General features: G+C 30.8%; 1 protein-coding gene across 2 annotated transcripts; it reads left to right on the top strand.

Moving 5' to 3' along the window:
* Nucleotides 1–23,033: 23,033 nt before the first annotated feature.
* Nucleotides 23,034–132,672, top strand: LOC118187193 (homeobox protein abdominal-A homolog). 2 transcript variants are annotated; one of them, XM_035357391.2, is made up of 2 exons: nucleotides 23,034–23,599; nucleotides 122,309–132,672. In XM_035357391.2, exons 1-2 carry the CDS (start codon nucleotides 23,185–23,187, stop codon nucleotides 122,689–122,691), a joined length of 798 nt encoding a protein of 265 aa, XP_035213282.1. In that variant the 5' UTR covers nucleotides 23,034–23,184; the 3' UTR covers nucleotides 122,692–132,672. The 2 variants fall into 2 exon arrangements, with proteins under 2 accessions (XP_035213282.1, XP_035213281.1); XM_035357390.2 differs by having other exon boundaries at nucleotides 122,294–132,672.
* The last annotated feature ends 868 nt before the right edge of the window (nucleotides 132,673–133,540 follow it).

Here is a 133,540-nt window from a genome sequence, read left to right as displayed (position 1 = left end):
TTATAAGTATAGCATACTTACATGTGCTACTATTATAATAGGTGGTATTAAACATCAAATACAGTTAGGATAAATGGTATTAACATGACAACCGTATCAAAATACGGTTAGGGTAAATAACATTAACATGACTGGAAACTTTCTACATGACCATATTATGTTCGATACTTGAAAAAGACGAATATTAATGTTACACTTATTAAGTGGGGTTACAACATAGGAACTTATGTGAAAGACGTGATGTCACATCCTTTCAGCTGGTTTGTATGAAGTATTTAGAAAACCTCAATGACTTGGCCTTTTGATACATTCTAGAACACATACGTTCTAGAGCATCATAAAGTCAATAGAATGGAATTGAATATTCCCTTATAACAAATTAATTTTTACTCATTACACTCAGTGATGCTGTTTGTAATATAAAAAAACTAAGTTTTCGTATAATTCCATGTAAGCATTTGGTGAATAATAAGATAAAATTTTCAGCGAAAACAATTACAACACGCTTTAAGCTTTAGACAAAAAAATTTAAATTGTAATTCCAATTATAAAAAAATAAACATAACTGAATGAACTTTATTTTTTATCAATGGCTATTTGATGCTGAGCTTCTGTCGTCAATTTAGACATGTCTGGCTTATGGTCGTCTTAAGACAAACACAAATATCAGACTTTACGATAGTTAAGATTCTCCTGTTCTTACTTAAAATAAATTTCATGTGTGAAAATATTTACTCGCATTTATAAGTTGAACCGAATGCGGACAAAATGGCAAAGCCAATTTTTTTGGAATAGTGGATTATGGATCGGCGTTGCTAAACTTATGAATTTCTCCTTGAAACTATGTCCCAAAATGCGTAATCATTACTACAATTTTGTAATCAAACAAAAATGTTATTATTTATTTTTGTTTTTAAATGTATTTTTCGAGTGTTCGTTTCATATTTATGTTTTATATTTTATTTTTATATATTATGCTTTATTTTCGGAACTCAAGTTGTGTCACTTAATTATGAAATGGGTAACTCAGTGACCCAGAGTTGTAGCTAGGGTTTTCAGCGCCCAGGGACAACTGAAGATTTCGCGCCCCCTACTGCTTACCAAGGATGGAAAACATTTAATTCTAAAATGTCGTAACATCAGTTTGCCGCCCCTTAGATTCTGCGCCCGGGGACAGATGCCCCCCTCTAGCTACGCCCCCTGCAGTGACCCACGCGACATAGGTTACTGAGGCCTGTTTTAACAAGTAATTTTCAACTCCTGAATTCTCGGAATTTGAAGCAGCAGACCACTGCAGTCCCATATACTGGATCTGTCTTGATAGAGAGCAAAAAGCTTATATTCATAGGATCGGCACTGTGTAGAATCGACACATGACAAAACTAAACATGATGCAGTATCGACACGACCTAGAATCAAGACCGAACGTACTACCAACAGTAGTCCCCAGACTGTTAAAACACACAGTTTGAGAGTAAAAATAATGAAAATGATTAACGCAAATTTGCAACTTGCATACAGTCGTCATACGCATGTGATCAACAATAGCATATTAAGGACACGCTGTTGAATCGAAACTAGTTAGCAATCGACACTTTCATATGGCAGATATACAAGGTTTATAATTAGTAAAGACAAATTTGATGATAAAAAGCAAAGAATTTAATTAAATGATTTTTTTTAAGGTACTTGCATAGGATGGACATCAGATCGAAAGCGGCTTTTGCGCTACTGTGTCGATGCCATGCCAGCATAGAAGCTGTCGATTTTACACCATGTCGACTGTGTGTCGCATTCCCGGACAAAATCCTTGATCCGTGTGTGGCTGTTAAAGTAAGATTTGAGTGTAATAACGAGCGAAATTGTGATGCCTGAAATGGAATTTAAAAACAAACAATAGGAAAAAGTATTGTTTACTCTTCGAAGCAGAAGTTATATATCTGTAATAAATTAATTTTAATGAATACTGTCTAAAACGATAATCTGCGTTTCCATTGGTTTCGTTCTTTTGCGGAGGTAATAGTTTTTTAGAGAGATGATATCCAACACGATGTTCTCAAAAGTATTGGACAATTCTAGAGGAGGTCTTCTTAGGGATTGAGACACCAAAAGAGAGTTAATTTGTTAGGAATATGCTTTCATGTAAAAAGCAAAGTTTTAAAATTTTTTCTTATTGTTCTTTTCTTTGATTTCTATTTGGCTATGTTGTACTGCTTGCAATGCAGAATTTGCAGCTTATGATTAGTTTATCTTCTTACTTAAACTCTGCTACATCTTTAGTTAAATACATCAGTAAATCCTTGTTTATTGCTTGTAATTTCTTTGTTAAAAATTATTCTAACAAAAGGCCGCTAAATTTGATAAGCTTGTTAAGTTGCCGAAAAGTCAAGATATCTGAATTACCGGATTTCTGACCAAGAAGAATCTACATATACAAATTGACAATTAAATAATAAGATGCATTTAAAAAGCGGAAGGGGCGTAGAATGTATACTGATATGTGCATACCAAAATACGACTGTCTATTATTAATATAAATATTGTCACAGTCAAATACTGAAAAGTAAAACTTGTAGTCTGGTTTTGATATGACTTTCAGAATTGGTGTTGCACTTCTTTGGGTCTCTTCTGTGTCAGCAAATTGGGGAGGGGGAAACACATTTGAGATGAAGTTTTTGGAAAAGAAAATAGTAGCATAAACTAATATTTTGAGACAAGGGAATTGAATTACATAACTTTTGTGTTCTAGCCAGAAATTGCTGTAGGCGTGTTTACCAGTATGGAAACGAGTTTCGAACAACAGTTTTCGAGTGAAATGAGGCAAAATGCAGCTTTGTATATCGTCTGATTAATTCTTAGCTTTAAAAAAAACCATCTATTCGTTCAAGTAATAAACGTCTTTTCAAAATTTAATGCAATTTCGAGCTGCCATATTTACAAGGACTTTAAAAAAAACGAGCAGATCCTAAATTAATTTCCATACTATATATATAATCCAAGTTTCCTCTTGCAGATGAAAAGACTGCAATGAGATACAGTATTTTCGAGAAATTATGTACTTTAATTATTAAAAATAAAACCCCAGTAGCATATCAAATGTGAACATTTTAATAAATGTTTTACATATGTTTGCGAGACTACCAGAGAATATGCGTGCTTTATGAAATATCTTCAGCGTTTTTTGAAATCAAAACCTAATTAGATTTTATTTATGTATGTATATTAAACTAATAGTCACGGCACAAAATATCAATGTAACATAACTTAAAAGTTACATGTTTTCGCATTTTAATTGAGATAAAATTTCAAAATTGCATTCATTATTAAGGAATTCCCTAATTAGGAGTTTACGCAAGGTAAATATAATTTAAAATATCTGCAATTTTTTTCTGTATTCGAAGAACTGACATAAATTTTGTCATTAAAACTAAAAACATGAGTATGAATGTGCAGTTCGTTTTACGTAAAAGGATTTTCTTCTTGTTCTGTTTCAAATGTCAGGTCAAGCATTGTTTCCGTAACATATAGATGGGAAAATGCGATAAGAAATTATTGGAAGTGAATTTTATCATCACGTATTATACGTAGAAACTGTATATAAGCATACGATTGTTAGTATTTTCTTAGTAATGCTTCAAAGAAGCGTTATTGTTTTTCAATTAAGAATAAAAACTCCTGTTCATTGCAAATAAAAAAGCGAAATCACATTGTCGCCATTTAATAATGCACAAGATCTTTATTTTATCTTTAATGTTATTAATGTGCGTCTTGAATAAGCTTTAAGGAAGTGAATAGCTTAAAATAATATTTTACTTGCACTCCTTATAAATAATTTGCATTATAATAGTTGTAAGTATTATTTTAAACTATAAGTGTATTATTTTATTCTTTGAATATAATAAATAAACGTTTTCAATGGCATGTAATATAATTTCTAAGTCTGCTTTTTCTGTATATTATTATCTGCATCCAGAACGTATTCGAACAGTGATGTTAAATTATTGTGTAAAGTACAATTTGGGTACATTTCTGTCTATATCTAATTTTCTCTATCTAAATTTTATTGAAAATGGTAATATATTTTTGAACGTATTACTATTGTTCTGCGTATGCTATTTTTCATTAAGGACAGAAATGCAGGAATATATGCCAAAGCTTTTAAAACTATTTTTGAATCGCGGTTTAATTTACTCAAAGGAAGAGATTTAGTTTTATGAGTTGGCAACAGTAAACATAATTTTTAATTTTAAAAACAAATTATGAATATTTTTAAGGAAATGCTTTCTGATTTTGGTAGATAGATAACTCAATCGTTTCATGGCCGTTGTTAAAATAATACAAAAAAATGGAATTCTTTATTCCCTAATAGGAAACGTTAATTAAGTATGATACGGTTCAAATACATGACTTTTATATTTCACAACTCTTCACTAAAAATTTCAGTTCTAACTTACAACTTGGAGCATTCAACATCATTTTGAAAAATTCTATAATTTAGTCTGCAGTCAAAGGCAATTGGTTGCTCTTTGAGCGCTACCTGCTACAGTGGCGCCCTCCTGTCAGTCACAGCGAAAAAACATTTTCATGGCCGCTGGCTCTAGTCGCTCATTGGTTGAGGACTGTAACTCCACCTCCAAAACGTGTTCCGCCTAATTACAATGCACGAATAAGTAATATTCAATGTCTTACCGCAAACAAATGAGCTGTAGATGTAAACAAGCCACTCCTTCCCAAAAAAACTGGTCTAGTTTAATTTCTTTCCCAATTTGTGGACGAACATCACAATATTCGGTTGAAGGTAAGAGTTTTATTTGTTATTGAAAATACTCGTAGCTTGCTGTTCGATTGTTTTTATTGCACGGAGAATAGGCTCCGTGCTTAATTTATAATAAATTTAGTTTATTTACCACAGAAATTAAACTGATTGATGGTACGAGAATTAAAAATTTTTTTCACAAGTATATTTTTTACGAAACTGTACTATTTTCGCTTGGTACATGTGTTCAAATTTATTTTTATTTTTATTTCTTATTTATATTTACTGAGTATGATACGGTTTAAAAAATTGTTGTTTCTTTAGTAATCTCTTATTATTTTGTACTTATAACAACAAAAAAAGTGTTAAATTTATTTTCAAGAATTAAAAATAAAATTGTGCTGAAGTACTTTTTTTTAAAATTTTGCTTACATATTTTCTTTTTAGTTTATTTTACTTATCAAAAGACCATTACTATAATACACCAAAAAGCTAATAACACAAGCTTATCGATGTTTTCATAAATTCGTTACAGGTACTAATCCTTTTATAGTTTGCGGGGCTAAAGTGCAGTGCGATATATATTTCAACGCTTAGCGTTTTTAAAAATTTCCAAAACACTGCTTTTTTAGTGAGGAATGCGTAATTCTTCTTCAGCCTATTTATAAAAATGCTTCGAAACATGTATTTAATGTTTTACATTTTTGTTTACTTTTATCTTCAAATTTTACATCTGTGTATTCCTGACATTTGTACATTTGATAATTTATTTTTGTATTTCTAAGGAATGAACTGTTTAATTTTATTTGAAATTTTAAAAAAATTTAACAATTAAAATTTAAAAAAATCTTGTTAGTACATTTGATCACTGTGATAAATCTTACAATTTAGAAAGAATACATTTCAATGATTCTCAGATCACTGGTGAAAATAATAACAATAATGTAATCCCCCCCCCTCTCGGAAAAATATTTCTTTCAAATTTCCTATTTAATAAGACGTTTGGCATCTTGTTACTGCTTTGAGTTCTGTCAGCATTGAGATATAATGGTATATATAGGCAAATCGTAAAACTTTTCTTGTGATTCCCATTCAAATAGCATCATTAAATTTGGGTAATTTGTTACCGTTTTTAGTATTTGTAGTAATTTCTTACTGCAATGAAGCTGAGCTTACATATCCAGTGTTTTTTTTTAATTATGTTTTGAATATATTTTTGTAGTTTAATTATGCTCCTAACATTATTTAATTAAATTTATTACGTTTCTGTCTGAGAAAGTTCTTAGGTGAATGAGTTTTATCGGCGGAGGGGGTATAATAATACGAAATTTACATTTTAAAATCTTCTTTTAAAAATCTAGTGTAAGAAATTATAGCTATGATAATATTTTCTTGTTATTATCATCCTAAAATTCAGACATAAATTGAAAACTAATTTGTTACCATTTCAGAATCCAAATTCCTTTTTATAGAAAAATAATCACAATATCAAAAATGAAAAACGAACCTAATGCATAAAAAAGCAAAAAACTAAAATAAAATCTGAGAAAGCTTTCAGATTTTATATTACCTCCAAAGACGGCGAGGTTTTTATTATTATTATTTACATACACACACATATTTCAAGAGCATTTGGGCTAATTTCAAGACCATTTAGGCTAAAGAATATTTAGAAACAGTATATCTTTATAATTTCTGATAGGCAGTCTCGTGTACTGAAGAAGATAAAAATGTTTTTTGGTCGTAGTGTTGCCATTGAGTTTCTTTATAAAAAATTTGTTAATTTGCAAAATATGCAATCCATAATAAAACAAATTTCGAAATTAAAAACACCCAAACATGCAAATTTTTCATTATCTAATTTCTTTAAATATAATACAGGGCGAAAATATTTGGTGGCAACAATTTAAAAGTGATTCAGACTTTTATAGTGATTCAACACAAAATCCCGTTTTGAGACTAATAGCTTTTCTAGGCTAACACTCCTTTGGGCTAATAAATATCTTTTTAATTAAAAATATTTCATTTAAAATTATTTGTTATCTTTATTTTTATTTATTATTATTTAGTTCTTACATATTGATTCTTCTTTCTTACCGAGTATATGCCTGCATTTTACCTGGCACATGCAAAAAGTTTTCATGCATTTTTGAAGAGTCTTTAGTTCTATAACTTTTCTCTTAAATGTTTCTCGCATTAAGCTATATTAAAGTGTACATAATGCTTTGCATTTTGTAAATCTGCTTAGTTTATTGTTTAAATTCCCTTTTGTAACTCGCAATACCTTCAGTTTGAGCCGATTATTTTAAGTTTAGAAAAACAAAACCAGTGCGCAAATACACTGTAGTTAGGCTTAGCAATATCCAACATATTTACAGTTTTTCGCATTATTAAATGGCTAAAAACAATAATAGCAACGATATTCCGTCTCTTGTTTGTGTTTCTTGGAAAACGTGTTTATAAAATGGAAAATAATATATAGATTTATGCTTTTGGTGTGCATTTTCTTGTTTATACCCCAAATAGAAGTTATAATTAATTGTCCCTTTTCCCATGAAATACTGTTACTCTCTTATTTGCTTAACTAATAATTATCTTCTTTCTGTGTGCATTCTAAAATCAAGAGGTATAAAATTCCACTTGAAATTGAGTTATTTTGCGTCTGAATTACGGATAACTTTTAACTTCGTGTAGCTGTTAGACATCAAACTTCCAACAGCTGTTAATATTTCTTTTGAATGATGGAATATATTTGTATATTTGAATGATGGAATATATTTGTATATTTGTAATATATATAACTATAATGGTTGTTATTTAAGAGCATATTTTTGTTTGAAGTTCTTTATTGAGTATTTAAAAAGCAGTCTTTTAAGTTCTTTGCAATTCAAAGTAATAATTTTCAATTATTTCAATTATTAATTTTCAATTATTCAAGTTCTAAATCATCAAGTGCATATCCCACATGTACACAAAAAATCATATCTAATAATGCTATTAATGAAAATCATATTTACTAATGCAATAAATAAAAATCATATTTACTAATCCAATAAATAAAAATCATATTTAATAATGCGATAAATACATATCATATTTAATAATAAAATAAATAAAAATCATATTTAATAATGCGATAAATAAAATCATATTTAATAATACAATAAATAAAAATCATGTATAATAATGCAATAAATAAAAATCATTCAATAATGCGATAAATAAATATCATATTTAATCATATTTAATAATGCGATAAATAAAAATCATATTTAATAATACAATAAATAAATATTATAGTTGTTACACCCTGAAATTGAAGTAATTGGATTTGAAATAGTAAATAAGTGGTTAAGTCACTAAGTTCGAAAATTTATATATTGACTGAAAACTTTCAGGGAGGAAAGGAGAATGAGAAACTACAGTAAAAAAATAACTTTCATTATGCAAAATTTCAACATTCGCACTGAAGAATTTGAGTTATGTTTAATCAGTGATGAACATTACTGTATTTTGAGGGCTTGCTTGTAATATTGTAGCATCCATTTCAGTTTATATTTATTATTTCGTATTTGCCATACTTAATTTATCCTGTATCATTTAACATTTAATATCAGAATGTTAAATGTTGTTTCCGCTTATAAAATTTTATTTCCAATCCTTTCATAGAAGCTTATGAAATTTTCAGCTTTTGTGCGTTTAATTTTCTAAATTTTATGCACATGCAGATATGATTGTATGAAGCAAAAGCAAAGAGTATGAAGAGGGGAAAAAAACTTTTTTTTTAACAGGCACAGGTCGCAATCAGTAGAAATTAATATAAGTTTATGTTTAAACATTTATTAGCTTTTCTGTGAAATATGCCTAGGCTTATAAAAGAAATATATACGGTGAAACAAATGTTCGTATCGTAAGTATAAAAAAATATATATATATATTGTTGCACATTTATAAATCGAAATAACACTTGATTTTTTCCCTCATTTCATATAAACAATTATTATAATAAAAAATGTCGCCTATCGATAGCATGAGCCTTGAACATCATATAGGTGACAGCTCGACTTTCTCAGTTTCTCTCCCAATTTAGATGGCGAGCATCCCAAGGAGCACTTGTCCAAGGGTCTCCTCTTTCTCTGCCACCAGCCTCTCGAGAGAACTTTCGGTTCCGTAGCATATTTAGAATGCCTCATGCCGCACAGAAACTATACATTTACAAATATCCATGCCTTTTCCAGGATTCGAACCCGTACCCTTCAGTACACTATTCAGAGCCATCCCGCTTGGGCGTCAGACAGCTGATATAAAAATTCCACTTCAGAGTTTTACAAGTAGCTGTTAATGATGTGATATAAGCAAGTTATCCCCTCCCCACCAAAAAGAAGGGGGAACGTACTTTCAACTTGAATTAATTTCTTAGTTACAATTAAAGTTACGTATTCTGACATCTGAATTATATCTAGCTGTTACTTAAGAAATTAAGAAACAGGTAAACAAACTTTAATTAAAAAACACTGATATTGCTGAGAAAAGTTTCATAATTTTACAATTTACAAAACTGTTCTCAACAAAATTTTAACTATTTACGTATTAACCTGTAGTTGGTGCTGATTTGACCAGAGAAATTATTGATATGAAATAGATTTGTGGGTTAAGTATGGTTGGAAATTAAGTGGTATAAAAAAATTGAGTACATTATGTGAAAGCAAATAAGCATTCTTGCGGATTCATTTAAATTCACTTCGTTGTCGTTAATAAAATTATGAATTTATCTACTGTATTGTGAAACAATTAATTGAAAAATTTTACTCTTATTTCTAAGTTCATAAAGATTGTTGTTACTATAAAAAATCGTTGAACTGCTTTGTATATTTATTATTACTTATTACTTGGATTTAGAATTTCTGTGCTATTGGCTGAACTTGCAAGTCCCCGAAAGACATAATTTTCGCATTAGTTTGGAAGTTTAGCTAAATCTTACAATAATATACTTATTGAAGTAAAACTGTTTTAGGTGTGGGAACCTTCCTCCATCTCAGTTTTTACATTTAACTAGGCCATTTTTCCTTCCAAATAGAAGGAACACAGTATTAAGAGTGTTTTAGGGCTGAATTATAAATTATAGTTCTGGCCAACCTTGACAACAGTTCTGTTGTCAAGGTTGCAGTTCCGAGTTTCATCCTTAAACGAAAAGTATTCTGGGACGATTGCCGAATATCTGTTGCATTTTTAATAGTAATCTGACCGTGCGAAGCAGAAAAAGAGTAATAATATAATAATGATAAGGTATTATCTTGTATAATTAGTAAAGAAATATATATATTGTAAGTCAGAATATAGAAGTAAAGAAATATATATAATCTCAATAAATTTTGTAAATATGTGTAATGTCTGCACAGAACTTTCAATTATGACTGTATGACGATGTTTGTAGTTTACTGGGAAATTTCGGTAACTTTTCCCAAGTGAAACTTTATAAATTTAAAAAAAAAACTTGATCATACATGATTATTTCTTCATATGCTTATTTAGTATCAGAATTGAAAAAAAAAAAAAAAAATCCTGCTTTTGTCTTAAAAAAAAGGAAAGTCAGTTACAATTTGAATGAGCATTTACATATGTTATCCACAATCGACATGCAGGAAAAAAGAATAATATCAAATATTAAAAATTGCATGCATTTATTTGATTGTTATAAAACACTGAAGATTATGAAACATTTTCAGCTTGAATATCAAGAAATTATTAGCCTCAAACCGGCATTTTGCGTCGAATCATTTTAAATGTTCGAATCACTTTTTAATGCCACCAAATATTATCGTCCTGTATTATATATATATATATATATATATATATATATATATATATATATAAACTAGATAATGAAGAATTTACATGAATGTATGTATGTTTCTCGCACTGTGTGTGTGTGGGGGGGAAGTACCAACGGTAAACAACGATACAGAGACATCAAATTCCGAATAACATTGTCCTCCACCCGAACACAAGCACTTGGAAGCCCAAATTGGGACTCGGAATTTGTTTTATTATCTATTTCAAATTTTATAAAACTTTGAAGAAGTTTTCATTAAATACTCAAAAATTTAAAAGCGAGCTGTGACAACACTCTAAAGTATAAAACATTTTTTCCAGCGCGAGAGACTGTCTACCGGAAATTCTAAACGTATGCTGTTTTAAATATTTTTAGCCTAATGCGCCCAAATGCTCTCGAAACGTGTATGTGTCTGTATTTGTAATTTGTATTTTGTCTATGTAATTTTATAGGCATGTATAGCTTAACGTAATTTTATATTATTTCGAAATGTCCTTTAAAATCAAGCTCTGAATGCTGTGTCATTTTACTAGCGGATCTGCAGCACAGTTAATTAATTATAAGAAATAACAATATGCTTGACGGTTGTTTATTTAATATGTGGTCATCAAACGAAATTATCATTATTAATTTTCTAGACCACCAAATGAAATTAAACGTGCTTACTTCTGTTAAATGAAGCATGTCCTGGGTCTTAGGCAGATTTTACGGGGAGAATTTAGGCGAAAGAAAGGAAATATTGATGTAAATTATGGAATATTGATGTCAATATTTTTAAAAAGTTTTTCATTAAGGAGGACTTGTATTTTTGAGTCGTTTTCATTTCTTAATATCTAAAACCTCTGAAAATAGTAGAGTCTCTGTGGAAAATTTGAAATAAGCTAAAGATATAAATCATGCATTAAAATGCATTTTGTAATGTTTGTACCGTGCGTCAAATAAAATACAGTTACCAGTTTCTCATTATATCCACACCAAAATGTTTACTTGTTAAATATTTTCCATCAATTAATAAGAGAAGCAGAAGGTAATATCAAAATTTAATGTCAAAACGCAACATACATCGTGTCAGAGAAGTCTAATTATTGGAAAAGTTATTATACTTTCAATATGCATTGTGATGTGTCTTTAGAAATATGACACGGCGCACATCACAATACACAATGATGCATCACTGGCCATAGTGATATATCACTATACATTTTAGTGGTTCGGTATTCATATTGATGTATATAATGTGTTTCAATATTAGAAAATTCTAGAATTGTCCTGTACGTATTTAATAGTTTATAACTATTATCGGTATCGTTTGTATACCTTTGAGAATGTTAATATTATAAGGTATTTCTCCCACCTTCTTAGCATGCCTTCGTGGTTGTAATGGTTAGCACATTCGACGCGTGTTCGAGAGGTCCGAGGTTCGAGTCCCGGGAAGAGCATTGCTCCTTTTTCATGCTTCCTGCTTCAAAAATTCTAATATCTGTACACTATAAGCATGAATAAGCATTTAATAGAATTACTCTTTAGAGGCATTAGGTATTTTTTTGGAAAAGCCGGAGAGATGAAAAATAGCAAACGCCTTCGCCGGGAATCGAACCACGGACCTCTGGAATACCGGTCCAGCGTGCAGAAACACTACACCACAAAGGCACGCTAGGAAGGCGGGAGAAATACCTTATATACTCCCCCTTTTAAAGGGCGACTTGGGTTTTTAGTGGACCCAATCGCCAAATTCTGGGTGTGGAGAATCCTCATCCAACACCCTTTTAGTTCGGGCGCCGCTGTAGAGACATTAAGTTAATTTTTGGGAACAGGAAAGATGAAAAATTGGCAAACGCCTTCGCTGGGAATTGAACCACGGACCTCTGAATACCGGCTCAGTGTGCTGACCACTACACTACAAAGGCACTCTAGGAAGGCGGGAGAAATACCATATAACTCCTATATGATTCTAACGAAAAATTAATTAGTAGCTCAAGTTTTAATATTTAACCATTTTTTTACCTCTCCAGATCTCTTTAGAAAAAAGTAAATAACACAGTAAATAAATGCAATAATCTTACTCAATTTTTGAATCACTTCTCAGCTTTCTGTTCTTAATATTTTAAGCATATTATATAAAAAGATTTTTATTAAGAATTTTCGTCAAATAGGCAAACAAACCAGAAAGCTGCTTCGGAATTTTATTACCTCTAATCTTTTCATGTGTGATATCATCGTTCGTTTGTTTTTAGCATCAATTTTTGAAATTCTTTTTTTCCATCCTTTAAAAAATACAGCAATATACATAACTGAAAACTAGACCTTTGTTTAAGTGTTTAATGTTTCAAAGACGCAGAAGATAAATCACTTTTGATTTAAATTTGCAACAATATAAGTTACTGTTTAAAATTTGTATCTTAAATTATTATATAAACAAATTTTAATATGTATTATGTACTGCGTCAATTTAGTCATTCCATATTAAAGTCACGGCAAATATCAGTATACATTAAAAAGGGCCAATGCAAAGACAGCAATAAAATACAAGCAGCTCATCAACGATCATGAGTAAATAGGTATGCATAAATTTTTCAAAAACCTTTAAGAAAAATCTCGCTTTAAAACTCAGTTATCCTCAACCAAATATGAAGGCTGAAAAGAATGTACAATTTTCCCTATGAATATGAGCGCTTCTTTTTCTCGTTGTTCATTTGGATGTATCTGTCCTCCAGAAACAGAATTACTGTGAAGTTTTGTCTTGATTCAGCTGTCAGTTAATATATTTGTGTAATCATATATAATGAGATAAAACTAAAGATTTCTCATACAGTTTTTCAATTTAAAGCAAACAAGCATTTCTGCAGTATTCATACTCTGTTGTAAATATAACTTATTTACAGTGTATAAAATGTAGAAAAGCTTTTCTTTTTTCTGAATGTCTTATAAATTTAAGAGTAAAATATAAAAAACTACTTTTATTCAAGTTTATAAAAATGAGTAATATAAAAAAGTGCATTTTTTACTCTACATCCACTTAAACACAGTAGATAACATTACACTTTTTTATATCATAAGCGTATAAAATAGACTTTATCTCTGCTAATAGTAAAGTTCACTAAATCACAACAAACTTCGCTGTTCTTTTGCATTCCACCGAGCATCCATTTATTTCATATCCAGTTGTTATTTTTAATTCTTAGGCATTTTGTAAATAGTATTTTATTATTTTATAACAACAGTAGTATAGCAAAAGTAATGCACAGGCTCAAAATATTGCTTGGAGATTTGCCGCACAAAGATTGGAGAAGAGAGATTCCGTACAACAAATTCGCTTGCATGTGTTTTTCCCTTTCTTTGACTTCTATATTCTGTCTTTTCCCTCCTCTTCGATTTGCACGATGCATAAAGAAATTTCATTGTAATTTACGTAATTTTTATAATATATTCCTCCTCTTATATAATTTTTATAATATATTCCTCAAGCCATGCATGCCCTCTGAAACTGAATTATCTGGATACCCGCCTATACCAGAAGCTCTCAATCTTTTTTTTTTTTTTTTTTTTTTTTTTTTCCGCCATGCACCCCTTCGCCATTGTTAGAAGATCATTCCCTCATCCTTTCCAAAACTCGAAATATATATCTATCTAAATTTAGATGATTTTCCAATTTGTTTTATAAGTTAAACAACAGAGAGGTTAGAAAATGTTAAAATACTAAAACCTGAATAGATGTAGCTTTATATATTCATAAACTAAAACTAAATACTCAACAGATAAATACAAGGTTGACTACATACCCCCTTGAAACTTTGAAATCCCCCCAAGGGAGGAATTACCCCATGGTTGAGAACCCCTGCACTGTCTCTTCAAGGACTTGATAACAGAGCTACTAATATTGTTGTAGTAAATTGAAAAAAACTTATAAAATTTAAGTCTAAAATATGAGTGCCAACTTCTTTGCAGAAGATATTTATTAGTGTTCATATTAAACAGTGGGCAATTTCGTGTCAATTAAGTTCAGCTTGGAGTCTAATTGCATATAGATATATATTAGGGTTCAAGTTAAATAAGATCCTATTTCTTGGATTGGTCAGTTTTTAAGGATTTAAAAACTGATTTAAAATATGTTAGAAAACTGATTTAAAATATGTTATGATTTAAACTATGTCTCTACAGTGGCCTGACATTTTTAAAGACTATGATACAAAAGGAAAATAGCTTTAGACCGAATTCCAATTCGGGTGTGGATTTCACATTGTGATTTATCGTTGGCGTTTTTTTAACATTTTGTGTGTTACCTTTATTTATTAAATATCATGTTCTTTGCACTTAAACCATAAAATTCAATTCAACAGCAAAATCACAAAATAATTTTAAAATGAACGTATCTTTAGAATTTCCGATACACAGTCTCGCGCGCTGGAGATAAGAATGTTTTTTCTCTACAACTTTGCCATTGCTAGCTTTGAAATCATTGAGTTTGTTAATCAAAAATTCGTTACAAAATATGAAATAGATTATAAAACAAATTTCAAATTCCAAATTATGGCTTCCAGATGCCCATATTCAGTGGAAAATTACATTATTCAAAATTCTATGGCTCTGAGTACCGTTGTTTTATCACAATGCCAGAAACATTTATACATTTATGCAGATTCTTCATTATTTAATTTCTTTAACTATAATACAGGGCGAAAATATTGGGTGGCAACAGTTTGAAAAGGGAAGCGACATTTATAGTGAACCAACGCAAAATGCCAAAACGAAATTAATAGTCCTCCTGGGCTAACGCTCTTTGAGCTAATAAACGGCTTTGAAAGCATAATTCATACTAATCATATGAAACCAATTCTTAGCCTTAAATCACGGGTATTTTTCTTGTGAAAAAATAATCGCATGACATCAAGTTATGATCATGTGCATGCTTCTGGTCATAGTGTAAGAGATACACTGATATTTATAAAAATTTAAATCTCACACTAAATATATTTCACACCGTATTAATGATTATCAACTATATTCCTTTTATATGAATACTTTTATACTGTATAACTATGGCAATTATCGTTTCTATCAAGCTACCAACACGATTTGAGAAATAAATATAATAGTTTTCGTCCATTCTGCTGGTTAAAAAAAAAAAAAAAAAAAAGTAGATTTTGAAATGTTACGAAACGCTAGATTCTCATCGTCGTACTTTTTGCCTTTCTTTCCTAGTCAGGTACCCATTCTGTAGCATCCATAGCCCACGAATAGGGGAAAACTCTTGCGTATGTTTTGAACGTACACTAGATGGCGCTACTGTTATACGCCCGAACGTTTAAACTGTAATGGAAAATTTAATGGCTGTGTTCAAGTTTAATTACTGAAATTCCATTTTCAGTTCATATGCCGGGATTAACAATTGCGAAATTCTACTGAAATAAAATTGAGTCAACTAATCTTTGTTGTACATCCAGTATATATTTGAATGAAATTTTCAGATCGTAATAAAAAAAATTTTCGGGACATTTTAATGAAAAATAATAGGAATTCTTCTTCATTAATTTTAATGTATTTTAATTATTATGTATCATATGCATCAATGAAAAATCTCTTGAAAGGTCTCTTAAATTTTAATACCAACGCATATAAATGTTATTAAATACAGCTTGAATTATTTCTGTAGCCAGCAAATTCAGAGAGATTGGTTTAAAATCTTTGCACCTTACAATTTGTGAAATTTTAGGCTTCATATCGTTTACCTGTATTGTCAAGCAAAATGGAACTTTTTAGACAAATTCGCAATCCTATGCTAAATTTTCCGAGCATATGAATTAGATATTTCATTCTTATGTCAGATGACATTTCATTTTAGATTTTGCTTTGTTGTAGAATTTCTATTAAAAAAAAAAAAAAAAAATCTGAAAGTTCTCAGATTGTATATTATGCCCAAAGGTGCCTTTTTTTTTTAACGTTTTGCGTGTGACCTTTATTTATTTAATATCATGTTCTTCGCACCTAAACCACATAAAATTCAATTCAACAGCAATATCATAAAATATTTAAAAACAGCATATCTTCATTTTCAGGTGGAGGATTGATGGCTCTAGGAACCACCGTTTTTTCCTAATGCGAGAAACATACCTACTTCCATGCAAATTCTTCATTATTTTATTTCTTTTAAAATAAAACAAATCGATAATATTTGGTGGCAACACTTTGAAAAGTGATTCAGCCTTTTACTGTGATTCAACTCAAAATTCCGTTTCGATACTAATAGCCCTTCTTAGCTAATGCTCCTTTTTTTCTAAAAATTTTGATACGAAATGCCTTTAGAGGCTAAAATTTCGCATCTTGATAAGTTTATATTATTTTCCCTTTTAAACAGCTTTTTGGGTAAGTATTGCAGTGAAAGTGTATGCACCCAATCCTGGATGTTCGGAGGAGAAAGCAAATAGGGCACTTTTCTCCAGTGGAATTTGACCTTCTTTACTACTAAATGTATTTTGATCATGGTAATGATGTGATACTGTATTCTATAATCTTTCTGTGAATGCTTTAAATTAAGTAATAAATAAAAGTTTATTGATGTAACGTTTTGCCTTCAGTATTTACACCCACCCTCAAAATTTTTTGTGGACACCCACCCATGCAATCATAAACTAGTAAATAATAATATATTTAGAAGTTACTTAAAAAAGGTTTATTTCGCAATGAACTTTCCTGCTAGTTTTAGACTAGCAAAAAGCTGCCACAGATTGATTTGAATCAGAATGCCTCAACATCAAAGCGACATCTGAACATCAACATCTGAACCACCCCACCGAAGCAATTTTTCTTTTCTTATCGAAACAATATTTATTATTCAAGAGCTAAATTATTCTAAAACTTCCTCCTTCCCTAAATAACTAATGATCGCTGCTTCGTCTCGCTGTTAGTAGTAAAGGTTTACGTTTTGAAAAGGATTTTTCTGTTAATGTTAAAACAAAGTCTTAATGTACTTACCTTAGAGTTTAAGTGCTGTTTTAGGGTAAATAATTTACAAAATTAAGCCTAATTAGAAAGAAAATGCCTCTGCTGTCATTACTTATGATTTATTGTGATTTAAAATATTTATCAGTCTTTATAAGTCTCTGAACTTAAGTGGACCTAAATGCTACATCAGTGATAGTAAGCAATTCTAATCTTTTTTCTTTTTTTAAAGTCTTTACATGAAAGCTTTCGGGAGGCAAATTCGTAATAATTTTTAAATTAGATCTGAGATACCATTTATAATGGAATATAGTTAAAAAAATTATGCCCACTAATATAATATTGAAGTAGCTTATGAGCAAAAGTCTGGTTACTAACAAAATACGGAATTTTCTGACACGAATGCTACCTACGAATGCTTTCATTACAGACTCTAAATATCAACACATTAAGTAGCTTGCCAGGGAATATAGAATGCCCAAAAAATGTACCAAATTACGTAGTTATTTTCCCCTGAAACATCAATCGTAAAATACTGCATAATTGTTAAGTCTATTCATCCACAAAAAAGGGAAAAATTAGTATGTTTTTTTAATCAACAATGTAACAATATCTATATTTTAAAATAAAAAAAAATTAAGGAGCTAACTTTTTTATTTGATTTTAAATTTTATCTAATTATATCTATACTTATTTCTCATTTACAAAAACTGTAACAAGTAACAAAATAAAAAATCAGAGAAAAGTTAGTGTTATGTTAGGTTATTTGAATGTGGCGAGCACATTCATGTTATCTGCCCAAGTGTAGAAATTTCTAAAAAAAAAACTGATTAATATACAGGCTCAGAAAATGACAAACATACCAAATAATTGCATAAGTTTTATGAAGTTCATATTCTAAGGGAATTAAATGAGTTATCAACAAATGAGTATTTCTTTAAAAAAATTCTTTTAGATTTCAAACAGGCCATTTAAATTTCATTTAAATTTTAATTCTTCCTTATCTGTTCTTAAGTATGTATTTGATCTATCTCTTTGAAGTAGTCTTACAGTTTGCATATGAAATCAAAAATCAGCAAAGATGTATTTCAGGCTCGAGTAATCATAATAATGATAAATACAGCCTTTGCATTAAGATGTTCATGGGAGTTAAGGCCCCAGCTTCACAAACTTACCAATGATTAAAATTTACGATTAATCATAAATACCAATGATAAAAAACTGAAGCTGCGTCAAGAAATCTAGATGATTTTAAACAATACACAAAGAATTAGAATGAATGTATTCTTTGAACACCCACTACCTTTCCTTTGTACAGTTTAAATTATGTTTGCAATTATAATAATTTGTGAAAAATCCTTGCATAAAAATATGTGTGCTAAGAGCATATTTATGTACTCTCAGAGCACAGCCAAAAACGTTTCAAGTAATATATTTATTTACTCGAAGAAAACAGCCTTTTGCACTGAAAATTTTCTCTCTAAGACGCTTAAAATAACGTCTGGCACGGATTATCTGATACGGATTTTTCTAACATCACAACAGTAAAAAGAATAAGAGGACAGGAGGGTTAATTTCTTTACTACAACGCCAAGCCAGCCAAAGAGGCGCATAAAAGAAACTTAGGAAGCCCTCTCTCTTTCTGTGATTTATAAATTGTTATGTTAGTAAATTTCGTTGACAGGTTGTGGCGGAAGAATTGTAGCGGTCTTAAAAGGCGAAGCTCATGTTTTAAGCGATCGTTTAAAAGTAATTCTGTCCCCCAGTCTATGACCGTATCTGGGGGCACGTGTTTACACCTTGTCGTAAATTTCATTTAACGGCCGCGACAACACACTTTCATTTTAATGCCTCCGTAAGTGGTCTTCTAATCCATTCCTGAATCAACTGGACCAGAAACGCACGTCCACGTGACAACGACACCAGAAGTGCGACGTCCGGTCTTCCGAAAAGAGAGAGTAGTTGAATTGTAGTGACGGATAGCTGAATTGCAGTGATGGTTACAGCATTTCAATGATCATTCAACATCATCTTTTAATAGGCTGTTTCTTTTTTTTCCCCCTCTTGATTTACTATACGTTTATTTCATATGCGCCTTCAGAACGATCGTTTTTATTCTCGTAGTTATTTTTCTGCACTGCGGATTTATTTTATTACTTGTAGGAAAGCCACGTGTTTCTTTTTGTTCTCTGTACTTTTTCATTGGTCACTTTTTTCCGCTTCCTGAAATATATTTAAAGCAGAATGTTTTTTAATATGTTTTATTGTTTAAATACACTTTTCTGCATCAAGCTTAGTAGTTTTATCACACATCCTCCCTTCCTTTACGCATTAAGCATCAACAAAGGGGGGGAATAGAATTTTAAAGCTTTCAGATTTTATATTGCGCCCAAACGGGCGTTTTTTTATAATGTTTTGAGTTTTGAGTGTTACCTTTATTTTTTAAATATCATGCTGTTCGCTCTTCGACCATAAAATTCAATTGAACAGCAAGATCACAAAATATTTCTCGCGAGCTGAAGATAATTTTTTTTTTTTTTTTCGTACAGTGTTGCCACTGCTCGCTTTGAAATCGTCGAGTTTCTTAATCAAAAACTCATAAATGCTTTACAAAATATGAAATAGAAAACAAATTCCAAGTTTGGGCTTCCAGATGCCCATATTCGGATGGAAACATACGTTAATCAAAATTGGATGGCTCTAGGTACCGTTGTTTATCACAATGCGATAAACATATGCAGATTCTTCGTTATTTAATTTCTTTAAATGTAATATAGGACTCTAATATTTGGTGGCAACAATTTAAAAAATTATTCGCCGTTTATAGTGAATGAAGGCAAAATGCCAAAACGAAATTAATAGCCCTTAGAGGACATTAGGTATTTATTGGACATTAAGTATTTATTGGAAGCCGGAGAGATGAAAAATTAGCAACCGCCTTCACCGGGAATCAAACGATGGACTTCTGGAGTACTGGCCCAGCGTGCAGAACCACTACACCACGAAGGCACGCCAAGAAGGTGGGAGAAATACCTTATAGCCCTTTTGAGCAAATTGCCCCTTTGGGCTAAATGTTATTGCTTCAAATGCATTTCAGTAAGTATGAAATTCAGCATTTTTATACTACTGATGTAACTATTCAAACGCACCCATAATATTAAAAAAAAAAAAGTGTCAACTATTCGTTTAACATTTTAATCCCAGTAACCGAGCAGATAAAGCCACTAAACACTGGTAGTTTCAATCTGAAATCATATCCCGGTGAACGATTTAACTGCATGATGTTTTCATGTGTAACCTGAATGCTACCTGTGTAACGTGAATGCGAGTTATTTTTCCTGGGGAAGTTCTCCATGAAGGCACCCTCTCCGGCGAATATCCGTAGTGCGCTTCGCTATGGAAAAATGATCAATTTCTGTTTCAAATGTAGCAACGGAATTTAACAGTTTTATTTATATTGCTACAGATTTATATTAAAAATTGAAGATTTCTCAAGTTTTTTGTCTTCAATGTCACATTTTATATGGCTAGAAAACAAGAAGATAAATCACCTAAATCAAATTATTTCTTTTGATTCGCCGTAATAGTTAAAAGAGAATAAAGATATATATTCAGAGTTTTACCGCTGTATAATAATTAAGAATAAATTAAAATTGAAAATTCAAGTTATAAATATCAAATTGTGTTATTTAATATGAGAAAGTTTTGAATTTAATCAATTAATATTGGCTACAATGTATTTCGGCAAAACAAGTTACTAAAATCTTACCAGTTCTTTTAGTTTCTAGTTTCAGATTCCAGTCATAAAATATTAACCAACAATTGTTTTCTCAATAACTGTTAAGATGTATATATCAATCATAACGCAAGTTGTAGGATATGTAAAACTCTTTTAAAATTAAAGGAGCAAAACATTTATTTAATATAATACTTATTGTATAGTATTATATTAAATAAATGTTTTGCTGTGAAATCTCACATATTAAAAAAAGAATATCACTACATTTTTACTTAGCATTTTATCATTAGCTATCACATTCTGAAACTATTCCTAATAATTAAATATTGCAAAATTACTAGTTAGAGTCTCGAATTCCCTATTATCCATATTGGAATATCGTAATTATAATTTGAAATTCTAGATTTCGCTTTTGTTTTGATTAATTTATGGTAAATTTAAAATTATAATTATTAATAATTCTCATATATAACTTAATTTAAAATTTTCATTTTGCTTCTATTTTTTAAATCTAGCTATTATTAGAGTGTAATATTATTAGAGTATGAACGAATTATTTTCAGTATAAATCTCAGATTTTATGGTTATGTAAGAATGCGAATTGTTTTAGCACAGCTTACTTCGATTTAAAATTGAATTTGATCATTACCAAGACATTAAACATTAAATTGTATTTTATGTTCATTGTCAATTAATTCACAAATAGTTACCTGGAATTAATTTATCATTTCATACCGGTTAGTTTCCCTAATAAATGTTGTTTATTCCTTTCAGCAAAATAAGTCAGTCTAGTGCTAGTATCGTAATTGTATTCAGAATGCTAAAATTAAAAGAAAACTTCTATGAATTAATTATGTTTACTCTAAATAACAGATGTTATTTTAAAATTTTTTCTAAAATAGCAATTCTTTTGCTAGAACTCTTTAATTAATATTCACTATTTATATTACCGTGTTTTCAGTGTTTAATTGCAATCAATTATGCTTTAAGATACTTTAGTTATTATTTAAAATTAATTATTTTTCTTACTAATTAATAATTTTAAATTAATTATTCGTTTTTCCAAGAGTGTATCTCTAAGGGATTTCAAGATACTTTCTTCGGTGGTTGATTAAATAATAACCATTTTAATGATATTTAAACTCTTTTGAAAAAGAAAGCGATAAAAATACTAATAGTTTCCTTTTTGTGAACGCATATATAACTGAGCATAAGGTAAAAACAATATTTCGGCGGAAATCCAGTAAATAAGCTAAACATTTTTTTTTTTTTTTTTTTTTTTTTAACTGAAAAGTTTTTTAAATAAATAGTTAAAATGGTTAAGTTAAATGAGCCTATCAGTTCTCATTATTTTTCATTGTTTAATTTGTTTCATTATTTGAAATTATGGTGCTTAACTAGATATTCAGGTAATTACAGACAAAATTAAATCTTAATAACTTTACGAAAGGTGTTTCTTTCTAAATTTATAGTTTCGAAAAATATTAAATGTTTTCTTTAGCACCTGTAGCTCACGCACTTTCAGTCGGGAAGTGGATGTGTGTGCATAAAAAATTTCCACCCCATGCGATGGAGCATTTCATTTAGAGAGGTGATCCAACCCGAAAAGTCCATAATAATACCAACGAAGGAAAATCCGGGCCGTTTGATTCTTTCAAACATAACGGTAGATGGCGACATTAGGTCGGACGGCGTCATTAAAAGAGCGCCCACTTTCCCCGCACAGAAAAAAGGTTTCCTGGGTAATCTATTCGTAGCGGAAACGGCGAGTCATTGGCTACCGAGCCGAGTGCTCCTCGTGATTGGTGTGCCGTGTTTACAGGCCGCTCGGGTTGTCTCGTTCATGATCGGAACCCATTACCAACTCTCAAACCGCAGCATTAAAAAGCCAAACTCCTGCCATCAGAATGACGATGTAAAATGACTTCGAATTTCATGGAGGGCGTATTGGGGAGCAAATTCCCCCCTGATCCGACGTCGCCCCCGCTCTCCAGCTACGGACACGGACAGCACAGGATGTATCCGTACGTCTCCCTGTCTCCTCAGAGTAGCATGTCAGTCACTGGAAACCTGTATTACACCTCGAACGCTGATTTCGCCAAGTCCTGCCGCTACAACAGCGGTCAGGCAAACGGCCTGGAAGGGCCCGGGTATTCCTTCGGCCTGCAAAATGCGGGGCCGGGGACCACTCCGACCATGATGACACCATCGCAGTTTTTCACGCACCCCGCTTCGACGGACCTCAGCTCGTCCATCACGTCGTGCAATCAGTTGGGCATAAGGCAACTGGACCCGATACCCGACGTACCTAGGTATCCTTGGATGTCCATAGCCGGTAAGCCTGTGTGTTTTGTGTTGCTCTCTTTCACCCCCCAGCGGCATCCTTTTCCCCACCCCCCTTTTAGTCGCAGTAATGGCCCTATAGACGGTCTCCAAGATGGCCGACCGTTAGGCCTAACGGCCGATGACAACACGGGGAAACGAGGCCGTTAGGGCTAGCCCTGCGGAAACCGTCTTTTTGACACTATGTCATTCCCGAATGTTTAACTCAACGGTTAATGGGTCGCCGGAGCGCCCTTTAAATGATACTGAAAGAGAAGGTTTGTTGATGCTAAATATTCAGTGGTTTTCCTCCCCCCACCCTTTTACTTAATCTCCTTTTTGTTTTTTTTTTGCTGCTGTCACACTATCCGCATGCTTATTGTAAACAACAGAAGTAAAACATTTTAACCAAATAATTTATTTCTTGCTGTAAAGGTACTTAACTGAATAGACTATATAAAAGGCGTGTAATGTTTGCATGGCATGATGAATTAAACAAATATAATGCTCTATAGATTTTAAAATTTTATCTTAAATCCATATCATCGTTGTTGTTTTAGATTTGCTTTATTGTAGTAATATAGAAAACTTGGTTTTAAGCTTTGAATACATTTGAAAGTTGACTTTTGTAATTCTTTTTTTCTCATCAAGATTATGCAATTTTTGTCTGCTGATTTAGCGTTTTCTGTAGAAATATATTTAAACATTTACTCTGTAGAAGTGAATGGTGTAAAAGTTCTTTTGTAAGACAATGTATATATCCTTGCGTCCAATATAAATAAAAAATATAATTCAGATGTTCTGCATTTCATAATTACCACGAATATATTTGATGTTAATCATCCATTTATGAAAGTGGAATTATGCATTTGGTTGATTGTTTCCATTTATTTCTGCTGTTTTGTCGTTTGTTATCATCAAAATGCTCTGTTTACTGGAAGAGGTCAATCGGACCAAGTTCATCATTTGAGCTAGATTCTTTCTTTAGCCATTGTATAGAATAATTGAAGAATAACTTCTCGAAAATGTTGATAACATTGACATTAAATGTGTTAACTTAATTAAACTACAATTAATATCTTTTCCATCAGAAGCGATATTGTTCATTTCTCAGTTTCGTATTTTTAAATGCGCTTCATAGATAGGCTCTGCAATTATCTTATTTTATCTTGTTAATCATGATAACAGCTAAAATGGGTGTTCTTTATATTTTATATGGTTTTACTGTAATTACATAATTATTTTTTACTTGTAATTCCTCTGTTTATCTTCATAAATTATTATCCGTTTAATAGAGTCTTTGTACATCGTAATGGCATTAGTTTACACCACTTTATAAGGTAATTTCAAAACTAATAAGAAAGGTATCCTTTTTCTCCTGTTATCTGTTTTCTAATGTTTTATCTGCATCATTCATTTTAAATTAAGCCAAACTGTTGTGAATTTTCATGCGTGTGGTCATTAAGGTTTTAAATATCTATTTAGATTAGATTTTCTTATTGTATTGCTTAAAATTTTTTAAAAACTGAAGGCAAAAACGAAAGCAATATCAATATACATTTTTCTACCATATACAACATAGCTATAAAAAAGCATGTCCACCATACGAAATTTCTTATTTATTTTGATATAATAGTATAAATCTATAGTCTCTAAAATGCTTCAGTAACTATCTTTTGAACTGTTTCTGATTTCTAAATGCTGTTAATTTATTAAGAATTATATATAAACTGCTTCGTTTAATCTTTACATTAAGCACTTTTTATATGTGAACGATAAAAAAGCTCAATTTTAAATTCTTGTATAACGAAATATTTTGTTATTGTACAACATATTAAATTTACTCTTTTCCAATTTTAATTAGACATGGAAGTGTTTTAATTGCATTTAATTTTTATACTAACTGTCTGAAGAAATTTTCAGGATAGTTTATGTTGGAATAATTAACAAATATGTAAGAAACAGTAGTTTTGAAATTAGTATTTATTCGTGTAATTCATCAAAACTATTTTAGTATCATGATGCTGAAATTTGTTAGACAATATTTGTTAATGTTACAACATGGTAAAGCTATCACAGCATCACACTGAGGTCATTCTTAACTTGATTTATTAAAACACTCAACAAAATAAAAATAAAATATGTGGTACTCAACATTTTAAAAAGTATGTATATATGCGCATATAAAAATAAAAATATGAGCAGAAAAAAGACAAATTTTTCCTATATTTAACACTTCTTACAGCATTTTTAAGCTAGCCATTGAATAAAAGAAGGATAAAAGGTCATGCTTATGTGCTTCTATACAGGTAGATATAGCATGTTTGTTTATTTACGTATCTGTGCATATATAGAAAGAAAATAGTATTATTGATAGTCTAATTGTAAAATAGTCTGATTGTTTAAGTTTAGATAAATATTTAATTTCGTCTAAATTTTTAAAATGTAATAAGGAGTGAAGTTTTTAGTTCAGTTTTATTCTTCACATTCTGTTTCTTGTACGCGAGCATTTGACACTTTTAGGCCTAAAACTTTTCACATGGTCACAAATTTGTATATCTTTATTTCATTTAAGTACACACCTAAATTATTTTAGGCATTTGTTCCCACAGATGCTTAAAATATGCACATCTGTATTACCTTTTTCTTCTCCATGTGGAAAGACAAACTGGAAAATTCATATGGGGTATTAAATTTCTGTTGATAACAAAAGCTTTACTTTCTTGAATTGTTTTATTTAATTCAAAATAAACCATTTTTCATGACTATGAATCAGACTGCAACTTAAAATTTCTTGGTATTTTACTATGAATCATTTGGTTTATAAACTTCTTAAAGCCACAGTAGAAATTTTTTCATCTTTGAACTTTTAGATCTAGTAATTATAACTTAAAATACGTAAATACGATCTTGTGAAACAATTGTTTCAATGGAAAAAACGCTTTTTCTAATCAGTAATGAAGAAGGTAAACACAAATATTAATGAAGTGGTAAATGGTTAAATGTATCAATTATTTTTAATGGCCATTATTAAATTAATAAAAAGATTTAAATGGCTGAAAAACAGCATTAACTCTATACATACTTTTAAGAATGATTACAATATCCTCATGTAAGTATTTGTACAAGTGAGATGACATTTTTAAACAATTTCGTCTCACTTGTACTAATAGTTCTCAGCTTGTAAAATGGTTGCAAGAAAGTTTAATGAATCAACTATAATTAATTTTCTGTTGTGTCAATTTACGCAGATGTAAATGTGCATCGCCATTTTAAAAGCGTATTCAGGAATGATGGCTATGTAAATAACATTAAAAATCATTATCAGGTTTCTGTAGTGTATGTATGATAGTATGAATTCCTGTCTGGATGAATGAAATATATGAATGTATGAGAAACAACTGTACAAATTCCTGCAATAAAATAACTTACTTTTCCATTTAATTAAGTATTTAACGAAATAATTTACAGTAATAACTGCATTCCATTTTGCTGGCTCGAAACTGTATATGCAATAATTTTATCTTATGAGTAATGGTTTTTAAATAATAATAATAGAAATGATCAGTGCTTAAGTGTTTCTGCATTTTAAATTTTGTCTGTAAACCAAGCTTTCTAGCAGAGTGTTATTACAGCTACTATTGAATTTTAAGCCGCTGAATATCGATACATATATGTATGTGTGTGTGTTTATATCGATATTCAGATTTTGTATATGCTTGTATAAGTATGTCTGTGTGAACAAATATACACGTAATAGCATAAATACAAATTAAAAAAATAAGCTTTTATAAAAATAAAACGATAGTATGCATTCAAATACAGAGATTGACTTCATGTTTGCTGCTCATATGAGTTTATGATGTTATTATGCTTTCTTAGGTCTGATTGTTTCGTCATTATCGCATAAAAATAAGCATTTATCTTCTTTTTGCTGTACCACATGCATCGTATTACTTAGCTGTCTGCTATAATGGATGTTCAGAAAAAGTCCGAAAACAAATATTTTTAGTTAAGTGAGTATGAGGCAATTATGTAAATAATTACATATTAAAGAATGACAATATTAAGGTGTAGACTGTATGGTAGGTCAATTTGTACAATTTTCTGCATATCTACTCTTGTGTGAATGAATTTTGTAATTGTGCTGTCCTAAGTATCGGTTTTCCGTACTTATGGTTGGAAGTAAATATCTATGCTCATTTTTTAGTTACGTGAGACCTTAACTACACGGCTATCTACCATTATAGGTATTCAGAAAATAAATTATGGAGTCTACTAAATATACTACAAATTGCACTATGGCCCAAATAAATTATCAAAAGTAAAAGTACTACCATTTTATGTACTATTCGAAGCATTTGCTTACTTTAGTTACTGTGACAGATTCCAGTTCTTTAACTCGAAAATTACGCTGTCCATTCTATCACAATGTGTAGCTTTAATTATATAAATAATTGTTAATTTTAGTTACTTAAGTGAGTGTGAGGCAATCATGTAAATAAATGCATATTAAAGAATGACAGTATTAAGTTGTAGACTGTGTGGCAGGTCAATTGGTGTAATTTTCTGCATGTCACCTTTTACCAAATCTTCCCAACAAAGGGAAATTTTTTTTTTTTTTTCAATTTTTATGCATTTATCCTGCTTGAGTCGGTATCAACAAATGACGTAATGACAAGCATCGGACGATACTGTCATTCAAAAAACCAGCCTGTAGTTCTGACTAATGAATAATAGGATAATTAATCGCTAAAAAGCTATTACTCTTTACATCCTTATTTAGTCATTTGTGTGCGTGTATAACCTTTTTTGTGGGTGCATTTTTGCCATAGCAATTCGATTAGTAGTGAGCTTTGTTCCTGAATCAGATATTTTCTGTAATTCACTCAGTATTTACTATTTTGACCATTACACTTGCCGTATCACTTTCATCTGTCCCTATCCTTGAGTAATGCATAAACCTCTTCGTGATATGCATTGGTCTTTCAGCTTTCCTAATTATTTGCAGAGAATTTTTTGATATCCCTAATTGTCCTCAAGTCTTTCCTTTTAATAGAATTGTTTCTCTCCAACTAGAATTGGACTGCCCTTATATTTTCTTCTATCATAACAGCGATTTTGTTACTACATCACGTACGTAATATATAAAAACTGCGATTGATTCAGGTTATAATTACACTAAAAGAGTAATAATTTCGAAACCCTAAAGTGTGTCACCACTGCAACTTTCTTTATCAATAGGTCCAACTTGTGAATTTATTCTTTTTTGCTTCCAGTTTAGACTTTTATTTAAAATTTCCTTCCTTCAGTCATATGAAAGGATGAAATGAGAAATTAGCATGTGAGAAAATGCGGGTAAAAAAGTTACGTTATACAATCATCTGCACAAAATTGCAGATTATATTGCGTAAAAAATTGGAATTAAACAAAATTATATGCACACATAATCTTTTACGTAAGTGTAAGTTTTACGTAAAATTTCCTTTCTTCAATAATGTAAAATGATGCAAAGACAAACTAGCAAGTGAGAAAATGCAGGTAAAAAACTACATTAAGCAATCATTTGTACAAAACTGTGGTTTTCATATTGTGTGAAAGGCCCACCAGCGGCCGAGCGGTAAAGTCGCTGAACACTGGTAGTTCGGTCCGAGGTTCGAATCCCGCGAACGGGCAGGCTGTATGTGCGTTTTCGTAGTTTTCCCATGTGTAACATGTATACGAGCCAGTGTACCTTAGAAAGTCCTCCACGAAGACATCCTTCCCCTTAGGCAGATAACCCTAGTGTGCTTTGCCATAATTAAATACACCAACACCAACATATTTTGTGAAAATTGAAATTAATAAAATTTATATGTATGTATATATATATATATATATATTGCACATACATACTTCAGTGCTAGTTTGCAATTGCAGTGCTTCTTCCTTGCACACAGTAAATACGTGTGTATCCGTTTCTACATAAATACCGCTATATCTCTGAGTTTTAACCTGAGTCTTAGTATTAAAAAAGCGATTTCAGTTCCTTTTTATTCTCAGACGCAAGTTAAAATAATAGTTTGTCTACACGCAAATAAAAAAAAAAAAGATTTTAGGTTCAAATATTTTTTGTAGTTAAGCGACACTGGATATACTATAACTATGCCAGTAAGAAAATCAAATTCTTTATGTTACTGAGCACTATTTCTCTAAAATTCATAAATAATTTTATAACTTTCATAAAAAAACTTTCTTTAAAAAAATTATATCAAAATTAATTTTTAAAATTTCCATTTTCTTTCCAATGCATTTTTTTTTTTTTTTTTAATTTTATTTTCTTCGAAATACTTGCTAATTCAAGGGTTTATATAACATTCCCTTTGCTTGAAAAATTTATGTGTGCCAGTATAAAACACTCCTATCCTCCTGTTCAGGGAACATATCTGTTATAATGAAGAAATGTAAATACATTCAGAATAAAAATATTTGGCTTTTGACAAATTTATAATGAAATGCGTTTGATTATGTATGTAATAGTACATCCTTAAAATAATGATATTTGATTAGTTTGATGAGTGTAATTATTGAAGTTTATGAGTAAATTGTTAAAATCAATCATTAAACCAGATTCTGAAAATTCGTGATTGATGAAATTAGTTATTTGGTTGGTACAGTATTATAACAGTAAAAGTTCAGGTGCTCACAAATGAACATTTCCTGATTCAAAATTATCGCATACCTGATGATTTACATAATTTATGCTTACAAAACATTCTCATTTGGCAGCTTTATCTTCGCCACAATGATTGAGCTTAGTCTGTGACAATAAGACTTGTCCATTCCTCGTGTCTGTCTTTTACATAATTTTTCTTCTCATGTTATGCAAAAGTTATTTGACATAGTATTTTGGGAAAATTTTACATTTTTTTCAGAGTGAAAATGAGATTATTGCTTAGCGTTTATAATGAGAGTTGAAAGATTAATGTCTCTGAAAGTACAGTTCTGGAAAATTTATCAACTGTCATGTAATGATTTAGACCATAAGGGGGGACGGAGGATTAGTATGCCTAGAAAAGATAGTGTTTAGGATTCTGTAACTCAGTAATTAAAACTAATCAAGAAATACTAACATGCTGCAAGATGGACAAAAATGCAATTTATGGCATTAAAATGCGATAATGAAAATAATCCGCTTTTACCAAAAGATTTAGGATATGGCATGCATTCAAGAAGGATTATTAAAGCGTTTTTAGGATATTACATTGTAATACTTGTAATAAACAAAATTGCGTCCACTAAGGTTATGAATTCATGGCGTAAAACCTCCATGTCTAATTCTAGTATATCACCAATTCCAGGCCAAAACCATGAATCTGCAATATCAGTCCGAAATCATGAATATGCAATGAAATCCTTACGGAAAAAGGATTAAAGGTTAAAGGCGTTGCTTAGAGGTGATTAAATTTCGATTACTGAATCGGAAAAAATCAAATTAGAAATCGCAATAAATCCCTTACATTCATTGACTGAAGATGCATATTTCTCTGTTGGCGTGGTATATAATGTCGAAGGAATTTGGAATGCATTTAGATAAAACAGGTGAAGGGATTAAGATTTGTGTTTTGAAATGGGACTGAAGATGGGAATGGGACCGTAAGGTAAGCCTAATAAACTCAAATCTGGTAAGTGAAAATGGTAAGTGAAAGATGATAAATGAACAGCTTGAAATTATTTTAGGGCCACCGTGTGAAACAAAGAACTACTTCTTGAGCTTCCAGCCCGTAAAAGTTGTTGCGATGCAGATGTAGTTATCTTTTTAAAATAAAATAAGAATTGCGTGTTTAATGTAAAATTTTAGAGTGAGGCACAAAACTTTTGTTGTATGCGTCCCCCCTCCCCCCAAAAAAGAAACAACCGTTTTTTTAAAAAATAAAAATTATATTTTTAAAACTCTCTACATTAACAAAGAAGAACCAACCTTCCTTCTTATTAAAACTGGATTGGTTATGTGATTTATTTAATTACATTGATTATAATGTTAAGAGATATATACGTTTTGAATTTCAAGAGAGATTCCCGAAGTCAGTAAAAATTAAGGAGTCAGTAAAAATGTACCGGGGATCAGCATTTATGCTGAGTTTGTGCGAAATCTCATAACATATATGCTATAATTTCGTTTCGGGTTGCTCTTTCTCTTCCTGCATCCCATAAGAACAACAAACCTGCTATTACTCTAAGCTGCTATTGCATGTTCTCTGGAGAATAAAATCTACAATTTGTGCATCACGGCCAAGGGCACCATAGACAGGCAACATAATTGAAACAAATTGCGTTGAGTTACATGGACATATAAGGCCCTTGAAGGAAATACGTCCCGTGCTGCAAGAAGCGAACTGTATATCGTAAGCTTAAAAGTTGTTCTATGTAAATTATAGGATCATTTGCATCAATTTAATGCAATCCCATACTGTGCCAGATATTATAGGAACTTTTGCAGAATATATTCAAGTATCAAAATAATAATTTATGAAAATATATACATATTATTTATAAAATAATGGTTTAGACCATTTAAAATTTCATTTCGAGCAACTATGAATAAAAATTGGACAGAACACTGCTGACGATGACAAGCCCCAAAACTGCAGCAACTTTGACTCCAAGGACCTTGTTGTAATACTAATGTATGAGAAAGCTTTATTATCATGTTGCATAAGATTTCCAGATAAAATAAAAGGACTTTTTAATATTGAATTTTAGTGACAATTAAAAATAGCTACTAGATACATATCCATATCTAGTAGAATAACTCTTCCTGTGCAGGTAGTATGTAGGTATTAGACAGAATCTACATTTATCCTTCATACAATTTTTTTCTAAGAACGTTACATATTAACGTTACATGTGAGATTTTATTTATATAATATTTGGCCATATTTAAATTATATGTGAAAAAAACACAAAATTACACATCTTTTCCTCGACCAGAAAATGAACCTCAGATACACATTATCAGATTCAAAAGTAACAAATAAAATCAAATATCATGAAACTCTAGAAATGATTTGTGAATATATTTTTCAGTGTTTCTTTTGCAACAACATTTGGAAAAATACAGCATAAAAATAATGAATTTATGAAGCGTTTTGGGGCCATCTCGAATGGTTTGGTGGTTCCTCAAAACTAGCTGTCAAAACTCTGGTTTTTCGAGTTCGAATATTGCTGCTGGTATAGACATTTGTAAGGGAGTAATGTCTTCGGAATGTTGGCACTTGGAAATTGCTGATCCGGAAGTCTTCTTAAGAAAGTAGTGGTAAGAATCCCTTGGAATGCTCTTAATCAAAATTGGGGCGGAGCTGGACAAAAAGTTATTTTGCCACTGATCGTCCGTTTTATAAAACGAACGTTTGGCCTTAGATTCTTCTAAGGCCAATAGTAGATGCCGTCAACCCATTCCATCACCATTTTCATGAGCTTGAACTCTTAATTACGAAGAAAAAGCAACATTTTCTTCTCTCACCGTTTACTTCCCCCCCCCCCCGTTTAAATCATAGTATAATTGAAAAAATGACCCCCCCCCAAAAAAAAATACACCTAATGCAATTTATTTCTTGGGAAGTTTTTAAAGCTTTAAACTTATGCTTAAGTTGCATCAGAAAATTTAAAGAATTTTTGCCCAAATTTACATCGATGGCAAATTTATGGGTATCATTAGCTTAAAAATTAAAGTAGTTTATGAATTAATCTTTAAACGGGATGGAGAGTGATGTGAACATATTTGATGAAACAAATTTAAAGGTTATTAATTTGATAATAACAGTTTGATTAATAATAGTTAATATTAATTTGATAATAACAGAAGAATAAAAAATTTTTGCTTCTTTCTTTTTAAAATTTTAACACTAGTATGATATAGGTATTGACGCATTCCTCTTGCAAAAGAATCTTACGCAAGGAAAAAAAAAATCCGGGAATTTTAATAATAATGTTAACCAATTCTTAAATATCAAAATAAATAACTATCAAATGGGAATTTATTTGCTTCTAAATGCTGTGGATATATCATATCTTTTATAAAACGAATAGAAAACGTAAGCGATGAATTATCTACAAAACCCTTTTTCTTCAGTAATCCTTTTATCCACGTTGTAAAATGGAATTCAAAGCCTGCTGCGAAAAAGCAAACTTATAAATAATAAAAGTTTAAAAATGCAGGGACATTAATAATCGTTTGCATATATTATATAAATTAAATCTAAAATAGTTTTTATCTTAATAACCAGTTAAATAGAATGAATTCATTCGAAAAAAGTTCTCGTAAAACATGTACACGCTTTTAAGGAAATTTAAGAAAATAAATAAATGAAATCTTAATTATTTTCCTCATATTGCATCATTACAAGTACAACGTAGACAGATCATTCATGATGTATAACATTATAATTTAACCGTCTGCGTTCAAGATAATTAGTATTGTTCTTAAGCCACATTCAGTCTGGTTGCTATTCCTGCTTGTCTGGCTAGAAAAAATTAATGTAATAAAATATGTTTCGTCTAAGAGTCAGATTTATTTTGTGCTCTCTTATACATTTATAAAAAAAAAAAACTTTTTTCATTAAGAAGTCAAATACACTGGGAATTTTCTTTAATGTTTTATTTAAAACTGTAAAAAAAAATTTCTCTGTTCTTCCTAAGAGTGTACTTACTCTTTAATATGCCACAAGGAAACCAAAAGGCTGACCTTCTCTCGAAATGCTTTAGTTCTGATTTGAAGAAAGGTTTAATTCAAAGAATCCCTAGTAGAAACTTTTGCTTTTGTCATGCATTATCCTGCTCTCTAAAACAAATAGTCTGAATCTGCAGTTTCTGTAAAAAACATTGCGTCGCGCAAATTTTTCAACAAATTAATTATCAACAAAATTAATTTGACTCGTGTCAGTTGCTTAAAAAGACAACTGCAATTTTATTAATGTATGCAATCACTAGTCTCATTCTCTGTTGATGATCACTTTTTTTTTTTAAATGATCACCTCTGAAAATTACCAGTATTTCTAAAAATTTTTATATAAGCATCAGTATCGAACATCTTTCAACGACAACCATTTATACAAAAGACGAAAATCATTTTAAATCAAGAATGATCCTCTCAAAGAGGCTTTCCTGTATTTAACGAATGTATAATGAATACAATGCATATACAGTTATGTAAAATTAAAGAATAATTTAATTAGTTTGGCTGATTTTTTTTATATAAAAAGTTATCTCGTCGAACATTGACAAAAATCATTCATTAAAAACTCATTCCTCCCTTTAGAATAGTTATAAATTTTATCTTTCACTTCGGTTTCAAGAACAATAAATAATTTATCATGCTTGGATATCAGTAATGAAATTCCAATGAAATAAAAGTGCTTAGTGTAATAATTTTCCCATTCAAAATGAGGAAGAACCGATGAAATGGCAAGATAAGCATATCTTGTCCACTTTTCTAGCTACAGTGTTGAAATCTTGATTCTGATTTAACAAACGGTCTGATGTTTAAGTTCAAGATAATGTATTTATTTTCATATCGATAAGATATGATTATCTACCAGTCGCTTGCCACAAGAAGTTTTCATCACATCTTCATCTTCCTATGCATACTGTTTTGCTATTGGTCACACTTTTTCTTTGACATCAAGCAAGTAGATTAGATGAAGTTTGTCGATTGTGAATCACATCATTATACTACATACTCAAGCAATTTTGTTTAGAGTTTATCTAACTCAGAGGATTGGGAATTTTGAGGCTTTTGGTGTAACAGTAGTCTGGTTCTTTGAATACAAAATTCTAGATTCAATATGTATGTTACCTTTAAAGTGTTTAATTCAATTATTTTATAGAATATCTAGTTATATTGTGAAATAGCTGATCAAGTCAGTTAAAGTTTGCAACAGATAAAAAATTCCACACTCTGACTACTTACTTTATACTAGAATAACTAATCATTTTACATATTAAATAATGGTAGACAGTTAAAGTATAAAATAAGCAAATTTAACTGAATTATACAGCGTATAAACTGTTACTTATAAATGTTATATATATACGGCAAAATGTTATTTCTGGACCGGTATCTAAAATTTGAGTTGTAACTACAGACAACCAGCACTTTTTCGATTTTAATTAGCTTTTACTTACAGCTGAACTGTGCTCTGGAATATAGTTGTTTTATGCAGCCATTTGATGTTCTTAACTGGGGGAAAAATTTTTCTTCAAATATTTCCATGATAACAACTAGAATAGATCTGGCATTATCTCTTCTGTCAACTTCAGGAATTGGGATAAGGACCGAAATCCCAAAAAGGCCTTACAATGAGATTTATTCGTGACTTAAATTTTCAAAATAATGATAACTATGTAAATTAAAAGTCTAATTTTAATTTGTGGCTATCCGTTGAATCTCCATTTTAATTCTGTCATTTTCCTCTTTTAATCCTAAAAATAGTAACTGCTTAAAATAAATTGCTGTCATACGATCTTACGTAACGTTAACAACGCAAGCATATACATAACACACCAGCCAGTCTTTACCTCCATGTCATCAAGGAATTAAAAATTTATTTCTAAATACAGTTCATCAAATAAGATAAAAATTTTGAAATCCAAATTTAAGTGGTTTAAAGAGAATTAACTGCCTTCTACAGTGGGGGGGGGGGTGTAAAAACACTGAACGACTTTTTATTTAAATTTTGAGTCGAAATTTAAGGACCAGTTTAAGTTTGAAAGGGTACAATAATCGAATTTTTGATAGAAAGATTAAAAAGTGAGCTTTCTTTGACCTTTGATCTTATGGTGTAAAAAAAACACGTGAACGGAATCGTTCACGCATGTTAGAAGCGAAGCCTTAAAATTGACCAAATAAAATAAAGTTTAACCGAAACGAAAACATTCCGAATAGGGAATTTCATCTTAGGCACCCCACACTCTCTCTCTCTCTCTCTATTCCTACTCTTCTGCCAGCAAGCTTATCTGCTGTTAATTAATTACTCTATCAAAATTAATTGTTCTAAAAATGTAGAAATATACAAATGTGATCAAGAATGGGATTGCAAAGTGCGCTGTATGAGTCAAATTAAGAATTCTTTTCTCAAAAGAAATAAAATGTCTCCAGTCAAACAATGAACACTGCTTTATGTTTCACGTCATTAAATTCGTGACAACTCGTCACATTACTTACATGTAATTAATCATCAGAGAATCACCAAAAACCCAGTTAGACAATATTTAGTCAAAATAACAAAAATATGGACTCATAAGTGTCATTAATAATTGGTAATGTCCTGAATCCAAATTATTTCAAGACACCAATTTTCATTAATGACATCAGAAATGACTGCTAGCTTCATTAGAAAGACATAAACTATGGATGTAAGATTTTTGTGGAAACCCACAGTATCGTTTCATATACTACTATTGTCCTAAATAATATTGCAGCAATTAATTTATGCAATGGAATAGTATAGAAAATATAGATAGCAATTAAGCAATGGATTAACATAAAAAATATAGAAAGAATGATGTTCGTTTCAAAACTATCAACTGCCAAAGATAAAATTTGGAACCGTTCTTTTTTTTTTTTTTTTTTTTTTTTTTTTTTTTCAGAGTTCAATATATTAATTTTTTAACCTTTCAGTTGATGTTTCAGATGGCGAACCGGTTTCAGTAAGAAAAATCTTCAGTTTTTTTCAGAAATCTTTACGCTGTAAGATCTTTAATTGAAGAAGAGAATGAAATTTGACAGTTGAAAATTCCATGTTTTCCACTTAATGTAACAAACTAACAACCTTACATTATTGTGCGTAAAGATATAAATTCACTCATGCGTAGATATCTTCGCCAAAACGGTCAATTCACATTCATGTAACGTCAAGTTTTCAATACTTAAAATTTTTTCGATTGTTGGGCGTTCATTATCCTTACAGAAGAATGAATACAACACATTGGAAGCACTATTATTTTGATATACCAATATTTTTATTTTTCAAAGTTTTAAAATAGTTATTTGTGTAAATATTGGTTCCTTTTTATTTCTGTTAAAAAAAGAAAGCATTCTTCAGTTAAAATAGTAGCTAAGAAGACCTCTCTAGTTGACGAATTATATCATGTTAAAATATTATGAATTTACCACTGCATTTCTGTGCTTTTCTCCTTTATTCCAGGGGTTTTCTTCTCTCCAGAAGCACCCAGTATTTACAGTATGTCATTTAGAAAATTGAAATATGAAAAATATAAAGCCTGTCAAAGTTAATTATTGTATTTGACAAAGCTAGGCTATTTATCAAGTGTGTACTTAAACCTATGATCTAGTATTGTGTTCATTCTCCTTCTGTCTTTGTACATAATGAAAACCATAATTTCAATTAATTATTTAAAATTTGGTCAATTTATTTTATCTACAAAGTCCTCTTGCTGTAGCTATTTCAATATATTTTCAGTATTATTATGTCAATGTAGTAGTTATGTTTTCTTAAAAAATATTCGATAATATTTGCCCTGGCGATATATATATATACCGAGAGATACATTTAAAGATTTATTTACTATAAAGATTTTTTTAATGAAGCTTTCCAACAGTGAATAGAACTATAATGATAAAGGCCTCCTGGAAAAGAAATAAGAAGCTTATAAAACAAACGGTGCCAAACATTTTCGGCACACACATCCTATACCACAGCTCTTCGCTCTTTCATGTAGCGCTTAAAGTCAGAATATAGGCCTACTTATTTGTAACATTACTCAGAAGTTAAATTGGTTAAATTAAAAAAGTGAATTAAACGTGTATTTCAAATTCAGACATAATTTATATGAAATGTGTTAAGTAAGTACTTATTTCAAATAATCATAAGAAATTGTAGTTACTAAAAATGATGAACCTCATTCGCCCATTTTTTTTTTTAAATCTTGGAAATAAATTAGACGTAACCACCTCATTTCCTGTTTCACGTTGATTCTACTTACAATACTTGCTTTTTATCACAGCTGTCATCGAAAACCTAGGATTACAGGAACATGTCGTTCCACATGGATTATTCATCTTATAATGATATCCCAAAAAATGGTTCCTTGCTCTCGAATTTTGTGTTTAGTGTGTTGTAAGATAGCTCAATAAGATGTTCTTTTACATGAAAGTTCAGGTGGACCTTTGCCTCAAGAAGAGCTTCGAATCCATGCGAATTTGTTGACGTTACCTCCTTGAAAAAGTAAATTGCAGACCAATTGTTCAGTTAATAAACTGTTGGTGCTTTCCATATGGTTTGTGAAACTTAAATTCGGCGACAAAGCTGCTTGGCGGCTCAATGTTTCCCTCGTAAACTTGTTGCTTAACACAGTTCGTTTACACGGAGCGATTTTACTTTTGCACTGAACTATAAAACTATAGAAATAATAGGGGAGTATAAAACTTGTGACGCGTTTCCTATTCAGTACGTGTCCTTCATTGTATTCACAAACAAACGTAAATTTCAGCAGAAATCTGATGGGTATATAAACATTGTTTGCATAATTCTTATTAACATGTCGTACATTCCACATCACTTCATCGCTCTTGAGAAAATCAATCAGAGCAAAGCAGTTAGCCATTGACTACATTTTTGGCATTTTTGAGGCAATGATAGTAATTTTAGCAAAACAGGATAGCAAAGTGAGACTGAGCTTGCTAGCTGCTGTATACAACACGTGATATACATGTGCAATTTCATTGGCGTTGCTTATTAAGTTGTTAGTAATTTTATATCCCTTCATGCTCATGGCCACTACTCCTGGTTTTGGCACCGACAACATGTTCCCATCGCGCAACACTGTTTCTGTGTATAGACGAACGTGTGGAGACGTCGCCTTAAAACGTAGAGAATATGTTACCTGGTGTAAACGTAAATGTTCTTTAGACGTTCTTACTGCCGCAGCGCAAATATGCAAGTGGTCAGATTCTAAAGCCAAATGGACTAAATATGATGCCCTCAGCCGGGATAGCGGTTAGTGACTCTTACTGCTGTACTGGGCGAGCTTCTCCCCCCCCCCGGAGGTTGACTTAGGCGAACGCCTGGGATGTACTGTTTAGGATCTGTACCTAGGCAGTCTGTGGGGTGGCAACATTGTGGATTGATCAAGTGGCGGGGCGGCACTTAATTCCAATTAGCGCCTCTTAGGCCGCAAGCTGTCCCGTTTCATCAACGTTGTACCGGGGAAGCCGAAAGTCCTCTCGTGAGGTTTGGTAAAAAGGGAAAGGAGTGGGAGACTCTTGGACAACCTCCGGGTCCTCTTCCTCAAAATTGATGTGCAAGTAGAAGCCCAACCTCCTTGAGGCTCTAGCAACCATTATTCTATGAAACATGAACTCGACAACAAATAAACAAACTAAATATGATTTATCGGAAAAGTACTGTAATACTTCGCAGCGCTTTTGCAAGCCCCCGATGGCAACCTAAAGCGCTTAAGCATGCAGTTTTGAAATCACTGTTAAAAAAAGCTGAGAGTTTTTGTGTTTTCTTTTTAAGTTCTAGCTGCTCTAAGATGTAAAATTTCATACTCTTAAATCTTTCGTCTCATACGAACATGTCCTACCTTTTATGATGCTACCTGGCTTTAAGCTGATTATCTGAAATAGTAATATGATGATCTTTACCCAAGCTTGCTTAAATTTAGCATTTACAATATAAAGAGATGGAGAGAATTCATAGTTTGGCCATGAACTGAAACTTGCTGTGATTTGTAATATGGACATAAATAACTTGAAATTCTGAACAATTTCTAAACTTATATTCGAGTAAATTTACAATATCTAAATAATCGTAAAAGTTCCCATAGTTCTCCGCATAAGAAGGAAGGTGCTGTTACCTAGATCAAGACTATTTAAAGTACAAAAATATAGAATGATCAACATTAGTTACAAAAATATATTTGTTGAAAGTTATGTAATTAAGAAATGAAGCAAGAGTAGCAAGAACATTTTCAAGAAAGAAATCCATATGAAAAATTATTTCGTGTAAATATAGTTATTAGGTAAGAGCGGAATCTTAAACGAGTAATTGCAGCGCGAAATACAGATAAATGCTTCAACCATATATCCTAAATCCTATAGTTAAAAGAAGATGATAATAAAAATGCAATCTTGGGCTAAATACACCTTGCATGAAGGACGACCGAATAGTTTATTGAAGTGAAGATCGCTGAATTGTTTCTGAGTTTCGAAATAATATTTTATTTGTTTTTAATAAGTTTTCTTGTACAATGGAAATGATGGCTATACTAAATTCCAGTGTGAGGGTAGTTTGAAATTTCTCCTGTATGTTTAAAAAACTGTACTTACATCAATTCTTGTTTGCATATAATGAAACTCTTTACAAGAAAGCAAGGGTTGTCTCCTTAAAGATATGGGTGCTTAAGAACACTAAATACTAATAGTTTGACCTGGTTTTTAGCCCTGGAGAGAAAGGGCTGACTTCACGGAGGGGTTTAACGGTTTTTTACTATGTGTAGCATGAATATGACTCAATTTTCCCTGGAAAGTTCTCAATGAAGGCACCCATTCCTTTAAGCTGATAGCGATCCTGTGCTTTGGCGTACTTGAGTAACTTAAACCTAACTGTAAAGGAAAGAACTCTATATTTCTACGATTAGCTGAGCAAGTAATATTTGCAATGCTTGCGTTTGTAAAATAGAGATAAATTTAATGCTAAAATTAGGTAAAGATAAACCATATGTAGCCAATAGTTTAAGAAATCACTTGCAAGCATTTTAAGGAACTTGCATTAGATTTTCTAAATGCATTGAATTTTACTCTAAAATTAATAACTGTCTGAATAACAATTTTGCCTGTTAAACATCCACTTGTTTTAAGTTTAAATTTAAAAGCAAGACCAAATTTAATGCATAGTTCTTTTCTTTGCTTTCAAACATGCTCTACAAAAGAAGAAATCTCATATTTCTTTCTTAAAATGACAAGAGTTTGCACTTATAATCACAAGTTAAAGTTTAAAAAAATATTAAGTTAAAAAAAGTAAAAAATTTGAAGTACATACATATGTATTTTATAATACTCTAATATAGTTTACCTCATCAGTAGCCAGAGGGGATTAAAATCTCGGCGTCAAACCCAGGCGACTGAGTTGGTTGTATGGTTAGTTTTCATGGTTTTCCTCTTCTGTTATATGAATAAAAGCCAGTTTCTTTCTAAGAAGTTCTCAAGACATTCCTTCCCGTAGGCAGATAGCTCTTGTATGTTTCGCCATATTCAAGTAACTTAACTTCTGAGAATAATTTGCAATCTCCTAGGGACCCACGCAACATTACTAATGGCATCTCGAACGAAGTAAAAAATGAGGATCAATAGATATATTTTATTATCTATTGAGCCACCCAACCCAGACAGTAGTTATCGGCGCTCACTGCCGTACCGAAGGGCCCGGCTTCGAATCCCGGAAAAAGCATGGGTTTTTGCAAATGTATAGTGTCCGTGCGGCATGGGGGCACTGTAAATATGCGGTGAGCCGAAAATGCTCTCGAGAGGTTGGTGGCAGGGGAAGATGGGTTTGAGATCCTCGGATCCGTCCTCCCGGGGTGCTCTCCATCAAAATTAAAGGCGGAACTAAGCAAAGTCGTACTGTCTCCTGTATGGTGCTCAAAACTCTTGCCAACGACAGGCGCAATCTTGCGCTCCATACCACGATGAATTTCGTAGGCTTGTTCTGATGTTACTGTCAGACAAGCGAGATAAGTCACAACAACAATCATTTATCGATTATTTTTGCTATATCAATTTTGCTTGAATGTTTTTTATATTTTTGAGCTGTAAATTGAGTTGCTCTCTTACTCTAGCAAAAGTAATGATTTTTGCGCTTGAAACTGTTATTATTTAAAATTTATGGTAAATGTATGGATTTTAATGTACTTCTTTAAAAGAATCATTCGAGCTAAAAAAGTGTAAATAAGCAAAGTAAATACTTATAACAATCTGCATTTGCCTTCAATACATATCTACAATTGCCTCTTAGAATTCTTTTCGTGCTCAAAAGAATAGCATTTGTGTGCTTTGCTATATCCAGATAAAGAGGCAAAAAAACACATAAAGGAACAAAAGGGGCACTTCCATGATTTTTTAATTTTTTCTCTCTCTCTCATCTGAGGGTTACGAAGATTTTGAGGGTACTACCGGGATTAATTGTAAGCCATAAAGAACATTTAAGGAAACTTACTGTAATGGCTGAAATCTAAAATATTCTTTATTCTTTATTATTAAATCTAAATATTAATTATTCTTTCCTTAAAAACAGCTTATCTAACTTTTATATTTTTATTACAGTCAAATAACTTATAGCTATTTCAAAAAGGAACTGCTTACAAAATGAGGTAACATTACTTCCGTAGAAGTTATTAAGCTTAAAGTGAAGAAAACCTAACCCTTTTCTATACATTTGTTATATGACTCATCTTACTTGACTTGTCTGACAGTAACGTCACGAATTTTATTGTGGCCAAGGTAAGAGTTTGCGTCTATCTTGGCTTTGACCTTGTCCACAGAAAATTTTCCATGGCTGGATGCAAAGAGTGAAAAAGAGTAATAATTACATCAAGAAATTCCATTTAATTATTCAATTTAGGGGATCATAAGAAAATTATAGAACATATTAATAGTGACTGTATATTTACATGTAATTACTTTATAAGGTATTTTCGCCCTGTTTCTGCGTGCCTTCATGGTGTAACAGTTATCACACTCGACACGTATTTGTGAAGTCCAGGTTCGACTCCCGGCGAGAGCTTTGCTAGTTTTTAACGTCTGTGGCTTTAAAAAAATCCTAATGACTGTGCAACTTCTTATCTGTAAAAATATTCGGTATCTGAACATTTGCGTTGCTTCCCTTTTCTGTATTTTTTAATTCCATCACTCGCTTTCGCTTGCCAAGACAGACTTTGGGGAGCTAAATCTAAGGCGCTAAGTAATTATTATAGTTGTCGACGGGACTTAAACGGGCTGACAAGTTCCTTTCCGAAGCGGACCGGCTGTCTCGCCGGTGGAGAAAAGAAAGAAAGAACATATTAATGCATTAATATAAAAATGCATATGCTATACATGCGTCATTATGCTATCATATACTAGACCTGTATATGTACTAGACATGTATATGTATTATATATGCATCAGTTTATATGTCATATTATATTCATGCTATATACACATCTTTTAGTAATTCCCATTTGCCAGAGATAAATAAGACATAGCTATATTTCTGACAAGATTTTGAACTGATTTTATAAACAACAGCATAAAAAGAAGAGGCAAAACCACTCTGTTCAGCTGCATGTTTATCCTTCATAAAATATTTTTGTTTTGCTTCATTTTTTGTACGTGTTCACTGAAGTGTGCTGTTTATATGAACATTATGACATGTTTCGTAGCAGTTAGGGGAAAAAATGACTTAACGTTGTGGCTCAAATGACAAAAGGAAAACATAAGAGTGTCTTAAACGTATAATTTTGTGTAATCATTGGCTGTGGCAAGGGAAAAGAGCAAATTACTTACTGTGATGTGAACATTCAAATACAGTTTGAGGGAAGTTCATTCAGTTTATGAAAACATACTTTATGAAATAGAAATCTATCCTATCTTAATGTATGTACTTTAACAAACAATTAGGTAGTTAAAAGAATTTCATATTTATAGGAAAAATGAAGGAAATACAATCTCAAAAAGCAAAATTTTTAATTTCGAAATTTTTCCAAAGCTATTATTTTCTTCCATCTGAATTTTTTTTAATGTTATCTGGGTAGATTATTTGATACGTTTTATTTCGAAATTGTTTTATTTTATTTTATTTATTATTTATTTTGACCCAAAAGTTTCAATCATTCAGTTTTTTCTCTAGAGAAATGTAGCAACGATTCTCTTCAACAGAATCAAAAACATTAAAATCATATGACATAAGTGAGAAAAAAATTAGAAATTGATATTAAATAAGAAATAATTTCGAATGAGAAAATTTCAATGAGATTTCAGTTTCATTCCAAATATCAATGAGAGAAAATTCTGATTTAAATACTTTGGATACTATTCACCAAAGGCAGGCAGTATTTTCGGGCATTGTTCAGTTCTTCAAGATAATTATATGCATTTGTGTATGTGTAAGGTAAAAAAAAATAGGTAAGCTAAATTACTAACTTTAATTTAAAATAGTCTCCATAACTCTGATAAGGTATTTTCTCTCTCTTTCAAGTATCCCTGCGTGGTGTAACGGTTAGCACGCTCGGCGCGTATTCGAGAGGTCCAGGTTCGAGTCCCGGCGAAGGCATTACTCGTTTTTCGTGTTTTTTACTTCAAAAATCCTAGCTCCCGGTTTTCTTCATGAGGTTCAACAAACCAGGCGGAAGGGCTGCGCCCGTATAAAACAAAACAAAACACTATATTATTTGATGTTATCCTAAAAAGTCGAACATAAATAAATCTCTGTAAACTGTAGCATTTCAAAATTAACTATTGGCACACTTCCCTTGATTTTCATGTAACGCTAATGACGTATGTACTTACATATTGCTTCGACAATAATAATGTAAAAATTTTCGATTTGAAATCTTAAACAACCGATCAGAGAGTCAAACCCAAACTGAATCATTCTTGTCTTAACCTTCGATGTATGATCTGGGCATTTCTTCTCCGTTTCTTTGGCTAGCTAGCTTTCGGTCCGATGCCTTGCAGCAATTGCGCAAGTAGTAGAATAACTCGATTTCGCACTAAGTGAATTTAAGATCATACAACATTATATATATATTGCGAAAACTCGGCATTGCGCACTGCCTTTGTCCATGCGCACACCAATCTATTTTCACTCAAACAAAAAAATCAGGAAAATGATGACGTCATATAAGGTTTAAAACCAAGTTAGGATAACAATGAGGTGACGGCAATGGAAGCTAAAACCAAGTTAAAACTATTATGGTAACCAGAAATGGGGTTTCATCGACAAAACTAAACAAAATTTGTCGCCAATCGAAGAGGCACCCCATTCTACACTAGAGCCTCTTTATTGCTTACTTCTCATTAACAATTCTGGGAGTAAGTAATTTACAGGACCATGAATTCTGCCTGGAGGAATGGCCAGAAACTTTATTTGTTTATTTGTTCCGCATGTCTATTCAAAACTTTGGGTTAGGTAGTTTCTAATGAAGATGTGAGCAAATTACCAGAGCAACATAAAAATAAGTATCACGTGAAATTAACAAGACACAACAAAACACGATTGTGCAGGAAATTTCTTAAGAACAAGAAGAGGAAGAAAGAAATATAATCCTTTTTTCTGAAAGAAAAATAAGCCTATGAAATTTGTGCAAAATGGGGTATACGCAAAAGTTTTAAGTAAAATACTACTCTGAAAAAGCAGAATCAAACTAGAGCATAAGCGTTTTCCAATGGCAATGCCATGTCTCACTTTAAAAACTTTTAAAATATAAGTGATAACAAATAACATTGGACAAATTTTGAGTGATCCGGAGCCCACTAAGTCCTCAGTCTTTCAAGCTGAATTAACTGCAATAAACGGAGCTTTCAACAGAATTATCACTAACCTGGCTATTTTTCAAGATAATGACATTATTAAAGTTTTTAGTAACAGTCGAAGTGTTTTCTAAGCTTTCTCGTTTGCGAAATCTACAACTCTTTTAAACGATATTACCACTCTCTTTTCAAAGTGAGCACCAGAAGTTTGGTTAGGAAAGAATTATGAGAAAAATGGCTAGAAGAATGAGGTATGGTTATGGCTTCTCGGTTATGACTAAATTTTTATAAAACCTAGGCTATTACAAGACAAATTTGCACAATATATAAATCATTTCTTTAAAGAGAATGTGCAATGTAAATGTCGAAAATTAAATAAAGACCCAGATATTTATCTTATATTTGGGAATACCCAAATGCCTAAACAAATTGGCATGCAAAAGAATTCATCAGCAAAATCTGTTCTTCTCAAGAAACAGTTATTTACAACTTCCAAATATCAAGCCGGCATAAACAGATGAATGGAGTTCCTTGCTAAGATCAATGATATTAATGATCAATATATAATGATGAGAAGGATTAATTCCTAACCTTATTTTGTTGTACAACGTTTAACAGCCGGAGTTCTGAATAAGGGGAAAGGAATTTCATAGTTTCAGGGGCAGAATGCGTTTTTTATTTACCTGCCAAATATTATTCTTAATTTATGAATATAAAATCTACTTTTATTCAATTTTTGGAATTTATTAACATTTTCTATATTTTTGGTTCTTAAATTTATAAAACACATTAAAAACAATCTAAATTTAAATGTATGTGGAAAGAAGGAAGATGATCCTCAAGCAATGGTGAGAGGTGCATGGAGTAAAAGAGGTTGAGAATCACTCTTTTGTAATGTGTATCTAACAGAGTTTTACTTATTAATTTTGAAGTCAAACAACAAAAATCAGCGTTATACCTTGCAAATTTTCACAGGACTAGTTTTGATGGTTTTACCGAACCGTCATCCTCAGCCAATTTTTACTTTTTTATGTTATGCGGTTTTTTTTTAATTGCAAGTTTGTTCTTTTTTGGGGGAAGGGGGGCGCGTGTGTATGAATATGCTTTGCATTATTATTATGATGATTATGATTTTATAGCTATAAGCTTTACTAAAAGAACCTTTTCTATGTTACAAAAATCTAATTTTTCATTTTAGTGATGCCAATGCTTTCCCTCTGCCCCCCAGTGGATAATTTTTGTCTTAGGTTTTGGAAATGTGGCTTTGTGTCTTCTTTTGTGTCTCATGTGCTATTATATTTTAGATGGACAGACCTCAATGCTTTTTTAATTAGTTAGTATCTAGAACTCTGATCTTTAAACAGTAAACAAGGATACATTTTGGATCATATCTAAACACTAATGACTAGTAGAGACACGGGATAGCAAATTTTGACACTGATGATGCAGTAGGTAGACTACATATATAGATGTCATATTTCTCTGTGATATATTTTGGCGATTTTTTACGGTACTATAAGAACGTTCTCAAAAGAAAAGTCCTTACATGTTTTACCGAATATATATAATGCGATCTTGTACAGTCTTTAGGTTATTTCGAAGCAGAAGATTTGAAAAATGAGCATTGTCGTCGCCGGGACTCGAACCACAGACCTCTCGAATACGCGTCGAGCGTGCTGACCACTACACCACGAAGACATGCTAAAGAAGGTGAAAGAAGTACCTTTTACTCCCCCTTCTGGGCGACTGGGGATTTGAGGACCCAATCATCATCCACCACCTTTTTAGTTCGGGCGCCACTGCAGAGACATTTGGATTTTGATGCTGACAGAAATGAAAAATGAGCAATGCCCTTGCCGGGACTCGAACCACGGACCTCTCAAATACGCGTTGAGTGTGCTGACCACCACACCATGAAGGTCTGATAAGAAGGCGGAAGAAATACCTTATAATATAACTTTGAAGGAATTTTAAATTTAGAATGAGAACGAGATATTACAAAATTGAATGGAATATTTTCAAAATTCTAGATTTTTTTAGTCTGGATATAGTTCGGTTCGTAAAAATATTTTGTCGTGAAAATTTGATGCGAAATGCATTGAAACTTACTTGAAATTGTTAAAATTTTTTAAGCATTTTTATTAACGTTTCTGTATAAATATTAATTACTTTTATATAAACCATGCCAATATGCAGTTTAAACTTTTGCTACATTACTTGTTCTCTTAAAAGATAGATATTTCCCCAACATTATGTACCATATTTCAAACAGTATGATTGTAAAAAAAATGTTTTTTCCTTTATTACTTGATCGGTTAAAATATATATTTGTAAGCATTCATCTTTATAGATAAGGAAAGAAAAATGAATGATAAACTATGTTGATTGAACTAAGCTTTCATTGCAATTAATTTGACTAAATATTTAGAAGAATTAAAGAATAGTTAGAACTCATTTGAATTCTAAACTAGAAAACTAGCTAATCTGATGGTGATAAACTTTAATAAAATGTAGGGAATCAATGCAGGCAGATGGACAACATTCCTTTTAAGTTTAAAACAATTTATGTTGTTATAATTGGTGAAGAAAGCTAGGGAAGTAGGTCATCGTTTGGATTTGCGCTAAATACAGTCGAAAAATTCATCCGTTCCGGTTAGTCATCAAATAACAAATGAGATAGTAAATTTTTAAATAAAAATAGAGAAACGAAGATAACGTTTGTGATGCAAAGCTTCATTTTTGATTCAGTTATTTCCGTCATTACCTTAAGCTGATAACCTTCTCTAAGATGATCATACTCGTTTGTAGATGATTTGTTCTTCTGTGGAAATGCGCATACGTCGATAATCTTCAGTACGGATACTTAGAAGCTACCACTATTAGAAATCATAGAAATTTTACAATTTTCACAAATATATATATAAAATTTCTTGGTTAGATTTAATTAATGGTCAGAATGCAGATTAATAGCTAATCAGTGTTGGTTATCAACTGTTAACAGTTTTTTATGTTCCCTATAATTCCTTTGTCATTCATATAGCATTAACATTACGAATTTAAAATTTCTTGTTTCATTTTAAATCTTTTATTGTCAGTATTTCATAAACAGCTTTTAAAAAAATTATTTTTAAAATTTTACTGTGCTATATATAGTGGTTTAGTTTGACACATTGTACATGTCAAACAAATTAAGAATAAATTAAAATATAAAAGAATTGACACCGAAAGCGATTAGAAAAGGAGCCCAAAGAAATTCAAAAACAAATAAAGGTTTCGCTCTTCTTCTAGCTCCCACCATTGGCCAAACTGATGACTATTAATGGCTCTGGACACTGGTAGTTCGATCCCGGTTCAAATCCCCACGAAAACGTTTGTTGCGTTGGAATTTTTGTTGTTTCTCCCATGCATAACCATGAACGTGAGTCAATTTACCTCCTTAAGAAGTTCCTATCCCACTTCCGAAAGCTTCCTTCCCTTTAGGCGCAAAGTCCTCATGTGCTTTGTGTTAATCAGTTAACCTAACCTAACTTTTCTTCTTCTAAATCCTAAAACTAACTTTTATTATAGAATAATGTGATGTGAAGACTCAAAGTAGCAATGCGAAATAGCGAATTAAACTTAGGCTTAAAATTTAGGTTACATTTTGGAATGAATTTTTCTGCCCCAAAATGTGAACTGTGAAATTGGGCAAAATTGTATGCTTATGAAAATAAACGTTCACTTTTAAAAACTTACAATAAAAAGTATTATGGAAGTATTTAGAAAGCGTAGAGTTGCCAAAATTGCTTTTCCTTTCAAAATTAGGTGAAGCAGAACATGGTTGCAAATTAATGCTGGCTTAAGTTGGGAAAACGTGTGGGATTATTTGACTGGGTGGGGTGTCAGCGGTTTCTAAGACATTAGTTGACATTAAAGAAACATAACGACGTCCTTATGGATAATAAACCTGGATGGCTAATAGAAAATTAATGGCCAATAAAGAATTTGATGTCCTATAAAATAATTATATTAGCTGTCAGTAAAATTCCGCCTTGGAAAGGATTATTAATTGTAGTAAACTGAAAGTAAAGTAAGTAAAATAAGTAGTCTAAGTAGAATTTTCCATGAAGCTGAGAAATTTTTAACCGTCTGATAGCTCTGTTTAATCTGAGGAGGGACACAATTATAAAAATTCACTCACATCTAATTAGTTTAAATGTTCTTCTAATTAATCTATACACGTATAAATTGTTCTATTATTATTCATTGCTAAACAAAAAATCATTAGTTGACTTTGGTAAGTGATTGGTGACTTTGGTGACACTAATTAGATTATTCATTGAAAGTGAGTCTATATTTAGTTTCAAATGTTAGGAAAGAAGAAAGTAACACAACTCATTAGCTCCATGATACTGCGAAAACAGCAATGCAGTGAAAGACAAATCTGCAGTCTTCACCTTTCCTAAGGATCATGAATATATTTAGGCTTGCTTTTGAAATATGCATTGCCATTATTCCATATTCATGGCAAACAGTACGCTTGGCAATATGCGTGTAAAATAAGGTTGTTTTGTAAAACGTTGGCAAATACATAAATGCATATGTGCATACGACATGAGATATGGCGAATGAACTGACAATAAACCTTTAAAATCGCTGCCTTGATTAACCTTTTGACTACAAATTAAAAAAAAAAAAAAAATTACTTCGTTTTCTATCCAAATGAACAAAATATGTCATAAAGAAGGTAAATTTAGCATTTGGCTTTTATTTTTTTTTTTTTTTTTTACAAACGGTTTTTAAGCCAAAGGCTGGGACACATATGTCCCAGCCGTAGTTAATGGTGGGATACATATGCCCCACCAGTAGCGATCGACTTACCAGTAAGCACATCTATTATTCTGGAAAACTGTATGAAATAGATTTTACATCGTACGGTACAGGTAAAAGCATTCTTTGCATAACCCAACATTACAATATTGGGCAACTCATTTTTGTTCTTTTCTCTATGTTCATTTGTGTACAACGAGCACATTGGCCACTTGATTTTCCAACTACTGGAAGATGATCCCTAACATTCAGGAGACTCTTACCTGCAGTAATTTTTTTAATTTTAGTGGGACATATACTATGTCTCATTAGTAGTCAAAGGATTAAATGACTAAAACTAATATAAGACAGCAGCCATTTTTTTTTAAATCTCTGTTTGTTATTACTGATTTAAATTAAGAAATATTTAATTTTTATAATCGGCAATTGTTTTACTTTGAAGCAAAGATATCATCGTTTTTCTAGAATTCGTGATTACATTTACTTTCTTATACATTTTGAGATATACATTCTATTTATCATACAGTTAACTGATTATTTTTGCTGGCAGTACTTAATCAAGATGAAATCTGTGCATGTTTATGCAGATTATTCAACGATATCGTAACCATTTATCTTCGTATTATGCAGATGTGTGACAGATTTAGAACTGTGAAAAGCAAATTTGATTTACTGCATACGTACTGCTAACTGTACTTAGTATTACATTCATCAAAGCACGTCGCAAGACAGATTATTAAAAGCTTATTCACAGGCGAGATTACTTTTATGTTTTAAATGAATAAGCTCAAGTCCTCCGATGCATTTTATATCTCATCGTTTATCCTCAGGTCGCCAAAAAAACTTAGGCCATAGGGTCGTAGATTGTAGTCCTAAATTTCGAGGATTCCCAAATCCCTTTCGTAATACATCATAATTTTACTTTTTCCCTTTTAAAAGCAAAGGTAATTTGATGTTGATAGGTCCTAAAAAAATGCTATACTTACGTCTCTAAACTATCTCAATAGTACCACCTTTTTTTTTTTTTTTTTTTTTTTTTTTTTTTTTTTCTTATACATTTCTAGACTATCTCAGTAGTACCAACTTTTTTCTTAATCACCATTGCAAATATTTATTTATTTATTTCTAATATACCTGCGCAAATTTCAGTATGGTTTTGATTCAATAACCCTCGATAGGCAATGAAAATTATTTCAGGATATAGCTGGTAATTTCAGGATATAGCTGGTAATGAAAATTATTTCAGGATATAGCTGATTCAATAACCCTCGATAGGCAATGAAAATTATTTCAGGATATAGCTGGTAATGAAAATTATTTCAGGATATAGCTGATTCAATAACCCTCGATAGGCAATGAAAATTATTTCAGGATATAGCTGGTAATTTCAGGATATAGCTGGTAATGAAAATTATTTCAGGATATAGCTGATTCAATAACCCTCGATAGGCAATGAAAATTATTTCAGGATATAGCTGGTAATTTCAGGATATAGCTGGTAATGAAAATTATTTCAGGATATAGCTGATTCAATAACCCTCGATAGGCAATGAAAATTATTTCAGGATATAGCTGGTAATTTCAGGATATAGCTGGTAATGAAAATTATTTCAGGATATAGCTGATTCAATAACCCTCGATAGGCAATGAAAATTATTTCAGGATATAGCTGGTAATTTCAGGATATAGCTGGTAATGAAAATTATTTCAGGATATAGCTGATTCAATAACCCTCGATAGGCAATGAAAATTATTTCAGGATATAGCTGGTAATTTCAGGATATAGCTGGTAATGAAAATTATTTCAGGATATAGCTGATTCAATAACCCTCGATAGGCAATGAAAATTATTTCAGGATATAGCTGGTAATTTCAGGATATAGCTGGTAATGAAAATTATTTCAGGATATAGCTGATTCAATAACCCTCGATAGGCAATGAAAATTATTTCAGGATATAGCTGGTAATTTCAGGATATAGCTGGTAATGAAAATTATTTCAGGATATAGCTGATTCAATAACCCTCGATAGGCAATGAAAATTATTTCAGGATATAGCTGGTAATTTCAGGATATAGCTGGTAATGAAAATTATTTCAGGATATAGCTGATTCAATAACCCTCGATAGGCAATGAAAATTATTTCAGGATATAGCTGGTAATTTCAGGATATAGCTGGTAATGAAAATTATTTCAGGATATAGCTGATTCAATAACCCTCGATAGGCAATGAAAATTATTTCAGGATATAGCTGGTAATTTCAGGATATAGCTGGTAATGAAAATTATTTCAGGATATAGCTGATTCAATAACCCTCGATAGGCAATGAAAATTATTTCAGGATATAGCTGGTAATTTCAGGATATAGCTGGTAATGAAAATTATTTCAGGATATAGCTGATTCAATAACCCTCGATAGGCAATGAAAATTATTTCAGGATATAGCTGGTAATTTCAGGATATAGCTGGTAATGAAAATTATTTCAGGATATAGCTGATTCAATAACCCTCGATAGGCAATGAAAATTATTTCAGGATATAGCTGGTAATTTCAGGATATAGCTGGTAATGAAAATTATTTCAGGATATAGCTGATTCAATAACCCTCGATAGGCAATGAAAATTATTTCAGGATATAGCTGGTAATTTCAGGATATAGCTGGTAATGAAAATTATTTCAGGATATAGCTGATTCAATAACCCTCGATAGGCAATGAAAATTATTTCAGGATATAGCTGGTAATTTCAGGATATAGCTGGTAATGAAAATTATTTCAGGATATAGCTGATTCAATAACCCTCGATAGGCAATGAAAATTATTTCAGGATATAGCTGGTAATTTCAGGATATAGCTGGTAATGAAAATTATTTCAGGATATAGCTGATTCAATAACCCTCGATAGGCAATGAAAATTATTTCAGGATATAGCTGGTAATTTCAGGATATAGCTGGTAATGAAAATTATTTCAGGATATAGCTGATTCAATAACCCTCGATAGGCAATGAAAATTATTTCAGGATATAGCTGGTAATTTCAGGATATAGCTGGTAATGAAAATTATTTCAGGATATAGCTGATTCAATAACCCTCGATAGGCAATGAAAATTATTTCAGGATATAGCTGGTAATTTCAGGATATAGCTGGTAATGAAAATTATTTCAGGATATAGCTGATTCAATAACCCTCGATAGGCAATGAAAATTATTTCAGGATATAGCTGGTAATTTCAGGATATAGCTGGTAATGAAAATTATTTCAGGATATAGCTGATTCAATAACCCTCGATAGGCAATGAAAATTATTTCAGGATATAGCTGGTAATTTCAGGATATAGCTGGTAATGAAAATTATTTCAGGATATAGCTGATTCAATAACCCTCGATAGGCAATGAAAATTATTTCAGGATATAGCTGGTAATTTCAGGATATAGCTGGTAATGAAAATTATTTCAGGATATAGCTGATTCAATAACCCTCGATAGGCAATGAAAATTATTTCAGGATATAGCTGGTAATTTCAGGATATAGCTGGTAATGAAAATTATTTCAGGATATAGCTGATTCAATAACCCTCGATAGGCAATGAAAATTATTTCAGGATATAGCTGGTAATTTCAGGATATAGCTGGTAATGAAAATTATTTCAGGATATAGCTGATTCAATAACCCTCGATAGGCAATGAAAATTATTTCAGGATATAGCTGGTAATTTCAGGATATAGCTGGTAATGAAAATTATTTCAGGATATAGCTGATTCAATAACCCTCGATAGGCAATGAAAATTATTTCAGGATATAGCTGTGCCACAGCAGGAAGCAATGGCCCTAATTATCATAAAATATTTTTAAAATTATTCATTATTTAAGGAAGCATAGGCATTTACAAATATATTATAAATTATAGATTTAATTAATTAGTGCAATAAGGCGTATTTTACTCTAATACACTAAACAATTTTTTTTTTTTTCGTATATCATCTTTTATTTTCTTATTCTAGATTCAGCTTGTATGTGAGATTCATCTGGGTGTTTTATTTTCTCCTGAGTAGTGGCGTAGCTAGAGCTTAGTCGCCCTATGCGGTCCTTTTGCCATCCCTCTCATTGCATTCAAAAATTCAGATCTATAAAATACCAGTCGACGTATGGGAAGATAAATTAAACTCTGTTAATTTTTTAAATAAAACTTTCATTACACTTCAGTTGTTGTTCTCTGGATAGAATTCAGAATAGAATAGAAAGATTAACTTGGTATTCAATAATGTAGTTAACATTTGTTGAATATAAAGTTCAGGTCTTAAGCGATTCTCAATCGATTTTGTTTTAAAGACTGTATTTAAAAATAAACTGGAAAAGTTGAAAGCGACTACCCTACTACCTCAAGGTTTCGTTTTCCTAAGCAGTAACAGAAATTAAACACTGAAGTGTTCCTCTCTAAATGAGGAACTGTTCCTTATTTATGTAATTAAGATTGTAATTTATTTCATATTCGTGTTTTCCATTCAGACGTTTCGACGGAATAAGCAAAGCCTGACAAGAAAATGAAACTCTTGAAGTCTCCTCGTAATTCCTTTCATTATGCTTTACAGGATAAGCCTAATGACTCGCTTCTTCTCAGTTTAGTTTCGGTATGACATTTCATGATTCTTCACCTCATCAATGGCGGAGTGGATAAGATGACTAAATACTGGTGGTTTGACCTGGGATCAGACATCAAACAGCAGACTGGTTGCCTTATATGATATACTTTGGGTGGTGTAATGTTAGGTATGCAACCTTGTATTCATTCATGCATGACGTGAATAGGAGGTGGTGTCTTTTTCTTAAGGTGAATATGAAGCAGTTTCCACTTTTTAAGCCATTTGCAGACAGTGTTAGACCTTCACGAAGATATCACTCTTCTCAGACAATTCTTCGGTAGCTTCAAATGTACAAAACCTCTAAGACCTGAAGTGAATTATCACTGCGTCTTTAAAATTTACGACAGAAACGTAAGAAAGGTGTAAAAGACCCTTTTATTTAACTCAAAGTCAATAGAAGGCACTACTTGTGCTTACAGAACAGCCAGCACTTAGACTTAAATAAAAAAAAAGTAACGAAATTTAAATTATGACTAACTCGGGTTAGCTAAAAGGCTTCACACAACCAAAACCCGCAAACTAGCTCTATCTGAAGTCGAGAATAATGCTGTCAAGAGAATCAATTAGCAAACATGCCTTCAGCAAATAGAACACGCTCTAATTCTACCCTCTAAAACCTTCCTTTAAATACTATCTCCTTTTTACCTCATTTGAATACACGATAACTAGAAATTTGCGTTCTGACAAACAAATTCAATAAATAACAAGTATATTTACACAAAAATAAGAAGCAAAACAAATTAAAACTTGAGATAAAAAAATAAAAGATTTTAAGAACTTAAGTTTATTTCATGTCTAGGGTCGAATGTGTATCTCAATACGTCTATTAAAATGAGGGTAAACAGTTATCCAGACTGAGTAATATGTCGAAAAATGTGGGCTCGATAACAAAGAAATCATCAAAAATTTATATAGCCCTTCCACACCCAGTGGAAGAAAATTAAGAGTGTTTGTTGCAGTGGAATCACTGGTATCCCAGACTATATGTCTTGAGTAAATTAGAGAGTTATCAAACGAAAGTGTAATAACAATCGCACTTGCTGCCCTTCCCGAAAAAAATGGAAGAAAGAAAATTTTGATATTCAAAAATAGAATACGACACGACATCTCTTGCTCATGACAGAAAAAGCAAATCATCAGCACCCAAAATTTCAAGCTGTCTTCGGAGTTAAACAAGAAAAATGCGAGTTTACTTTTGGAACCTACAGGACGCGAATAAGTGTGATAAACGTAGGCTGTTAGTAGGCCATCAGTGGGATATTTTGAGTAGTTTGCCGTAAATGTTTCAGTATACCACTGAAAATTTGATTCACGTGCAGAACCCAACCACGCATTTCAAACCTTGACCGATGTTGTAAAAACGCTTTCTCTTCGCGAGATTATGCTTTGCGGAATCACCGAGACTCGCATAAAACACGCCATGAAGAGAGTTGTGACATACGAAAGCAAAAACTGAAAAGCAGAGAAATACGGTAGCGGCACTCGGCGCGGAGCGCTGACAAGTGACCTTTTCAATCGCCTGTCTACTGTGCATGCCTCGGTGCCTCCTGTTTCGTTTCTGCCTGTTAAAAACAACTGACGAACAAATAAGGAAAATGAGATCTATCTTTTCTTTGCTTTCTGTTATTTGATAGGGAAAAAAATTTTAAAGGAAGTTTTTAACTATATATAAAGGAAGTGTAAATTCTAAAAATGTCAGTATTTAGTTTAGTTATAATAATGATAATGTGTAAGTAACAAAGAATTCACGTTCGAAATTCTGAAACATCCCTAAATCCGAGATCTAATAATTTTTATATCAGTAGAGGCTGACAACGTTAGGAGAAATAAATTTTTAAAAAAATATTGTCTCGAGAAGATTATTTAGCTGAGTGATATATTGTGGTCTATGCATTAAAAAAAAAAAGTAAATTGTTAGATTGACATAAACATTTATTTGTCTTTTACACTGTAATTTGATTTTATCGTTTTTACCATGTTCTTTTATTTTAGTAATGCCTTTTTGTACACTTTAGCACGTACTTTTAAATATTTTTTCCTCACTGCCATTAAAGATTATGATTTTTCTTTCTATTCCTAGAAGATAAATTAATTATTTTACTTATAAATAAAATTTATATATGTAGGATAAAAAATATGTAAATCAGCTTTATAATTCAGTTTAGCAATAGGCCTCATTCCTAATTTTGGTATTTCCTCTCTTAGTTATAGAAATAATAATAAATTTTCTGGACTGCGCCCTTTTTAGGTCGATCTCTGTTGCGTAACGCTAATGACGTAGTTAATTCGGAACCTAAACTCTTGAGGAATGAAACCTTTCTAATCTAAGCCCAAACCTTTCTCTTAACAGACTGCTATATTGGATAACTGCACACTTTTAGCTTCACCCTCTGTGCTGCTTAGCGCAATTTCTCTGTGTTTTCTTCCTATCGCAATAGCATTCAAAAATGCAAATGTTATGGAAATAGGCACGATTGGAGTACCAAGTGAAATGTTGCCACAAATGTCAATTTAAATAAAAATAGAAGTTAATCCGCCTCGACTGTCAAGTTTTTTAGTCATTGTGAATTCAGCATTTTAAGATTCTACGCAATAAGAATTCTTTCTCTTCAGTATGAATACACGTTCTACGCCAAACAACATTGCTAGTTTCTACGTCTCAGTGTTCCTATATGAGTACTTCTAAGTTTTTTTATTACACATATCGATATATATATATATATATATATATATATATATATGCGTAATGTAATTCGGTATAATGAATGTAATGTAATTTGGTATAAAAGGTAATTGCGTCGCAACTCCCTCTATTCTCTCTTCTCTTCTGCTTCATTTCGTTGCATCGCCTTGCCGTTAGCGACGCAGAGTTTACTTTTCCAATTTTCGTCCATTGCTTAAGAAAAGTGAGCTGTATAAAACTGTCGGTGTGCATAGCGCACCCATAGTGATGATGTGCATTATCAAGGAATAAAATTGTGTGTGGAATTTACCTTAATGTCTCTCTTCGAGTGTAATTTTTCTAGCTACGCAGTTAAGAATCTCAAACGCCAATCCGTTGCAACGTTGCATCAAGTCATCTTATACAGATAGATAGCTACAGATCATACATCTCATACAGATGGATATGACTATAAATTATAGTGTATCCTGAAAGGATAACTATAGACTTTATTTCCCAATATCGACAGTAGACATGTTATTCCAACTACGAATTTCTCAAAAAAAGAAAGCAGAGAATTTACGAAAATTCTGCACTGTCAGTTGAAGGAATTGTATATAAGTAAATTCCAGTTCTTGTAAACTGTATTAAATTGAGAGCAAAAGATTACACACTTTTAAGCGAAAGCTTAGAGAAATAATTAAATGACTTTGCTAGTTTAGGTCATTTTCTGGCGTCTGTGATTCAGCGTGAAACTACCTGAAACTAATGTAATTTGTGTACAGAAATTTAGTGAGCAGCTACAAAAGAGAAATGACTCTTTTGGGGAGGATTTAAGGTTCCATTTTGGTTGAAACTTCATCCGATATTAAATTTGCATATTTCAAACGTATTTATAAGCATAGTTCTGCAAGTATTGCACATAACAGCAGGAAAGTCTTAGTTTTCAGTTTACGAAAGCCTAAAGAAAATTTTATAAGTTGAAATTCTCTCACAGAAACTGTATGAAACATTAGATTTTGTTTATATAGAACCTCTCGATCCACAGAGTTCAAACTACTTTCATAAAATTATCTTCCTTATATAAGAAAGCTTTGCTACACGTACAAAATCAATATACAGAAATACGTGGACAGAATCTATATATAAGGAAATAAAGTCGTTAAGCTGTCCTTTTCGTACACTATGTTATAATATAAAGTCTGAGAAGAACCTTGCTTTAATTAAATTAAAGATATATTTCATTAGTGTTTATAAAAGTAAGAATCTGGTAAGATAGTTTCCTATGGAAATAATGTATGTCAAACGGGAGAAAGGGAGGTTACCTCGGTTGTTATTAACATCTAAATACCAGGAAGTTTTTCCTGAAATACTATAAAAGTTTTAATTTTCTACGATAAACAAGATGATTAACTATTTTTGCTTCAAACAAAATAGCTTGAACATAGTCCTATTTTTTAATAGTCTTGCAATAAAGGAAGCAGTCCTATTTTTCTGTAGTCTTACAATAAAGGAAGCATCATTGTTGCAGTATATAATTAATTATACATACAAGATATTATATTAATTTTCCTTTATAAAGAATAACAATCCTTATCATTAAGGGAACGTTGCTAGACGTTGCTAAAATTTTGCAGTATCTGAAATGGTGTCCACGTACTAGCATAATAACACTATTATGCAATAGAATAATCTCCCTGATATTATTTATATAATTTAAATCGTACTGACGCGATGACCTCAAAATTCTGTGTACTGCTCACTATTTTTAAGAAATAAGTTTGTTTTTTTAATGGAAAAATGGTATTTAAAAAATACTATTTTTATAGTAAAAGATTTTGACTTTTATAATTCTGTTATCATTTGTTAACGCTTTGTATAAGCATCATAAAATTTCGTATTAGAATTAAATAGGAAATCAAGTAACTGTGAGCAAAGATATGTTCTCGATGGTTATAGATCTGATGACTTATATGCAGTTGTGAAAGAAAAAAAAAAAAAACTTGATGAGACTTGTAGATGTCCATCGAGTACTCCAAATTAAGTTTAAATGCAGATTAAATGTCTAATGTCAACTTCCTTGTATTTCTCTACCGCACGACCCACCAGTGGCTAAGTGGTACGTCACTGAACACTGGTAGCTTGGTCCGGTATTCGAATCCCTGTGAATGCCAGACCAAATGTCCAGGGACAAAGCCTCTTTGGACTAATAGTATAAGGTTATGATCAAAAGCTTTCAGATTGTTTACCCCTTAGTTCAAAATGTCAGCTTTGTATTTTACCTTTAGGACTTTTCGAAGCCTTTCTGTAAAACTAAAATGAAAAAAATTAAATTTATTTTCTTTTAATTTAGTTAAAATAATAGGCCAAATATTACTTATTGGAGAAGTCTAATGATTTTTTTTCTTCCCCATAGACAGAAAATTAGGTTCGAGATTTAGATGTCACTTAAAATCGTGGTCTTTGTAGTGGTCCCATGAAATGCGTTCGGAAGGCTTACAAGGTGCATGATAAGCCGAACTTAAAACTAGATATCTAGAAAGTATCATAAAATAATCATAAATTATCCGCATATTTTAATGAGAAAATTTTGTGAATTTATTACTTGTAACACTGCTCGTAAATTCCTTACTACTTCTTCATCAAAACTTTTAAAATTAAATTTCCCCTATGATTTTATTATTATTTGTAAGTCTTAAATTATCGCATTCGGGTCGGATTATGGCAAAAGCACACTAGCTTTGTCTGCTTAAGGAAAGGAAAGTCTTCGTGGGGAACTTTTTAAAGGGAACTGGCCTGTATCCAGAGCATATATGAGAAAACTATGAAAACGCTCATACAGCTAGCCCGTTCACTGGGATCAAAACTCGCACTGAACTACCAATGATCGGCGATTTTAATCCAATCTACCACTGGTGGAATCTTTAAATTATCAGATGGTATCTTGACATCATCTGATGAAATTATCAGATGGTATCAGGACAGTTTTGTTTTTAAATTCTTTTTATATAATCTTGCATTATTGCATCAGCTTTAATAACCACGTTGGTCTGAATTTAAGGCTCTGTCTCGCAAATAAGATTACTTGCATTTTTGAGGTTAATTTCAAATAAAACTATTGGCATTTTAAAAAGTTTAAATGAACAGGAAAGTAGCCTTCAAGTTTAGAGGACGATTTCACATACATAAGCATAGAATGTTAAAAGTGTATTTTATAAAAAATATAATAATGATATTAATAATGTAATTAAACGATATTATACATTAAAGCAAAAGTAACAAATAAATTATTTTATTTCTACGTAAATGTTAAAGGAAAAGAAATGATAACTTAACACATTTTTTTTAATGTCTAAGAGCATAGAAGAGGGTAAATGTTTCCATGCGGACATTTTCTGGGAGGGAGGGGGGACTCATTTTTTATTAGGACCAGTTACATAATAAAAAATACTGTTGTGTAATAAAAAAAGTACAATGACTCCTTTTGCATTCTTGAAAATGTGAATACAATAGTACTGAATATTTTATCTTTATAGAACACTAGAAACATATAGAATCGGGGATGGATTAGAGAATCGTATTCAAATTTTTAATACTGAAAATAAAGCTGGAAAAATTAGGTAATTAGTTATGCGTGGAAAATTTAGATAAAGAGAAAAAGGAAAAAATGGAATTGTCCTTTTATATAAAAAGCTGCTTTACATTTTTCATAAGTGACATTTTGTCGTAGTATTTACTAATCTCTATAAGACCAGAAACATCTGGGATCGACGATGGCTTTCTTAGAGAATGTTCATTATGCTCAAATTTTCAGCTTTGAAGTAAAACCGAATATACTTAAATATTCCAAAAAATAAAAATAAAATTGTTCTTTAGTAGGAACTTAAGGAAAAAAAAACCTGAAAGCTTTCAGATTTTTTATTACGGCCAAATGGACGTTTATTCATCTACATACACATATAAATTTCGAAAGCTTTGGGGCTAAAAATATTTAAAATAGTATAGCTTCAGAATTCCCGGTAGGTCTCGCAGGCAGAAGATAAAAATGTTTTATTCGCTACAGTGTTGTCCCTGCTCATTTTGAAATTTTTGAGTTTTTTGAATAAAAAACTCGTTAATTTCACAAAACAGATAATAAAACAAATTCAATGTTCTAAATTCGAACTTTTAGGTGCCCATATTCGGTGGAGGACTACGCTATTCAAAATTTGATGGCTGTAGGTACAGTTGATTTTTAACAGTGCAAGAAAAATGTTAAACTGAAAACTCTACTCGTTTCTTGCAGATTGCAGTATGTATGCAGATTTTTCATTATTTAATTTCTTTGAATATAATACAGAGCGATAATATTTGACGGGTGTGTATTCAAATGACGTACATTGTAACATAGACGATGCGCATGTAAAAATTTACATTAACGATCCTTTTCGAGTTAAAATTAGCTTTATTTATGAACTGTCTTAACTCGGTTGTAATAACAAGAAGAAAACTTTGAATAAAAATATTTTCTTCGCGAAGAAACAATTGAAATAACAATAGCTTCCATTTCGTGGTATGTACAGGAAGGTGGAAATAGCTGAATAATTTCATTTCTACTTGCCAACTACCAAAAAACGGAGATGGAATATAAGCGTATAATGGGGACGGTGTTGTATAATAGCCGTAGAACAAATAACCGTGTCGTAGAATTTTGAAGAAATCCATCGGATAGGGGGAAAGGATGTTCGTCAAAGAGCAACCACCATTATTATAAGGTGGCGTGCCTCCTAATCGACGTAGAACAAAAGGCAGAGGGCAATAAACTATATTTCTTCCATTGTCTTTTTTCATGCTCAGAAATGTCATATAAATGCTGCTCGGAGTAATATTCTGTTAAACTGAAAACTCTACTCGTTTCTTTCTTTTATAACATCTCGTTTGTAATTCCCTATAATAATTATTTAATATACGTAACTCCGCGGAGGATTTTTCCAAAAAAGTTACGATCAGTCAAAAGCATTATAAATCTTTAAAAAATTATACATGTTAAGTATAACTTTACAGTTCGTATAAATATAGTTTTTTATTTCGATATCTTTTTAATGTGTCATATCTTACTTTAGTTGTTCTCTTAAAATTTTAATTAATATTTTTCAAAATTAATACCTAGAATATGTTTATCTAAAAATATTTTTTTTCATTTTATTAGGAGAATTTTTTTAATAATTATTTAAAATCTTTAATTTTCTCTAAAAGATTGCATCTGTTAATTTTGATATACTTAACGTTAATTCATATTAGAACTGTCATACGAAATTTCGGTATGAGATTTTAACGTAAAAACAAACGAACATTGAGAATACAGAGGCTGTTCGTGCACTTTTCAGGCGATTTCACTTTGCTACAAAAAAAAAAAAAAAAAAAAAAAAAAGTCTGCTTGGAGATTTTTTTTAACTGTGCAACTGTATTTTTGAAAGCATAAATTATCATCTTTTACTTGACAGTTTTGTATTCATGCAAACTGGTGATTCTAAGAGAGCATGGATGAAAAGCTATCTTTGTGCTATTTCTGAAAAAAATTATACATATCTAGTTATTGAAAGTTGTTGCGAAAGCCATGATTTTTAGGTATCTAAAACTACGGTATGTAATGTTGTCAAAAGCAAAGTTAAAGAAAAAAGTCAAAGTTTAGCTTCAAATGGAAAAATGGTTCCAAATACGTATCCAAGGAAAAACGGAATTTTTCGAAACTGAATGTTTCGCAAGTAAGATCTTTAATGCTAAAAGAAAATCCGCCAAGTCAAAGGACAGTTGCAAAATTATCATACGAAGCGACTAATGCTGATTTGAATCCTAAACAAGGCGAAAAACCATAATGTGCATCGTCTTTCTCCACTATATATCACCGAACTGCAGAATTCTCGAGAAACATTTAACCAGACAAAAATGGAAAATTGTTGTCAATAGACAAATTTTGGGTGACTGCAATAAAAAGACATCCATTTAATATCATCAAAAAGGAGAAAAATATCTAAAAACATGGTTCAGAAAACCTAAAGGAAGTTTTTCGAAGGGATTTATGATTGTTGCTAGCTTTTCATTTAACGGCAAATTAAAAATAAAGAGAGTGGGGAAAAATGTTAAGGTTAACTCCAAATATGATCAGGAACACATTTTACATTCAGCTTTCAAAATATGACATACCTACTCTTTAGCCACGGTGCCATCAATCGGTAGAACTGCATAAGACAAAAGATGTCAAAATCTACTAAAATCTACTGATTATTTCCTGGAAAAAAAACGGAACAAGAAACGGATATCAAGGCGATATCCTTCACTCTTATCCCTACTAAATCTCCTGATGTGTCACCCATGGATATTTGTGCTTTTGGACTTTTAAAAAGCGTATTGTCCAAATATCGACTTGCAACCCTCTTTGGACTTTGAAAAGCTGTTCAAGAGGAATGGGATAAAATACCTCTTCTGATACAGCAAAAGACTTTAGTGTCTTACAAATTACGTGGTAGAAAGACAGGGAAGAACAAGGATTATCAAGCAGAACATTGTAAACACAAAAATTTTAGGCTTAATATTATGTAAATACAATGAAAATCGTCTAAAAAATATCTCTCTGTATGCAACAACGACCAAAAATATTCCTTTGGTGCATAACTGTCGAGGAAGATTAAGTATCAATATTTTCTCACTTAATGTAATTTATTCGTGTTACCTCACAGTATTCTGGCACTTTAATGAATATTCCTTTTTTAAAATTGGTACAAAATTTCTCAGCTGAACAAGCAATAAAATAATGTAACTTTAAAACTGTAATTTTTATTTTATTTCTGTGGAAGTAAAGCTAAAAATCTTTTTCTTTTTTTAAATCAATTAGCTTTTAAATTCTTTGAACATATTTTAAATGTTTTTTTCTATTACAGATGCCTGCAATGTTTCTACTATTTCATATATATACCCATGTATTAATGACAAAAATAAACAATGTTAAGTACGAAATTAATATATTAACAATTATAGTTAGTGATACATTTGTGTAGGAAGAGCTAATTGAGAAGCTCCACAGCAAATGCATTTTATTGAGATATCTCAAGTTATAACTGAAGGATATGTAATCTGAGGATATTTATTTCTTTACAAAACAATTTTAAACTAATGTTATCTGCATAAAGTTTTTTAAATTGGAAAATTGTCTCATTTATGAAGATCTTTTGTTCTTGTTCTTCTCTTAAATCATGTAATTAAAAATTCTAATATAAATAGCTGTTACAAAATTACCGAAACATTAAAACATCGTAGTACGAATGGCCGATTAACTATTAAAAAATAGAGAAATTTTCAAAATGAGACAGATAAAAATGCTTTTACTTTGTATATCTGTGGAAATACTAGATTAGTTTTTTATCAGTTTAATTAAAGAGACATGTCAGTTAAAATGCAACCTGAAAATTCAGACAAAAGCATTAGATAATGATAAATAAAGAATAAATAAAGATTTTGCGGTTTTAACCTTCGCCGACATCTTACGATTACTTCATGTCTCATGAATTTTAAATAATTTTTTCTTCTTACAGCTTTATGGTAATAGTCATTTCATAAATACTTAGAAAACATTTTGCAAAAAATATCTGGTCATTGTTATGAATACAAAGAAGGTGAGACAAAATAACAGAAATCGCAGCTTTCAAGGGTAAAACATTTGCCTTCTGTTTACTGCTCTGTCTTTTTAGCATAAAGTCGCAATTTGTCCAGAAGAGCTATTAATTTCGTTTTGGCATTTTGCAGTGGTTCACTACAAACTGCTAATCACTTTTCCAATTATTGCTACCAAATATTAGACCAGTGCATTACATTTAAAGAAATTAAATAATGAAGAATCTGCATGAATGTATGTATGCTTTTTGCACTGTGAAAAAACAACGATGCCTAGAAACATCAGATTTTGAGCAACGTAGTCCTCCACTCGAATATGGGCATCTGGAAGTCCAAATTTGGAATTTGTTTTATTATCTATTTCATATGTTCATATATAAAAATTTAACTAATTTTGATTAACAAACTGCCCCTTTGGGCGTAATATAAAATCTGAAAGTTTTCAGGATATTTTTTTTTTAATAGAATCTTAGGAATTTTATACACACGCTGATGATCGTGGATGAGGGATATTCTATCCACGTAATTCTAACGAAAATAAGGCCGATTTCTACGAATATTTAAAAATTAGTGTAAAGCTCTATAGATTAGATTAATGAGACAAAAAGTTTAATTACGATGTGGTTCAGTCGAAAAGAAATGGAAATATTTAGATTCCCGAAGTATAGGTCAAGAAACAGTTTATGGTATTGAAGTTCTGAAATACTAATTTTTTGTTCCGTAAATTATATGCACGAACATTTAATTACAAATTTATTTATAATTTTCTATTAATAGTTGTATGCGTCTATTTATTATTTTATTCGGAAATCTCTTTCTCCACCTCCACAGCAACTAGGCATTTCTGTCGCAAGACTAAAGCGTTAGGGAACATTGCTTCAGATTATTAAATAGTTACGTGAAAACGGCAAGAAGATACACTATTTTCTAACGCTAATGCTTCTTAAGTAACCGCATCTTCGTTAACACGTAATGATTACCAAAAAAAAAAAAAAAAAAAAAATCTGAAAGGTTTCAGATTTTAAATTACGTCCAAAAGGGCGTTTTTTTAACGTTTTGTGTGTTACCTTTATTTATTAAATATCATGTTTTTTGCATTTAAATCATAAAATTCAATTCAATAGCAATGTCGCAAAATAATTTGAAAATGAGCATATCTTTAGAATTTCCGATATACAGTTCCGCACACTGAAGATAAAAAGGTTTGTGTTGCCATTGCTCGCTTTGAAATCCTTGAGTTTGTTAATCAAAAATTCGTTAAAGTTTTACAAAATATGAAATCGATTATAAAACAAATTCCAAATTTCAAATTTGGTTTTCCACATGCCCATATTCGTAGGAGGAATACGTCATTCAAAATTCGATGGCTCTATGTACCGTTGTTTTATCACAATGCGAGAAATATACATACATTTATGCAGATTTTCCATTGTTTAATTTCTTCAAATATAATGCAAGACTCTAACATTTGGTGGCAACAGTTTGAAAAGTGAAACGGACATTTATAGTGATTCAATGCAAAATCGCAAAACGAAAACAATAGTCCTTCAGGGACAAAGCCCCTTTGGACTAATAAATTTACAGTATCTAGAATTTCTGCTTATGTTAAAGCTGAGGCTGATTTTTCAAATAATATATGTTAAAGCTGCTTATGTTAAAGCTGAGGCTGATTTTTCATCTCGAATTATTTCTATACGAGTATATAGTAGTTCTGTGGTGTCCTAATGAACAGAATGAGTGGCCATAATGTTTCAGTTGATATTCGGTTTCAGGGAGTTAAAAGAATTACAGTTCATGGTTTTATAGAAAGCAAAAGGAATACGAGCTAAACTTCGTAAGAAAGTTCTCCAGGAGAGCATTTGCTGCAGTTGAACTGTATTTTACTATAGTCGCAGTGTATTTTAACATTATAATTAGTGTAATTTAGTTAATTCTGAGAGGGATTCATACTATGACATTAACTACTTGAGGTCTAATAATAAATGTAGCTAAGCCAAAAATTACTTAGAAATGGTTACCAGCTCTGGATAGCTGATTTGGTAAAAGCATCTGTGAGGGAAGAGAAGTTCTGGATTTAATGCCGAGATGAGATGCCAGAATCATTAGAGCTCTAATTAGTTTTCAATTTAAGGGAAAGGAAGTTCCCTACGTAAATTTTTAAATTCCCGTTCAGCCAATATTGGTGCTTTAAAAGCTTAATTATTTTGGAAATAACAGAAAATCTTCAAGGTCTTTTTAGAATTTAGAGGGTGAGGAAGAGAAAAGATTCTAGATTGATTTTAGAAAAAAGTCTCCTATGGCAAATACATGACCTCCCGCTAATTTCATATTTTAAACAACAACGAGCTTTATGTAAAGTATCAGTTCCGCTTGCTCGTTTGTAAATAAAATCTAGTTTATTGTTCCAATCAATAGATAAATCTTTAATTACTACATTTTGGATTACATTATGTATTAGGTATCACTGGCTATGTGTGAAAACTAGTTTTACTAAATTTAACCAACATAATAAAATATTTGTCCATTTATTTTTTTATGTCAAAAGTGTATTTTATTCGGCAGTTAAGTAACATTTAATTTAATTGATTGTTAACTGAAGAAAATTGGGCATTTATAATATATTTAAAATAAATATTTTAAACAAATACCGTAGTTTAATTTTCTTCTATGATATTTCTATAGTATCAACAAATATAAATTATTTTTATCTGCACGTATATCTCCATGATATTCAGGTATCAGTAAACAGTACTTATTTATTTGCAGCCAATAAATTATGATTTAATATGCAACAGTGTGTTACGTAGACTGTTGCAAAACTATTATGAACTTCAAGTAAAGTACCATTTCTGTTTTCCAATTTTACCCAAAATTGAATCAACTCTTTATATATGAATGCAGAAATATCTTTATATATGAATTCTGAAAAAATTCCGGACCGAAAGGCATATCCTCCCCTATCTACGTATTGGCGGGAAGGAAAACAAAAAAGAGATCATACATTTTATGTGTCCTATATTATTATAGTCTGGAGAATTTTTTTTAATGTTGATCTTAACTGAAAACTAGTAACACTTTGGAGTTTAAGAAAAAAGATAAGGTCACTGAATTCTAAAACTCTCCTAAGTTCTATTCTTAGGGGAATATAATTGTAATACTAAATTGATAAAATTGGACAAATATAACAAAACAGTATCTTCTTAGCATATTTCTGTTACATTATGCGGAGCATAAGATCGGAGCTTAAGAGATTTAGAAGTCTCTAATTTCTTACCTCACCTACATAATGTTGGGATGGACATTTTAATGTAGTCAATTTCTCTAATGGAAATTTATCACAAGTTTATCGTCATGTTATCAACAAACTATATATAAATAAAGTAACTGTGCAAGCAGCCTCTTTTTTTGTAGCCCAAAGAGGCGTTAACCCAAAAGGGATGTTAGTCTCGAAACGGCATTTTGCGTTGAATCACTTTTCAAATTCTTGCCACCAAATATTATGGCCCTGTATTATACTTCAAAAAATTAAATGATGAAGAATCTGCATGAATGTATGCATGTTTCTCGCACTGTGAAAAACAAAGTATCTAGATTCATCAAATTTTGAATGCCATAGTCCTTCACTCGAACGTGAGCACTTGGAAGCCCGAATTTGGGATTTGTTCTATTGTCTATTTAATATTTCGTAAAACTTTAATGAGTTTTTGATTAACAAACTCAATGATTTCAAAGCGAGTAGCGGCAACACAGTACGGAATTAAACATTTTTGTTTCCAGCGCGCAAGATTGTATATCTGAAATTCTAAAGATATGTTGAGTTTAAATATTTTTAGACGAAAGGAACATTAATACATGTGCTGTCGAAATGTGTTTATGTGTGTAAATGAAAAAAGACCCGTTGGGCGTAAAAATAAAATAAAAAATATTTCCTTTTTTTTTTTTTTTTTTTATTATTATTATTATTTGAATGAGGATGTGGAATTTTCAAAGAAACATTCCAAATATTGCATATAAAATTTCTGCGGTGATATGAAACGAAGTTTTTCCTATTCATTACCAATTTTTAAATGCCGTTTGCTGTCCGAATTGATTTTTAGGAATGAAAGACAATTTACATCACTTGCTTAGCCAACTGGCCAGTGACCCGCTTATCAGAAGGCAAAGTCAAGAACGTGATGAGAGTGAAAATTCATTGCTAGTCGTTGCACGTTTATTACGGCTACTGTTTATTTATTATTTATTTCGTATACATACAACTGATAATATGAGGATTTCGGTTGATAGGATAATATTGTGGTAAGTTTTAAAGAAAAACATTGCACTAGTATGTCCTGTAAATACGTCAAACGAATCGATATGGCGGAAATGCTATTGAGTAGACAAACGAATAGATTAATTTAAGATTACAAAATTTATACTAGAGAACTGAAAACCTAAAAATTCGTTAATTTATGATGAATCAGATCATAGCCTGAGTTGCAAGTAAGAACAGATACAAATACGTTAAAAGAATTTTTCTGTGTACATAAAATCCTTTTCCTCTATTGAAAATAAATGTAGATATATAGTTTTCATCATGACTTTTAATACTTTTAGTCCCAGATACTAAAATTTATCCCGTTTTTCCTTATAGGAAATATAGTCAAAGTATATTTCTCAAAAATAATAGCACTTTTCTGAGCACCTGACCCTGTGAAATTAACTTCTTTCAACATTTCTGTCTTAAAATACTCCCAATTATATAGCATTCTGACTCCCCTATATTTAAAAACAAGTATATTTTTCTATGTTATTTCAAGCTGACAGGCTAAAGAAATTTTTTTAAGCATTTGCTTAAATTAGGAAAGGAATAATTGGCAAAATCTTTAAACTTTCTTTAAATAATTTTATGCGATTTCTAAGAGTCTTTTCTGTGTGCTTTTCCACTATACGCCTGCAAGAGGATTCAGTTTACTACTTCTATCACGGATGTATTAGTTAATATTATTCCCATTTATTGGAATGTTTGATTACTTGCAAAGGTGTAGTATTATTATTAATCTGCTTTTTATACTCAATATAGATTAAATAAAAATATGAAAGCTTTCAAATTTTATATTACGCATATGAAAGATTTCAGATTTTATATTACGCCCAAAGGGGCCTTTTTTTTTTTTTTTTTTTTTTTTTTTTTTTTTCATTTATGTACACATGCACGTTTCGAGAGCATTTGGTCTAATGTTCCTTTGAGCTAAAACAATTTTTAAAATAGCCTATCTTTAAAATTATCGATAGAGAGTCGCGCGCCCTGGATATAAAAATGTTTAATTTCGTACAGTGTTGCCATTGCTCGGTTTGAAATCGTTGAGCTTCTTAATAAAAAATTCGTTAAGATTTTACATAATTTGAAACATTCAATAAAATATTTAAAAGCAGCCGATCTTTAAAATTTCCAGTCTCATGAGCTGGAGATAAAAATGTTTTTCTCCCGTACTTTGTTGCTATTACTCGCTTTGAAATCCTTGAGATTTTTAATCAAAATTTTGTTAAAATTTTACAAAATTTGAAATAGATAATAAAACAAATTCGAAATTCAAAATTCGGGCTTCCAAGTCCCCACGTTCGGTTGGAAGATTACGTTATTCAAAATCTGATGGCTCTAGGTACCGTTGTTTATTCACCTTGCGAAAAACATGCATACATTTATGCAAATTATTCTTTGTTTAATTTCTTTTTAAACAACACAGAGGGCGATAATATTTGGCAGCAACAATTTTAAAAGTGTGTCAAACTTTTATAGTGATTTAACGCAAAACCCCGTTTTGAGACTGATAGCCCTTCTGGGCTAATTCTCTTTTGAGCTGAAAATTTGTTTTCAGATAATTACGAAAGCTTCCATTTTCTTATTATACGATATACTTTAAAAGGTAACATTTCAAAACTCATTCCCAATATTACAGCTATTATTTATGGGGATAGTTTGGTGGAGAAAAGCCGAAGTGATCAAAATAGGAATTACTCGCTGTATTCATGGAGATGCTAACCTATGAAATTTATAAATAAAATAAAGCTTCTCTCAGTGACCATCTCGCTAAGATGATTATCTCTGATAGCAATTAGCATTTCTCAGAACATAATTAAATGACAGCAGAGCATAATTTCTGAAACCAGAAGTGACGGAACCTTATAAAAGGCCATCAATAAAGTAAAGAAAATTAAATGATCAGTTGCGAATAATAAAGTAAATAAGATGAAATAGATAAAAATTAATAAATTAACAATAAATGCTAAAATAATAGATTAAAATACCGGAGCATATCTTATTAAGGGTTCCGTTTGGAACTGTGATTTTACTCGAAGACTAAAAAGTATCGAAGTTGAGTTTCAGTATGCTCCTGCTAAATATAACTCTTATATATTCAGTATCAATGATATTCAATGATATAATCAATGATATTCAGTACAAACGGTACTGAATATCATTGATTATATTAACTATAATGCCATATTTTATTAAATTGATGATAAAGGAAGGACACTTCGCTTTATTGGATAAGAATGTGGAGACGTAGCTTGCTCTAGAAAATTTTAATTTTTAAATCGATGCTTCATAACATCAAGACTTATTTCTCCACAGTAAGATAAAAAAGCTTTATCCTTTTAGCTTTCGATAAAAAGCTGCATGTGGAAAAGCTTCCCAGAACAAAATTAAAAAAAAATATATTTAAAAGCATAAATACTTCTTCCATACCATTATCACTTTCGTATAACATTCAATATATATTAAATTCTAGAAGTTATGCAATTTAAAACGATATAGAACTAAAACTCAAAAGTCATAATTGCATATATTCACTGCTACGTTAAATATATTTCGTATCAATAACAAATGTGTTTTTATTATGTAAATTTATTTTATCCTTCATTTTTTCGACTTGGATAACTTTCAGTGAAAGTCATCGAATTAATAAATGTAACTTGATAAAACTTAATATGGTTTAACAGATGCAAGTCGATATTCATGTGAAACAGTATAAATATTAGAATCCTGGATTTGTAGTTTTGAAATTAGACAAGCAGCAACCTTAGTTTGGCGCAGATGCAGATTTTGAATAAAACATTTCGACTTCGAAGGTAATCTTTCGTGTTTTAAGTTCTCGTGTTCTAAGGAAGCTAAAGAATGTTTGCCTCAAAGAGGCGAATGAACAAGACTGAAAGAAATTCCTCAATGCTAGTTGGTAGCCAGATTAAAAAAAAAAAAAAAAAAAAAAAAAAAAAAAAAAAAAAAAAAAAGGGGGGGGTTGGCTGTAGTCTTAATCGCCCTCAAAGTAGACAGCGTTATATAATCTAGGTATATCTATTTATAAATCTAATAATCTATCTATTAATCTATCTATTAATCTTCTATTTAATTTCTTATAAATTAAGTAAATAAGTTGCTGTTTTGTTTAACTTTAAATCTTACATTAGCATTTTTCTTTTCCAATTTAATAAGTAATGATATACGTGAATTTATAATTTTTACCATTCATTCCGAATAACTGACTTTTAACAATTGTTTCGAGGGTGCATTTTGTTTTTCCTTCGCATTCTTTATCTTCATTTCCATACTACGAAAAATCAGTTTAATAGGTTAAAACCGATTTAAGTACAGCCATAGTTTAAGACTAACTTCAAGTTCTACTCTTTTTTTTTTTTTTTTTTTTTTTTTTTTGTTTGTTTCAAGAAGTAATCTGACATTGATCTGTTTTCATCAAGTGCCAACTAAAAACTAATTTAATCCATTTTTAATTTTTTTTATTCGTCGTGCTTCTACTGCTATGGTCAAAAAGTATCGGGAATAATTCCATAAAATTTTTAATTTATTTGTGTATGATTGGTCAGCAATTGAAATAAATTACCTAGCAGATTAAGATATAGGATTTCTTGCCTATATCTTATATCGCTCATTAACTTAAAAAGCTTTTAGAAACTGTTTATATGTTTTCTGAAGCAGAAATTACATTTCAAAAACAAAATTTGTTCTTCAAAAACAATAGTTGAAAAAGACTGTCTACAAGAGTGCTATACATTCAAAGAATTTCTTGCCTATAATAAATATTTTATATCATTCATTATCTTGAAAAGCTTTTTGAAACTGTTTATGTGTTTTATGAAGCAGAAAATACATTTCAGAAACAAAATTTGCAGCATTTAATACATGTTTTTTGCTGAATTACTTTCGGTATAATGGAAATCGCGTAATTATTTATTTATTCAAAGTGAATTTATTGCTGCAAACGTCGATGAAAATTGTAATATTTTTTGACAAGTACTTTGTAAGCGATTTCTTGCACATTCATATCTGAATAAGTCATTTGCATCATCATTTTACCCAACAAATTCATGAATATATAAAAGCAGTGTTAGTATACATCTTAGAATACTTCGAATTTGTGAAACTATATACTGAAAATTCATTCACAGAACATTAATCTTAGCTTCCAAATGGCAAATATCCAATTAGCTGTCTTTATTGAACTGCCAAATTTTGATTTATATTACTTAATAAAATTTTGTAGCAAAATCACCATTTTAGGGAAAAAGCCTTAGGAATATATGGTAAATGTAAATAAAATACATTTCTACGCAATTTTATGAAAAATTTATCACTTTAAGATACATAAATAGGCAAGTACGCAAATTTTAGAAATTTAAAGAATGTGACATTTAAGATTTAAAAGTTGCTTTCCTTTTCACGTGATATATAAAATTAAGCAATTTCACGTGATATATAAAATTTAGCAAAGCGAAAATTATAAAATTTAAATATGTAAGCCTGGATTGCGTATTTATATTATAAAAACTTTTATTTAATATTATTCTCACACGTGTAATTCTAAAATTTCTGCAACATTTGATTCATTCATTTTGAAACATTTGATTAAAAATCAGTTACTTGCATAGCTTTACCATCTCTGAAGAAGTAATATTTGTATACATTTTACTTTGCAGGCATGTGTTAATATAATAATAATCATATTTAATATAGAAAAGTATTCAGCACAGAATTTAAATGTTGCACATAGCATGTAAATTTAACATATTATTATTTACAGGAAGTAAGAAATTTCTATAACATAAAAAACAATCGAATAGGCAAGAGCCTCAGTTTACAGTTTTTAAGTGTACCTTGGCTTCTTATATTAAAAACAGATTTAAACCCAAATATTCTAAAATATATTTTTAATGTACTCTTTCTGAGTGATGTGTTAATACTACGCAATAAATCCAGTTACTTCAACCAACAAAAAAGAATTCAGATGTAGTACTCTTATATCATTGCATTGAAAAATACTGTACGATTTATATCTTAAAATAAAATTAAGAACGTCAAACTCGCTCTACAATAATCAGGATATGATATTACTCCTTTCAAATATTAAAATCTTTAAATCATACATTTATAAAAACTGAAATTACATACCTTCATAATTATTCCTGGCTTCCTTTGCCGATATTTTGAAAACTTCCAAATGCATTTTCAGCCATTTTAGGCTTAGAAGTTTTTTTTTCTTTCGAATAACGGAAACTGTCCAAAAGACCTTAGGACTTAGAAATGCAAAGCATTCTAAGTTGGGACTGGACCTTACCCTGTGTCTGACCAATCGGAATGGCGTTGGCGGGGGGTGGTGATGGGGTCTACTGATGGGCCATTGGGACATTATCGGTATTTTTGTTAACCAATGACCGGTTATAAATCTCAGCTGTGGACGACAATGATGATCCTGAGAAACAGAGGAAGGGGGCTGATCGAAGTATTGTACTGGCCTTGAGGCATAGACGTTATATAAGTGCCTGTTTTAAGAGTGAATAGTGGGAGCTTCTGTGAAAAATTTTAAGATTTCTTTTTAAGAATTAATGAATAATTACACTTCAAATTCAGTTTTAAACGCAAAATTAAAATTATAGTGAACACTGTCGTAGCAATTACATTCCTAAAATGTCCACCTCTGAAAGTAATCACTATTTCTGAGAACATAAATAAATATTGATACTAAACATAAACACCCTAAATCGTCTCCTTCCAAAGAAGGCTAAAATAATCTGGAACATTGGAAGAAATAATTAATGTGATCTAGATTCGAAACGAGGAGCTTATGGCATTATGGGGCATTGTTTCGGTTTTGTTTTGTTAAATGTAAAATTCGAATTTTATTTCATTCCTGATTCAATATTTCAGCGCAAATTTTACCTGTGTCTTTTTCATGCCATTCTTTTTAAGATAATTTTTTTTTTAGTTCTTTTTAAAATAAATGTCTATGAGAAATATGTTTGTTTTATGTATCAAATATTAGGAATGTATTGTGTGTTAGGTTATTTGATTACGGGAAATCACATGAGGACTAGCTGCCTTTAAGAGGAAAAAAGCGTTCGTGGAGGGCTTTCTAACAGAAACTGACTCATATTCACGTGTGATGACGTGGAAAAAACCACGAATACCAACTATGCTCCAAACCCGTTCACCTGGGTTCGATTTTTAAATCGAACTACCAGCATTCAAAGGTGCTAACACCTCGGTCTTTCGTTGCGGGGTTGGAATGCATTGTAATTGCTTTGATATCGTCACTCTCTTTGTAGTCAATATTTAACATGGATATGATATTGCTTTTAGAAATTAAAATATGATTCTCAAAAGTGAAAAATCTTTCTCACTTCATAAATTTTGGAACACACTATATAAATGTTTTGAAAAGCGTGTACCGGAAATTGCTGTTTGTATTAAAATTATGCAGTGTACTTTGTAAATTTGTATGTCAGCATTAATTTTAGTCAGTATGGGTTCTATAATGGTTAAGGATTTTTCATAGTTTTATTTATTTATTTATTTATTGAGAGAGAGAGATTGGATTGGATTGGATTATTCAATTACGGCAAAGCACACGAGAGAGAGAGAGAGAGAAAGAAAGAGAGTGTGTAGAGGAAATTAAAAAAATCTTGAGATAATTGATGCATTAGCAGTTATTTTGAGAATACTGGGATTACTGTTTTTTTTTTTCCTTTTACTGTTCCTTTGTTCTGTAGTGAGAAAAAATGGACCTTATTCTGATTTTCGTTAATTAATTCGATATGAAGGCGTGATATTTTGCTTTATCAAGATTGAGTGTGATAATGATAGTCTTATAAAAAGCAAAGCTTAAACTTATTTCATAAGATCCGAGATCTCCCATTAACAATTCATGGAAATTTTTTAAGTCAAACAAAATCATTTGTTAAACCTATTTTTGAAAAAAGCGTTTCTGCAAAACAGTTAACTGTGGAATAAATTCCATAAAAATAATAATTAAGGTTAAAACCAGCCATTTTAAAATATTTTCCGCGAAAATTTGTAAATATTTAAATTGAATGATATAATAAAAATTCTATCTATCAAATCTAACATCCCAATATTTCTGGATAATAAACTGTGGAAATGAAAAAATTTCGAAATTTATTAAGTATGCATACGTATGTATAAATTAATTTTACTTAGCCCCGGTAGATTTTAAATACTCCAGTATGTTTAAACAGCAATTGTATGAAATTTGGAAATGAAATCTGTTTGCAATGCAAAATGCTTAAGAAAATGCTAAGTGCATGAAGATGCATGCCAAATTTGCCTATCAGCCAGTGAGAAAATTAAAAATTATACTTTGCCTTAAATTTTATTATAAATTGCGAGTAACAGTAAATAAAATATCCCCTTGTCAAAAACAAAATTATTATATTGTATATAAAGTTTAAGAAGTCTACAAAATTCAATACTGCACTACAGTTTCAAGATCCTGAAGAGAATATCAACTATTCCTGAACACGTAACGGTGTTGGTGGACGTGATTATGGCACTATCTGGTTGAGGGAAGGGATGCCTTCGTGGAAGACTTTCTAAGCGAAATTGGATCGTATACATGTTACACATTGGAAAAAACACAAAAATGCCCATGCAGCCAGCCCGTTCGAGAGATTCGAACATTGGACCGAACTACCAGTGTTCAGCGACTTTACAGCTCGGCCACTGGTGTGGGCAGGAAACATCATGGAACTGGAGCCAAATTTTTTTTTTTTTTTTTTTTTTTTTAATTTGAAGGCTATACTGTTCAGTTTCTTAATTTTGAAATATTTGAAATTGTGCATCTTGATGTAAATTTTCCGTATGAAAACCTCTTTATATTTTAAAGCTGATAAGTTATTTCAGATAAAAGTTATTTTAGAAATAAAGTTATTTCAGAAACATATCGGATTTACAAACACTGAATGGACTGTACAATGAATACTGGACAAAACGAAAATCTGATCTCTTGAATTTTAGTTACAAATGTTACACAATGTTACCAAAATGTAACAAACATTTCTAACGTTAACACAATTTTGCGGCTTTATAACAAACTATGAAATTCTAAAAAAAGGCATTTTGCACTTTTGGCAGACTTTTGTTAGCTGACAAAATTTTCCAATAGTTAAAAATCATATGTTTAAAAACTTTTATTACACAGTTTCTGGTAACATATGCATATTTTTACTCACAGATTTTTTACCCGGATGGAGCATTGAATTTTCCTACACATTAATTTAAATATTCTTTCAAATATTGGAAAATGGGTAGGATTGATTGTGTTATAAGATTTGTAGTAACGAAAATGGGTATTTTAAAAACCTGTGTACAGACTGTGTCTGTACAGAGTCTGTACAGTGTTTCGATGTACAGTCAACAGTATAAGTCTTTGAAATGTTAAGAATAAAAATGAAATGAATTTTAACTTGCAATTCATTTGCTTATTTTTTATGTTACTTATTTTTCTCTTTAATAAGAGCTTAACTTATCCCATCTGAATAAAATAAATACAATCCTACCTCGTTTAATATTAACCAAGCAAACTAAAATAAGAAGTAAAATCAAGTCAAAAAAATAATTCGTGCGTGCCGAGAAACGAAAACAGAAAAGCGTGGCTATCTCATTATGCTCATGGCAATTCCAACTCTCAAGTCAAATACGGTACCCGTGATTAAAAATGCAAATCAGGCTCAACGTTGCTGGCGCCCCTAGCATTTCCCCAGCCTTACCTCGACGGATAAATTAAAATCCTCAACACCGGCGGCGCCCCGGAATACACAGGAAGAGTTAATTTATGCAGATCTTCTCGCTTTGGAGGCGAATGACTCCCGCAGCTGCTGTGGCCCGCCTTGTTGAATATGCATCAGGAAACATGGGAAGATCGTGCACTCTTAAGCCTTTCCCTTTCCTCAGGGATCTTCAAAGGTTCATCTTACAAAGGGATGCATCCCTTTACGAGAATAACGTAATTTATGCTAGGGAAATTATTACAGAAAGCTTATTACCGGTTCTTGTTTTGATGTGAGACCCCCAGTTTCATGAGAACCCTCATGAGGAATGATAATCTAGAAAGGTAATCAGGGATTGGGGTAAAAGACATCTAACAATGTAAATATCAGATGTATTATTTTATGTAAAGTTCGATGCAGTTGATACGATTCTAGCAATTAGCTTGTTGTATATTTAATTGATTGTTTTTTTCCGATAGAGAATCTTGCTTCTAGAGATAAAAATATTTTATTCCGTACAGTATGTTGCCACTGCTCGCTTTAAAATTGTTGAGTTTCTTGATCAAAAATTCGCTAAAGTTTAAAAAATATGAAATAGATAATAAAAAAAATTCAAAATTCAAGATTTGTGTTTTCAGGTGCCGGTGGTAGACTACGTTATTAAAAAATTGATGGCTCTAGGTACCATCGTTTCTCCCAATGCGAGAAACATGCATACATTTCTTGCAGATTCTTCATTATTTAATTTCTTTAAATATAATATGGGCGATAATATTTAGTGGCAGCGCTTTTTAGAACTTCTTCAGGTTATATAATTTTATTTGAAAACTTAACAAGTATATTATGTTTTCCCACTTTTTTTTTTTTTTTTTTTTTTTTTTTTTTTTTTTATTAAACATTCTTTTTAATTCTTGTTTTCTGTATAACTGTAAGAAAAAGCAGAGTTATACCTCTCTGAAATTAATTAGTTTAAAATTTCTTGTTCTTCTCTATTGCTGCAGCTGCACATAAATTCGCGATATTTCTCTCTTTTTCTAATTAGATGCTTTTGTTCAATTTTTCGGTATTTCTTGTAACGAGAAATATCCGAGCACTAACAAATATGATTAATTTCATATACTGAGTTGTAATCTTACGGATTTATGTATGTTATTACTCAAAAAACAAATCGGATGGAAATTTTGGACACCTTTCCATGCTTTAAATCCTTAAATTAGATTTGGTTTGGTTTATTAGATTACGGCAAAGCACTCGAGGGCTAACTGCCTTAAACGAGGGATGCCTTCGTGGAGAACTTTTTAAGAGAAACTGGCTCGTATACACGTTACACATCGGGAAAAACACGAAAACACCTATGCACGTTCGCGGGATTCGAACCTCGGACCGAACTACCAGTGTTCAGCGACGTTACCGCTCGGCCGCTGGTGGGCCCTTAAATTAGAAACTATGCAGTATGCCTCCTATTTCTGAGCTTGAGAGTATGGCTTCAGTGTTTGCGATGCAGTTATTTCATTTCGTTTGAATAAGAGGTGTTGAAATACTATCTTTTTAACTTATCATAAATATTGAGAATTACTCTAGAGTAACTAAGGTAATACCGGAGTCAACATCTACGGTTAACCTAAAATCACGATTAATCCGAAAGCAGTTCGAAGAAACACAGGAAAGAGGAATAACTCGTGTGGTAATTAACAAGAAGAAAATACTATTAACAATTAATCTGTATTTTTAAGTAGTTTAATGTAGAGAATAAATTTATCTGCTTACATAAATTAAATCAGTATTTAAAACAAGAAGACACTTTAAAACAGTAAGAGTAATGTTTTTGTTTTATATTAGTCGTATGTATTGATAGATGTCAATGAGAAACGGATAATTAAATAAAGAATTTTTTAGGATTAAACAAGCTATTATTAACAATTCCTAAATACAGTGATATCATCTATTATCAGAGCTATTATCCCACGCAGTTTTTTCCCCCATCTTTTTTTTTTTTTTTTTTTTTAAATTACATTCTTCTGATTCTGTGTGACAGTAATTTTTCCATCGTTCCGCAGGAAACAAACTTAACTATTTTTCAGACAAGACCTGGTTAATCTTCCTTTGTTTTTATCGGAATATGACTGTATTACTATTTATTTGAGTAGTTTATTTCATATGAATAAACGACTGCACTAAATTATGATTTTAGTTTATCACAAAAGTTCAACAATCATTCTCATCAATTAATTGCTACTCATTGCATTGTAAATATGAAATATAATCTTGTCTTCAGAATTCTTTTGCACGTGTTTTAACCAAGAGGATATGCGCTACGAATAATTTTAAATAACTTCATATTTACGTTTATTACTGTTAATATTACACTCGTTCTTATTGTCAAAATGTAAAGTATTATTATTCATTTCAAAAATTTTGGTTTTAAATATATAAATTTTTAATGATGGTATACTTCTTTAACACTTTTTGTGCGCATAAGTAGTATAATATTAGTGAAATCTTCAGATTATTATTTGGAAAAGGAGATATTTTCAATTTGAAGAAAAAAAAAGTATTCAAAATGCTTTTATATTTTATACTGTTATTACTTTAATATTTTAATATGTTACATTGATCCCTTCCTTTAGCATAAAAAAAGTGTCTTCTTAAAAAAAAAAAAAAAAAAAAAAAAAAAAAAAAAAAAAAATCTGAACGCTTTCAAATTTTACATTACGCCGAAAGGGGCGTTTTTCTAACGTTTTGTGTGTTTCCTTTATTTATTAAATATCGCACTAATCTTCGCACTTAAAATACAGTTCAACAACAATATCGAAAAGTAATTTTAAAATGAGCATATCTTTAGAATTTCCGATACACAGTCTCGCGTGCTAAATGTTGTTGTTTTCCTGTACAGTGTTGCCATTGCTGTCTTTGGAATCGTTGAGTTTGTGAATCAAGAATTCGTTAAAGTTTTACAAAATACGAAGTAGATAATAAAACAAATTCCAAATTTGGGCTTCCAAATGTCCATACTCGGGTGGAAACGTACGTTATTCAAAACTGGATGATGGCTCTAAGTACAGTTGTTTTATTACAATGCGAGAAACATGCGTACATTTATGCAGATTCTTTATTTTTTATTTTCTTTAAATATAATACAGGGCTCTAATATTTGAAACAATTTCAAAAGTGAACCGACATTTATAATGAATCAACGTAAAATGCCAAAACGAAATTAATAGGCCTTCTGCGCAAATTGCCCCTTTGGACTAAAAAAGATGAAACGTGCCAGTTATGACATTTTATAAATTGTGATTTTGTGTCTTGAAAAGCATTATCTAAATATGTTGTAAAGAATACAATTGAATCTGCTAGTTATGTAATTCTAAATTTTTGTTTATGTAAGCAAAATATATATAACTTTGGCTGCAAAAATAATAGTAGGGAATTTTATTTCCCAATGTCTGTGTTTCTAATCCTAACGAGTGATGAAGTTTTATCATTTGAATCACAGATTTTGAATAAAAAAGATTTTCTACTTATAAATATTCTTGATATAACGATTTGCTATGCATGATCAAATGTTATGCATACGAAATATTATTTTCGGTGTTGTTAGCAGAATTTCGGTTGTAAAATTTCCTTCATTTAACATCTTATGATTTCATTCCCTAATATTCGGCTTTTTCTTTAAAAAATTATTCTTTTTGAACTTTAAAAATATAGAAATAATATTGTTTGATAACAGCGCTGAATTTGAGTGTCGTGTGAAAATAAAATATTTCATCATCTTCAAGATTTAATTCTTCCAACCGGATTCAGCATCGTTTCTTAAGGTTCTTACATTTTTGCGAATTTTAAAAGGCGTCTGTGATTTATTTGAAATATCTCGAGATTCAACTGAGGACAATGCAACGTCTAATATATTTTATATTTAATTTTTTTCAATGAAAATATGCAACAAAAAATTTAAATAAATTTGCTTCTTGTGCGTAGCTGGCAAAAGTTATATGATCAAGTACAGTTTTAAAAACATAAAATTACTATTTCGACGGAAGTTAAATAGAAAACGGTAATCAACTTTGCTTATATATTGAGCTGTAAAAAATGTTTTGAAGTTAGAAAGAAATATATTTAGCAGTATCTTTCTAGAATTATAAGAACGTTATTATGTTATTGTCATATCGCCTGAATGATATGTTACGTTAGGATAACGTATCATTATCATTCAGGCGATATGACAAGTGTTGACTATGTATGAAAGATAAAATATTTAATTTACCTTCCATGCAGCCACACAGACAGTCAATTTTCAGAGCTTCGCCGTTCGAAGTGACTTGATATTTTTATTTTAACTTTCAAAATTATACTGAGCGATTTAAAAGCAATAGACGCACTTCTTTATGATTTCAATCTTAATTTTTTATGATATATCTAATTAATATTATTTGAAACACATTTAATTTATACTATTTTATAGAAGAAATGGTAACTTTACGCATCATTGCTTGCATCAACAATGAAAGAATTTTCTAACACGTTATTACCTCAAACAGAAATATTTATTTTTTTAATAATTTGCCTGGTGGATTCAATTTGAAATACATATGATTTATGTTTTTTTAATATATCCTGATGACTTATAGATTTTTAGGTTATAGATTTTTAGGTTATAGGATTTTAGGTTGACTTATAGTTGTATTGACTTTAGGTAAGGGAAGCTTTTTAACGTTTTGTATGTTACCTTTATTTATTAAATATCTTGTTCTTCGCACTTAAACCATAAAATTCAATTCAACAGCAATATCACAAAAAAGGGGGGAAAGAAACATGGGGCATAAAATATCCGTGCTTGAATGTGCACAAGATGTTAATGAAAGGCTTTGAAATCGTTAAGTTTGTTAATGAAAAATTCGTTGAAGTTTTACAAAATATGAATTAGATATTTTGTAAAATGAAGAAATTAGATATTTGTAAGAATTAGAAAATGAAGAAATTACAAAATTAGAAGAAATTAGAAGAAATTAGAAAATGAAGAAATTACAAATTAGATATTTGTAAATTTGAAGCCAAAATGTCCACATTTTGGCTTCCAGATGCCCATATTCGAGTAAGAGTGCTACGTTATTCAAAATTTGATGGCTCTAGGTACCGTCTTTTTTTCACAATACGAAAAACATACATACATTCATGCAGATTCTTCATTATTTAATTTCTTTAAATGTATTGCAGAGTTCTAACATTTGGTGGCAACAATTTGAAAAGTGATTCAGACTTTTATAGTGAACAAACGCAAAATGCAAGACGAAATTAATAGCCTCTCTCAGCTAACGCTCCTTTGGTCTATAAATACTTGAGTTTGTTTGTGCTTCATTGATTTATACTATTCAGTCTTATCATGCTTAGTTGCTATGAAAGATCGGTCAAAGTATATCGTACTTCATAAAATTTCGTGACTGTAATATTTTATTCACCTTCTTGAATAATATAATACAGGGCTTATCGTATAGTAGACATATTTTATGAATAAATCCAGATAAAAACCTCTGAGTAAAGTAGGTTGCATATATTCACAACTGCCACAATTTTTTTTCTTTTTTTTTTAAAGCTATTTGACCAAGTAAAAACATGAACATGGTGTCTAATTTACAATACGATTATAACTTTAAAATAGGAATACTTTTATAAATATCACGGAGACTTTATTAAATTCTGTAATTAATTTTTACCTTTATTTAGTTAAACATTTCTAACACATATCAACGTTTAACCTTTAAGGGTAAGATATTAATCTTCAGGTAATGAGTTTTTACGTTTCACAAAGACGGTACTAACAAGTTTATTATAGAGTTGTTAATAATGCAATTTATATCTCACATTCTGCTTTTAAACGCATAAAATCTATGCAAGCTCTAGAAAGAAAATGAATGATTTAACAGAGAAAAATCTACAGATGATCACACTTTTAAAATATTCGGTTGTCTTTTGGTTAGTCGATATGCGAAAATTGGAATAAAGGTACTATTTTATACAAAATGGAAGCATTTAGTGTAGTATCAGTATTTCGTATACTAAAAAAGTTGCTGTTTGAAATTTCGTTGTATTACTCAGAAATATTTGATGAGATTTCAAAACTGTTCTCTGCTCATAAAAAGTTTTATGCAATTCCAACTGTGATCAATACCACAACTATATATTCAGTTTACATACTTTTTTCCTGTCTAGGCTTAACTTGGAAATGAGCATGAACAGAATGAGAATCATTCATCAATGAAAATCATCTATCAGAATGAGAATACCACATTTTTTTCTAGTTTGGTTTAAACTTAGGATATAAAAAATCAGAATCTTAAGTCTCATGATTTTTGTGTCTAGATTTAACATAACCAGAAGCAGATGATATTTTTTTCTAGTTAAGTTTAGTTTAGAAATTATCATGAATAGAGAAGATCAGAACCATTTTTTTAGAAATAAACGTTTATTCTGCAGCTTCATCTATTCCTCATTCTTTTATTTTTAGTCCAAAGGGACAATTTGCCCAGAAGGACTGTTCATTTCGTTTTGGCATTTTGCGTCGATTCACGATAAGCGTTCTTTCACTTTTCAAATTGTTGACACCAAATATAATATCACTGTTTTATATTTAAAAAAATTAAATAACGAGGAATCCGCATGAATGTACGTATGTGATAAAATAACGTGTGATAAAATACCGGTATGTGATAAAACAAACAGTACTTAGAGCTATCAAAATCTGAATAATGTAATCTTTCATAGAATATGGGCATATGGAAGCCCTAATTTGAATTTGAAATTTGTTTTATTATTGAGTTCATATTTTGTAACACTTCAACGAATTTTTGATTAACAAACTAAACGATTTCAAAGCGAGCAATGGCAAAACCTGTACGAAGGAAAAAATATTGCTATCTCCAGCGCGCGAGACTCTGTATCGGAAATTCTAAAGATTTGCTCATTTTAAAATTATTTTGCGTTATTGCTGTTGAACTGAATTTTATGATTTAAGTGCGAAGAATAAGATATTTAATAAATAAAGGTAACGCATAAAATGTTAAAAAAAGACCTTTCGGCCGTAATTTGAAATCTGAAACCTTTCAGATTTTTTAAATTTTTTTTTGTAGTCACGTTAGCTACATGCTAAGAATAAGCAGTACTAAGCTAATTTTGTATCAAATGGTTACTTTTCTTTGTCTGCAATATAAACGTAAATATGTATTTATACTTAACACAAACTGTAAATGCAATTTTTAACATCAAATAATGTGAGTTTTAATTCTTTGATTTTCCTTATTTCCATATTTGGTTCAAGTAATAGTAAATTAATTTTTCTCCTTAAAGTATAAATATGTAATTCTTGAAAATGTAATCTCAAAGATTAGTGTAGTGTTTTCACGCTTGATTTTTCTTTTCATATAATTTCACGTTTGATTCATACATAAATGATTGAAAATATTGAAAGTATTGATTATTGAACTGCATTTGAAAAACATTATTAAAACAGCGCAGGTTTATACATTTCTCAATGTAAATACTTAACCATGTTACTGAGTTCGGAAACCAAACTCAGCTCAGTAAAGTTAAGCGTATTCGTAAAACGTACTTAGAATGCTATTCAGAATTTTAATGTAGGTTCCTGAAGGAGATTTACAGCGTAATATCTCCCGCGGTGATGCTGTAAAAACATTAACGACTATAAACTTGAGCACGGCTCTATCTCCTCAAACGTCCCTGGAAGCAGTTTTTCCACAGCTTGTGCGTTCGATTAATGTCAAAACATTTTCTGGAAGCTGTCATCAAGGGCCTCGAAGAGAAGAACCAGCAATACAGCGATCAAACCACTACTGTTCAGCAGTAATAGACAAGAATGGTTCAGAAATAAAATATACGCTTTGAGACAATGTTTAGAAAATAATATCTGCTTTAAGAGGATAAATGAGTTAAACAAACTGCAGTGAGATAAGTGTTACTTTTCGATGGATTCCCTCTTTTAAATCTAGGCATTTTGTTTTCTTATTTAATTGAATATGGCAACGTACATACTAAAAACGCCTTTCTTTTATAAAGAGAGATGTCTTGGAGAAGAACTTTCTACAGAAAGCTGACTGGTATTTATTTTACATACTAGAAAAACCACGAAAATATCCATGCAAGTTAACCCGTTTGTCAGATACAAACACTGAGCCGAACTATCAATTTTCAACGGTTTTGCTTGATTACTGATGGGCACTTAAGCATCTTGATGTTAATTCATAATGTGTGATGCTTAAAAGTGAAGGGGCAATTTTATCGCAGGAAAAAAAGGGGAGCAAAATCCGCGAAACTTTCACAGCTTTCGATGAACACCAACAATTTCGCGAAAAATTCCACGATCGACGATTTATATTAATATTTCAAGAAGGATGTATACCAGAAACGAAGCACTAATACAGGGCACAGCTAGATAACATTATTATTATATAATCCTTAATTGAAATTTACATTTAAGTACCAATCATATTCTGGACAACTTGCTCAACATCTTTATTTTAGATCAAGTGTACCATTTGACTGGATGATATTTCCCACATTATCTTCACCAAAAACCAAATTAAGAACGAAAGATGGTTCGACATTGACAATTAACAAATAGTTATACTTCATGTGACTTCAAGAAAAGACTTTTGCTCTTACTCCAGATGCTCGGAAAAAAGTTTTCGGAACTCGAAGTTCAAAGTTCTGATTTGGATTTTTTAATAAGATTTTTTTCGCAGAGTGATTTTGCGTAAATTCTAATGGAAAGTAAAATAAGGATTATTAAGATATAAAAATAATCTAACAACGGTAATAAAAATAAAAAATAATGGTAAGAAAAACGAAGTTAGTAGATATATTCGTCAACCGAGGAAAAATTTTGTAGTCGGAAAATCTCAGAAAATCCGCGGACCTTCCTTCTCTTTGCGATAAAATTAAAATTACTACCTTATTTAAGACGCAAGCTAGTATGAAACATTAATAAAATTTTTCTCTCCATCACCATAGAAAGGCTAAACAGACAATCATGAACTTTTTTCATTTGAAGGAATCATCGCTTGATGTATCCACTCCTTTTATGTTGTAAAATAGGTATAGTAAGAAGATTTTATATGTAATACTCATTGATTCCTTTATAATACAGATATTTCTGAATAATTTATTGTTCACATGTTGCTTTATAGCTGATACAAACAAGCTATAAAGCACATATCTCTAGAATTAAGCATGACCATCTATTACAGAAGAAAAAATTGGAGACCAACGTTTCAAAAAACGTGTGTGATGTGTGATTTAAATGTATATTGCGGCGTTAAAAGAAGTGTAACATTCTAAGATTACGATGAAAACGATGATCTTAATCTTTGTTTCAAAAGGCTCTTTTACATATAGCTCTTTAAAAAAATGTCTAGTTTGGAAAATTCTTTCAATACACAATAGTCTTTTATTATGTAAGCGCTCAAATGAGGTTTCGGATTTTATTAATTTGAATACGATTAGCACAGCAGGAGATGGAATTATTGAAGTAGGAATAGGAAAGGAATTTAAAGCAATTGTAATTAATATACAAAGTTTGTTAAAAAAAAGTGTTAATCTGTTTAAAGCGATATATTTTATGACCGTTTCTGATTAAAGGATTAAAGAGACGCCTTCTACGCTCAGTGAAAAATTTTAATTCATCCTGGAATCGTTCTTGCGGGAAATGCAGTTCTACTTTTATTTCCTAAAAAATTAATTTATCTTCAAATTAATCTTATTGGAAGACATAAAAAGAGAAAGCTTGCTTCTTTTACTGAGAAAATTTAATCACCAGTTTTTTTGTAAAGAAAATTTAACTTTGATTTTATTTTGTTGCAAACACAACAGAACTGCTAGAAGTGTTAGAAACACATCTATTTAAACTCTGAATGCTCAGATGCGTTTTAAAGGTTTTAAAGGAATAAATTTTTCAAATATTTTATGTTATTTGCTTTGGGTATGCATTATTTCAGCCAAATTAGACACTATGAACTTTATCTATCGCACCCTACAATCTACATGCAGCTTGCACTGCACGAATAATATTCATGTACTTGCAACTACAGCCTTTAGAATAATTTTCTCTATCAACGTGGCGTAGAATACAAAACAGCTTTCAAACCTCCGGGTTATTATGATTTTCTACGGTTATTACCCGCCTTTTTTATGCTGATGATAAAACTTTAACGATAGAATGGTCGCGTAAAAATGTTTTCAAGCTCTTAATGACTGTGGAACAAATGCATTAAACTTACTGCAAGCGTCATAATTGAAAAACAAGTCATTCTTTTAGAGGAACTAATTTATTTTTAACTTTCCGTCATTTATGTGGCCATTACGCTCTTATTTTGTCTTCAAGTTATGAAAATGCTTCAGCCTTATTAGTCATGGAAAGAAATGTATATTGTACAGATGACAAAATCACGTTTATGTTTAAAATAACCGACTGCATTTCAGAAGAGGAAAGTATCATTGGTAATATTGCAAAAATAAATTAATTGTTTATTTTAAAAAGGATGCACGTTGAAGGAAAACGTGTTGATTAAAGCTGGATATATTTACTGCAGTAGACGCTAGAATTAAATAAAGTTATTATTTTTATGGCATGTCAGCTGGGATTCAACATTTTAAAATTAGTTTTTCATAGAAAGATTAATTCACCTTAAAATTATTCTTTCTTTTTAAGTTCTTTTTCTTGAAGGTATATAATTTATAAAATTAAATATGATTCTGTAGTTCGTATTTAAATTAATTAAATATGATTCTGTAGTTCCTAAGTTATTTCCCTTTTATCAGCCCAAAGGGGTTTTAGCCCAGAAAGACTGTTATTCCCGAAACGGTATTTTGCTTTGAAACACTAAAAGCACTGTATCACTTTGCAAATTGTTGCCCTTTAAATAATGAAGGATCTGTTTGAATGTTTGTATGTTTTTCGCATTGTGAAAAAACAACGTACCTAGAGTCATCAAATTTTGAATAACGTAATCCTCCACCCGAATATGGGCACCTGGAAGCCCGAATTTTTTGGCTCGAATTTGTTTTATTGTCTATTTCATATTTCGTAAAACTTTAGCGAATTTTTTATTAACAAACTCAGCGATTCAAAGCGAGCAATGGCCACAGTGTGCGGAAAAAAAATATTTTTATCTCCAACGCGCGATACTATCAATCGGAAATTCTAAAGATACCCTGTTTTTAAATATTTTAGCCCAAAAGGACATTAGCCCAAATGCTCTCGAAGCATGTATGTGTATGTAAATGAAAAAAAAAAAAAAAAAAAAAAAACCTTTTTGGAAGTAACATCAAATCTGAAAGCTTTCAGTTTTATTTATTATTTAATTTTTTTTCCTAATATTCTTGAATTTTTTTCATTGGTTACAGAATGTTTAGGTAATTTTATCTCAATTAATTGTTAGAAAATTAGATTTTTAGAGAGAAATATCAAATTGGGCATAGTCAGAAATGAACGGTTTTGGTTCTAATTCTCCTAGAAAGAAATCATGAGCTCAATAAAACGCAAGAAAAAGTAAAAGTTTGTTTTAGCATTGTGCAAAATAAAATTTAAATAGATATGCTTATCAAGGTAACTGAATGCCGAATTAACTTAGGCAACCATAAAATTGGTCCCACAATATTTTTAGAAATATTGTGCTACAAAAGTATCGTAGCCAATAGGCTGTTACTAAAAAAAAAAAAAAATGTGTGTGTTTTATCGCCTTAATACGACGCAATTATTGAAACGAGAAATTGGCAATATTTATATCAACTAAAGAAAATTGATATCAATGATACGAGTAATAAACAAAAATACCACCAAGAATTTAATAAATAATCTGGACATTTTCTCATAGAAATTCAGATGCATATCTTTTCCCTGTTGTGCATTTAAGCTAATAGATAAAATGTACGGTGTAACAAGCGAAAGTATTATTTCCAAAAAATGAGGCTTAATATCAGGAAAGATTTACGGCGATCTTGCCAGAGTATATATTAGCGAGACAGTAACAGTGAGCTACGTGCGACACATGCTGATGAACTTTTTGTGATATAGTGCTCTCTGTGCCGTGTAACGTCATCCAGCATACTAATACGCGACATAAAAAGTATATATTTGATACGATGTACCGATATGACGTAAGTCATCTGAACATTATGAATCTTTGCAGAATGAGAAGCAAGTATGAAATTCTACAAATTCGTATGATGAATGGTGAATGTATTAAGCTATCATACGTTTCCGTTGTAAAGTTAAACGTATATGTAAAGAAACAAAAAAAAAAAAAAATAATTTATAAGGTTACATTCAAAGGTTATCTACAATGGCAGTGATGCTTATATATGAGCATTTATGTCTGGGGGTTATATAAATGTCTGGGGACGGCAGGGAAACAACAAAAAGCCAATTCTTGTAACTTGATAGGGAGTTGAAACTACCAGTAGTAAGTCATCTTACGCGACCTCCGGCCGTTAATATACCTGTTGAGAGAAAATATGGATGATCACCTTGCACTTTTATGCATTGTTTTTCAAGATGTAAGAATGTAGCTTCTGCTGCATGGTTGTAGGTTACGCGTATTCTTGTACGAACTGTAAGTAAATCGTATTTCTGTGTAATAGATAATATACATACGATTTGAAATTCCAGTTGTATAGTCAGTCGCTTGTTTGAACTTCGGAAATGTGTAGACGGTATATTTCGGTATATTGTTCTTATGTATCTGAATTTTCCAAGTTATCTGTTAAGATATATTCGAGCTGAGTGTAAACATTTTTGTATAGCTTACCTGTTACAATCTTTTGCTTTCTTTTTGATTTCACACTGCATTTCATTTTCTGAAATAAGGTGCAGATCTGTAAAATAATAAAAAAAAATTCATAGAACAACTACAATAATTAAACAAAATGAGGGAACTGAAAAGCATCTTAGCATAGTAAACAGGCAACACATAAGGATACATATTTCACGACATTAAAAAAAAAAGTTTATAGGGCAGTTTGAAGGGTTAATGATGAAGGTATATTTATAAATTCAAAACATTCAATTCTGGCTAATGCATTGATTTCAACATATAAGACAAAACTAAAATAATGTATTAAAAAAAAGAGTAAATAAAGACTAAAAATTTTTTTAAAAAATCTGAAAGATTTTAAGATGTCCAAAAAAAGAAGCTTTTTTAAAGTTTTGTGTGTTACCTTTATTTATTAAATATGTTGTTTCTCGCACTTAAACCATAAAATTCAGTTCAACAGCAATATCTCAAAATAATTTTAAAAGGAGCATATCTTTAGAATTCCCGATACACAGTCTCACGCACTGGAGATCCATAGAATTTAACAAAAATTCTCTATTCGGAAAAAGCAAATTTAAAGTTGTTGCCATTGCTCGCTTTGAAATCGTAGAGAATCATAGAATCAAAAATTCGCTAACGTGTTTCAAAGTACGAAATGGATAATAAAACAAATTCCAAATTAGGGATTCCACATGCTCATATTCGGTGGAGGATTACGTTATTCAAAATTTGATGGCTCTAGGTGCCGTTGTTTTATCACAATGCGAGAAACATACTATATACATTTATGCAGAATTTTCATTATTTAATTGCTTTAACACAGGGTGATAATATTTGGTGGCAACAATGGAAAAAGTGATACGGACATTTACAGTGAATCAACACAAAATGCCAAAATGAAATGAATAGCCCCTGAGCACTCCTTTGGGCTAAAAACATAAGCAATATCTCTTTCCCTTTAATAGTAGGCATATGCGTTTATCAATTACATAGTCTTTGAAATTAGTTCTTGATTCTAATTCTTGTTTATTCGAATTTTTATAACTATTTTGACTTTGAAACGACTTTCGCTTCATTATCATTAATTGCATTATTATTGTTTCTTCACGGTTTTACATATAAAATTTATATTTTATGCTTTTAGTGCTATATATGCTATATATGCTTTTAGTTATTCATATAACTAAAAGCACCCGCGTTTATCTTACTAAATTACAAAAATGTGTTTTTTTCAAAAACAGTGTTTTACATATTATGAGAAAACTAGAAGTACTTAAGCATGAGAATTCATATATAATCTTTATTAGCTTAGAAATTTTGTTAGTGTCAAATATAATTTTTATCTAAGTAATAAAGGGGTTAAATTACTTTTTAAGTTATTTTTTTAAATTACTTTTTTATTTTTTACTTTTGCATTATAACTAAAAAAAAGTCATGTTATATAACACAGAGGGCAGATGTTACATTTTACAACTTTTTTCTTACTCTCAGACGATGAACTTAAAAAAGGACTTAAAAAAGGACGATGAACTTGCACGTAGGACTAAGTCTGTCTTTAAAGAGACAAGTGTACGAGATTGTTTGTTTTTTCTTTTAAGAAGCATGTAAGCTTTTGCGAAGTTTTAAGCAGCTATTTACCAGTTTTATCGCTTTGATACAGATTTAATATCTGTTGTAACACCTATTATAATAATATTCATTATGGTGCAAGGTACACATGCGGTCATTTTGACCGTGTATGCATTTTAAATATTTTTTTTTACCTATCTTACTATTTAAAAAACATCGTAAGGCAATAAAAAATTAAAAAACATTTAAATTAACAAATAAAATTATTAAATATGACTGATAATTGTTGTATCATAAATTATAATACGACGTTTAGCTTAAGAGAGCTTCTCCTGACGCATGCGCCGTTCGCGTTTATCCGCGCGGTGATGAATGATGACGTAACTGTTTATTACGTATGTATGTATATGTATACCATTTTTACTTCTTCGCCTTTTTCTCTGCTGTATGCAACTATGTTTAAGTTAATCTCTGTCATTAAAAATGTTCATTGATATTACAATCTATTTAGGCTTATTTATTTCTTCAATGGTTATGGGCCCAGGAACGTTTCAACTGTGCTTAATTAGCAAAATACTTATTTTAAAATGAACATTTTGAAGTTTTCGAGCATTGAACTCTTAAGCCTAATTCAGTGCAAGAACTGTTACGTCTAATCAACGGTAAGAACTGATCAGCGTTCAGTTAAGCCTATTTTTATAGCGATCAATCTTGTCTTTACTTGGCTGTGAGAGACTGTATTACATTATGTCGCATTTGACTACTATAGAAAAGCTCGGAAAAGATAATTTTGGCAGTTGGAAATTACAAATAGAAGCAGTATTGATTAAAAACGACCATTGGGATTATGTAACCGGTAAAGTGCTAAAACCTGCTGAAGGAACCGAAGACGAAAAGAAATGGCTCCAAGCTGATCAAAAAGCTCGCGCAGATATAATTCTTGCAATTAATCCTAGTGAACTGTGTCATATAAAGCATTGTGTGACATCAAATGCTGTGTGGAATAAACTCAAAGCCGTATATGAATCGAAAGGACCTGCGAAGAAGGCTACATTATTAAAACAGCTTTTATTTAGAAAAATGGTGGAAAGCGAAACGATGTCTGAACATTTGAATAATTTCTTCGAAATAGTTGATAAGCTTAAACAAATGGAAATTGACATAGCTGATGATTTATTATCAATTCTTCTGCTCTATAGTATTCCAGAAAATTTTGAAAATTTTAGATGTGCTATCGAATCAAGAGATCAGTTACCTAGTCCCGAATCTTTGAAAATCAAAATGTTAGAAGAATGGGAAGCAAGAAAAGGGAAAACATCTCAAGATTCACAGAATGCATACTATACTGATTATAAAAGAAGAAATCAAGAACAGAAGAAAAATGAAAAATGGAAGGTAAATTCAAACAAAAATTTTCCAGCTGAAAGAAATTTTCGAAACTTGAAGTGTAATTACTGTTCGAAAATTGGGCACAAGGCATCTGAATGCAGAAAGAAAATAGCTGATAGAAAATATGCACAATCAAATAGGGGAAATCAAGGTTCTATGATGGCTTCTAATTATGAAGAGCAGATTAGTTTAGCAGTAAACAATGCTTATCAGAAGACCTCCTCATGGTGCTTAGACAGTGGCTGTACATCTCACATGTGCAATGACAGAAGGTTATTTTCAGAATTTCACCCTCGAACGAATTCAACCATAAAGTTAGCAGTTGACAAAACAGCAAAAATTACAGGAATTGGAACTGTCCTTATAACAGTACCTAACGGAAATAAGACAATTAAACTTACGCTCAAAAATGTGTTATGTGTTCCGGAATTAAAATGTAATTTGCTGTCAACATCTGCAATAATAAGTGCAAATAATCGTTCAGTGATTTTTACAGAACGACATGCTAGAATAATAGAACCAAATGGATCTATACTAGTGCAGGCTATTCGTCATGGTGATCTTTATTATATACATCCAAGCACTGAAACAGCTGCAATAGCACAGGTAAGTGATTTTGTAAAGTGGCATCTTAAATTAGGTCATTTAAATGAGTCTGATTTGAAAAGACTTAAGTCTGATAACATGGTTAGAAATTTAAATTTTAATAACACTGAATCTCTAAAAGACTGCAAAGTCTGTATCAGAGGTAAACAAACTGTGCAACCTTTTCAAAAAGAATCAAAATTTCAAAGTAATGAATTACTGAACTTGATTCACTCAGATTTGTGTGGACCTATGAGAGTCCCATCCCATGCTGGTTCGCGTTATTTTGTTACTTTCATAGACGACAAATCGCGTTATGTCGAAGTCAGTTTTCTTAAAACTAAAGATGAAGTGAAAAAGGCATTCATTAAATACAAAGCTGCGGTCGAAAATCGTCTAGGAAAGAAAATAAAAATCCTTCGGACTGATAACGGTCTCGAATATCGCGGAGAAGAATTTAATAAATATATTCAAGAATGCGGGATTAAACGAGAATTCTCTGCACCAATGACTCCTCAACAGAATTCGAGAGCTGAACGCATGAACCGCACTTTAACTGAAATGGCCAGATGTTTGTTACTACAAAGTAATCTTCCCCAATCCTTTTGGGCTGAAGCCTTGAACTGTGCTGTTTATATTCGTAATCGTTGCCCGAATCGAAGCCTGGGAGTAAACAAAACACCTTATGAATTATTTTTTGGCATCAAGCCAACTGTATCTCACTTCAAAGTATTCGGACAGAAATGTTTTGTACTTAATAAAAGGTCTAAAGGGAAATTCGATCCTCGATCAGAAGAACATATATTTGTAGGATACTCAAATGAATCGAAAGCATACAGGCTGTGGAATAAAAATTCCAGAAAAATCGTTATAAGCCGAGATGTTAGATTCATTGATGAATTTGAAAACTGTACTAATTATGATAAAGATTTTGAAGTTTTATTTCTCGAAAATATTCCTGATAAAAAGAAGGAAGAACCTCTGAATGTAAAGCAAATATCGGCTGATGAAATAACGGAAGACCCCTCAAATATGGCAGAAGCATCTGCTGAATCATCTGATAATGAAGATTCTGATTCCGAAGCACTACCTGAAATGCAGATTAAAAGGGGGCCAGGTCGTCCAAAGAAAGTCAAGACTGGGAAGCCAGGAAGACCAAAAAAGGAGTACCACAATATAAACATAGAAAAGGAAGAAGCACAAATTGCTGAAGAAGATGCAAATCCGACATTAGAAGAAGCATTAAATGGAAGTTATGCTGAAGAATGGCATAAGGCTATGCAAAGTGAGTATGAAGCACTTGTTAAAAATGGTGCATGGAAATTAGTAAAGCGACCACACAACAAAAAGGTAATAGGATGTCGCTGGGTTCTTAGAACGAAATATAATGCAGATGGAACAGTTCAAAAGAGAAAAGCTCGATTGGTTGCTAGAGGATTTGCACAGGAACCTGGAATTGATTTTAATGAAACCTTTGCTCCAGTAGCCAGAGCAAGCTCTATAAGAACTGTGATTGCATACAGTGCTGAACAAGACCTTATGTTATATCAACTAGATTTTGTTATGGCTTATGTTAACGGAGATTTAAAAGAAGAAATTTTCATGGAACAAGCTAAAGGTTTTGAAGACCAAAATAATCCTGATTATGTTTATGCTTTGCAAAAGTCTCTTTATGGTTTGAAACAAAGTGGACGACAGTGGTATGAAAAATTAGACAAAAAACTCAAAAACTTTGGATTACAACCATTACAATCAGATAAGTGTGTATACAGGATGAAAACATCTCAAGGTGAGTTAATTCTAATTTTATATGTTGATGACTTAATAATAGCAACAAATAGCTGTGATTTATATGCTGAACTTAAAGGTTATCTTTCTAAAGAATTTCATGTTAAAGATTTAGGCAAACTTCATTATTGTCTTGGAATAGAATTTAATCAAGATGTAAATAATAATTCTATTAGTTTATCTCAGCAGAAATATGTTAATAATATTCTACGAAGGTTTAATATGCAAGATGCAAAACCAGTAGCAACTCCTTTAGATCCTAGTGTAAAATTAAGTAAAGAAATGTGTCCTTCTGAAACCGAAAAGGAAGAAATGAACAATGTACCTTATCGCCGTCTAATTGGTTCGCTTATGTATCTTTCTGTGTTTACTAGGCCGGATATTACATATGCCGTCAGTCACCTGAGCCAATTTAATAACAATCCTGGAAAATTACACTGGTTGGCTGCAAAGCGCGTTCTTCGATACTTAAAAGGAATTAAAAATTATTGTTTAAAATTTCGAAAGACTGGAAAAGCACTTATTGGATATACCGATGCCGACTGGGCGTCAGATGTTAATACTAGAAAATCGTATACAGGTTACCTATTCAAGCTAGCTGGAAATCCGATAACATGGGAATCACGAAAGCAACAAACTGTTGCATTATCAAGTACTGAAGCAGAGTACATCAGTCTTTCAGAAAGTGCCAAAGAAGCAGTTTATTTACGTCGTTTTCTTAAAGAATTTAATTTTACTGCTGATTATCCAACCATTATATATTGTGATAATCAAGGTGCACAAAAGCTTATGAAAAATGCTGTTTATCACTCACGCACTAAACACATAGATATTAGACATCATTTCATTCGTGAAATTTATGAAAGAAATGAAATAGATGTTAAATATGTGCCAACAGAGAAAATGCCTGCTGATGTGCTGACAAAAACATTGACTGCTTCGAAACATTCTAAGTGCTGTAAATTAATTGGAATAACTGTAAATGATTAATGTTTATTTTTTTTTTTCAGCCGCCAAACGTCGAAAGGGGGATTGTTGTATCATAAATTATAATACGACGTTTAGCTTAAGAGAGCTTCTCCTGACGCATGCGCCGTTCGCGTTTATCCGCACGGTGATGAATGATGACGTAACTGTTTATTACGTATGTATGTATATGTATACCATTCTTACTTCTTCGCCTTTTTCTCTGCTGTATGCAACTATGTTTAAGTTAATCTCTGTCATTAAAAATATTCATTGATATTACAATCTATTTAGGCTTATTTATTTCTTCAATAATAAATGTTTTATAATTTTGAAACTTTTACAAAACCAGAAAACTTGTTGTTACCAAACATTGACAAATTATAATACTGATGTAATGTATCAGAAATTCCTTCAGTTCCTTTCATCAACCAGTGTTGCCAAAATCAGAAGATAAAAATGCCCCAGATAAAATTGCCCGATGTGTAATTATAGGTATTAAATACTTTTGAAATGATTGAGCATATGACTTTGAAGACATTTGTTAGAATATTATGTGTGAATAACCAATCAAAAAGCATCAAAATATTTAAAGATATTATCTATATATATGATGAATAACTATTCGTTTTGTTAACATATCTGCGAAAAATATTTAGTATCAAGTAGTAATTGTGAATTTACTGGAAAATGATCAAAATATTGTTCTAAAGGTAATACCGTCGTTTCTTTGTCAAAATTGTTTCATTTTTTAAAAAAAAGTCATAAACTGAAAATAAGTTTAAAATAAAATTCTTACATAGCACACGTGCACATATCATACGTGCATATATATCCTACCCACAATTGCTGAGTAAGAATTTCACCAAAATATATAAAAATGATTAATAATTATCCTTTTTTTTTTCACTTTTTGTATGCACAGTTATAGCCAAATAATGTCTGTAAATTATTTTCATTGTATAAATTATCTTATAAAAAGTCTGTGTCTGTTTGTAAGTCTGGGTTAGTATTACTCTTATTAATTTGTTATAAAATTTAGCCTGCTTTTCAGTTTCTGAAGCTTTTCATTCTTCTTGATAGGACATAGCTGTAGCCTTTCCGTGGCAGTGATTGAAATCCTAGTTGGCCCCTGAAAAATTAGGAAACAATAAACAAATAAATAAAAATTAAAAATATTAAATAAAATATGATAAAAATTATAAATAAAATAAGAATGTTTTAAATAAATAAAAGATTTTTTTAGGCTATACATCCTTCCCATTTGGAAACATTAATACCATTTAATATAATAATGTAAGTGAACAAACAGTAAACTAGAAAACACACACACATTCATACAGCAGAAGATGCCGCATTTATAGCTTCTGGTAAATTCAGTTACACAAAACTCGTTTTCTTTCCTTTATATCCGAGTTCAAATAGATGGTATTTCTCTTCCTTTTAAAAACCAATTACCTTAAAAGGTTGACGAAAGGCGAGAAATGCCAATATCTAAGATGTTTCCCCGCTTTTCTATATCTTAATTACTTTTTCTGCAATAGCTAACAATTCGGTGAATGTTTTTAAACGTTGTCGCGTTTTACTAATCGCGAATGTAAATGCAAATCACAAATACAAAAGTTTCTTCAGTGATAATATTCCTGTAAAAAAGAATTTATCAGTTTCCTATCAGTCTATTGAGGAAGACAATTTAGAAAGAAGACGAGAATAAATTCCAGCTCAAAGTGATAATAATAGAAGAAAGTGTCAGGTAAATACTATCTTAAGACTAAAGTGAGGCCCTTAAAAATAAATGTCATCTTAACATTTAGCCTGTAGTTCTTTTCGCTGACTTACGTTCTCTATTACAATTGTTATCAACTGCTTCATCCATCGTAATATCCGCGTAAGTTGAAACGTTTTTCCTCTTACGTTAGTTTATGCGTCGCAGTCACTTTTTTTCGTATCTGTGTTAAAACGAGACGTGGAGACAAGAAATACTAATGCGGAGACAAGAAATACTAATGCACAATAATAATTTATTTTTCTTATCGTTATTTTTTTAGTTCAAAGGGGCGTTACCCCAGAAGGGCTATTTAAATTTACGGCATTTTGCGTTGAATCACTTAAATACCATGTATCACTTTTCAAAGTATTGCCACCAAATACTAGCATTTTGTAATATATTTAAAGAAACTGAACAATGAAGAATCTGCATGAATGTGAGTATCTGTCTCGCATTGTGGGAAAAAAAACTGTACCTAGAGTCATAAAAGTTTGAAGAATAGAGAAATACCATCTATTTGAAGAATATAGTCCTCCACGCGAACATAGGCACCTGGAAGCCCGAATATGGAATTTATTTTTATTGCCTATTTCATATTTTGTAAAATTTAAATGATTAACAAAATAATTTCAAAGCGAATTGCATGTTTCCTTAGAAAACACGCTTAACTTCTGTGAGACGAAACTGTTCATTAGATACTAGATTTGTAAAGAGATCCATAATGTATCATTTATATACGTTCGCCCTTGTCTAGCCATGTCAAATTAACTTTGTTATAATAAATTCTTGATAGTAAGGTGGAGATAACTTCTGATAACCTTTGGAAGCCACGAGGAGTCTCCGCTATCCGTTACGTGTCACCCGTAGACAGTTTAGGGTTTTACAAATGCACTTGGCATGAATTTTTAAGTTCAGCCCATAGCCTTCATGAAGACGTTTTTGTGGAATTAAAAGGTATTCCAATAGACAATCACTTGTGCTTTCTGAGTATTCGCATCAGAAAACTCGCGAGATCCATGAAAAGACTAGTTTGCAAAAGAATTTTTGATGGATTACTTTTTGAAAATTTAAATAGAATAAAAAAACTGTAGAAAATAAATTTCGAACCTTCTGAAAAACTATAGAGTGCAAACATACGGAGGATAGTTTAATGTTCGAAAAAGAATGCTTTGGCGAAGAATAATTGTTTGATAACGAATTATTCAGTAAAATATTGTCCTTAAAAAAGTATGAGTACCTAAAAAATTCAATTATCTTTCTAATTATTACTGGAAATTGAGCGAGATTTTTCCCATAATCATAATAATCATACTTCTTTCTAATCTATATCATTCATAATTGAACTCCGGTTGCTGGTCAGAGTAGCAAGTAGAGCTTGATTTTGATATAAATACAGTGAAACTCCGACTGTTAATACCTGTTAAAAGTAAGTAGTATTTCAAACATCATAAATAAGGTTACTATTGAACATCAACAACAGTCATACTTTTAAAAAGAATAATTTAACATAAAACTATAATTGGAACTGTGAGGTTTTATACTTGCATGGCTTGATTATGATCTGTGAGCAACAGAAAAACTAAGCTGAATTGCTGAAATTGTTTTTTTCCTCCATTGGCTCAGGAAACATTTCATCACTTTTCCATTTAACCGAAGAAAAAAGTAAACTTTTCTAGTTACCATTAAAATATGGCTATAGATTAGCTAGATTTCACATTTCATACATACATCACAAATAAATTCTAAAATATCTAATACATCACACTTTCTCTACCACAGCTAAAATTATTTTATATAATTGAATAAAAATTGATTGTTATATTTAACTGATTGATTAAAAGATAAAATTATTGAAAAAAATACCTACCATTCCTTTTTGCAATTTATCTTGCTGATATCATAGGAGTCCTTATTTTCCCATGAAATGTATAATAGAAGGAATTCAGATTTTGCAGAGCAGAAGGATCAGCTTATAATTAAATATATCTCCATATCTGAAAAGAAATAGCTCCCAAAAATCCCCAAATTTTAATTAATATATTCAAAAAATTTTAAACAAGAAATATTTACAAAATTTTATGATCAAAGTTCAATTAAGTTAATGAACGAAATGCTATGTAAATAAACCTTAAAATTGCATCATATAAAATGGCTCTAACTACAGTCAACTCTCGATTAGCCGAGATGAAGTAACTGGATCTCGGATCAACAAAGCCTTGTCTAAAAAAGTTATCTATTGTGGAACAATGAAAATTTCCTAACACAAAACATCAGTGTAAAACAAAACTGACCACGGAAAATATAAAAATGAAAAGGAAAATTCTTGTAATAACAACAGTGATAGTAGATGATGTCACAAAAATTTTAGAATTATTTTTATTCTCAGTAGTACGTAGTTTAATCGTACATAATTCGGAATGTGCAAACGTTTAATCATCCATTAAAAATAAACTGCTAAGTCCTAAAAAAAATAAAGTATGCATTAATGTTTTGTCAACCATTGAATCCTACCAAAATGCAAGATTAACGTAAATAAGAATATTCTGTTTTCTATTTAGAAATGTGTTATTGTTCTGAATGCCGATTTAGTTTGCGTTATTAAATGAACTCATTCTCCAAGCTAAACTGCTAAAAATACCTGTAAATTATTAATAGTGTTTTTCTGTTAATTAAAATATGTGTTATTTACCTTTTCTGTGCTTTTATTATCTGCTGTCGAATTAACTGTGATTCTGTGTTAACCATTAACGTGGCCCCCCATATAATTCCGGTTAATTGTGAGTTTATTCTATTTATCATAATATGCACACAGATACTACTGATAACAAATCAAAGACTACAGCAAAGCTAACGAAATTTAAATCATTTTTATTTTTAAAGAAATTAAGATATATTTAGTGAAATTGCGAATAGTAACCGAACAGTAGAAAACAAATATTTTACTAGTACAGTTAATTAATATTTACTAGTACAGTTAAGTCGAAAATGAAAAATCTTCGTTAAAAATAATTGAAAATGTCTTACAGAAATATATACTCTTTGAAACATGTGTTATGCATATTTTAAACAATATGTTGCATTTAAGAATCATATTCAAAATTTGATTTCGTGAAATTTCACGTTTTTGACTTGATTAAATTTATTTAACTAAAACGTTAGCAGTGTCAGTATTTGAAGGAAGGAAAAGCAAAATTTAAATGCACACTCAATTAGCTTATTGAAAGGACGTCGCAATTAACAGCATCATTACCATTATTCCATTTCAGACAACTTTAAAAAATCCAAATGAAATAGTTTAATGATTTCAGAATTGAAAGATATAATAAGATTAGGGCATTCAGTAGCTGAAAGAGCAAACATTTGCTGTACGGAGTTGGTTATATGAATTTAGGCACACAAGAACTATATGCCTAAAGGAAGAGATACTTTCGTGGAAAAAATTTAAAAAATTATTGTTAATAAAGCGTTCAAAAATAGCATTTAAAAATATTATTAAACTGCAAATGCATAAATTTAAACGACTATGTTTTTAATGCCTATTTTTGGCAATTTAAAACAAGTTGTGTTTAAATATATTACCTTGTTAATTCAAATTTTGTAGATTTTGATTTTTAATATGTGAATTTGAAGAAACGTAGCACCAAAACTCTATTTACTTAAATGCATTTTGAAAACCCTAATAATAAGTTCCAAAATAAGCTTAGTAAATTCAAGGCATTGAGACAAGAATGGTAACAGACATCGGCAATCATTTAATTGTAAATTCTCATTAAATATTCCCTTTATTAATTCAATAACGCATACATAATTATATTAATACAAAATTTTGTTCGCGTTGTTGCATCTGAATAAGATTGAAACTCTGATGCACTGCAAGTATAGAATACGTTTTTCAGTTTTTATGCTTAGAAGAACTTGTTTTAAATTTCGGAATTTTGAAACATACGATACATCTTAAAAGTAAAAATTTCAAATGTTTAAAAATATAAACCTAATAAATCAAATTTTAATCATTACAATCGCATCTAATCCTGTTTTGACTTGACAGTTACTACCAAAAAAAAAAAAAAAGTGCAAAACATTTTGTATCAATTAATATATACAAGAAAATTGTCAGTTGGAGTCTTATTCTAAGGTTCAAACTTTGAAATATCAAAAAATATCAAAATGCAAGTTTGGCATTTTATCTGAAACTTAAATTATGATCTTCGTCTATATAAAAAGAGTGAGAAAAGAGATTTATTTGTACAACGATATATTTTATTTATGTTATGCTAAAAAATAGATGAGTGCAAATCCATTTTTTATGTGTTTTTCAATCTTAAATATTTTTGTATATGTGAAAATTTTCTGAAGCTCTTGATACGCCGATTTTTCAAATGTTCTCCTTTTGCGATTTTATTGTTTTCAATTTTCATTTCTTTTATATTATAAATTCAAATATCATTTATAATCTTTTGCAGACCAATTTTCTTCAGGTAATACATAATTTTAAAATTTGGATCTAACAGAAACATTTTATTTTTGCGAAAAATATTCAATCTAACTTAAGTAATTTGGATTAATATATAAATTCTTTGGATAGTAATTAGTAATATAGCCTTTTTTTACATTCATTTTATTTCCGCTGATGAGTACTTGATTAAAATTCTACAGAAAATCATCAGAATTTTAAACAGGTTATGAGAAAATGTAAAAAACCCTAAATAAAAAAAAAAAAAAAAAAAAAAAAAAAAACTAGAATACCGAATGTGATTGATAAATTCATGAAGACATTACTTATTTCTCGAATTAATAGTGAAGTGTAGCATTATAAAACTCTCTTATTGATAATGAGTTTTCATTCGAATATACTACGGTAAGTTCGTAATATATGTATTGTGTTTAAAACTCGAACTAATTAAAAACCTAAAAGACTAACCGTTATTTTTGTAAATAAAAAAGTCTGACCAATTAAAACGTTCATTTTCAAAGCTTAAAGCAAAAATTGCGCTGCATTTTTAATCTTGCGCTTCAGATAAGCTAATGTAGGAAAGATAATTTCCTTTACTCTTCCTGATCGTATATTTTAATCTAAATATTAATTAAGACTTTTTTGACGCAACGAGAGGAAAAGCGAAGCCAATTAAAAGTGGTTGTAAATCAATCCTTCGAGCTCAAAAGTAATTAAGAAGAGTAACCTAAAAACGGTTAATTAACTTTACGTTAATGAAATTCGTGATCATTACAGAGGGGAATTCCAGATATTTAATAAGCATTTTCCTTCTTCGGAATTGAGAAATAAAGAAAATATTTTTCCACTCAATCTGCATTATTTTTTTGCTTATAAACGAAAAAACAAAACTTTTCCAAGAAAGATTAAGTTCTTGTATCATGAATCAGTTCTGAAAGAAAAAAAGTAAATTTAAAGTTTTTACTAAGGAGTTTTAATAATTCTCAATGTTCTGCAGATGAGATTATTTTCTTGTATTACGTAACTAGAAGGAGTTGCTTTTTCCGTATACCGAACCCCAATATACGGAATCTCCACTGATTTCTTATGAATGTTTTTAGCAAGCAGAGTTCTGTTACAATGGTCTTTAAGTAGTGTTTCATAGAAATCTGGGGTTCCATAAAATTAATCCAGGGTTTGCTCAAGTCAAATTCAGAATTCGAAAAAAAATTGGAGTTGCACGTGTACCGAAAAATTCAATGTCAAGATAATTGGTTCATTGTTTTCATTGTTATCTTTAAATAACATAAAATAGTTCAGTTTTGATAATATAAACAAAAAATGGCCTTTTCATTTTTCCGCACCGTGACATAGTTTTAATGATTTCTTTTACATCTTTTTTGAGAAAGGTAAGAGGCTTTACAAAAAAACAGATTGAAAAAGTTATAGCTTTATGGGTACTCCGAGCTCATAAAATCGTTTTGTTAATTCTTTGAGTCGAAAAATATTCAAGACCCTTTTCTTTTTATAACGTTGCGTATAGGTTTTTATTCAATCGGCTTCTTAATTATCTATGAATTAATTATTTTCTGATTTTTTTTCCCTACTGTTAGTTAGAAGACACAAATTCCCAAATAAATTTCAAGTTATTTTACATGTCATTAATAAAATTATTTATTGAATATAAATTCTTGAAAAATTCAGATGTAATAATATACTCTCGTGATGACAACCTCTCTAAGATATCTATCTACTTTTGAATAAATATCGACATTGGATAACCTCTGCAAGAGGAGCACTTCTAAAGGAGAACATTTGGAATAGTTTAGCGGTCAAAAAATCCTAAGGAGAATTCAGTGTATATCTTTTTCTTCGTCTTTTATAGTCCAAATTACTACGGATTTAGAATTTCCAGTATCAAAGGACTTAAATCTTATTTTCAAGAGTCCGAATTTACAAGCTTTCTGTCACTGATATTGCTAAGCATACACTTAAATTTTCTTCGGCCAGTACCATGTATTCCCCCGAAGCTCAGCATAACCATTAAGTTCATTCATATTAGTCAACTTGTCATTTTCAATCGATTCTTGAACACTTAATTTTTCGTCAACTGCATCCATGCATACCATGTTAATAACGTCGCTAACTAAAATTATGTTATTTCCCCCTTGTACTCAAGATAATCGCATTTAAATTAAAGATTTAGGAGATAATCTCATTTATTAGCTAGATTAATTTTGTACAGTCAAACCACTTAGAGCACGATTTTTATTATAAAAATTTGTAACTGCGTTTGCATTTCCTTTTTTTTTTTTCCCATATAATTTATCCCATTTTATCTTGTTTGCTCTTACTTTATTTTACCCAAGGGTAGGTAGTCCAGAAGGGCTGTTAGTCTTAAAACTGCGGCATTTTGTGCCGTTTCACCGTAAATGGCGAATCACTTTTTAAATTGTTGCCTTCAAATATTATGGCTTTGTATTACATTTAAAGAAATTAAATAATGAAAAATTGCATTAATTATGCACGTTTTTTGCATTGTGAAAAAACAATGGTACCTTGAGCCATCAAATTTTTAATAACGTAGTCCTCCACCCTAATATGGGCACCTGGAAGCCCGAATTTGGAATCCGTTTTATTGTCTATTTCATATTTTGTAAAACTTTAACGAATTTTGTATTAACAAACTCAACGATTTCAAAGAGAGCAATGGCAATGCTGTACCAAGAAAAAAAAAGGAGGATTATTTTTTTTTTTTTTTTTTTTTTTTTTTTTTTTAAATCTCCGCGCGAGACTGTATACCAGAAATTCTAAAAATAAGCTGCTTTTAAATATTTTTTAGCCCAAAGGAAGACTAGCCCAAATGCTCTCGAAACGGGTATGTAAATGGAAAAAACGTCCATTTGGGGGTAATATAAAATCGTAAAGCTTTCAGATTTTTGTTTTTTTATAATTTTTATTACTGTGATTTTGATGCTTTTGTTTAATTTTATGTTAATTATTTAATAACATTTTTTCTAGACTAGACACCGCTAAAATTCCTTTTATATTTATATGCAGAAATCAGAATAGAAATAGAAAACAATAAACATGATGCTAAATAACGAGCTGAATGCTGTAATAATTTGAAATTAAAATTAAAAGAAAATTCGATATTATATTTGGTAAGTAGAACCAAACAGGATTTAATGCGAAACAGTGTAAAGAATCGCTGTACGAAACAGATTAAGTGTATATTAAAACAAATTAAATAATAGCTAGGTAAATTTAAATTGAAAATTAAATTAAAACTAACAGCAATTTGAAAAAACACGCATATACCAAATCTAAACAGAAACCAAACTCGAACAAAATAATATAAAAAAATCACTTCCAAGAAAAATTTGAAGAAAATGGGGGAAAAAAGGGGGTAATAAAAACAAGCGACTAGAAAATATTTCTGTAAAGCTTTTTAAAATAAATAAATAATTGCCAGTTTTTTTCGCAGGGTGATTTTCTTGCAAGATTACATAGAAAAAAGTTTAACTTAACTGAAAGCTTTCAGATTTTATATTACGTCCCTTTATATTATTAGGGAAATTTTATATTACGCCTAAAAGCTGAAACTGGGGATCTTTATTTTCTAGCTTTGTATGCCCTAAATGACTATACTATTATTCTTTAGTATTGTAACAGAAATAGGTTAGTACTAAAGATTATGATAAATGCAATACTAATTATAATCTGTGATCTTATATTATGCCCTTTTTAACGTTCTGTGTGTTACCTTAATTTATCAAATATCATGTTCTTCGCACTTAAAAAAATAAATTTCAATTTAACAGCAATATCACGAAATATTTATAAACAACATATCTTTAGATTTTCCGATAGACAATCTTATGCGCTGGAGATAAATTTTTTTTTTTTTTTCGTACAGTGTTGCCATTGCTCGCTTTGAAATCTTTGAGTTTCTTAACCAAAAATTCGTTGAAGTTTTACAAAATATGAAATAGATAATAAAACAAATTCAAAATTCGGGCTTCCATGCGCCCAAAACAAATTCAAAATTCGGGCTTCCATGCGCCCGTGTTAGAGGATTTACGTTATTCAAAATTTGATTGCTCTAGGTACCGTCGTTTTTTCACTATGCGAAAAACATACGTACATTCATGCAGATTCTTCATTATATAATTTCTTTAAATATTTGGTGGCAACATTTTCAAAAATGAATTAGACTTTTAGAGTGATTCAATGAAAATGAAGTTTCAAGACTAATAGCTCTTCTGGGCTAAAGCTCTTTTGGGTTAATTATTTAAATATAGTTTTCTTATGTATTTCTGTGATTTGTCCTTCTCATAACTACACGTACTTAATGTTGGCATTGCGTTAGAAAAATTGCATATGGAATGTGGTTTTCCTTGTGTAACTACTTTAAAAACATTGCTGAGATTTTTTGTTGTCTTTGTTGTGTGTGTTTATGGAAAAAAGTAAGTATGTATTGACAGAAGTAAAACATTTGATTATAGTTTTAAATTATGTCGATATACTTTTATGTTATACTGCACTGAAAAATGGTGTTCATTAAACTTTCTTTCGTAACGTAAAACAGTTCTTTAAACAATTAACTTAAACTTTCACCTCTCCTTTTCGAGATTTCTTGGAAAAGCTGTCCTATAAATTCAGTTTTTATTTCTTACGAAAAATGGAAGACTAAAAATAAGGAAAAGATTGAGACTCTGAAATGAAAGTTCGATTATGGATGCAACGTACTCTTTTTTTGAGTTTCTTAAGCATGTGCAAAGCCTCTTGTTAGATCCACTGCGCTGTGAGGCGGGAGAGTAGAAGTAAGTACTCTTTTGCGCCGTTATCGATTGCTGTAATATCGATTGCCCTCGATCGATATGGCCATCTCTTAAACGGTTATTTCCTCTGAGAGCTGCGATGGGCGTGTCATTATTTCAAGTTTTCACATCAATAAATGAAAGTTTGAGAATAATTTTTTCTCCATTTGAATAAATTATACTAGCATTCCAAATGAAAAACCATAAAATAGTTCTTTGCAATTATTCTGCTTGATAGAATTAAGTACTACGAATTTTTTTTTTTTTTTTTCCCCAGAGTAAATCTGAAGTTCTTTTTCTTTTTATCTTACGATTAATGATGGATGAATTATTACGCTTAAAATGAAATCACTTCTTGTTAGGCTGAAACTGGGGATCTTTATTTTCTAGCTTTGCATGCCCTAAATGACTATACTATTATTCTTTAGTATTATAACAGAAATAGATTAGTACTAAAGATTATGATAAATGCAATACTAATTATAATATGAGATTTACTGAATTTAGTTTACTAAAAAAGGAATTCCGCAATTGTAATAGTATAACAGTAGTGAGAGTTCTATTTATATGCTTTGATCCCCAGGTGTCTGTGTCCATGGAAAACTGTTTTACCAACTGAATTATCACGAACCTTTAAGCAGCTGCAGTAACTTAATTATGAAACTTCATTAATTTGATAATGACTAGTAATGTTTCCCTCAAAACGTGTACGCTTATCATAAATTAATTAGTCGTACCTATTTTAATTGCTATATTCTTTGTAAAATATGAATGATATTTTTTTTAAAAGTAATCGGTCAATATTTTTGAAGTGGATCTTTATAAGTTACACAGAATTTCTCAGACAAACAGCAAGTTTGCCGAATTACAGTATAATTTTATATTTTTGTCTGTTTAGTGGTTCTATTGCTTTCAGGATGTAATTTAGTCATTGTTATATCAGAGAGAAAAAAAAAAAAAAAAAAAAAGAATAAGGCAGTTAAATCTTAAGTTTGTAAAATAAAAACTAAAAATTTTATGATAAAAAAGCGGTAATAAAGGGAATTATTTTTTTGATTATGACAATCTAGTAGTTGATTTTTTAAGAAAAAGAAATAAATTGAATTTGACCATACTAAGAGTGATTTAAAAGAGCGATTTAAATATTATAATATAGTTATTTTTAAACTGAGCACGGTATTTTTCAGGTTACTATTACTATTAGAAATACACATTCATTTATGTAAATAGCACTGATGAGAATTATAAAACGAATGTATTATATTAATAAATTATGTTAGATTTATCAGAATCCCTTCGGTTTAAAAAAAATTCACATATTCATTGCTGACTTTAAAAATGAACATTGAAAGAGAATTAAAATTTTTCTGTTGATCTATGTTTCCAGTGTTTAGAATGTAATTTTGAAAATGGCAGAGTTTGATTTTGACGCAGAAAGGTTTGCTATATCGAAAGATATGTGAAATTTGATTTGATTCCTGTTACATTTGGAGACAAAGGAAATAAGATGATATGAGGGACGCAGCCCGACCGTCCTGGCAGACTTTACGTCGCCCTATGGCCCTTTTGCAAATGAAATAAAATATAGTATGATGAATGTAAGAGAAAATGATATTTCGCAGTTGTTATTTCTTACTCACTGAAGTTCTACGCTTAAAACTAAATACCGGCGTCTTAATCCCTGATATTGAAACTTATACCTACATCTGGCATGTTTACTGCGTCAAAAAAAAATAAATAAAAAGATTTTGATTTTGTGAAATTTATCTAAACAGCGTTTTCATTCTTTTCATTTCTAATTTTCCTATTTCTTTTATCTTCTGTAATTTGCAGCATGAAGTTAAAAAGTACAGGTAATGCCGCAATGACAGTTTTACTATTGAGATGATGGCTGGCTGTTTGCGAAAGAAAAATTTCATTAATTAATTCATTAAATTAATTATACGAGTTAATCAACCATTTTCATAAAAGCGTTCAGTTAGCGTAAAACTAAAAGGAGGCCAAAAAAAAAAGCAAACTCCGCATAAGCACTCCAAAATATAGCTGTCTCGTTTTCGAATTGCACGTTGTGTCAAAGTTTGGCCGCGAACTTCCATTCTTTTGTCATCTTTCCTCTCTCCCGTCTGATGTCGGCATAATTTGTCGCTCTCCCATACCGTCCATTACAGGTAGATACTCCATAAAAAGGTGTTAAGAAGTACATGCGCTATGGTTCCCACCCTAATACGTCTTTTATCGGTAATGAAGGCCAGCTTAACTGCCAACCGAGTTTTAAAGCATATTTGGACGATCGTTGGGAACCATTAAGCACCCTGCTGGGAAAACTTAATGTCATCGGTAACTGCTCACCTGACTTTTCCGTAGGTGAACACGTTTTTGCCATTAAACTTGGTTATGGTCCCATCAAAAGCGGAACACGGCTGGCAGAGCTCAGTCCATCGTGTTGCGTTTAAACGCTCTCTCCAAATGACCCCGGGAGTCGATTTGGGCAACTCCCGGCGATTGTTTGAAGCGATCTCATCTTCGACGTAACGGGCCTCTTCTCCAGGCCTAAAGGGTCCCTTTTTTCGCGCTCTTTTCGATGGGATGGACTTTTTCGCTCTGAGCGATGGACTCGTTAAGTTGACTGATAAAATAGTCACGCGAGCTTCGATGGCTGCCGCTTCTCTCGGCGCTGGTTTTTATTTTATTTTGCTCCCTACGCTTTCCGTATAATAAGGACAAAGTTGAATTTTTTAAAATGTGTTAAGATTCTTGGTGCGCTGATGTTAATTAAAATCCGAATTAACCCAAAAAAAGAATAAAGCGATTAGAAATTAAATACCCAGCTAATGATAGAATTTTTTGCTTTTTAAATTGTATTTGATTTAATGAATAATAACTGAACAGAAAAAATGAATCCCCCCCGCCCCCAGATGTTAGCCAAAAATAGTAGTTAAAAAGACTACTCATATGTAAATGAATATTTGCGTTTAATTTCATATTAGTTATTTAATTAACTTGCTTTGAAGTTTGCTAATTACTGAAATTTATTGAATAGTATGCTTTTCTAATTACTGTACTTTTACTAATGTCCTGAAATAAACTTTTGATTCCCCTCAAATCTTGTCAATAAAAATTCAGAGAAAACAGACTAATTTTTTGTTAAATTTCGGCTTCAAAAATGTATTATGTTTTCTATACAAACTTTACATAAGAGAGAGAGAATATTAATAATAGTACTTGATAATTGTTCGGCAGATGTTCCTCGAGATGTGTGCATTAATTATTTCATGGATGCCTTTTCGATCATAAATAAAGCTAGTCACATGTAAAGGTACTATTTGCGTTCAATTTCAATTTCTAATTTTAATAATTATCTTGATTTATTAAATTTGATAAATGACTGAAATTTGAAAATTACTAACGTTTTCTAATTACGGTAATTTTATCTAATTCTTGTAATTTGTACAGCAGTTGCATAATTACTTGTCTGTAATTGTATTTTGCACCTTACAGATTTTCAAAATTGTGAATAAACTTAATTGAATTAATTAAATATGTAAATTATTTTTTTGCAACGCCAGCCGTCGGAATATATATATATATATATATATGTGTGTGTATTATATTTTCCTTAGAACCTTACCGAAAATTAAAGAAAATATGAACAATTCTATGAATGAAATAGTTGTATTAATATAGGGATCTCCATAACCTATACATTGTTTTATAACTTTCGCAAAGATAAAAGGCTGAGAAACTTCTTTATCATCAATACTTTTAGCGTATAATAATATGAGTTATTGATCTTTAATATATACAGAATGAGTTTGCAAAGTTTTGGAATCGATTTTTTTCAATTTATCCCAGCAAAGCTGCCAAACAATAGTGCATTTTACTTACAACACAGCTTTCTTTCTTTTAAATGCTGTCATTATTTGCGTAAAAGTTTAAGTGTAATTTTTTATTTGATATTCGGCAGTCCAATATCAGCCATTACGACTTCAAAAAATAAACAATGAGACGCAATACATTTTTATTTAAAAAATGCATCAGTAAATTTAAGATAGTGCACCAGTATGCGGAGATAACCATTAACATTATTTCATGTTTTTCGCTGGCACAAGTGGTTTTGTTAAAGCTTGGAAAATGCTGATGAACTCAGGAGTGGGAGCGGTTAGTATTCAGACTCTCGGAGCAACTGCAAGTTTCTAATGTGGCAGCATTAAGTTCTGCAAATGAAGCTGAAACAACCATCGCTTGCTGCTTTAACAGATAGCAGAAAAGCTTAACATCTCTAGAGCTACTGTACGGAAAACTGTTGTAGAATATCTAAAAAAATTTATTCGTGATTTTCGGGAAATGTACAGCATACTGAGTTGTCAATTCTTAAGATGTCACTGAAATGTCAGATAGTAGTCTTTTTCAAATGTCAGTAGTCTTTATTTTTTTAAAAACAATCGTAAATGTTTGCCAAAGAGGATAATGATGCACGGGCAGGAAGAAATTTTACACACTTACTGATTGCTTAACCGAAACTTCTGTTTCAAAAGTCCCGAGTAGAAATCAAGTATGTGATCCTCATTCACTGGAATTTTTTATCCTAATGGAAATGTCAGACGGACTTCTGAAAAGGAATAAACATCTGAGTCTTAAAGGGTTGCAACTGGTTTTGTATCATGATTAGGCCATTTTTTTCGCACGTGTCACTCCAGCAAGTAATGTGTTGTAAAGAAAAACACCTTTAATCACCGTTTCACTTGCAATTATATTCACTTACATGCTACATCTCTTCTCTGAAATAAAATCTTAGTTTATTACTGAAAAGCAAATTCGGATATTCAAGTAAATATAAGAGAATTATATAAGCTTTTCAAGGGTTAATTTCTACGAAAACGCCTAAAGGAACGTGAAAAGTAATTCACGGCAGAAGAAAATTACAAAGAACTGCTAGTCAACGTTGAAATGTTTTTAGCAGACCTCAACTTCAGCCATAAAATTCTATAGACGCGTTCTATACATTAATAGTACTGTATTCCCATGGTAATAGCAAATGCTTTTCTAGACTAGAAGAGAAACACGCTAATGTGACAATCAAAATCGTAAAAACAACCTTGTATTTAGCGTAGGTATAATGAAACACTCAATCGATTTCGAGGGCAGCTAAAGGTCCCTCCTCATCAGGAGAAAGAAATACCTAGAAAGAAGAAAATAAAGGAGAAGGAGTCTCAGAAACACGTGGTCCTTATCAGCACTGCACGTGGTTATAACTGGATTTTTAATCAGAGTTACACTGGCCGCCTACTTTTACTGAGCCAGGCTATCTGATCAAGCATAAAGGACAAGAAAAATCAGAATCACCCTCAAAATCTGAACTTCAAATAAAAAAAAATTTTTTTTTAATTATTTGAAGTTCAGATTTTGAGCGTGAAGGTGCATTTGCCCCTCGCTCCCTATTTTAACTTCGCTGATTTTTCTTGTCCTTTATGCTTGATCAGATAGCCTGGCTCAGTAAAAGTAGGCGCCAGTGCAACTCTGATTAAAAATCCAGTTATAATTACGTGCAGTGCTGATAAGGACCACGTGTTTCTGAGATTCCTTCTCCTTTATTTTCTTCTTTCTAGGTATTTCTTTCTCCTGATGAGGAGGGACATTTAGCTGCCCTCGAAATCGATTGAATGTTTCATTATACTTACGCTAAATACAAGGTTGTTTTTACGATTTTGAAATGCTTTTCTACTCCCTCCCGCACAATCATTGTTTTCTTACTTCCATTTCAAGCTACGGATTAACTTTAGATGATTGAGGAAACAAGTGAGATGCTATCCGCTTTAAAAAAGGGAGGGGGCGTTTAAAATATCATTGCACAATTTCTAATATAATCTTGTTTTCTGAAATATTTTTAGAAATTTATTGTATTCTAAAGCAAATCTTCTCGAAATATTTTCAATAAGCATATGGGCACTGTTTTTAATATTCACATTTTGTTTTTGCGTATTGTTACGATATTATTTTTTATTCTTTGCTTCTACCAGACTTTTCTTGATAGCATATTGTTTAAGAACTCGAATTTAATTCGCAAGAGTAAAATTTAATTTAACAGTCTATTACCGGAAACGTAACATTTGCTCGTAGTTAATAATTTCTATTTGTATTTCATAATTTGGCTTTCTTAACTCTTTCCACATATCCACCCTCAAAAAAAGAGAAAAAAAAAAAAAGGGGGGGAGGTATTTAAATCAAATATTAGAAATTGGCAAAGTTAATTTTTGACTGCTCAACTCTGTTAAGCGTGCTTGTACATGCCCCCCCCCCAATATAGCTGTCTGTCAACAGGACTTTCGTTGTACAAAAGAATTTGTTTATCCAAAAGTTAATTAGTTAATTTATATATTTCAGTTACTCGAGCATCAGAACTTAAAACAGCAAATGTACGTATCAGATAGTTCTATAATCTTTGCAAAAAAGCTATAATAATACATAAACTATGCAGATGTAACTTATAACGAAAATATTTGAAATATTCTTACGCTGAAAGTGAATTTTTAAAATAATACGTTTTAGAATCTCGAAAGCATTTCGAAAAAGAAAAAAAAAAGAGTTCTATATTAAGATATACCCCCGCATTAAGGTATGAGTTGCAGTTAAAAGTAAATTTAAAATACTAAAATATCTTGTAAGTTTCCCTAATTGGTTTTTATAGAAGATGCTTTTGACGAGTTCAGTTCACTTAAGTGCCCGCAAGTAATCGTTCTTGGCATAACACACACAGCCTTGCTCAGCAAATACAGTTGATGCACTTGCCAAGTTCTAACTTTTCTGCTGTCAGTTTGCCTGAAGTTAAGGTGCTTTTTTTTTAATGCTAACTAGGAACTTACACCTTGAAAGCTCATTTTTTATTCTTTAATTTCTCTCTACTTCTTTTTTCATTTTTATTGCATGCAACACAAATTCCTCTTTTTTTGCTACGGGATTTCTTTTAATTTTCTAATCAGAAAATTACATATCGTAGAGTTAGAAAATTCACAGCAAATTATGGAAAACATTTTTACGAGTATAAATTTGGAAAATCTTAACCCTGACAAAGCGGAACTCTAGGAACGAGTCAGAACAAAACTCGATTGTCCCCTTTGTTTCTTGCTTTCTCGCTTCCGCTGCAATAAGAATTTGTTTCTCGTGTATCCATTCCCTGTACGAATCCCATTTTGTATGAAAATGAGTCACGGAATTCAATTATACTTTCATTCGTTCTACCTGTACTCGATCACGATTCTACCGTTTCGGATAATTGTGAGGCTACGCGCATTTGCATTGTTTATCTATTCCCAGAAGGAAACTAATTATGCCACTTGATTTACGCGGTTGCGTTTCGAGTTTGTCTTCTGTTTTGTTGGCTGCCCGCATCCAGACATCTTAACTAAAAAACAAGCCAGTGGTTGCTTTTGACCACTACTAGCTGCTTCTGGAGAAGGAACTGGCAGAGATCAAGTTTAAATATTTACTGATATGCGGTCGCAAAATTATGTTGACTAAAGCTAACCACAAAGGAAAATAAGAATGTTTCAACCACATTTTCAGTCAGCTCCATAGGCGATATTTAATAGCCTAAGTAAACGACTGTGACAGGAATGTATTTGATTTAAAAATGAAGTTCTAGTGTACTTAAGAAAACATACAGCCTAATTCCAGCTTTGTAAATGTGAATGAAATTACTGGACATAGGCATAACTCGTACGAAAAAATGCAGAAGTTATTTCTCTTTTGAGTTTGTTGAGACGCTGAGCCGTCTGACACAAAGTTACGTAAAGACCAGAGGTAGAAAAACTTCATGACAGTAAGAGACACATATTAGAATTCTGGAAAATAGCAAAACATGGTTCGTAAAAAATTAAAAATTTCAGGTAATCTAACAATAAATCGAATTTTTGATTACTAATACCTTTATTTAATGTAAGTATACTTAAAAAATTCGTGTTGCTCTTGCACTGAATTCGGAAAAGTATGTTCAAAATTTACATACACATATTCAAAATTTTTGTGGGATATACTAAACATTATTTTTAAAGACAGCTTCTAAAAAAGCATTTAATTCTGTTTTCCAACCGCCCTCCCTCGTTTTGCATATAATTTGTGACTGATTTTAATAGTAATTTAACTGCCCCCAAAAGAAAACATAGCATTTTCTACAAGCTTTTCTTTCGAGAAAATTAAAATTGTAATTTCAAAGATAGAACTAGGGACTTTTGAATGTTGATTCAGAAACAAGTCGAGATTTCTCTGAAGAAAAGCTATACTTTTCTATAGGGGAAAAAAATGAATCTTAGAGCCCAAAGGAGCGGTTTTTCCTCCCCATTTATACAAACATATATGCTTGGAGAGCATTGGGGATACTATCCCTTTAGGCTAAAAATATTTAAAAACAACATAACTTTAGAATTTCCGAAAGACGGTCTCGCGCGCTGGAGATCATTCCCCCCCCCTCCCATACAGTGTTGCCATTGCTCGCTTTGAAATCGCTGAGTTTGTTAATCAAAAAAATCTGAAATTTACAAAATCTGAAATAGGCAATGAAACAAATACGAAATTCTAACTTCGGGTTTCCAAATGCTCATATTCGGGTGGAGGACTACGTTATTAAAAATCTGACGGCTCTAGGTACCGTTGTGTTTTCACAATGTGAGAAAAATACATACATTCATGCAAATTCTTCATTATTTAATTTCTTTTAATATAATACAGGGCGACAATATTTGGTGGCGACAATTTGAAAAGTGATGCAACGAAAAATGCCGTTTCAAGACTAATAGGCCTTTTGGACTAATGCCAGTTTGGGATGAAAAGCCACATAAATTAAAATATCAAACTAATAGAATTTTGCCTAAAAAATTAGTTAAGTTTTCCTGCACAGCTAACATTAGGATCAATATATAGGAAACAAACTAATCCATTGCAAATTAAGGTTTTTACAGTGCCTTCAGTATGATATAAAGTACATCATCAGCGCAGGCATATTAAGCAAATGTGTTTGTCTTTTCTGCTGTCCTAATAACTCTGACTTGTTTTAAAAGTAGTTCCACAGCCGCAATCCTGATTGCTGTCAGTAAATGATATTCATGCTGATTAAGAAGAGAGATTTCGTAGCACGACCTCTGTTTTTAGTAATACTATTTCAAAAATAAAGATGTTGTTTGTTATAATGTGAGCCACATGTAAGTAATCATTAGACCACTGACTTAGGTTTACCAGCTAGAGTTATTTACGTAATACGAGCGCAACTTTGAAGTTAATTCTCTCCATTCTTTGGTTTACACACTTTCGAAATTTTGAATCGTGAAGTCGTGAAATTGAATAATATTCTCTATCTGAATGATTAGAAGATAATCCATGAAATCATGTTCAAACGTTTGCATCCTGTTTACGAAGAGACATGGCAAATTTTTCCAAAAAAATTTTTTTAATGCCCAAAATTTCTTTCAGATGTTTATTTTCTGCAGTTTATTTTGAATATTTTATAATCATACATAATGATTCAAAATTTCCGCATGTAAGAAAAGGTAATCTTCAATTACAATAAAGCTTATCTAAAAGGAAAAATCATTATTAGTGTATATGTGAAGATAAAAATTTATAGGGTAATGAGGAATTTCTTTTGTTGTAGTAAACACTTTCTTTTAGGTAAACTACATTACGTTACATTGTGTATGGAGATGTTTATGGAGCTCTGTATATTTACGTTAAATTTACTCTGGACAACTACGCTATTAGTAATAGTAATTCTCACACAAAATTAATAAATATCTTAGTTTAGAGGTTTATAATGAAATAGATTGAATCCGATTTAAAAAGTAAGCAGATTTTCTAGCTCCTCTGTGCTTCACTAAAATATTGTATGTGCAAAATTGTGTAAATTTGACAATATGTGACATACTTTAGATTACAGAAAGAAGAACAATGTGGTTAAGTTGCGACTTGGGACAAGAATTCCTCTTTATTTTGAAGAAAGTTTGAGAAACAGACTTTCAGTTTTTATAATGGGATTTAGTTTTCGTATTTCCATTTCAATACCTTCATTTGAATTATAAGGAAACAGCTTAATAAACATTATAAAATAAGGTATTGAATAAAGTTCTATACCCGCCCCCTGATTTCTTATAAAATTTAATATTCGATGTATAACTACGATGATCTTATCTATTATTAAAACAAAAACAAAAAAATTTACTTGGAAATCTATTCAGTTTATGTTTAACGCTAAATCTTCGGTACTAAATAGTATTTTAAAGTTAATAAAGGCAGCAAAGCACATTAACTGATAGTTCTCCAAAATACTCTTAGATTTACAAACAATAATTCAATTCTTTAGAAGTTTTAGAAGTGAAAAGAAATTATTACAAACACAACAAAGATTTTCTGTGGAACCTTATTTAGTCAGCGTAACGTAGTTTTCATGAATTTTACTTACATTTTAAATATTAGAATTTTTATTTTTAACTACTAAATAATCTACAAAAAAGCTTCAGTAGCTAAAGATTAAATAAAATAAATGTTTTACGAGAGTTAAAATATACTTATCTCTGCACCGAAAACAGAATTCAAGTGGAGATGATTAAGATTCTTTCCTTTTACATCACACGATCATACTTTTCTTCATTTCATACTTTCCAGATTTTCAAATATTTCACAAAATGAGGAACGGAACCTGAAAATAAACATGATTAACATTTTAAAATATTAAATATCGTTTAACAGTTGTACATGCAGTAATTTCTAAAAAACACTAAAATTCCATGTATAATATATATAACAAGTATTCTCTATTCGTATAAAGCTAACTTAAAGTTAAATTTTGTAATTGTAAATTAGTTCGCAGCAATAATTAATCTTTTTTATTTGCAATTAAAATTTCATAATTAAATTTTAAATTTAATACGAATAGAGAATATTTGTTAAATTCAAATTTCATTCCTTGCAGCAATGGCGCAAGGGAATTATTTAAATTTAATTTAAATTTACTATATATATATATATATATATATATATATATATATAATAGTAGCAGATTTTAGTGAGATTTGTCTGAAATTAATTATTTAGTAATAATATGTAAATATTAAATAATATTTATAAAATAAGAGATTTTTAATAAATAAGTATTATACATTATAAAGAAGTATTTGAGGAATTTTAACGCATTGATTTAACTTTCATTCTTATTAACTCAAATAAGGATGCTAAATCGTTTGCCTCTGGAGAGATGGAATATGCTGTTTCTTGAATTTCGCCGATCTTTTATTGTTATTATTATTATTTAAACTGATGACAAAAGTATCTCTGAAAGTTGCAATTTATACACAAATGATTATTCACTATATCAGATTTCAATAGTACTATTATAAATACATCTAAATAAGTGTTTCTTCATGCAAATGTGAACTTAAATAAGTTTTAAAATACCTGTTGTATTCTTTTAAATATCAATAGTAACGCAAGATAATTAATAACTGCAGTTTCGTGTTTTAATGAGGATTTTAATTATACAGTTGTTTATAATTTTAGTATGCATATACTCACACTGTAAAGAAAGAGATCACGACAGTATCTACATGACTGCTACAGAATTTAATAATTATGATTCAGAGCTGTAAAATATGCTTTGAATTCTATCTACATTCTTTCCAGCACACTGCTAAGTATGTTTCTTCTGTGATAAGAAATAAAAAAATAGAAAAGTGTATCAATATAAATATATACATTAGTATTGTTGCTTTGTTTATTTAAAACATTTACTTACATAATAATGGTTCGAGGATTCTGGACTATAAATAAAAGTATTCGAAAGTGTAAAAGTATTTGAAATGTAAATAAAAATGTTAATTTTTAAATTCATTTTACTTCATCAGTATAAAACTGTTATGCATTCAAAAGGCGCGCAATCTTAAAATGTATAGAAATGTAGAAAAGGACAGCCAAAATCAAATACCAACGTAACCATGTTATATTAATGCGAATATAGTAAGACAGAAATGACAGAGAAAAAAATAGAAATATTAAAAATACTAGATGAAGTTCAAGAAGAAAGAAGTTGCTAAATAATCTGAATGCAACAGTTTACCCAGAGAAACATTCTAAGAAAATAAGACTACTTTTATTTTTAATCGATGCAAATCATTTTGATTAAAATTTGTCACATTAATCTATCAGAATTTTTCTATTTTTCATGTAACGGTTAAATATAAAATTAGAAATAAATCTTTTTCATAGATTAAATCGTTTGAAACCCATTGACATCACATCGTAATGAACTGATATATTAAAAAAAAAAAAAAAAAAAAAAAACTACAAAATTTCTTTTGATTCATTGTTTTTGAGTTAGAATGTTTTATTAAATTTGCTTTTTAAGTTGTTTAGCCAAAAAATTTACTAATTTAAGCTATTTTAATGGAATATATAGAACATGTAAGAAATTATGAACTGATAAATTCATAGCAACTAAGGGAGCTGCAGAACCAGCAAGAATTTAAAAAGCAGGTATAAAATTTTGGGTTGAAATAACATTAACTAAGCTAAAATTTAATTTTTAATTCTATTTTTGAAATTATAAAATTATATGAATGTTGCTTTTAAAATTTGTTTAAGTTTCTAAATGCAAGTTATAGTTGATGCGTTTCTTTCAGGAATTATAATTTTTACAGTTAAATTTTACACATCCTAATTAAATGCTTTTTCTTAAAAGAACTCAATTTTTTATTCGAAAATCTCTTTTTAGTTCCCTTACCAGATACTTCTGTTGTAATAAAATACAGAAAACAAATTCCTTCACATAATAAACAGGAATTTCTTTTTCGAGTTTATGCTTCCAAAAGTATCCGATAAAAGTGTATGTTTTCTTGGTTGATTTTTAAATATTTTATTATACAATTTCATTTTTGTGTATGTTGGAATTATGTTTTATTTTTATGACCTATTATTTATTCTATGTAATGTCCTCGAAATGATGCTGTTCGTTCAAACAGTAAGTTTCAGTAACATTTGAAACTTCCCCCCCCCCCAAGATTCTGTCATAGCTTAATTTTTTAAAAAAAATATTATACAACATAAATTAATATTTTGAATCCAGAAGTAAGATATATATATTCCTTGGATTTATATATTCATCTGGAGTAGGAGTCTTACTATCAGAGAGGACAGCATCATCACGAGGGCATTTTTTTGTATCAAAAGGCGTTTGGTGTGTAATTGATTGCTGTTGTTTCTTATGGTAGCCCTGAACTTTGCAGGACCGAACGGTTGTCCCCGTCGGAGAGGCCGACAGACGTACACACGATTCCAAACACTGGAACTCGAAAAGGAATTCCACTTCAACCACTACCTGACTCGCCGGAGGCGGATCGAGATAGCACATGCGCTCTGTCTGACCGAACGCCAGATCAAGATTTGGTTTCAGAACCGGCGAATGAAGCTCAAAAAAGAAATGCGGGCAGTCAAAGAGATCAACGAGCAGGCCCGCATGGAGTCCTCCAAAGTCAAAGATGAGGACAAGGAAAAGAACGGTGTGGACCAGGCCAAGAGGGAAGAGCGGAAGTCCGACCATCCACCTTCCATCATCACCTCCCCCACCTCCTTAATTCTGGAGGACAAAATTCGGAATCCAAAACCTTAAGACCCAGATTGAGAGGTGCATCGTTTTTTCCATCATTACGTTTGCCATAGAATTGTTCCGAAGTCGGAGTAATGAATTAATTATACGTATTAACAACTAAACCATAGTTCACAAATCCTTGATATGATACGTAAGAACTACTTAAATGACCATTTACCACAAAGTATTAGAGGAAACATTTTTGAGTGAGATACAAGATTGATGAAAGGATTGTCACAACTAATTTATTTTAGCATCTGCTCCACGAACATTGAGACAGGTGCGTCTGCATCCATTAGAACTGTAGAAGCGGTGGTTTATTTTTGATTTTGCCAAAAATATGGCAAATGAGAATTCATCGTTTAAAGAACAAGAAATAAAGTCGCTGTAGGTTTACAGTTGTGTCTTCGGTAATGGAAGTATTTTCTAGAAAAGTTACTACTTACGTCGACGTTAAAATAAATACAATGCCAAGATGGCGAAGAACTGTATTACGATTGTGATTAATCGATTTTAATTCTCTCTTCACTTGTTTATTATTTGTAAAGGTATTGAAAAGTCGTGGTGCAATGTATTAGTCTCTCAGGAGTTGAAATGTTTCATTATGAAGTTTATTTCTCATTCTTACTGTCATTTTTTTATCCTTAATCGAAAAGTTGATATTTTAAGGCTGTGAAAAATGATGCATTGGCATACGTTATGTGATTTTATACAATGATTTATGACTGGAAATGTTACAAACTTTTTTGTTGTTATTATTACAGTCCACATCGAACAATATATACATAGTACTTAAAATTTGGAACTATTTCCACTGTTAAGTCTGTTTTTCATTTACGGATATGCAATGCATCTTTTCATTTTGATGTTAGAATGAAAAGTGTTGGCACAAAGTGGTATATGTCAGTGTTGAGTTAATACGTATTAAAATTTTTAATATTTTATAGGGGTAAAAAACTCAAATGTATCCAGTAATGCCTTTACCAGTGAAATGGTGAGAGCTGGTAAAATATGTAATGCTAAAACAAGCCGAAAGTACAGGCAACTTTGTCCAGTTACTGCATAAAATGATTACTTATTCTTCATGAATTGTTATAAGTTTCTTTTTCCATGAAAAGATGTAAAAACGGCATTATTTTTTAATACATGCCATTGGTGGAAAAATAAATTAAACATATGTGTGGAGTATATCCTGACTCATATAAATAACGGAAGTATTTCATGACTTATATAAAATTATTTAGATTTTTCGAAATTTTCATAGCGCTGTCTATATATTTTTAGATGATTTAATAAATCAAATATCTGAAGAAAACACTATTTGCATGCTTAAAATTTTAACAGTTAAAAAAAGTTCCTGTATAAGTTAAATTTTTAGGTTTCGGAATTTTACACCATTTTTTTTTTTTTTTATTGGTAGTAAGATGGGCAGTTTAAGCAATAAAAAATAAATAAGTAAATAAAATAAAAACTTTTAACAATCTGAAAGTTTTCAGATATTATTTTACGCCCAAAGGATCCTTTTGTTTCGCTTTTTGGGCTAATAAAACAAATATCAGCTTACTTTGCAATGGGGTTTTGTTAATTTAATATAATCAGCAATGAATGTTGATAAAGATTTCAAAATCAATAATTAATTCTGATATACATTCGATCAAAAAATGAAACGCTGTAGTATTTGTAACAATAGCCATTGCATAAATTTTCAATCTCATTTTTGTTTTTATTAATATATTATTGTTTTTCAGATTTTAATGAACAAGTGAATATATATTTATTGCTAATTTTGAATATTTTAACAATATTTTTACATACATTAAATGAGATGTTTTTTTTTTTTTTTTTTTTTTTTTAATATTATAACTAACTTTAACCATTTGCTACTAACTGGACAAAACTGCCTATGCTTTTTGAGTAGTAATGTTTAAACTACGGAAAATTGCAAATGGAATTTTGCGTGTTACGTATCCGAGTGTTGTTTTAAGTTTATAATCTTGTTGAAAGTCTGGTTATTGTCCTAAATATGAGTTGGTGTGTTTTTTTGTGATACTGTTTTTTTTTTATAAGAATTGCTTTTAAGTATGGTCTCATGTGAAGAGAATCTTCCTGTGATTTGCATGATATATTTTGCTTACTTGTTAAAATGTAATGTATGACTACGAAAATATAGTGCAAATTAATCATTCTTTGATTTTGAAAAAGATTTTTATTTGTTAACTGACTGAACCTGTATGACTGTGTCATAAAATATTCGTATCAGAGAGTAATACAGTTTAACCTGATATATATGTCCCATGAATTTGCTTTTTATCCATGTAGTGCCTTTAACCGAAATGAAAATTCTTAACGAGGAAGTTTACAAAAACACAAATCCACATCTTTTATTACCATGTATAATAAATATACTCACATTTACATTCTGGAAAAACTACATACGTATGCAATCAAAATAAATGCCAGGCTATTTACCCGAAATGTCTATCTGATAAAATTCAACCCCAAAATTTATTAAGCAATTTTACTCATATTAATGATTTATCTGATCTATTGCACATGTTTAGTGGCATTAATTGCATATAAATAGTCATTTTTAACTTCCCTTAAATATGCGTGCATGCCTGATGACGCAATGCTTTTTGTACACACAGGCGTACTTTTATTCACACGCATATAACCGAATGAAAACATCATACAAAATACATTCACAATAATACCAGACGTATATCACGCAACATTGTAGTTGCAGCTATAAGGAAAATTAGAGGGAATATTTTCTTACGTTCTAGAAGCAAGAGTAAAATAATATTTGTTACTCAAAATAATAAAATGACTATTATAAAATTTTAATTGTAGTGGTACCAAAAAGCAATCTTGATGTGATATTTCAAACACTAAATTTAAAATTACTGAAGAACAAATAATAAATAAATTCAATTTTACACTCATAATTGAATACAAAAACTTGAATACGCTTACTTTTTCCCAATAAAAATTCATTACCTACAAACTTAGTTTTTTTCATTCATGATATTTATAATTTTTCATGTGATTCGTAATATTTGATTGTTATATTACATGAACAGATTTTTAATAATTTGTACAACTCACTTTGTGTATTTGTTAAAATGTTTATGTTACCTTCAGTGTTAGTCATTAAGTTGTGTTTTATGTGTTCAAATATACGTATATTGGTTATTTTCTAGAAATTATAGAAGTTCTAGAAAAAACAGTATAGTAAACCCTCTCCTTGTAGCTACTTCCCTTAAGAGACCACCTACGAAAGTGACCATTATTTCTAAGCGCATAAATAAACATCGTTATTAAACATCAGCTCTCTAAGATGACCCAAAATCAGCAGAACTGTGAGTGGTCGTCTTAGAGAGAGTTCCCTGCACTTGCTGCACTGCAGAATTGATATAAATTATAATAGCAATAATAAATTTTCATGCAGAGTGCACTCATGGATAGAGCAATTCTGAGGACTGTTTTTCCTAGGCTTGTATGAATTGTGATTTTTTTCTGAAAGAAAACGCAAGAACTGAAAATTCTTCTCTTCTTCTCTTGGCACGCAGTTGCAGGTTTATATACTACGCACCGTACCGCGATTTCGTATTTTCTGACATATTTTCATGTATAGCTTCGAAATACTGTTTCTGGCAGGCAAAAAGAAAAAAGGTGTCTGCAAAATCTTGCCTTCCGCACGCAAGTTTCTCTTTTCACATCCTGTGGCAATAAAAAAGTTTATAAAATGTACGACTCATGAAAGCTAGTTTTATCATAACCCTATTTTGATAATATTTTATATAAACTCTTCAGCTCTAAAATTAAGAACACACTGCTACATGTAACCTCAATAGAAGGATACAGCATTTTTCAACACAGCGAATATTAACCTAGAAGATAGCATGAAATATCCAAATTACGTTAAAAAAAATGCACTGAACATATTTTTGCACACTCATATACGTATGCAAAATATAGTTTAGCATGAAATATCCAAATTACGTTAAAAAAATGCACTGAACATATTTTTGCGCACTCATATACGTATGCAAAATATAGTTTTTTTCTTTAGACGCACAAAGATATTTAATTATCTCTTACATATGTTTTTATTCATCTTTGATTAGTTTTCCAATTGCTTTTCTCCGTGCGAAAACAGTTAGAATTTCAAGAAGGATCATGAATACAATAAAAGGGGAAAATTTAAGTAAACTATTGCGAATTGTATAATCTCAGCAGAAACACATTCCAGCGAACTGCTCAGAATGTTCATAAAACTGACTGCCGTGTTTAAAAATAGCAATGGCTATAAATTCGTTGCCTCTCTGACTCGTAACTACTTCATTCTCTGTTAAAAAAAATCCTAGACATAATTTATAACTTTGTGTAACAACTTCTTTTATGCTGGGACTCGCAAGAAGGTAATGAAATCGTATTTAAATGTTGCCATTTTCATTAAAGGAACTTGACGGGCATAAATAACAGTAAAAATTCTTTATTAACTTTATTAGGTGATAAATATTATTAAAAGAATTCATCGAAATTTAATTGACATAAATAATAAGCTATGTATATAGTTCTTTCTATAAACATACCAAAAAATATATATTATTGAAGTTATTTATTTCTTTGCACATTTCATGCTATTCACTAAAAACTTATAAAGTATGGTGTTCTTTAGGAGCATAAACTACAGACCTTTAAAAAGAATTACTTTCTGATCCTGTGAATAGAGGAACCCATAGTCATAAGAAGGATGTATAAGATGTTTTTATTTGAACCCAAAAGAAATAACAATGATCCAACTTGCATTTACACAAGCCAACACTTCTGGCTAACTTAAATACGCAATCTTGAACTAATATCAAATGTATTAGATTAGCCTGACGGCTCACATGGTAAAGTAGAAAAGGCTCTGGTTTGTAGAAAACCGGCACAGGAAAGGCTCTGGTTTGTAGAAAACCGGCGAGACAAGCCCAATGGCTAGAAGTACTCAACGCCATAGAATCAAATCGCTAATAATCACGGTACAACATGGCTTAAAGTAGGCAGAACACGTTCTGAAAATAACTTGCGTAACCTTCGCAACACTTCTTTTCTGTGTAAATAACACTTCTTTCTCCCTCAATCCTAATAAACGCTCGCTATCACATTTACATTCTGGCATGAAAGGTGTGGGTGTAAAGAGAGTGAAAGGAAAGCACTAAAGATTAACTTTTAGTTAAAAATTAATAGATATTTCTTGACAAACTTAATGACAGCAAATTTTACTTATATTAATGAGAGCTTAGCTTACGCTTTCTCTACTTAAACGTTACCTGCCATTATGATATTTTTGTTTATTGAAATTACAGCAAAGAGCACTAGAGCTATCTGCCTAAGGAGCATGATGCCTTCGTGGAGAACTTCTGAGGTAAACTGGCTCCTATACATGTTACAAATGGGGAAAATTCGAATTCGCCCATGCAGCCAGCCCGTTAGCCTGGAATAGAAACCAGGTCGGAACTACCAATGTTCAGCGGCTTTACCGCTCGGCCGCTGTTTTGCCTATCTGTCATTAACTTTAGCAGTTTTTTCAAACGCAAATATCTGTTGCCTTACATTTATCCAGAAACACTTAACAAAATGACTTAAGCGGTTAAATATTTGAGTTGGTACGATTGTTCAACATAAGAATCAATAAAGAATTATAAGCTTTATCTGAATTGCCAAATGCAGGGTGAAATTCAAACAGGCATAATTTTCACTCTGTCACCGTCAATAGCAAACTATACGTAGAATGTGATATTTCTTTTTATGATAAAACTAGCTTTCCAAAAAAAAATATTAACGAAGAGAAACCAGTGGACTTGAAATTCACTTGTTAAAAAATACGTATTTATCTCTTTGTATTTGTCATCCAGTGTGCTTGTCTACGTAAGAGATTTTCTATGTGTCTAGTGTCCACCGATGAAGTATTCTGTATTATCTTCAGTTAGCCGTAGCTGATTGTTCCGTATGTGAGAAACCGTTTCTGATTAATGTATTGTAGATTAAACTGTCAAAAAAAGGTAGATTTGTCAACGCACACATAGTTATTACCTATCACTTTAGCATAAGATTGATGAATTTTGGATAACATTTGGCAACTACTTTGGCCCAAATTTTGACACATATGTTTTACATCAAATCCCTGTTTCTTCGCTGAGCATGAAAATGAACCTTAAGAGAACTTAATAAAAACTACACGCTCTGGAAAAGTTAGATATCATAACTTCGTTACATTTGCCTAAAAGAAATTCATCTCTTTTAAGTTTAACATTGGAAAAATTGGTTGCATTGAAAAGTGAAATTTATCATAAATGTGCCAATTTCAAAATTTGGTTTATTTGGCTTTACCCGAAAGTGTTTTTACGACACTGAATTTTGTTATTTACATCACAAATGCAGATGTCCGAGGAAATTTCTCGATTTTCAGGTCATTTCACAATTTAATGAACTTTTGTGTTATAATAATATTATAGTAAATAAGAGGTAATTGAATCAGTAAAAGCAACTTGTGGCCTTCGAAATATACGTATTTTCCATCCATGCCTTATAACATTTAACATTCGTATTCCAGGACCCTCACGTCCTCAAAACTGGATACTCAGGTTCTCAAAACTATAAGTCACAGAAGACGCATGGTGCATGAGCATTATGCAATATATGAATTAAGAATAGGCCTCTTATTAAGAATAGGTAATTAAGTATAATTCTGGTAGGGGAAAAAAATATTTAATTTGCAACAAAAGTCTGTGCCAATGGTGAATGGAATTTATCTTTTTTTTTTTTTTTTTTCGTATAATTTACGTATATTATATATCTGTTTATATATTTTAAGCTATGCAATAGCACTAATGTAATTAATGTATGCTCTTAGATTAATTTATACTGGAATTTTAAGTATTATGTTTTGAAATGGACAATGAATGTTATTTCTTCATTTTATTAAGTTTCGAAATTATGTAAATATGTGAAGTTGATATTTATTCATTGAAGACTTTCTGCTGCAAAAAAAATCATGTAATTGAAGAATTTTTATCTTTTTGCCTTCTTAAATTGTACTCATAAAATTTATCTTAAACATACTGTAGACTCGTAGAGAGCAACAAATTAATAAATTCGGAATATTTTAGAGAGAGGAATTTTCTAAACCAGAAACCTTTTCTGAGAAGTTGTTAAATTCTTTAAAATATTTAAAAGATGCTCTGATCTGAAAAATATTTCACTACTACTTCTTGTGTTCAGTTTTCATGAATACATATGTTATAGTTCAAGTTATTAATCAGTTTACATTAATAATAACTGGCCTAATAATAAGCATAATTTTTAAGAATTTACGTCTACCGGTGACTATTAATAATTCATAACTATGAATATACAATCGATTAAATTTCAATAAACTCAATTTGAGAGTCACCATTTTGCATACTTATGAAGCAAATACTTCGACAAACTTATAACTGATAGAGGTTCAATCAAAAACAGAAATACGAATCTTATTCAAAGAGGAAGACTGCACACCATTGGAATAGAAAAAAATTAATAATAATGAAAAGAACAAAGTAAAAAGTATACACATGTTGAAATGGAAAATAAAGAAAAATATCTAGGAAGATTGTTCGTTCGCATTCGATGGAAAAATTCAATTTAAATTCAATCTTGTTTAGTGACTGTTTACCGAAGCTAGAAGCTTCGCTGAAGAGTAAAGAGTCTCTAAATAAGCGAGCGGAAAAAGTTATGGGTCTGAGGGTTTAAAATCCTAACCACGAATGTTCGCGCGGATAAAAGCGCTCGGATAATAATTTCAAGAGATACAGCTTAAACTGATAACCGGAATATTACAGCTCTTGTAATTTCAATTAAAAATAAAACCTTGTATATAGTATAACCGGCAAAGTATGAAATACGGTATTATATAGAATACCTAGGCATTATATAGAATGCCGAAAACAGGCCGGTCAATGCATGAAACGGTTAAACATTTCACACATTGCCTGGGCATTCTATAGAATGCCAAATGTCAAATATGAAGTATAGCTCCGTATTATATACAATGCCCAAAGAAAATATATAATAATTCGTGCAATATATTGACACTTGTAATGAGTGTTACAAAGGATATATTCTATCGACCTAAAAACTTTTAAAAATTTTTAAAACAATTATATATGAGATCACAGTTTATGTTCTAAGAACTTACTTAGAATGGAAGATATTCCTGACTACGGAATTTCTGTGTGGTCAGTTGCAGTTGCTTAGTCAAATGAATTCGTCAAATGTATGTGTTAAACAATATGCCGAAATATGAAATGTCTTTATGTGAAAAAAACTAAGGAAGTGAATTCAAAATGTCATTCAAACCTACCATGTTTCAACAAATAGGTTTATTTTAATTTCTTGCTTTTTATATGAAAATTTTGCTTTCTGTAAGAAGAAAGGCATAAATTTTGTTTTCAGCAACTTTCATTTTTCTTTATGTGTCTTGAATAAAACCTTTTTTTAATTGCAAACTTTCATTTTTTTTTTAAATTCAAAATAGCATCTGTAATTTTGAGAAATGAACGTCTTTTAAACAACCGCTGTGTCATAACCTTTTTTCATGTTGCTTGAAGCACATTCGTCATTCTGTAGAATGTCTAGGTATTATATACAGTGTCTAAGTAAAGTATGTAAATAGTTTACATATTTCATACTTTGCTCTTCATACATCGCATTCTATAAAATATCTAGGTAGTGTCTAGGTAAAGTATGTAAATAGTTTACATATTTCATACTTTGCTCTTCATACATTGCATTCTATAAAATGTCTAGGTAAAGTATGTAAATAGTTTACATATTTCATACTTTGCTCTTCATACATTGCATTCTATAAAATGTCTAAGTATTCTATAAGAATTTTGGCGTTTTATACTTTGCTGGCAACATAAAAATTAGCACAAGGAACTAATTTACCATCAGCAAGGAAATTTTATTCCAACCAATCAACTTCCAAATATTGAAAATTCGAATTTAGGTAGACAAGGACTTCAGTAGTATAATTATATAGACGACTGTAACTCAAACCACCGCAAAAAGTGTTCCAAATATTATTACAGAAGCACTTCTTGCAGAGAAGAAGGAACTTGTTTTTGACCATTTAAAGAGACATACGTATAAGAACTAATTAATGAAATAAATAATTAATATATCTTAGAAATAATAGTAATAGATATTATAAAAGCATATTTTTTATTAAATTTATCATATTTCATTTATAATTATTAATATTTACCAGCAAATGTAAATATTATGTGTTATCAACTCCACTGACCAGAAGACCTGGTTATAATTATTAATAGCCGGTTATTATTAATACTAACTAGATTTACAACATGAACCATAATCTTTATATGTTTTTCATAATTTATATTGCCGAATCAAATGATAACGAACTGTATTTTGCTTTATATGAGGTACGTAAATCAATAAAAGACCACTAGCCACTATTTAATTCATGAAGGCATTTAGAAAACTGAACTCGAATCTCTATTTAATGAACTGGTATTTATTCTGTTTTTTAATATTTAAATGGGAGGACTTGAAATTTTCAATTAAAAGTTTTGTTCTGAGTAGATCATGTTTATTAATATGGTATTTAAACTTCACTAAGGCAATTCAGAGTTAATTAATGAAAATTTTATGTTTTTTATGAATTTACATATATACTATGTTTAAAAAAATTGCTTTGTGTTGTTTTGCAAGATGTTGTCCTCATCTGAGGGTTTCTTTGAAGATTCATCTCCTCAAGCTCGGCAGGAAAGCGAAGAAAAACACATCTGCATCGAAAGATACGTATTTAAAAAAAGGGAAAAAAACTGCTTCTGACCTTTTATTTGTACAGTGTCCTATATTTTATGTCCAACAGTGCTGCAATATTCTGCGTCAGTTTATTTGTTCTGACCTGAAATTGATTATAATTAAATAGTTACAACTTGTCTTTGTCTAATGTCCTTCTTTGCTCTTCGGTATTTTGCACAAAATAAGCGCACAATAATCAGAAATGGATAGAAATAAAACTATAAATATCTATACACTTTATATATAGGCCAAATGCACACAATATTTCTCAAAAAAGAGATTTTAATATACTACATGATTAAAGTAAGGCATAAAGGAAGACTTTCTAGAAGAGCAACTGGCTCGTATTAATTTGATGCATGGGAAAAGCCTGGAAACTCCAATGGAACCAGCACGCTTCATGGAGATTTGAACCTGGATCGAGCTACTAATGTTTAACCGTCTCACCGTTCAACCGCTGGTGAACATCCAACCAAAGATTGCATTTTGTTTTAAAGAGATTATTCTTAAAATAAGATACAACGCACACATCTTCCACAAAATAAAGCGATGAAATTATTTTGTTTTCCTAAACATATGACCATTTAATTGAAATCAATTAAAATAATTTTTCCTTTGCTCCCAGCACTAAATATATAATCTTGATTTCATTTCTAGTACAAAAATTAAATTAAAGAATTATTCCTTATTTTAGCGAAACACGACGATAAATATCGGATTTAATATATCATTTTCCTGTACTTTATTTTAACAAAGGTTTGTAACGTATAATTTAATTTGGTAACTCTCATTCTAATTTTGAAACCTTTTCCTTTCAATTCTTATTCCCACTTACAACTCCCTACTAGAATGAGTTTTTAGAATGGCGTTGAATGCAAATTAGTTATAGAGGAAGTATTTAAGGAAGGTTCAGCTTACTTGGATAGAGAATGCTAAGACTCCTTAGTGGCGGCGTGTTTGTCTTCTGGCTAAGTCATTCTTGAAGCTGTTACGCTCGGCCGTACTG

The sequence above is a fragment of the Stegodyphus dumicola genome, chromosome 12 (genome assembly GCF_044657685.1).
Source record: "Stegodyphus dumicola isolate Sdum_Otavi_A_Nest chromosome 12, ASM4465768v1".
NCBI classification, from domain to species: domain Eukaryota; kingdom Metazoa; phylum Arthropoda; class Arachnida; order Araneae; family Eresidae; genus Stegodyphus; species Stegodyphus dumicola.
This window is presented reverse-complemented; position numbering and strand designations above follow the sequence as displayed.

Bases quoted from the DNA above. Each gene is read 5' to 3' on its own strand.
- LOC118187193 (XM_035357390.2), top strand. From the start codon at position 23,185: ATGACTTCGAATTTCATGGAGGGCGTATTGGGGAGCAAATTCCCCCCT. The intron at 23,600-122,293 runs GTAAGCCTGTGT...TTCTTATGGTAG, and splicing joins TCCTTGGATGTCCATAGCCG to CCCTGAACTTTGCAGGACCG.